This window comes from Colias philodice, chromosome 23 (genome assembly GCF_061535455.1).
Source record: "Colias philodice isolate Cphi_HAF_F1 chromosome 23, ilColPhil1 Martin Lab GWU primary, whole genome shotgun sequence".
Lineage (NCBI taxonomy): Eukaryota > Metazoa > Arthropoda > Insecta > Lepidoptera > Pieridae > Colias > Colias philodice.
The window spans coordinates 464,150-608,328 of NC_143108.1; the positions used below are offsets into that span (position 1 = coordinate 464,150).

A 144,179-nucleotide genomic window follows, 5' to 3' on the forward strand; every position below is an offset into this window, starting at 1 on the left:
GTTTTCTTTATGTCTGTTTTCAAACTTTCTTCATATAACCAAGTGTTATATAGATAATTGGTTATTTCTTCTTGTGTTAGTTCAGGGTTTTCCTCCATAAGTGCATCCTGTCGTAATTCCAAGTATTTTAAAAATTCTGGGTTTTCCATTAATGCCTTGGGATCCATTGTCTTTTCTTTGGTGCGTAATTTTCTTTTAGAGACTGAAACTTCGCTGCTTTCCGATTTAAGTGATAAAGTATCAGGATCTATTTTGATTACATCTTCGTTTTGAATTTCTTCACTTGAAATGGCAGTAATAGTGCTGCCTGCAGCTTCGCTCATTTCGCAATCGCTCGCAGATTCTGCGTCATCCAAATCATCTTTAAAAGTTTTCTTTTGAACTTTCTCGCTGGATAATGTAGAAACAATACTACACGCAGCTTCACTAGTTTCACAGTCACTATCTGATTCAGAGCCATTCATGTCATTACCATTTATTTTGATACTTAATTGATCACTATCTTTTATGTTTTCGTCCAATAATAGTTTCTTAGATATTTCAATTTCAGAGAATTCACTATTTGAATCTTCAATATCTGAAGCTATATTCACATTATAACTTTTTGAAGTCACCTCATTCTCAACACTCAAAGTTTCATTGTTTTTGTCATCTGTCGAAATATTCTTAGTTGTTGTTTCGTGGATTATTTCTTCAGTATCTAATGGAGTGTCCATATTGCATTCAAATTCACTTCCATTGTTTAAAACTGTTTCTACATTTTGAATTGCTTTCTCATTAGAAACTGTATAGTTTTCTTTGATAAGTTTGTCATCTTTTTCTATTACAGTCTCTTTGCTTTTTGGTACAGCCTGAAAATTAATCAAAGTTTGCTTACTCTTATGCGATTTTAAATTTAATACTCTTTTACGTCTTTTTTTCACTGACGGCGAACTTTTTAAGCCTTTCACCAAGTTAGATTGTTCAATATCGTCCAATTTCTTCCTGTCTGTTTTTAAACTTTCTTCATATTGCCATGTTTTATATAAATACGTAGTTATTTCCTCAGGCGATAGTTCAGGATGTTCGTCAATCACGGAATCTTGTTTCTGTTCAACATATTTAAGAAATTCTGAACAATTAAGGCCATTTATTTCGACTAATGAACTTGTTTTTGTATATTTTATTATAGGTTCATCTTCTTCAGTGTTTTCCGATTCATTTCCTTCATCAAGATGTCCATTTTGTACAATATCATGATTATTAGTATCGTCTAATTGTATTCCATTTGTAGAACAACTATTTGCTTGATCAATTTCAGTTATTTCTTCCAGCCTTTCTTTATTAAGCTCACAACCACTTTCAATCTCCTCTGCAATTATCTCTTTATCTGTATCTTCTTCATTATTTATAATTGCATTAAGATCATGCTTCTTAATTTCTTCCTGAATAATATAATTATTGAAATCATTACTAGTAGGTACATTTTCTGTATCTTGATTGGATTTACTGTCATTTTCATCTACATCCATACTTTCCATAACACTTTCTTCATGATTTAATGTTATATTATCAGTAATTGTATGTTTTGCACATAATGTAGTATTCATTTCATCATTTTGTGGAGATAAAATGTCATTATTCATTATTTTTGAATCATTGATATCAATATCGTTATTGCCCTCTGTTTCAGGTTGAACACAATCCAGTCTATTTACAATTTTATCATCATTTTCTATGTTAATGTGATCTCTTAGTATTACTGTAGATTCCTGCTCCTGCATAGAAATGTCCTGCATTGAAACATCATCTTCATCATTGATAATAACTGATGTCGATGCATTACACATATTTTCATTTACATTTTCCGAATGATTTTCTTCATTTGTTTTACTTTCTGATATGTCATCGTCATTTTCTGTATTGGAAGAATTATTAACAATAATTTTATCACTTGCATCTTGATTTACTTCTGCTTTTAAATTATCACAGATTTCTTCATGATCATTGTCTTCTAAATTATTTGATACAACAGTTACTTTGTCTTGATCTAATTTTGTATATTCATTAATGTCATATGATTCTACATTAGTGTCTTCATTTGTTATAACTTCGATTACAGCACTTTCCTCGTCACATTGATCTAGTCCTAAAGCTATGCTATCACACTCATTATTTTTAGTTTCTTGACCAGCAAGAGTTTCAACTTTAGAAATAACTCCAATACCACTACCGGGCTCAAAAGATTCATGGCTTAAATTACTGCCACTATCAATGAGATCAATTTCATCAATTATGATATGACCATTTGTTAGTTTGGTATAATCATGTTCAGTGTGATGAGCTAATAATTTAACTTCATTATCAGAATCCTGATTAGAAAGACGTAAGCTATATCTCTTTTGTTCATTTGGCGTCACATTTTTTGATTTAGTAAACTTGGATTTCCTCTCAGACTTGATTTGAGGTTTGATCTGGGGTTTCTCTGGCGTATTCGATTTCGCCTTTTGCAACCACCTATCCATGTGCGATTGTTTTTGTATTTTCGTAATTCCCGTTTTGGCAGCCATATTGTCGAGACACGCAGTAACAACGTCAGAAACATCGAAAGATTTATTCCTACTCTTACTCCTGGTGGATTCAGAATCTGAATTCTTACAATCGTCTTCTGAAAATAAGCTGTCATATAAACTTTCACTGAGAGAGACATCACTGTTTGTTCTAGTTATCTTTTTACTTTTTGCTGGAGTTACTTTACTCTTGGACTTATCAATCATAGCATTTAGAGCATCTATTCTAAGTCTTTTAGGTTCTTTAAGGAGAATATCGGCTTCTTCTACAGATGTATACCAATATGGAAGCCGCTTCTCTGTGATGAAAAATGCTGCATACAGTCTTGGATCTTTTCTTTTTGCCTGAAAATAAGAATCGAAAATGTGGTATTTGAATGTTTTAAAATTTATTTTAATGAGATATGTAATATGAAATAAATATTTACTGCCTTAATAGTTAATATTTAATAGGCAGAAAACTGAACACATGATTTGATGAAGTTCTAAATATGTATATTAAAAGAAGTATTTCTGTTAGAAAAATATGTCCCCTGACATTTAAAAGTGAATTTTACATGAAGTTAAACAAAAATACATAATAGATTACTTTATATATATAAAACATTTTTCTTATATCAAATACCAACATATAAAAAATAAAAATAAAAACATTTCATACCTCAGATGTGAACTGATCTCTCGTGGCCTCAAACTCCTGTAGTCCCTGATACTTCCTCAGCATGGTCTCCAATATCCAACCTCGTCTTCCATTATCACCAAGGAATGTCACATGTATTATATCTTTTTCAAGTCTTCCATATACTAAAAATTGAAAATTTTAATTATATGACAAATAAATTTTAATTGTAACATACAGATTACAAAATTAATGTCATGCATTTTTTTTTTGTCACTTATATTTTCTTTTAATATTTTTTTTTAATTTGTATTCTGGGATAATATTAATATAGATTAATAAAAATTACTTCAAAATTGAGAAACAATGTTTGTGTAGAAATTTTTTATAATTGAATATCTTGGTGTATTAATTATTTTAGTTAAATGTTCTGTTTCATGCATCCAACAATCTGTATGCTTATCAAACTATTTAAATTATAGAGAAGAACATAATTATTAAAAAAAATTAAGTTATGTTTTAATACATTTTTAATTTTATACCAGATGATATTGTTCATATTTCAAAAGCTCATTATTATTAAAACTGTGTTATAACTTACAGTTAATTGTAAAAGTAAAAGTAAAGTTAAGTTATTAATAATTATTAATTAAATATTATTAAGTTACTTAAAGTTAAGTGTAAAAGTAAAAGTAAAGTAAGTAATAATTTATAAAATGTATAAGGTAAATGTTTCCAATAATATATTCAGTATGAAATACTTGATTTATTATGCATAGAAGTTGATCAATATGTATGAATAATCTATGAAAGCATTAATTAACTTGTTTTAAAATGATAAGCAAATGCCATATTTTCATATCAGTCTTATAATGATTTACCTCCTTTTGACTAGAGTTCTAAGTAAAATATGGATATTTAATTATTATTAGGGCTGATTTTTCAATCCTTGGTTTTTAACTTATTTGTCGAATAATGTATAAAACTACCATTTTAAAAACTTATTCTAATTGCCCGTATTTGACAGTTTACGTGACATTCTAATATTATCGTGTAATACTTTATTGGACGGATAAGTTTTATCCAAGCATTGAAAAATCGGCCCATAATAGTAAATTAATAATATTTTAATTTTTGTATGTATACTTACACTTCTTTTTGATAAACATCAAGCTTATGGGTTCTCTAGTAACCATACATGGCCAAAATGGATATGTACCCATTCTGGCCCATGCCAAGTCACCAACTTGATATTCACACTGTGCCTCCAACTCAAAGAGATCACTCTGCGACATTCTTTTCTCTTGTACATCCTTCTTTTTCTTTTTATTGCTATCGAAATCTAACGTCTTAACAACGGATGACAAGTCACTACTACGTCCTTTCTTTGAAGCTGATTTTTCATTCGATTCTGCTTTTAGAGTTTCCTTTGACGGTGAAAACATGTTCTTTATTAGCATAACCGTTTCCTCCTTCTCTTTTGTTTGTATCAAGTCTTTTCGTATGTAGATTTTGGGCTGCTTTTTGGCAGAGGATGGTTGCTTCTTCTCAGTAGAACCAAAACGACTAAGCAGTATGTTTTCGTTGTAAATATTTTCAATTTGATTGTCAAGCGCATCAGACTTCTCCGTTTTCACTGGTGAATTTGATGCATGCATTTTATACGCTGCTACTTGTCTACTTGGAGATTTGTCGAACTTAGGAGAAATTAATTTGGGATTTATTTTTTCGGTATCACTTACTTCTGACTCCGATTTTAATTTCCTAGCTCGACCATAGCGGCTAGTACTGGTAGCTTCACTGTTAGTGACTGGAGAAGTGATTCTCGTTGTTAGATTTGTCTCCAATTCTCTTTCAACTAGTGATCGCTTCTTTGGTTTCATTTTTACAAGTGCAGGACTATTAGAATAGCTCAAATCCTCAGAACTTACATCTTCGCATTCCTCCATTTTAATTACAAGCAATCAAACCGCCATACGCCAGTTTGACGCAATGATGTCGAGCCGAAAATGTCGGTTGTAATTTTTATACCGAAAATATGAAATATCGCATATTTATCAATAAATAAAATGGTAAATGCGAATAGAGCACTCAACAACCGAGTATCGCTCGTTCATATGTATAGATATGCATGTTCTGCAACAAAAGAAACGAAACGAAGTTATTTTAGACAATCAATTGTATAACACAAGCAATTCGCACAAAATACGCTTAATATTGCATCAAATATTTACATAATGATTCTAAAAACTTATATAAACATCAAGATAAGACGTTAACGGTAAATTGAACAACAATCGCCATGTATTTTACTCAATTGTATGTTAAGAAAAAATAGGCCATAGTTACTTCCTCAGTCACAGGATCGAAAACTTAATTTTCTTTTTTACTTATCACTGTCTTGCTCTAAAAATGCAAAAATCACTTTTTTAGGAACTACACAGTAAACCGTTGCAAATACATTATTTAATATTCCCAACGCCTGAGCAATCTTCGACCAAAGTCCTATTTTGTTCCGAAATGGGACCCTATGTAGCCGTCATCCACGCGCCATTATATCTCACTATGCTCGATTTATGCAAACAAGAAAGATTCAACTATTGAGGACCGTTTTAAAATTATTATTCACTGATTACCTTCGAGTTAAAACATAATCTGATAAAAATATTAACTTATATATGTTAATTTTTCAAGAAATTAAGTTCCACTATTCACGACGCTCAGTATTCAGTAATTCAGTACCGCGAAAATCACTCGATTGAATGTTTGAATGTGTGTGTAAAATACTTGTGAATTGTGATTGTAGGTGTCGGCTGTCGCCTGTCAATGTCGATATAGATAAAACCTTAGATCTACACCGATTTTTAGGCATCAACGCTTTTTATAAATTTCATAAAAAGGGAGATATTTTATTTATTACATATTTTCTAGAGATCAATGTCAAATACTTGATATACCTATTACCTATTATTAATCCATCAGTCCCCGGAATCACAGACACAATAGAAAATCTATTGTATCAATCAAAATGATGATATATATTCATAATTCAGTAGGTAGCTGTAATGCAAAATATACCTACCACTATAAAAGCGAATAGCTGTGAGCTAAACCTAGATATAACTAGATAAAATTTTCAATCTGCTTGGTATTATACCAAACAGATATAATATTTATGTACGTAAATATCAATCCAATTGATGATATATTATATTCATGCACATAATATAATATTATATGCTTAGATTATATGTATAAGTTCGTAAAGAATTTTGTTTTTGTGCCCAAGACTAAGGCCCAAGATATTATACAGGATGTCATGGTTAAGTGTGCACAAGCTTAATGATCTAAGGCACAGGCGATTATTCCGTAACTATTGCAGATCTGAAAAAACCTGTGGAAAAAACTGATATCGAAAGCCCTTTACCTAATGAGTAAGGGCGTATTCAGAAAGAAAGCTTGAAACTTATAAGCGCTTATAAGCGCTGGTAACCCGCGCAGGAAAATATATGAACATGCGCTTATAAGCGCTGATCGGCGCCGACAAGTTTGTTGAAAGTTGTTGGAACTTGTCGGCGCCGATCAGCGCTTATAAGCGCATGTTCATATATTTTCCTGCGCGGGTTACCAGCGCTTATAAGCGCCGATAAGCGCTTATAAGCGCTTATAAGTTTCAAGCTTTCTTTCTGAATACGCCCTATAATTACATTAATAACTTAACGATTATACCTTTACTGTTCTGTGATTACACCCATAGCCTTCTCTTTCTCCAGAGAAGGCTACGTTACACCCGGTATCATCCCGGTGTATTTATTTTTATATTTTAAAAACTTTTTACTGATATCTTTAATACAGGTTACCTACTCGGTAATCTAGCAAAGATGCCAGTCTTGAACCGTTGATTGATATATACCTATCATTATACAGTTACCACCAAATGTATTTAGCTCTAAGGTTAGGTTAAGTTAAGACTGAATAAACGAATTTGAATTTGAAAAAAACATGACTAAAAACATATATGATCTGTTGATGTACTTGTCGAATGTCGACGAATGTCAAATAACTGTCAATTAAGTGTCAGTGATACTCAAATAATAACTGAGAATAATAACCTTTGCGAGAAGTTTGCGAGTGTAAAAAGTTCACAGTAGGTAGCAAGAAATAATAGAAATAAAATACACATTAAAATTTAATCAATTTAACTAATAAAGCAAATCCTTTAGGCTGACTGTGACGGCGGATAACCTTACTAATTGAATTTGTTGTATTGACGTGTGAAAATGTCGGTAACATTAAAAACTAAGGATAACAAACCTGAGCCTATAGCGTACAGCGAAGTAGCATTGAGAAATAATGCAATTGTTGTAGAATATTGTCGGACATCTATGTCTGCACTATCGGGATCCACGGCAGGTAATAACATATATCAACTTTATTCGAAAAAAAAGTGAAGTCCCGTGTCCCCAAGTGGGGTAAGGGGCAGATGATACATCAGTTTCACTGATCGATTTTCTTTAGGGGCAAGTAGGTGATCAGCCTTCTGTGTCCTGCCAGACCGAGACAATATTTTTCGAGCTTTATTCGAGCTTCGTTCAAATTGCTATGACTACTTCGTACATTTTGCTTATTTGAGAATAATTCAGAATTTTATATAAATTTTAACAGTAAATAACCATAATATATTTAAGTACCTACCTACATACTCAGTAGTAAGTACATACCTTGAAATAGCTTACAAAAGTTACCTATTCTAAATAGATGCTTAAAATTTCGATAGTTATACCAATCAGTTAATTCCGCATAACTAAAAAAACATGCTTAGGTACAATATAATTTATAACAAATTATTTAACAATTTCAGGTGTGCTTGGCCTGACTGGATTAAATGGATTTGCGTTCTACATGTTCTCGGTTATTGTTCTATGGGTAATGTTTATGATAAAGGCAGGTCCACACTGGCAAAAGTATTATGTGTCTCGGCAGAGTCTCTTCACAAATGGCTTCTTTGGAGGCCTATTTACGTATGTCCTGTTTTGGACATTCATCTATGGAATGGTTCATGTGTATTAAGTTATAATAAGTTAGCTAAGTTATAAGTAAGGCGAGTATAGTGTAAAGGGATTATTTGTCTTGATACTACTTGGGCCGATGAATATTCATATTTATTCATTTGGAAATAAGATGAAATTAACAAATACAGAAACATAATAGGCCACACGTCTGTCAAACAACGTAACAAACAATGAACACATAGGGACAGCACTATATGAAGAAAAGAGATGTACTTATTTCCTTCTCGCTTCTGTGTATAGCGCTGTCCCTATGTGTTTGTTGTTTGTTACGTTGTTCGGCAGACGTGTGGATGGCCTATAAACTATAAATTCCATAATATTACAGACAGACTTTAATTTTATTGTTTGTTTGTATGGATATTCTGTTGAAAATATTTTCAACAGAATACCCATATGGGTGTGAGGGTAGTATGATGTTTTTATGTAAGCATTTAATTTTATTCAGGTGAAAAAAAGGCTGTGTGCCAAGCACACGTGTCAGAAGCGAAACTTCTTGGCAAGATTCAAAGATATCAAAATTATTGCCTTATTCCATGTTGTGACGGTAATACCATAACGCGACCTAGACATTTTATTCTCAATGAGCCTAAAGAAGTTTCACTTCAAAAATAGAGAACATCTATGTTTTATAAATTATGATTCCCTAATTCCTATGAATTAAATCTTGGTTTGGTAGTGTGGGGACAAATTAATAGACTTCTTTATTTAAATAGTAACTACTACCAATTAACCAATCTTTTCCCATTCATATTAAAAAAATGGGCTGTTTAAACTGAAATATACAAATGTTTATTAATTTATTATATTATTGTTTGTATTGGAATAAATATACCTAAATATATACCTTCTTTCATTTTTATCTACTGTACTTCATAATATTTTTGCAAATATAGAGTTTATAAATAAGAAATATAGAAAATACTAGAACATCCAAATTTGTTTAAACATCAAGTAGTCCTAACTTTACTTTTATCATAGACAAATATAACCTAGCTTTTATGGAGTTTCTTGCCGGTTCTTCTCAGTAGATACTGCTTTCCGAATCGGTGGTAAATGTTAAAAATATGTAATTTGACGTTTCAAAAGTGCTTCTAGAAGAAGTCTAATTGAATAAATAAAATGTTTGAGTTTACTTCTTATGAAAGCATACACGGTACAAAATATAAGCGTGGTCAAAGACGAGGTTGTTAACATACATATTACAAACTTTTAATATAGCGCCATCTATCAGAATTTCGAAATTTCATGATGATTCAAAATTCAAATGCGCGACATAAAGGCTGGCGTCCACTAGGCGGATCGGGGCGGGTCGCATGAATGGTTTCTCGTTTTTCACGTTTCCACGCAGTAAGAGCGCGTTCCCACTTTGTCGTGACGACTGACGACAGATAATCGTGCAGTTTTAAGTGTCGGAGCATATATTATTTAAAGGTGAGGTGTCCACATATTATATGTTTTATAGTGTGTGCATATTGTTTGTATATATTATGTTCTATAGAACGACACGATTTACGGTTGTTTACGTTTTTGTTTACGATGTACGTGAAATGATAAAATGTCACGATCCAATGGGAACACCTACCTATATGATCGCTACAGCTAGAGAAGAGAGTCGTCAACGATAAATTAATCTCTACGACAGAGTGGGAATGCGCCCTAAGGAAATAGCCGATTTCACTCTATAGCTTCCTTACACATAATTGCTCTGTTGCGACGTGAAAGAAAGACAAACCAACATAGTTACCTACGAACATATATTCCCGTTGATAATATTAGAACAGAATACAGATTACTTAATAGTTACGTTATTGTTAGTTACTACTTAAATAGGTGTGTATATTGACACTAGTATGGTTCCCACGTAAATATTTTTATTGTATTACTGACCTATAAAAACCAGGGAAAAAATGTTACATCGAAAAATTTTTCAGCAAAACTTCCTGCCTGACACGTCAAATTTCTGTGCCAAAGCGCGGATTATTCCGCCATAGGAATAATTAAATACAATGAACTATGGTATAGGGTTCTGTTCCTTGTTTTAAAACATGTATAGCCAGCTTAACGCCAGCTTTTTACAAAATGTAGGTAGCTCAAAATGTTGTAATACTAATCATTATCTATTTTTTTTTATTAGAGGGTACTTTTCAAAATAATTGTGTTATTAATAGCTGCCCGGTCCGGCGTTGTGCACGTTATACTGTAGAGCTTCTAATTTCCAAAGCATTTCACTTAAAGTAGGTACCTACTTTGTACTGCATAAAAATCTGTATTCTGTACCAAGTGTGAACTAAAAGATGTAAACTTAGAAACATACTATAGACAGAGGCGGAGAGCGAATTTGATTTTTAATACACATTATAATCGGTTTATAACAGTCTATTCTTTACTTGTAAACCCCGTGTCGTATTTTATAAACATCTTACAGAAATACAATAAACGTATATATTATACGCGTCACAGAAATACAATTTAAAACTGAATCTCCCGACTATTTTAAACCACAATGCAATGAAATCGCCTTATAACCTGACTCGCACCGTTCAAAGCGCTTTTTGACGGCTTAACGTTTCTAAAAAGGCGGGAAATTTGGCTCAGGGCTAGAACGGTTGTCAATGTCAGCATAAAAATGTCAGTGAATTCAATGGAATTTCATGACCAGAGACAATTAGTTTCTTTTAAACTCGGCTGTTTGTAGAGTGCCTTTGCCGCTGTATAAACACGACGAAATAATTGATTCTTTTGTAGCGGATTTTTCTTTTCATTTCAGCATGCGAGTTGGTGGCTTTTTTTTCAATATGAATGAGCTTTACCAAGATTTTGAAAGCTTTTTAATTCGAATAAATATAGGTTTTCATTTTTTTCATATTTATTCGATAGATAAACAGTAGATTTATTATTTATTATTCGTGATAGGCTTTATCTGTTTATGCTTCCATGTACATAATGTAATAAATTGTACATATAAAACTAACACCAAGTACATTTAATTCAACAAACTCAACATTCATTTATTATTACCTATTCATGAAAATATTTAGAAGTTTTTATGAATACCTACTTACATATTTTTAACACCTTTGCAGAATGTCATTCTATTACACAATGTAATTACTGCCCCAGTAAATATTAATAGCGATCCGAAAACTATGAAATAAGGTCTTATCGCTACATAACTGAATTATCGGACGCGATATCGTACGATAATGTCGTCAGCGATACCGGAACCTCGGAGATGGAGACTAATAGCCACGGGCTGTAACTAGTTTAGCTAATGTTATTACTGTACAGTATTCAGGGTATATCATTTACACGACACGATAAAATATCGTGAGTGCAGTGTGCGAACAGCAAATCACTCAAATGGACTCTGTTTTGTTACCAAGAGTACGATTTATCATTTAATGTTCAATGTGTTGATATTATAGATCGGAGTTATGTGTTTTTCTTTTTCAAGACAATTGTATTCAGAAAATATCTGATATAAGTAGACATTTAGTAATTAGCTATATTGTATCAAATATTTAAAAGGATGGAATGTATGTCAGTATTATATTTACCAAAATACACAGTTGGTTAATTCAATGACAAATACATCGAAATAACTCCCTTTATATTCCATTTCATTCAACGCAAACATTTGTTAATAAAATCCTCGTGACCCTAATATCAGCGTATGCCCTAAATCGGCTATACGATATTTTATCGTACAGTGTAAATAGAACATACTGTAACTTAATTATGTCGCATCGCATGGTGTACAAACTTGTATTATCTATTACCATTTACCACACACAATATCCAACAAGTATGTGAAGTAAGAAGTATTTCTTAGTTAGTTTTACTCGAATACTTTCGTAAGGTTTCCTCGATAGTGCTTTGTAGTGAAAATTAGTTATTAGAGCCAATATCTTGGCGTATAGTTGGTCTTTATGCAACGTTGTGATCAATTATTTACTTTTAGTTTTTGAGTCATTTATTTCTAAGATTAAGATCTTAAAATATTAGTATCTTTTAATTTGAATAAAATTCCATCTGCCTATCAAATGATATGGATAATAAAATTATTATCCAGTATTCATTCAATATGTCTGGTAATAGTATTTCTCCAATTTCTTATTTTTAAGCTATTGCATAGCTTCTATCGCGGGCCTTGAGCGCGGGGACCGAATCGAGAAATTCCGTAACGAAAAACCTCACGCTCCTCACTCCGATGGGCTCGGAGGTGTGGCTTGAAGGCATGCTATGCAATAGCTTTACCGCGGCAGTCCCCGAGTGCCACACGTCTTTTTTTTTCATTTTTGTTGTAAGTATGGTTTTTCCAAATATTTAACGAGTCAACACTCAACAGTTGATATTAAACTGTCGCAAAAATCACGTAAATTTATAAAACAACACATTAAATAAAACATTATTCTCACCGAATAACACGACTTTAAAAAGTCGCTTTATTTTTAAAGAACTCATGCAAATGCAATATCTTAAAGTTAACATCACTACAATACGATAAACGTAAGTTAGATTTAATAAACATCGGTTCGCAATACAGCGACACGATAAATCGAAATCGGTTCAACTTGTCGAATAATATCACCATCCGTTCCAATACGTTGAGATGGGAATTGAAATAAACCGGCAGAATGTGAAATACATGGAGGCTACTGTAATGTAAGGAAATTGTACTGCATTTCTTATATCAATCAGACTTCTTCGATAGTTTTTTTTAATACTGTTACATAATTAAACAGTTATCATAGACAAAGATGTAAGCTTTTTACATAACTAGTTAAAAAATTATAACTATGTACATGGTATATAGCTGTGTATATAGCTGTATGAAATTAATTATTTTTTCTGAATCTTAAACTATGAATTTTGAATGGAAATATGCATTTTGTAAAGGAAATGCATTAATAAAAAAAATGTGTACATGTAATAGTGTACACGCGTAAGAAGTGAAACTTCTTTATGACTTTATTTTTAAAAAATTAATTTACTATATGCAACTTTACAGAAATACGTCGAATCACGCGTGGTAGGGATAAGAAAAAGATGGCGCGTAACGGAAAAATGTCACGCGTAACGAAAAAATGTGACACTAAATTTTTTTCCAACCCCGATAAAGAAGTTTCACTTCAAAAATGTACAATGGCAAACTTTACCTATGGAATGAATTTTTTTGGTAAACATCTATATTTATTTGATCACAGTACAAATGGCTCATGAATTATGCAGGAGCCCTCTAATGTGTTATACTTGTCAAAGTGACAGCACACGCAAATAACTGAGCTGTGCTTTTGTGTTGACATCCTTTGCTCAATTTAAAATATAACGAAGGGTTAGGCGCGGGAGATATGACGTTTTATCACGTACGATAATGTAATGTGTAAAATATATTTGACATAATTAAATTATATTTGACATTTGAGATAATTAAATTATATTTGACATTTGAGATAATTAAATTATATTTGACATTTAGAAATTAAAGATTTAACGGATTTTACACGCGATTAAAATCTTTAATGCTCGCGTAAAATCAAACGCTATTATAGTATACTATATTTGACAGGCAAGTGTTAAAGAAGACTAGTCCTGCTATTTGCTAATATCGAGAAAAATAATCATCATACCCACAGAAAAATAAGAGGAGGTAGTTTTACTCAATAATTTTTGAATTACCGTCAAGAAATAACATTTCAATCTATTCGCTTGCGTTTGAAACTTAGGTAATAAAATTAATGAAGAGTTTTAGAACCTTAATTTCTGCATTAAATAATATATTTTTGTGCCAAAATAGGTAGTTATCAAAACTTAGGGTTCGAAGGGAGCAAACGACATCTGAAGGGACCGGACAAACTCCACTCAATGTTATTTTGGCTTTATGACCGGATCTACTTTACGAGAGATTCTTCATTTTGTTTATGTTTCCTTTGTCAGAATATTCTTCGTTACGTCATCATATTTCGTAAGTTTTTGATGAATATTAAAAGAAGAATAGATTTTTATAGACTACTTATTGTGGGTGATACATTATCTGTTATATATAACGATATTTTCTTGATTATTCTTTGTGTTATTGTATTTTTTTATCTTCTTATCTGTTTGACCCGCGGCAAAAAATTTTGGTAAAGATGTAATTTATAAACAACTAGCTTTCCGCCCGCGGCTTCGCCCGCTTTGTCTAAATTATAATAAATTATATACTAAAACCTTCGTCTTGAATCACTATTAATAAAAAACCGCATCAAAATTCGTTGTGTAGTTTTAAAGATTTAAGCATACATAGGGATTAGGGACAGAGAAACTTTGTTTTATAACGAACGAAACGACTTTGTTTTATACTATGTAGTGATATTATAGTTTAATAAACATTTCACGACCATAAATCACACAAAAGATATTAAATATGTATTAAATACTGGAACCTTTAGTATTAGTTTTACGTTATTAAAAAGACACTAGAAAAATATGAGTGGAAATTGTTTGTATAAGCCTCACGATTGATATTACACGCTTCGTAAATTTTCACATAACTGTAGCGAAGTTATTGATGCCTTTTAAACTATACGACACGATAATTTATTAATATTATAGTGTTTATTTTAAAAACGATGTAACTATGTTCTAATTTTAGTTTTAATACGTTGTATGCAATTTATTTTTGAAGAATCGAATATTGAGAGGCGGGCTTTGTAAGGCATTGTGTATCATTTCTGATTTGCGTGAAACTTGTTCGGTTTTGAATAAAGAAAACTTAGCCTTACATAATCCAGTAATAATTATATTCATATAACCCTGTGTAAAAGCACAGAGCACATGTTTTTTTGTACCTCCTGTATCGTATACATAATTAAAAAATCCAAAATTCACTAAAAGCTGAGCGGGTATTGAAATTCGATAATAATTTAGGTTAAATATCAGATGGCAGTTTAAAGTTTTAGATCTTGTAACAACAAGTCAATAACTGCGTTAAAAACAACCGACTTCAAACTTGCACTTGCAACATTTACAAATACAGACAAAAATGCTCATAAAATAGAAACTACTGGGCCTATCCGAATAAAATTTTTATGGGACCAATTCGACACCATCCCGCATCGATCAAAAAAAGAATCACGTAAATCGGTTCAGAAACCACGGAGTAATCGGTGTACATACATAAAAAAAAAGCATACCGGCCGAATTGATAACCTCCTCCTTTTTTTTTGAAGTCGGTTAAAAGCTTAGCCTTATCTTATCGTAAAAACATCTAGCGGATCTACTTATTGTACCTAAGTTAATAGCCCTGCTGGTTATTATCACTTTTACTGGATTTTTGAAGTGAAAACTTCTTTAGCGGCGTTGAGCACTTTTTCTGTAATGGGTATAAAATCTTAAACTCGCGTCAGGACACGTGACCTGATCGAAAAAGCGTAAGACGGATGGATATCAAACATGCTCAACGTTAATATTCAAGTTTTCACTTCTGCCGACACTCCCGGAGTGCAACCCGTCTTTTTTTTCACACACTTACCTGGCAAAATACAATAATTGATTTATAATAGGTACTCCTCAATGAATTGTATACAGTTGCGTTAAATACACATTTGTAAAAATCTTCTCTTTAGTCGTGGTTTAAAAAAAATCGTGCGTGTTAAAAAATATGATGTTTGAAAGAATTGGATTATCTGGATATCAGCTGTCGAATTGGTTGATTGAGGTTAGACAGTGCTGTCGGACAGTGCTGAAATGTGGCTGTAATTCAGTAATACTTTATGATTTATTTCATTTTTTTTGTATGAAAAGAAAGGGCTGTTGCATGTGTGTTTTTTTAAAGATATCTTTTCTAATGTGTACCTATTTATTTTATTGTTATATTAATATTATTTGTTTTAGCCTTTGTTATTTTATTATCCACGAATTAGAGGTAGTTAGATAATAAACAATTACTTAATTAATTTTTTTGCGATGGTCTATGACAGAATTTAAAGGGTGATGTTTATGATTGTGGTTTTCGTGTACACTAGTTGTTGAAGTCGTTTCTTGTTATTTTCTCTAATAAAATAGGATCTGTCATGAATTATTAATAGGTGGGAAAAAGCTATATCTTAGTAGGAGCTGAGCCCGTGGGAGATCATCCTTCACCCATCTGATAACCAGATGAGACGTATTTTTTATTAAATATTTTTTATAAAAAAATATATCTGTTTTATAATTTATTATGTAGAAATCAGAAAAATACAAGAAATAACGTGATAAATGCGCTTTCGACACACGTTTGAAGTTTGAAAATAATGGCACAAAACTTGAATTCCGTACGGATAGAGTTGTCAAACAGAGAGCCATGCGATGTGAGCTACGGACTACCGTCAGTAAACATTGCCTTGGTTTTACTTTCAAATTGTTCGCTGTATTTTTAAATGTGAACTGTTTTATGGGAAAATCGCAATGGATATTTAATGTGAGAAATAATTTATTATGATACAACGATACCTTAAAAGGGAATAAATGGTTTGATTTACTGTTTCTTTTAGTAGAAAAAAATATGTCTTATCATATACGTCATGAAATGTCTTATTGTAGAAACCTACTTGCCCCACGAAACCTATGTCCATTTGTTATATTTCAGACAGGACCTGTATTATAGAAAAATCATTCATATGAAAACGAATTATTTAAACTTTTAAAGTAGATACACGTCGCATAATACGGATTAACCAAATTTCAAATTCACACCAAATTCGCGCAAAAACTAAATGGATACAAACTTAATTGTAAAAGAACTTAATTGCATTAGCCTCTCTCACCTAACCTAAAAAAAAATAAAACGGACAAACGTAAAGCAAACACAAATTACAGATCAGTTACAAGCCAGAGCAATTTGTTCGCTTCACAACCAATTTACAGGCAAATTAAGCGACTGATGGAGATAGGAATAAAAAAGTTTTTACATTAGCGGCCTGGCTACGCTTGGGTCGGACTGTTTTGTGGGATTAAAAACAGGCAATGTATAGCGTAATAATCTTGTTAGTGTTTTTCGATTGGACAAATTAATGTAGATTTTTAATTGGAAATAGTGTTTTTGAATATTATGGATATTTAGGACTATAATTACAATGACATTTATTATGGTGGCGCGGGCGTGGTAATAGATGGCTGAGTTGGTCAAGCATCTGCCCCGGGTTGGCGTGAAAGGATGCGGGTTGAAGTCCCGCCTCGTGATCGAATTTTTTCTATGAATGCCATAAAAGCAATAATATCAAATTCAAATCCTAGTTCTTTAGCTTATCTGACAGTTAAAATGAAAAGCAGTGTGTAATAATATAGGAAAAAAATATGTAGAATACGCTAACAGTGACTTTATCAGTAAAATTAGCATAAAATATACTTAAAGTACTTTTTAGATATGAATAGTGGATAACTGCAATTGTTAAAAGTAATTAAATTAAACGATAGTATCTACTTATACGCGAAGGGTTAAGCACAATTCACAAAGCTATTTAATTATTAGATGACAACCCTATTTTGTATTCAAATGTCTGTCATATCCAGGGATGCCAATTGCCACTGCATTAATTTTAAGCCTGTTATATTTTAAAAAAGTCTTTAAAAATTTGAGACAATCGTATTAATGCGTGTACCTATAGGATTGATGTGTATAACAATAATTCACAGTTGATGATAACAACAAAAACAAACAACTACATTTTTTTCCCTTCTTATTTTTATACTGAAATATTAGTTATGTAAACTATGGAAGTATTTAAAGAAGTATGGAAGTTCAGAATATTATATTTTTCTAGCTAAAACATTTAATAATGTTCTTCAAAATTATTTCACCAGACAAAATTTGCCAAGAGAATTTCTTCATAATCCAAATTTGTATATTTGCCAACCCTATTCATATCTAAGAGCAAAACAACAGACATTTTTCACGAAATAATGAAATTACATATTCATAAAATTTATCAAGTTACCTGCGTCTCTTTGTCAGCGAATACAAGTGGATGACATTAATATTATTCGTGTTCTGTTTATTGCAAATATTTTTATTTATGATGTTTTTAAAAGTACAAGGGCGGGGTTTAGGTGTTTATCTATCTATCTTTCGATTTATAGTGTCAGTATTATCTTCTAATCGTAATTCCACAAATAACTTCCAGCATTTTTTTTTAATATTTGTGTCGGATGATCCATTAATTATACAGATTCAATATTCATCATGATACCTGTCCCAAATTAAAAAAAAATACTTATAAGCATTCGGGCTTCTAATTTCAACACAGCTTAAAATGAAAGCTTGAACTATATACCTAGTTAGTCGACTAGGTGACACAATATAACCCATAACAAGGTGTCCACAAAAAGGCACCTACCTCGTATTTATTCTACATTCAACACAAAACATAAAATCACTACCCAAGGTATAGAAATTGAAACATTTTCCATACCTAAGCTATAGACTATAGTTAAAAATCTCATACAGTTTAATATAAACATCGTATCGCATTACTGCCTGGATCAATCAATCGGTGATCAATCATCCACAGCTGTTGAGCTTTTTCCGATCTGGCTTTTAATATTTCACTAAAATATTGTGAAGTTTCGCGTAAACTATATACAATTAGTTCATTTTGGTTGGTGTGTTAAATTGATTAAAATTGATGGATTTAAAAGCTGTAAAATTGATCATGTGATACTTAGAATATAATATTTAAACGAAGGTTTTTCATTGAAATGATTTATCAGTAAAAGAAAACTACAGTTACAAATATTTTTTTCTCACTGAAACTGAGAAATTGAACTGAACTGACTTATTGAAAAGAAACTTAATATTGAGCTTAATCTATAGGTACTATGTAATATATTATAAAGTTTGTTTGAAAGCGCTAATCTCAGGAACTATTGGTCCGATTTGAAATAATTGTCTTTCGGTGTTACATAGTCCATTTATCGAGGAAGACTATAGGCTATTTATCATCAAGACCAACAGGAGTGGAACACTGCGGGTAAAACCGCGGAGCAAATCTAGTCATCAATATACCCAATAATGAATAGTGAAATATCAGGCTTTATTCATGCTCGGGGCTGCAACTATAGTACCTATTCTCTAAATTCTAAATCTCAAACACACTCCTCTAGCAATCAACAACGTAATTACCCTATAAACTAAGACATACTACACAGACCAATTCAGACGTTGCTAAAAGCATGCAAAGACGACACGCAACGGAAGCTTGCGTGAATCTAAACTTTGCACTTAAGTTCCAAAGTACCACATTAAAAGTTTGTCTCGTGTGTTTACCTCTGACTTTGTTAGATCTTTGAAGTTCAAAGTTTTAATAAAATATATAATAAACATTGAAGAGTTTGTTTTAAAATAAATTGTAAAATCGAAATATCTGCTTTTCAAAAGTTCTTCGCTTATTAGCAACTATAGCTCTCCGCCCGCGGCTTCGCCCGCGTTTTAAAAGAAAATCCCGTTCCCGTAGGATTTCCGGGATAAAACCTATCCTATGTCCTTTCTCGGGTATCAAAATAGCTCTATACCAAATTTCATGCAAATTGGTTTAGTAGTTAAGGCGTGATTGAGTAACAGACAGACAGACAGAGTTACTTTCGCATTTATAATATTAGTATGGAAGTATGGATTAGCTCTACATAAGATCTTAATTAAATATTGTTTAAGATGGTTTCTAGACTAGACCGTATATGTTACTGAAATTAAATACAAAAACTGCATAATTAATTCAAAGCCTCTGCTTAAATAAAGGACATAAAAACGAAAAATTGTGGTAAACATTTTCAACAGCTGTGACACAAATCTCAAAGTTTCTTTAAAAAACGAAAGGAAACAGTTATGCTAATGAGAGTTACTTCAAAGCCTAATGAAAGTAGGTAGGTTACTATAACAAGATCAACAATAAGTAGGTATTACAGAACAGAAAATGTAAATAAAAACAATTTATAACAATGATTATCTCAAAGAAGCTTAATAAAAACTTATAGAGTTACGTTATCAATTTTCAGATATTTCAAATAACTGGATGGATTATAATGAAATTTAAATGAGGCTACTGCTAAGTTAGTCTTGAGACAATAATTATAGGTAAACCAGAATCTGATGGCAATTAGGGAAATCAAAATTTTGAGTGTGCAACCCTCGGGAAAATGGACTGAACGATCTTGATACTGCTTATTTTTTATTTTGTCCTCAATATCATTACTCACATTGCATAAGTGGACAATACTGTACTTAATAATGAGATATCCACTTAATAGTAATAGTAATAATTATGTAGGTACATACTTACATGTATAATATACAATTATACAAATTACTTTTATACAGGTTACACATACCTATATTTGTATATTCATTACCAGTATGCCATGTGAAAATATCGATTTATTGATAATGTAGATCAAAACTGCTTATAATTTTTTATAAAATAAAATAAAAATAAAATAAAATTATGTTTATTTTCGTAAGTATTAACAGACACACATTATAAAATTGACTTGGACAGCTTGGACTTGACGAATAGCCGTATTGGAAACTCCTGTAATAAGTTTTCATAAAATTATATTCTTATCAACAAACAATATTATAGTTACCTAACTACATATAATATTTTTTAATTTATAGTATCAAAACGGGTAAGTCCAATTTACCAATAAAATCTTCAAAATTGAAAATTGTGATGTGTCTGACCCTTCTTCATCGAATGTTTTTCTATACACATTATAAACAACACCTCTTGCTTGTGATCACAGCGGCTTTTTCGACATTTTCGAAGATTTTTTAGACAAAATCCTAAAAATTATTCATCAACTGCAAAAAAGACAAATAATTTGACATCCAATTTGATAGTTGTCAAATAAGTTGCCACATAAAAATCTTTTATTTCTTAAATATAAATATGCCATCAGATTCTGGTAGACCTATAAATGCTCATATTTGTCAATATTTTAATTAATATTTTCGTAGAAATTAAAACCAATAATAAAACCAACCGTAATTCTATTTATTTATTCTGTGCTAACTTTAGGTACTTACTTACTCCGATTACTTACCAGTTACCACGAATAATATCAAACATCAATAAAATTTTATTAATATCCGAAAAAGAATATCCTCTATGATTGAATATTTCGATCCCAAGTCGAATATACCCGAAACCAGAAATCAGAAATAAATTATGAGATATCATGGGAAAAATTAAAATAAAAGTTAATAACCACACTAATATCGTAAAGAATATATTCAACAAGCCGAATCGTCATGAAAATGCCATTTTAATAGACCACAGAATGGTGGATAAATCACAAGTAAACAGACCATTTCTTCTGTAATATTGGAAAGAAAACAATTATTTGGTTTTGTTATCGCAGCGTTTTGTTTCCACTTCTGAATGTAAATACTAATAAAAATAACAAATTATTGCTTCGTCTCGTCTCTTTGCTATTTGCGAATGTTGAGCTTTTAGGGAAATATTATTATTTTAATCATTTTAAGTTAATATTGTAGAGTTACTGTTTTTTAGAGGTTCCTCCACATATCATATTTTCGAATATTAAAGTGGCTTTATCATCAAAATACCTATATATTGCACGCCTCATAAGCGAAGCGTTGAGGTGGGTACTACTGTCACTTCGCGCAAAACATCTGATTTTTCATACTTAAAATTTCTTTATGCATCATACATTGCACTTGTAAGATAATACATACACACACATATTAAGAAAAAACACTATTTTTAACGTTCATGATATTTTTGATGTCATTTTTGTTATTTAAACTAGTTAAAAAACAGTTTAAAAAAGTTCTGTCTTGGACGTCCGTGTGTCTGTATGTGCGGATCCTTTTTCTTGTTAACACGATAGCGACCGAAATACTTTACTAATCGAGTCTTTTTTTTTCTCTTACGCTTGAGTATGCTCAGGAATAGAACCCTTTCATTTTTCAGGGTCTGATTCGATGTGGTTTAATTGTTATTAAATAAACAAAAATAATAATTAATAAATATTTATTAAAAAAAAATTATGAGGCGTGCACTTTTGGATTTTCCAAATTATTTTTATTTACGAGCAAGCTACATTCTTACCGGACAACATAATATTATATTCTTTAAATATTTATTCCTTGATCAGTTCAAATCCAGATAAATATAGGTACTTATAATATCATTTTCAGTCTATTTCTATAGAACCTAGTGACCTTTGAGTATCGTAAATTGGTGAAAAGCATAATGAAGCTAATAAAGCTTAAGAAAAATAATAATTTAAAAATATTTACAGCCCATAAAACTGCCGAAACCAATAAATTTCCCCTGGGTCTATCATTAGTCACTGCCAATAATAAATCTTCAAATTTTGTCAAATTATATTTTTTTCTGATTGTGCAAGTTGGTGGAGGTGATAAACTAAAAATAATACTACTTGCAGCACGCTATTTCTCTTGTATTTTAGGTACGTTAGGTTCATGTATATAAAGTAATAAGGAATATAATGTCATAATTTATTCGCAAATTTCATCTTCATATTTCAATTCATTCACATCTTTTTGAACACTTTCAGCTGTTTACATGTAAATTGTAATTTGTAGCTAGGGTACTTCATCACTACATCTTATATATATAAAATTCCCCTGTCACAATGTTAGTTACCATACTCGGTACTCCTCCAAAACGGGTGGACCGATTCTCATGAAATTTTGTGTGCATATCGGGTAGGTCTGAGAATCGGATAACTTCTATTTTTCATACCCCTAAATGATGAAGAGTAAGGCAGAACAACGTTTGCTGGGACAGCTAGTAATCTTATAAAACAAACTCGGCTTCTCTGTCCCTAAGTCCCTTTGTATGCTTAAATCTTTAAAACTACGCAACGGATTTTGATGCGGTTTTTTTAATAGATAGAGATAGATTTTATATGTAATTTAGGTACATATTAGGTATTAGACAAAGCGGGCGAAGCCGCGGGCGAAAAGCTAGTACTTATTCGAAATACTGTTTAAGTTAGGTAGGTACTTTCCATGCTTGTAAAATTAGACAAACAATTTAACCGTGTGTATTTTTTTATTTAAGAGATTATGTGTCACTGATTTATTCAACACTAGCTGCTCCGCGGGGTTTCACCCACGTGGCTCCACTCCTGTTGGTCGTAGCGTGATGATATATAGCCTATAGCCTTCCTCGATAAATGAGCTATCTAACACCGAAAGAATTTTTCAAATCGGACCAGTAGTTCCCGAGATTAGCGCGTTCAAACAAACAAACAAAGTGATCAGCTTTATAATATTAGTATAGATTTAAATACAATGTTATAACACAACACAATAAGGTATCTAATAATCTCGTTCATTACACATTTGTACGAGTATTTATTTTAAAAACAGAGAGTCTTAATGAATGCACACTGCATTAATTTAACGAGAACACAACAAACACATTCATACATAAATATTTACTTCACGATTCATACGTTTGCTTTCTGTGGCCCAAGTCACAGAATTTAGAAAATATTTTTGAAAAAATTTAACTAAATATGTATTGTCTGTTAAAAAAGTCTCTTACAAATCCTGTCCAAATTATAAAAGTCGTGTCGTCTCTTTAAAACTATTTCTACACAAATAACACATAGAAGTGGAGATTTAAACATTTTCTTAATTATTTTAAAAATTGTATTCATTAATTTTAAGCATGCTTTCTTCGACCCTCTTTTATGCGTATAGAATGTAGACTTCCCATGGTCTCGTTACAATCAGCTTTTCTGTAAAAAATAAAATATTTCACAATAAATAAATATTACTAGCAAGTAGCACAGATAATACAATACTAACCAGCTTGTCACCCGCGGCTTCGCTTCCGTATTAAAACTAATTTTACCGCGGTAAAACACAGCCTTTGCTACACTCCAGTCTCCTATCTCCGGACACAAAAATATATACACAAATATACCTTAAAATAGCTCCGTTGCGATATTATAGAACAATAAACAAGCAAACATACTTTATCATTTATATTAATTAAAGTTTAGTAAAGGCTCTAGCTTCTAAGTATAGTATTACCTATATTATCTGTGATAAGAATTATAATTTTAAAAAGAACCTGCAATTCCCGCTCATACCTTACACCACACGACTCACTCGAAGCGACCCACAGAATTTGGTCGGATTATCCAAGCTGTCCGCGTCACGCCGCGTAATGTATTATAATCGCTTGTAAACTGCGGATATAAATAACGTGGAGCGTGCGGCGTGCCATTTTTACGGAACGAGTATAGTACGGTATATTTGTGAAGGTGGTTGGATGTTGGAGTTGAATATGGTTTAACTGTAAGTTACTAAGTATTTTTACATGATAAATGCGAAAGTGTGTGTTTCGTTTACGATAGAGCGACTGAAACGCTTTTGAAAAAATAAAGAAAATAGGAGAGAGAGAGATATAGGTACATCTTAAAATTTTATCGGGAGTTTTTTAGTACGCTATCCTCAGATTGAAAGGTTTTACAACTTCTGGCTCTGTGTATCTGTTACGAAACATAAAAAAATGTATTAAAAAATGAGATAGGAATAAAACCAGGATAGGGATATGTTATCTAAACATCATTTAAATTCACGTAACTTGTTAAGCAATACACCAAAAAGGTCAAAACAATATCCCATAATCTAAAGTTCCGAGTTCCAACTTTGGCTAACATAAGTATTTGTCCAAAACTTCATGGATAACCTAAGTTATTGATATTCAAGCCACGCATGACCTTCACAATATAAAGGTTCAAGTTCGTGTTTATTCTACCCTCTTTTATCTATAAGATATTAATGAAAATGCATTTAATATTTATGCTGATGGTTTGCTGGAAAAAGCGGTTTTGAATTGTTAAAGTCTACATCAAAAGTATTATTTTAATAAATACATCTATTGATTCTGTGCATTCATATTACAAATAAATTATACCACCATTTTAAAAAACAGCTTTTACAGAGAAGAGTCAATAAAACTTGTGTGCATACAGTCATGTCAAAAGTGAAACTTTTTTGGCAAGATTAAAAGATACAAAAATCGTTGCCTTACTCGATGACGTGACGGAATTGCTCTAAATGCGCCAAAAGAAGTTTCACTTCAAAAAATAGTTGTTTTTCCTACGATTTTGTTGTAACCCTATAAAATAGTTTGGTACATGTAAATTTTCTTAAATTTTTATAAAATACCTCTCAAATCTTAATTCTAAAGAAATCCTTACGACCTAAGGTCAGCCATATCCAATCTGTCAGCCAATAGGCGGCCATCTTGTTTTATGAGCCAATCAAAATGAACGCTTCATAAAGCTAACTCATTTGACACACCTGACGCGCGTGCAATATTTATTTTAATAGTTTTTTTTCAATAAAATGTTTATGTTTTGAAGTTTCATGCATTATGAGTATTTGTTACATATTTATTTAATTATTTTACGAGATTTTTTACCGATTTTTAGTTTATGAAAACAATGATGGATTTATCCAAAGGCAAAAAATAAATTACCTAGTGTGATAGTAACAATTATTTGGGACGTGAAATTTTTCGTCCTCGCTACCTACCTATAGAAATAAAATTATTCACAAATCATTTTAATGAGTATAAACGAACAACAATATTTTTTTATTTTATAGACAACGCGAGTGAAGCCGCGGGTGGAAAACTAGTAATTATCTATACTAATATTATAAAGCTGAAGAGTTTGTTTGTTTGAACATGCTAATCTCAGGAACTACTGGTCCGATTTGAAAAATTTTTTCGGTGTTAGATAGCCCATTTATTGAGGATTATATTATATCATCACGCTAAGACCAACTGGAGCGGAGCACTGCGAGTAAAACAGCGGGGCACAGCTAGTTATCTAAATAAGAGTCACTTGTCTAGATGTGAATAATGTTTTTGATGACTTGCAATAATACACAATGGCTTAAACTTTAGTCTGCGAAGTTTTAAAGTCGAGGTGTTATTGTAATTCCAACATTTAAATTGACTTTCTTATCGAGTAATAACAAGACAATCATAATAGAAATACCTATTTGATCGTGTTTTTTTATTCTATTTTTGTAGCAAAGTTATTTGATCGATTATTATTTATGTATTTGTGAACTAGATTTTCACCCGAGGCTTCGCCTGCGTTTTCCAAGAAATTCCCGCATAGTTATCGTTTCTGCGGGATTTACGGGATTACGGACGGATACGGGTCTTCAACTACCTACAAAGGCTAGAAACCAAATTTCTACTGTAATTGAACACTAATCAGAATGAAAAAAAAAAACATTACTTACTGACATTAACGAATTCTATAAAAAAAAGTTAACTACATAAAAAGTAAAACTACCAATTACTACACTCCGTTAAGACAGTATCTAATTAGTATACCTAGGTACCAAAAAGCGTAATTCCAAGAAAAAATCACGAAACCTCACACTAACGTGAACTAATAAAATTATTCATCCAAACTCCCATTTCGTACCTCAGCTTTACTTTTATGAACATTCGTAAAACATAATGATCTCAAATATAAGCCGAGAGCATATAATATAATACTAGTACCGAAGTTCGGATTTGCGCGATCTGTTTGTAAGGAGATTAGGCTTTTACGCTAGAACGACTTATAAACGAATTGTATTACCGCGTGGATGGATTAGATAAACTTACAGAATTGTTATTGAATCTTTATAATATAATTATATGTGAATTTACAGGTTGTTCAAATACAACACCCAAATGTAAGCATATGCGAATAAAAAATAGAGGAAATATTCGATATTTTTCTTTTCAAGAAAAAACAGGCACAGCCAAAAATCTACACAAATACGTGAATTGAAAGCGGGGGTTCGAGACTCGTCGTTGGCCTATTTGATGCCAACGACGAGTCGTCGTCGTAGTCTGATATCCTAGCCAACTTATTAAACTGTGCAGTTGAGATGCGGCCTAAATGATGACACTCATAACACTCATAATTAGGTTATAACCTAATAAAACAATTTTCACATCATAACTTATAATCCAAATTAATTTCCACCAACATTTAAGACAAGTCGAAAGTTAGCAACAAGCCTTACAAGTATCGCGATAACGAAGGCACTAGGCAGTTAATTAATAAGAAACATTTTGAGTTAATTTTATTTACTTGGGGCGGGCCGTAAATTACTAGATAATTCAAGCTTAACCTGATGAGAGTGTAATAACATTTTACGATAGTTCAAATGGCCAGCCGTGAGAGGAAGGAATTTTTCGATTCTTGTAAAATAGGATTTTCAGCAACACAACAGCAACTGGATGTTTAGCTTATCTTTCAGTAACAATTTTAAGTTAGAAGATGGTTGGCTTTCAATGGCTTACTAAGCCCCGAAAATTACCAAAACATGTGTTTTGTACGTGTAACAGTCTTGATTGTTCGGTGATGAATATTTGTACCGATGCAGATGTCATTCAATCAATCAATTGATGGGAATTGGGAAGTAAGACAATTATTTGTTAGTTCGTTCAGTCTAATCCCTGCAACTGATGAATTTGAAAGTAATGTAGTCTATAATCTTGGTAAAAGCAAAAAAAAAGGTAAATTATGCAACACCTAGGTATTAAAATAATGTAATACTAGCTGCTCGCCAGGCTCTACCCGGCTAGATATATTTTCTCGACATATATGTAGCATGTTTTTAATTTTTATAGGTTGAAAGAAACCAACCCAAAATTCATTAAAATCCGTTCAGCCGTTCTTGAATTTACAAGTGGTGTAACCTAGTGTAACGGATACTTTTTATATTTACAAGAAGAAATTAAGCGACTTTTAACTGAATTAATGTAGGCTTAGCATCATAGAGCTTATTTATGTAAAATTGTTGACGGCTGCTAAAAGCCGAATCTTGCTAGAATATAAATGACTGAATTTAACTGATTTAAAGGTTTGTGCTTATTCACTTAGAAAGAGTAGATTTTGAGAGTAAGTAACGTTATTAATTATTATTGACTACTATGTAAATAAAAGAGACAAGTTTCAGTAGAATTTAAGAGTAACAAATAAGGCATTCTTCTTAAGTTATTATTATATATATATATTCCTTTTCTTTTATTTCTCCCTTTTCAGGGGTTTGTTTGCTAGGGGCGCGGGCTATTTAGCCAAGAGACCCTAGGTAACTTACGGTTTGATTTAAATATCGGTTACAGTAGTTTCGCTATCACTAAGAAATTTTCGCACAATACGACAGGTATTTAATATAGCTGCCTTTTGCATTGTAATGTATGTATTTTTTGGTAGATCTAGAAGTTTCAGGCTATGATGTAAATTAGTTGGGATAACTCCAGTACATGACAGAGCTATTGGAATAATGTAAACAGTCCTAAGGTTCCATATTCGGAGGATTTCTTCTTTTAGTTCGGTGTATTTGTGGAGCTTTTCGCTAATTGATTTTTGTATGTTGTGTGTGTTGGGTACAGTGACGTCAATGAGATAAGCAGTTTTTGTGATTTTATTTACGAGGGTTATATCTGGTCTATTAAAATGAATAGTTTTATCGGTAAGAATAGCTATTACTATATAAATTATCTGTGCTATTAGAAAAACTACAATATAATTTAAAGATACAAGTTTAACTTCCTAAATGTGTACAGTCAAGACGATGTTTCAGTTATTTAGCTGGATTTTCATTAATTTGGAGAATATAATAGTTCGATATTTTCTTCTATACTTTTTCGAATAATGTAAAAGTGAAATGTGTGATATTGGGTGTTTTTCTTCCTCGTTTGTTTTTGATAAAAGCATCTGAATAAAAGTACAGAGTTAGACATAGGTTACTTTTTAGGGTTCCGTACCCAAAGGAGAAAACGGGACCCTATTACTAAGCCTCCGCTGTCTGCCTGTCTGTCTCCAGGCTGTATCTCATAAACCGTGATAGCTAGAAAGCTGAAATTTTCACAAATGATGTATTTTCGATTCCGATATCTAGTACAGACAAATATCTAGGTACTAAAAATTAATAAATATATATTACTGGGGGACTTCATACATTGAACGTGTTTTTTACTCTCATGGATTTATATAACAACTAAAATAGACAGAGAAAATTAGTAGGTATACCTACAACAAACGTGATTTTCGATTTATGATGATAGTACGGAACCCTTCGTGCGCGAGTCCGACTTGCACTTGGCCGATTTTTATAACGATACAACTGGAGCGAAGCCACGCGCTTCATTTGAACAAAAAAGGAACAGTTTTATCTGGCATAAAACAGCAGGCTACTACTTATTACCTACTTGTCCGTAAAATCGATCAGTGAAACAGATGTGCAATCCCCATACCCCACAAGGGGACAATTAATAACTTGCGATATAAAGTAGTAAAATTAAGGTATTTAATAAAAGTCGATGCCATATTACAGTAATTGCGAACGGGGTTTATCGCCAAATTTATGGGTGTAAACTGTAAAGTTTGAATTTCAACATATTTCCGAATTTATTACATAGGTAATAGAAAACTTTTTGATAAAGTTTATTTACTATCTTATTACATATGAAAATCCATTCTTTTTTTCAGAATTGTAGATACAAAGATTTTAAACATTTTTCACGTCCATGTAATTCGCCAACAAAATGGCAAAAATATTTATGTCGTTAGACATATACCTACACATTTGTAATATGTTGTTTATATAAATTTGAACATTTTACAATTACTATTGAAGTATTGACAATAGTGGATAATTTCTTGCTAATGCTATTAATTAAAAAAAATATAACTTTTTACTGATGTCGAAAGAAGTTATCATACATACATACATACACTCAAACAATTTTCCTCCCACTTTACTAAAACCCATCTAAAACAGGACACTAAATTTTGTACTACATTTATTATTAGAAAGAATTCTCATCTAATTACAAACCAACTTCACGTTAGGTTAACCATTTAGTATAATTACTACGAACCTGAAAGTTTTTTTATTCGTCCAACAGTTACTACGCAATTGTTATAACTATCGCTGCAATAAAAACTTTAAACCGTGTAATCAGCAAGTAACGACACTTGTTAAATTTTCATGAGCTACCATTATCTTATTCAATAGTTTTATAATTCTCTTTCTACGCTTTTTCTCCGACGCTGTTGATTTTATCCGATTGTGGCAAAGGATGGTTATGTTTTCTTATTTATTTTCTGTATTTAGACACTACCGTCTGGTTACTATGTTAATGTTTTTTTGTGTGTTTAGTATTACTAGGTACTTTATAGGTATAAGTATATTACTTACGTAATGTTTACTCTATCACTCTTTCAAATTTCATCAAAATCGAGTCAGTAGTTCCGATACAAAATTGAATCAGACAAACAGATTTACTGCGCATTTATATTATTTGTAGGGTATCTCAAATCGCATAATATCTCAACAATAACACAAAGAAACCACAAGACATCAATCAACAACAAAAACTTTTATGATTGGCCATCTTGGATTCTTCCAGAAATCTGCGGCATCGCAAACAGTAAAAAACAAATTTCAATCAGAGCGTAAGTGCGTGAGATCAGTACAGGCTTATTATTTTCCAGAAAAGCGACTGATTGAGAAAAATGGCCCCGTCCCAACAATTACATTGACCTTTTGGCTAGTGATGTACTGTTTTACTTCTTATCGATAACTTATTTTTAAAGGATAATTTTTATCGATAATTTGAAATTCGTCTTTAGACTGAAGTCCAAAGACGAAAGTAGGCGATAGATAGGCTAGAGAGTAACACAGTACATAAGCTTAAGTTTGAATTTTTAAACAGTTCTTTTTCTTTCCTTCTTAGTAGCAAACAAATATAGAATCTAACTTTTTTCCACTATAAAATGTTTACTTAGAAAATACGAGATGTTCTAAGCTTCTTTAATTCCTTAAAGCATAGCACCGTGAAACGCGATGAGTTTGCTAATTTCCCTAATCCATTCTATTTTAAATTGGGTAAATTATTTGACTCAGGTATATTATGTTGCAAGCAAATAGTAAATTTTTGTTTACAAACAGAGACAGGATCGTAAGCTTACAAATGCGGCATTTTGTATTATGCCTTGAATTAACTTTTCCAAACGTTTGCAGCTTTACGGAGCTGATATATCTATGTAGTAAATTAAATGAACCTAACCTAACCTACCCCATAACGAAACCAAACAATTTTAAGTCCAATTTCTCGGGATTTTAATTACAATTTTTCTTATTAATACATAATACCAGGCGTTTGTAACCGGCAAAATTGTACAATTTGCTTGTAACATACGTACACCGTTAAGAAGTTGAATTTATTACATTACGATATAATATATTCTATTAAACACGCTTAATGAATTGTAGAATAAATACACGTCTTCAAGATAACGTGATTGAAATTAATGAAGTATGTGTATGCGTACTAAAACTCAAGCATTTCTACAGAGTAAATAGCAAGCTAGCAAAAATTTATTTAATTTTTCATTCATAAAATTGTAATATCTATGCATAATGTACCTAAATAATGAAAATTAAATAACAGGAAGTTATCAATATTAAAACGGTGGAATTTGATACAATATCCTGCAAGTTTCTATGAAACAAAATCAACAATTCTATAAAAATACTAATAGGTAATATTTTCTATCGATATTTATATACAACCCAGAACATCACTATACGTGGGTCGAATTTGTAGATATCCAAGTCACTATCTGGTCGGGCGCCAAAGTGCGGGTAAAATAAAAGCCGGTAATGAAATACCGTAGCGACGTTATTATTTTTATCGAATTAGTGATGTGCGGTTGTCGATGCCCTTATTTTTTTCGCCTATTTTTATGCTTACGAGGAACTAGAACTTATGTGTGTGTTTTTATCGTATTCTTGGTAGCGTGAGGGAAACTAATATTATGATAGGGAATGATTTGATTTTTTGTTTGTTTGTTTCGATTAAATTGAAAATCCAAAGTACTGATTTAAAAAATATACAGGGTGACTTGATAAAGGTGTAATAGTTAATATAGCTCATTTGGAGAAAATAATTTTTTACTCCAAATGAGCGATACTTTTATCCTTTAGTAGGTAAACTCCAATTTCCTGATAATATGGACTTCTTTTTATCGGGGCGAGGCTGTAAAGTGGAACTAGTTGATAGAAAATTTGATAAAATATTTGCATTATCTTTTTGTACTATAAAGCCTATTTCCTTGTAAAAAATTTCATTATTTTATGCGGAAATCTTCATAAACTTCACAGATGAGTAACTTTGAAATGTATAATTTGAGTAAGTATTTAATAGCATTTATGTTTATTTAGATAAAAATTTTATTACTTATGTCTAAATTTCTAAATGTATTGTTACATACAATTCATACATAGATCGATTGAATTCAATAGGCTTTTTCTCGGAAGTAAATTGAATGAAATAAGGGATAGATTTATGAACAGCTGTCGCGTGATAAGAAACGAAGCCATGGGCGGAAAACTAGCAGGATTATTTTAAACAAACTATAATCTTATTTAATAAATAATTACTAAAGATCTTAGAAACGACATGTTAAAATTGAAATTATTAAAAAAATGCCTTTTACATATAGATTATAGTAACTTAATCTGTGACGTAGGGCTATAAAAAGACATATTCTCATACCCAAAACTTCTTTTATAAAAATCGGTTGAGCCGTTTCAGAGTATAATGTTTAACACTGTTATGATCTGTCATCAGTTTTTCTAGCTTATCTTACATTCTATAACCAAACTCCTTCGAAAAGCTCTTCCGTAAATAAATAAATCCCTTGGTTATTACAGATTCTAAATGGCCATAAATATAATGTATTCCTAACGTTTCCTCAATAAAATATATTCGTGTTACCATAAGCAAAATATTAAATATTCGATCATTGAAAACGTGTTGATGTTTTATTTATTTATATGTTAAGTATACCATCCAAGCTTAGATCATTAAGTAATGGATAACACACGCAGGCGTTTCCCCTTTTGCCGAGGTATAAGATTATTCGAATCGAAAAATCTTATGCTTTCATAAAAACTACTTGCGTAATCGATTACGAACACTCTGCGTATTCGTAAAACATCGAAAGGACGTCTGCGAGTGCTCCGCTAAAAATGCCGTTTTGCACTGTCCAGTCTTGCAGAAGCAATTCAAACATGTCGAATATTAAAAAAGATAGAATAACCTTTCATTTGTGTATATTTTTTTATTTTTTTAACGTACATTTCTAATTAAATGCAATTTCTAATAATCGTCGATGTATCGTTTAGCGATATGATCAAGACAAATAATCGAGTCATGTGTGTACTCGATCATTGATGCGGCCTCACGAGACTATCATGGAAAGAAAATATACAAATTTAATCTTTATGAACTAAGCGATAAAGTTGAATTTAGAACGCGATATTGAACCGCACTCCCCACGAGACTATAAAGTGATGTAGCGAGACTATCTTGAAGAGAAAATATACAAATTTAATCTTTATGAACTAAGCGATAAAGTTGAATTCAGAACGCGATATTGAACCGCACTCCCCACGAGACTATAAAGTGATGTAGCGAGACTATCTTGAAGAGAAATTCAAATTTAATCTTTATGAATTTAGTGATAGAGTTGAATTTAAAAACTCGTCGCTTAAAAGTTCGTTATTTTTTACGACTTTCTTAGTGACGGACTGCTTTTAACTTGAACGTCGATAAAAAAATATTTTTCTAAGTATAATTTGAAATGAGATGAGAATTAATCTTTATTATATTAAAATTTTACACAACTGCAAAAAAGGAGTATAATGCTTATTTTGTAAGTCTTGTATATATTTATTAAAATTTACGGATTATTAAAATTTATGGTACGGAACCCTTCGTGCGCGAGTCCGACTCGCATTTAGCCGTTTTTTTTGTAATGTTAATCTTGTAACCTTTCTATTATGTAATCTATACTAATATTATAAAGCTGAAGAGTCTGTTTGTTTGTTTGAACGCGCTATTCTCGGGAACTACTGGTCCGATTTGAAAAATTCTTTCGGTGTTAGATAGCCCATTTATCGAGGAAGGTATATATCATCACGCTACGACCAACAGGAGTGGAGCCACGGGGGTGAAACCGCGCGGAGCAGCTACTTTATTTATATGTATGTACGAATATTGCGTATATTTCAGATTTACAAAAAATCCTGCTTTAAGGCTAAGGTGGATTGAATGCTGTGGGAGAAAATCAGAATGGACACCTCGGTACAGAAATAATAAAAATTTCTGGGCCGATATTTATTTTATTGAATATAATATGTCATGTGTTGAATAAATACATATTCAAATACAAATAAAATGGCGTTTTATTGTTTTTTTGTATGCATATAATAATGATGAAAACGTTACAAATGACCTGTGTAGTATTTTTTATGAATATAATATTAATGTTATTTCTAATTTCAACAAAATTATTATTTTTGTAATATCGATATGGTTACATCCCTTTAGAGCGATTGTATTATTACGTATATGTATAGAGATTTTTCTGTGTAATCGATGTATGTGTGCAAAAACATGCTAGTCTGTCCATTTTGTAATAGTTTGAGTTTGTAAAGACACAAATTATTTTTGTGAATGTGTGATTGTGTTTCAAAGTGTGAGTTACCCTCCCCGCACCAAAACCGGCAGAAAGTTTAGTTAGAACATTTGCCAGCGTGCTCCATCCATTACTTAATGATCTAAGCATCCAAGTGTTTTATATATGTAACTAGATTTCCGCCCGCGGATTCGCCCGCGTTTTCAAAGGAAATCCCACATAGTTCCCGTTCCCGTGGGATTTCCGGGATAAAACCTATCCTATGTGTTAATCCAAGTTACCCTCTATATGTGTGCTAAATTTCATTGTAATCGGTTCAGTAGTTTTTACGTGAAAGAGTAACAAACATCCATACAAACTTTCGCCTTTATAATAGTAGATTAGGATTAGGATTTGTATCGGTATTAAAATAAATATAAAATGCCTCAGGTAATATTTGTTTGATTATAGATTAGAGTATTTGACCATAGATGTAGAGAAAAGATTTGAATAAATCCTCATGTTATTATTATTTGTAAGGGATAATATTATCATATATCATTGATACGTATTATATATAAAATAAAATTTACGCAAACGAATCAATAATTGATCCTTTTTGAAAGAGATAAATAAAAATAACGACCAAGAAGTACAAGGATGCTTCCTGAAAGAAAATTGTTCAGTGTAACAGCTGTGAAATATAACAATAACCCACAAGAGATATAGACTTAATTGCATCAATATCTTACCACCATTTATAAAAATAAAGAATTTAAGAGATAAATTACCTATTCATGGAACAACTTGTCCATGTGTGTCACAGGTACCTTCATTTATGTCTATACTTTCCCCTTTTTGTTGTTCGACCTAAATGTATTTTTAAGCTCGTAATTTGCTTGATTGCCTTGAGGTCACTACAAAGTAAAAAGGCCACCTAATCAACCTGTAGGTATTTGTATATAATAGTTCAATGCTTCTTTTATATACATTTAATAAACAAAACGTCCAATGGACATAATAAGTGCCAACTACTTATAATGCGATGACCGCCTCCTTAGTAGGTATAGTGGTTGCCACGTGAGCGTAGAACCGAGGGGTCCTGGGTTCGATTCCCGGTGGAGACGAAGAAAAAAAAATGTCTCGGTCTGGCAGGACACAGAAGGCTGATCTGAATGAGAAGGCTGATTTTCTTTAGGGACAAGTAGGTACTTGTCCCTAAAGAAAATCGATCAGTGAAACAGATGTATGCATAAGCCCCTTACCCCACTTGGGGACATGGGACTTCACTCGAGTCTCGACACTCACTCACTTATAATGCACCTAATAAGGTATTACGAAACTCAATTTCAAAGACTTCCGTTCACAAATCACAACAAGGGTACAAGTTTTTAATTTGTCAACGTCATAGCAAGACCAAGAGGCACTTTAATTAATGTTGTCCCAAAACTGTCGGCAACACTATTTAGTTTTTGTCCCATTTGTTCGGGAGATGTTTATTAAATCCGGGAAAATAAAGGTGCTATAGAATTTTTATAGGAAAGTGGGAGAATTTATGGCTTTCGGAGTCCAGATGCTTGAGGAAATTGGGGTGATAAAACTGGATAGATTACAAACAAGGTAGTAGATTAAGGAAAACTTAATGTGTAAAATAAGGTATATTTAACATATGAAAGATGAATGTTTGCTTGCTAAAATGGTACCAATAGATTCTCGAAATTAAATAATAAAATTCTCAATTTGGTAGCGTATGAAATCTATGATAGAACATCTTACAGTTATGTTTTGAGCAGTTGGTTTAGGTAAGTTATAAGGATTAGAAATTAAAGCCTTTTTAACGGATTTCAAACGCGATTTATTCATTATCATTATATTATTTTCCCGGTGTTTCGAGCACTTTACAGGGAGCGTGGTCACGTTCACATAATATAATGAATAAATCGCGTTTAAAATCCGTTAAAAAGTCTTTAATTTTTAAATACTCGCGTAAAATCAAACACTAGGCAATATTATAAGGATTAATTTTGGAACATTTTCTTAAAGAGTTTTTCCCCTAAATTATGACTTTGCCGCATAAATTACAAAAGTTCAACCTTGATGTCCTTGATAATCTTTAAAAGTATCTAGGTAAGTATTTTTACGTCTTTACTGGACTTAATCATTAAAACTTGAATCCGAAATTTATTCATATAAAACATTGTAACAATTTACATTCATTCATTATTTTAAATAGCAGACAAACGGTGAACTAAGATAAGGTAAGAAGCGTGGAGTTTGCGAGCTTAGCCGCGAATAAAGCTTTCTTATACAATACTAGCTTTCTGCCCGCGGCTTCGCCCGTGTTGTCTAAACTTAACAAATAATTTGGAAAATCCAAAAATGCACGCCTCATAATTTTTTTTTAATAAATATTTATTTATTTTTGTTTATTTAATAACAATTAAACCACATCGAATCAGACCCTGAAAAATGAAAGGGTTCTATTCCTGAGCATACTCAAGCGTAAGAGAAAAAAAAAGACTCGATTAGTAAAGTATTTCGGTCGCTATCGTGTTAACAAGAAAAAGGATCCGCACATACAGACACACGGACGTCCAAGACAGAACTTTTTTAAACTGTTTTTTAACTAGTTTAAATAACAAAAATGACATCAAAAATATCATGAACGTTAAAAATAGTGTTTTTTCTTAATATGTGTGTGTATGTATTATCTTACAAGTGCAATGTATGATACATAAAGACATTTTAAGTTTGAAAAATCAGATGTTTTGCGCGAAGTGACAGTAGTACCCACCTCAACGCTTCGCTTATGAGGCGTGCAATTGTATCAACCTTCCTCAAGAATCTTGCTATTCATTGGAGGAAGCAGGCTGAAAATAAGTGCAGTGGTTTTTAAGTTTATCGCAACAGAGACGCTTTGATGTATTTTCTTTTTTAATATGTGGTGAAAAATCATGTAATAATAATAATAAATAATAAAAAAAATTCTTTATTGACATAATAATTAAACAGGTCAGAATAATGAATCCTTCGGCTCCCGAACTAGTTTAAAACTGTGTCTCAGGAGCCAAAATATTAAGTAAGTATTCTGTTCTTTGTCTTTTTTCAACGAAGCAGGTCGCAATGAAGCGATTTCTATAGCCTTAAATATGATAAATTATTTATATAAAATGCCTTCACCACTCTATATGTAGTTATACATTTCATCGGCGTGCAACATCTGATCCCCAAGGGAGTGTCCTATAACCACATCACCAAAGCCGCGGGAACAGCCGTAATTGCAAGCAAAGTATGATTATATAACTAAAGTGTTTTAAAGCAAAATAAGCTAAAGCTGAAGCTCATGATGTTAGCGTCGAGCCCAGCTATCTGCTTTTCACGATTTATGAGACAGCTTCTTTTTAGCTGCAATGATTTACTGCAACGGATGATGTTATTGTTATATTCACTCTTTGTTGGACTTTAAAACGGGCTTTTTCGAGTGGAAAAGGCTGAATTTAAACTGAAAACGTTTGAGCAATCAAACCGCGAATTCTTTCAAAAATTCGAGCCTTTTTCGAATTTTGTTTTGTAAATTGTATAACGTATTACAGAAAACCGTTGGTATTTTTCTACAACAATTTTGACAAAAAATGGTTCTTTTGGTAAGTTTGTTGTTATTAATTAATCATGAATATTAGGTATGTTATGTAATAAAATACGAGTTTTTCACAAATCAATTTATACTGTTTTGGCTATATTCTGTTAATGTTTTAGTATTATAATTCTTTCATTCTTGTATATGTAAAAATCCAGTTAATAATAGTAATAGTAAATACTTAAATAAAATCTATACTAATATTATAAAGCTGAAGAGTTTGTTTATTTGAACGCGCTAATCGCAGTAACGAAAAATCGGAAATATCGGTAATTTTTAAAATTCGGTCCGATTTGAAAAATTCAAAATTTCAAAATTTCAGTGTTAGATAGCCCATTTATCGAGGAAGACTATAGGCATTTATCATCACGCTAAAACCTACAGCAGCGGAGCCACGCGGGTGAAACCTCGGGGCGCAGCTAAATTAATATAAACAAGGATTTCACACACATCAATGAATATATATCTAACCCAAATTTATTATTTACGGTGCCATTTCCATAAAAGTTTAACCTAAAATCGTATTTGTTTACACCTCAGTGGCCGAAGCTATAACAACGAAAAACAAATATCTACATCGTAAAAGATCAGTTTGCTAAAGTTTATTATTCTACGCTAGGTGAAATAAACAAAAGGGTATAACCAAACTTTTTACCTTTATCTAAAGCAGAATGTATACAGTTTATATGAACATGAAAAACTACGTTGATCGAAGACGGACCTTTTTTAATTTTTTCAAATTATGACTAAATAGGTATATATTTTTTTGTTTTAATGTTATATCCTTATACTTTATTATTCAATCAATTTTATATACCGATTTACAGAACACTTTTGTCTTAATTAAATTTATAAATGCAATTTGTTACTGTTAAAATATTTAAATTAGGTATAAATAACAAAAAAAAATACAACAAACAATGTAGAGCTAATAAAAGTAAATTCACTAAATATCTAAAAAAATTCGTTCTGTGTCCTTTTTTTCTCTATTTTAAAAATCGTATATTTAAACTTTCAATGACAATAATACATACGTTACTTTACTATTTACTCTATCTTACCCTTCGTCTACAGCCAGCCTAAACTGACCTTATCGGTTTCAATTGAGCAAAACTCGTAAACCCGTAAAAGCTCTCAATGTAAATCGTATTACTTGAGTGATTGGTCTGAATCTAAATGTATTGTATTCTATTTATCTCATTAATATACATAGTATTAGAAGAATAAGTTATTCTTTATGTAAGAGGAAGATAAATGAAGTCATGTGTCACCTGAAAATAGGGTTGCCCAATGCCTACTTGTTATACACGAAAAAATATACCTATTATTTTATATTTTAATTTTTAAGTGTACTAAACAAAAAACAGAGAACATGTGAAAAATGAAAAAAATTGAACAGTATTGTCTGTATATTTTAATTAATATTAATTAAAGATAATATGTTTTTAGTACTTCTACAAGCCTATTTATTAGATAGTCGTCTATACATATATTATTTTTAAGGGGCTTTCAATATTTGCTATGTAATGCCGAAAAACAGTTATTTGCTCAATACTTTTGTAAATATAGTTGGTAACTTGGTAACCCTACCTTAGGCACGCATCCTATTTAAATGTGTAGGTAACATATTTACAAAGCGCTCTATTTTTTGTTGTCTTCCATGACATGAGGAAAATTTTTGTCTCAAAAAGACAAGTATTTTGTTGTTCCTGTTTCCAGTTGAGACTGTAATAAGTTTCAGTAATGAAAATAATCACAATTTGTTAAAACTTTTAGCTTTTATATTTTTAGAAGCCTACGTCATCAAGGAGGTTAATATACATTAATTATTTTCAGAGATAATTTAGTTTTAATCTGTACCGTTATTTCAGTGTTATTCTAATATAGGAAAATGGGAAAAAATATAAAATCGTATATCTTATCCATACTAATATTATAAATGCGAAAGTAACTCTGTCTGTCTGTCTGTTACTCAATCACGCCTAAACTACTGAACCAATTTGCATGAAATTTGGTATGGAGATATTTTGATACCCGAGAAAGGACATAAAGGCTTATTAGACCACCCAATTTTTAGGGACCCTAACCCTAACTAAGAGTGGTGTAATAAGACTTAGGGAGTTAGTGTCCCGATTTAGGGCGATCGGGTCTGCCCGATCTGCCTAGCTCCCTAAGCGCCCTGCAGATTGGGTGATGTAATAACGTTTAGGGCGGTTAGGGAGCTCAGTTGCCGCGCGACTAGTGCGTGGAGTGGCTGCTTTTGTATGTAAGGTGTCACCAAACTTCCCTACTACAGGTTTATATAACTTAAAAGGGAAGTTCCAAATTTTTGTGATCACACCGCCATGTTAACAAATAAATAAATTGTTTAAATCAATTGTTTATTTCATTGTTTTAAAACTCAACAAGTGTTCAAATTGTTCTGCACCTACTCTAATTAATTCATTAAAACTCCCAGTTCAAGCATGCTTAGTATTTGCATATTTGAAAGCTTTTCACGTAACCGCAAATACTCTTTCACCCAGATCTTTCTCTTCTTTTTTTAATATTTGTTATTGCGTCAACGGTTGCCACTGCTACAGCAACTTTTTGAAGTTTCGATACTGACGGCGGCATAATGTATAATGCAACAATACGTTTATCTCACTAGACATTCGCGTATAAACTGAGTTAGGGCCCAATTCGCAGAGAAGTGTAATAAGCGCCGCACTAACTAGGGTACACGCCACACCCTAGATGCAGGGCCCTTGATATCGGGTAGTGTAATAAGGGTATAAGGCTACCTTTTATTGCGAAATATGTACCACGGGCGAAGCCGGGGCGGACCACTAGTATATAGCATATATAGTATAGTATATAGCACGCATTTTACACCACACCGTCTTGGTGTATGTTCATGTGATATCTCTTTTATGTCTATGATAATGTTAAAGCTTTGATGACGTCATAAATGCGTTTATCACTTTCTATTGTTGAATCTAAAGTTATCGTGTATGAGGTACTGATAACTGAATATAATAGCTCTATTATAAGCTATTTCCTTATCTATAATGCTGGAGTATAAAATTATTGGGTTCAGGGAAAATGACGACAATTTTTGTTTGTTTTGATAGGTACCTCAAAATTTTCACCTAGACCAATTTTGATGATTTTTCCTATTTCATTAATCTTTTTATTTAAATTAGGCCTATTTCTAACAATTGGAAAGTGGTTTATTTATTTTTTTTATCTATGTATCTTGTAGCAATCCTTTGCTATTTACTTTAGTTACATCAGTGATGTAGGAACTACTGATTTTTACTCATTTAGCCTCTTTGGAAGGTAAATAAAAACACAAAAATTGATATAAATGTAACTTGTATTTTTAACATAGCACTTATAGGCAGTATTGATTACATTTGTTTATATATTAGACCTGCTTTACATTACTAAGGATCCCGCTGCTTTTTTTAATTATTTTCTTATAAATTAATAAAACATTTGCATTCAAACACATCATTTTTTGTGGGACTATCTGGGTATTGTAAATCAGGTCCATTAATAAATTAAACTATTACTTCAAAACAATAAATATAAATAATCTTATATTCGCTATTGTCAAACATTCTTACGATATTAAGGTGTCTATACAAACTTACACATAAAATTTATAAATTCTAACTAAATGCATTGATTTACTTGGCACTTTGCCAACAGCCGTAATTAGACAAAACTTTCATTACTTTTAAAATCGTATACAAATATATTTTTCTCTTGATCTGGTACATAAACATATCTATTTCTATCACATCGCTCATTCACGTCTAATGTCGCAGAATATACATTGTTCTTAGAGTCTAAATTCAATATTTGTATCTGTTTACTGTTTTCAACAGCAGATTCTGATTTATCATCTTCAACGTGTACTTCTATGTCACTATGATCATTCACTGCTTCGAAATTTACATCATCATGTTTAGAATTATTTACATTAATTATATTACTCAAATCGTCATTCAGTTCGTTCATAGCTGCTATGATTTTCATACTGTTCCGCCTCGTGTTTTCAACGTTAATAATTTCACCCACTTTCATCTGTTGAACTTTTGTGTCGAAAGCTTCTTTGACTTCTTTTAATTTTTTGCTTTCTCTGTTAAAGAAATATCTTTGTGACGATGTTCTATTGCTGTATCGTCTCCAGAAGGAATCACTAGTATTTTGACTACTAGAAAAACCCGTCGATGTGGTTGTGTTAAACGTGTCTCTCCTTTGCATATTCTCTCTTAAATTTCTGCCGCACCTCATCAATTTATTAACTCTCAGTAGTTTTACGAAACCGTCTCTAAACTTCGAAGACATCAAATTGTATAAAATCGGGTTGATCGCCGAATTCAAATATAACATTACTCTACAAAAATACAAAAGTATATAATAACCGTCTATACCTAATGACATTATTGTCTCTGGTGGGAACACGATGATCCACAGAGTGAGAGCCTTGAAGGGGAGGAGACAGATGAAAAAAGATAGAACTACAGTACCAAGCATGAGAATGACTTGCTTCCTGTATCTAATGACGTTGGCTGCATTATTGGAGTTTTTACTATTATGAGCGATAAGTATAGGATTCTCCATGAGGTTCTTCGCGATGATGCTGTACAGGACGAGGAGGATGCCCAGGGGGATGATGAAGAAGACTGCGATGATCAGGATGAAGAATAACGCCGACCAGAAGGTGTCGGCTTGCGTGAGGCAGACGGGGACTTCGGTGCCGTCGTCATACCTCTCGTAGGTGAATGTTGCTACTCCCAGGATTGGACTGTGAAAGAAAATACGTATTATTTTCCAGTTATTTGATAAAAAATGTTTTTAAAACTTGTTGTGTGCGTAAAGTGTCTGTGTCTGTGTATGTGTGGCACAATTTTGTGAAATTAAAATTAATTAATATTTTGTAAATTATCGTATTTAATATTTAATATGTAATGAGTATAAAAGTCAACATAGAATTAAGGTTAGCTGTGATCTGATAAAATTAAATATTCCATCAAAATAAATGTTTTATTTCTACCGCATGTATGTGTAACGTTAAAATACTGTTAATGGAATCCAGATGCAAACAAGTAAACATTGAGATGGATCAATATTTAAACAATTTTTATATTATCTTATTGAAGGAAATTTGATTGCCAGGTAATCCTTAAACTGTTAAACCAATACTCTAATTAGAATGTTGTTATTTACTGAATTTACATTAGTCTGATAGCTTTGAATAACATCGCATCTTTAGGGACCCATTTTATTTTGAATTTCCAATTAAGAATTGGCCTATTAATGTAAATAATTAAAACCTATTAATGTTTTAAGTTGGAAGCTCTCTCTTTCTTAATTCTAACCTTGCTTATATTATAATAATATATTTTTCTTTACTTTCAGGAAATTAAAGTTAAGAATTAAAGTATTAAGTTTCTTTAATTTTTTTTTACACTAATATTTTTTAATAAATTGACGAATTGTAATTGTAATAAATATTTTGAACGCTGTAATTTCCTATAATTAAAGGTGCAGAAGACCATGTACTTAAATAATTAGATGTAACAAATGTAATCTGTATCCTTTGTTGGAAATTCTAAATAAATAAATAAATAAATAAATAAATAAAAACTTATAGAACAAATATATATTTGAAAATCGATTTGAAACGAATGTTCATCTGCCTCTAAGTTTTCATTATGAATGTATGTCGATGCTATTGAAGCAAGTGAAATATTATAGGGTGGGAATAAAAGCCATTAAAACAACATTTTGGCATTGCTCACGAAAGTTACCTTAATCTCAGCAAATTTTTCTACATTACTGAATAGAAATGGTACCCATTATAAGGATATTCAACTTTTTGGCACTGTTCATAGAGGGTATAGATCTCAGTTACTGTATTCGATATTAATGGAGTCTTTTAATCGGCTTCAAAAAAAGGACGATGTTCTTATTTCGACTGTTTTTTTTTTTTGTATTTGATAAATCGATTGAGTGAACCGATTTTGATGTTTCTTTTTCATTTGAAAGATATTACCTACCTTTAAATTTTGTGCTATTTGTAATTATCAATTACTGTTGGAAATACCTCAGTCGTAGAAGTTATAAATTTAAAAAAATATATATATAATTTTTAAATTATAATATTATTATGTTAAAAATACTACGGAACGCCTGGTAAAATTAACTTTTACTTACGTTATTTAATAAATTACTCAGCGTATGTAAATCCCTGATAAAAACCGGCATACTAAGTAGGTTTATTAACATATGGATAACCTTTTGTACATTTTATTTGAATTTGGGCTTGTTGTTGAAACCTAAATCCTGTTTACATGTATCGTCTGACAAATTAATTCTTACTTTTTCTGTCGAAGATTTAAATTGGACCTTTCCTTTAGATCCTGAAGAAAACCCTTTATTGTACACTAGCTGCTCCCCGCGGTTTCACCCCCGTGGCTTCGCTCCTGTTGGTCGTAGCGTGATAATATATATCGCCTATAACCTTCCTCGATAAATGAGCTTACTAACACCGAAAAATTTTTTTTAAATCGGACCAGTAGTTCCCGAGATTAGCGCGTTCAAACAAACAAACAAACAAACAAACAATCAATCAAACAAACAAACAAACTCTTCAGCTTTATAATATTAGTATAGATTGGAAACGATATAAAATAAGATCTTACATCTGGTATCTACTATAGAACTCAACATAAAAATTTTACTTGGAAAAACAGGAATGAATTTTTAATATTTATTTTTGACATATTCCTTCATATTCCAATCACTGCTTCACATTTGTTGATCGGCTTACCTCTATTGACCAACTACGCAAACGATACGTTTATTTGTTTGAACGCGCTAATCTCCGGAACTACTGGTCCGATTTGAAAAATAATTTCGGTATTAGATAGCCCATTCATCGAGGAAGGCTATAGGCTATATTATATCAACACGCTAAGACCAACAGGAGCGGAGCCACGCGGGTGAAACCGCGGAGCGCAGCTAGTGATAATATACGTTCAAAGCCGTTCGATGTCGCTGAAATGTGCACAACTTGTTAGCATACCTAAGAACAATTCTTAGATAAAACTTTCTTTCTTTAACTGTCTTTATGAAAAAATACCAAACTCAATCGTGGAAGATTAAATTCTACAGACACACAGTAACACATGCATATTGCATATATTAAACTTATAACACTTATTTTGTGTTAGATTAAAAATAGTAGGGATAAAAGATGCAGTTAATAGCAAAAAATAACTACAGCAGAAAGTTACTTCCCTAACTAAGTACATTTTAGAATATAACATCATTGAATTATTCTGGTAAACTTACAATTCATTTCATTACTTACCATACCTGTAAAATTAAATAATCTAATGTTTTTCCTACAGTAGAGAAAATCCATCCATACTAATATTATAAATGCGAAAGTAACTCTGTCTGTCTGTCTGTTACTCAATCACGCCTTAACTACTGAACCAATTTGCATGAAATTTGGTATAGAGATATTTTGATACCCGAGAAAGGACATAGGCCACTTTTTATTGCGAAATATGTACAATAATATTATGTAGTAGTTAATAATATCAAATCTTTTTTATTTCTTACTTTTCCGTTTTTGAAGTCGGTTGTTTTTAACGCAGTTATTTTTATTTAATAATTTTTTGTGTATTTTTTTACACGAATCAAACGAGCCCAAACTCGATAAAGTTGAGTCAATATATTACTGAGTTCCTATGGCCACCTTCCGATTCCATCATCAAATCAGCTTCATGTCATGATAATGTTTCATCGCTATCAAATTTACATACGTATACAAAATTTCAGCTCAATCGGTTACCGGGAAGTGAATCAAAATTACTTCCTACATATCAACTTAGTCATCGAGTACAGACTAAAATGCTCATAAAATAAAAACTACGGGGCCTATCCGAAAAAAAAAATATGGGACCAATTCGACACCATCCCGCATCGAACAAAAAAAGAATCACGTAAATCGGTTCAGAAACCTCGGAGTAATCGGTATACATAAAAAAAAAATATACCGGCCGAATTAATAACCGCATAAAATCGCATGGAGAGCTTAATTTTCATTAAAGGCTCTAATCGCACGGAAAGATAAATTTTCACAAAAAAGCTCTAATCGCACGGAGAGCTTAATTTTCACAAAAAACTCTCATCGCACGGAGAGCTTAATTTTCACAAAAAGCTTTAATTGCACGGAAAGCTTAATTTTCACAAAAAGCTCTAATCGCACGGAGAGCTTATTTTTCGCAAAAAACTCTAATCGCACAGAAAGCTTAATTTTCACAAAAAGCTCTAATCGCACGGAGAGCTTAATTTTCACAAAAAAGCTCTAATCGCATGGAGAGCTTAATTTTCATAAAAAGCTCTAATCGCACGGAAAGCTTTATATTCACAAAAAAGCTCTAATCGCATGGAGAGCTTAATTTTCACAAAAAGCTCTAAACACACAGAGAGCTTAATTTTCACAAGAAGCTCTAATCACACGGAGAGCTTAATTTTCATAAAAAGCTCTAATCGCATGGAAAGCTTAATATTCACTAAAAACTAATCGCATGGAGAGCTTAATTTTCATTAAAGGCTCTAATCACACGGAGTTTTATTTTCACAAAAAGCTCTAATCGCACGGAGAGCTTAATTTTCACAAAAAGCTCTAATCGCATGGAGAGCTTAATTTTCACAAAAAGCTCTAATCGCACGGAGAGCTTAATTTTCACAAAAAACTCGTCGCACGGAGAGCTTAATTATCACAAAAAGCTCTAATCGCACGGAGAGCTTAATTTTCACAAAAAACTCGTCGCACGGAGAGCTTAATTATCACAAAAAGCTCTAATCGCACGGAAGGCTTAATTTTCAAAAAAGCTCTAATCGCATGGAGAGCTTTATTTTCACAAAAAGCTCTAATCGCACCGAGGGCTTAATTTTCACAAAAAGCTCTATTCGCACGGAAAGATAAATTTTCACAAAAAAGCTCTAATCGCACGGAGAGCTTAATTTTCAAAAAAACTAATCGCACGGAGAGCGTAATTTTCACAAAAAGCTCTAATCGCACGGAGATCTTAATTTTCACAAAAAGCTCTATTCGCACGGAAAGCTAAATATTCACAAAAAAGCTCTAATCGCACGGAGATCTTAATTTTCACAAAAAGCTCTTATCGCATGGAGAGCTTAATTTTCACAAAAAAGCTCTTAATCGCACGGAGAGCTTAATTTTCACAAAAAGCTCTAATCGCACGGAGAGTTTAATTTTGCAAAAGCTCTAATCGCACGGAGAGCTTAATTTTCACAAAAAGCTCTAATCGCATGGAGAGCTTAATTTTCACAAAAAGCTCTAATCGCACGGAGGCTTAATTTTCAAAAAAGCTTTAATCGCACGGAGAGCTTAATTTTCATTAAAAGCTCTAATCGAACGGAAAGCTTAATTTTCACAAAAAGCTGTAATCGCACGGAGAGCTTAATTTTCACAAAAATCTCTAATCGCATGGAGAGCTTAATTTTCATTAAAAGCTCTAATCGAACGGAAAGCTTAATTTTCACAAGAAGCACTAATCACACGGAGAGCTTAATTTTCATAAAAAGCTCTAATCGCACGGAAAGCTTAATATTCACTAATAAAAATAACTGCGTTAAAAACAACCGACTTCAAAAACGGAAAAGTAAGAAATAAAAAAGATTTGCTACATATTATTTATATGTGCTATTTATTAAAAAGGTTTGATGTCGGTGCACGGGCTTAATACTAAGTGCTTAATGTTCGGCACCAACTTCAAACCTATTTAATAAATAGCACATCCATACTAATATTATAAATGCGAAAGTAACTCTGTCTGTCTGTCTGTTACTCAATCACGCCTTAACTACAAAACCAATTTGCATGAAATTTGGTATAGAGATATTTTGATACTCGAGAAAGGACATAGGCCACTTTTTATTGCGAAATATGTACCACGGGCGAAGCCGGGGCGGACCGCTAGTAAAGAATAAAATCAAAATGTTATTATGAAAGTACCTATACTAAAAGATTGACACAAAGTAGCTACGTGACGTCATGAAGAAAATATAAAACTTATTTTTATCTATTAAAATCTTATATATAAAATTCTCGTGTCACAATGTTAGTCTGCATACTCCTCCGAAACGGGTGGACCGATTCTCATGAAATTTTCTGTGCATATCGGGTAAGTCTGAGAATCGGCCAACATCTATTTTTCATATGTACCACGGGCGAAGCCGGGGCGGACCGCTAGTCTCTTATAAAATTGTATACCGATATTCAATTTTCCCTATATAGCAAACAATATTTACCTTCAACGTAACTCAAGTGTTCAAACAAAGTGCACCGAATGAAAACAAAAGATTTCTATAGAACATTGATCGTTAATACGGTCAGGTATTTTCATAAAATTATAGAGTGTTTATCAAGAAAACCTTAGAGTTTTATATTTTTCATCGATGTAATTTAAGTTTTAAATTGCCTGATGTTTATGTTGAATGTACTTTAAAAAAACCTTGTATAGTGTTATTTATCGAAAGTAACTTACATATAAAAGAAAAGCTTAGGTAATTGGAAAAAAAGAGCGTGTGTGCCGAGCACACGTGTCAGAACTGAAACTTCTTTGCCAAGATTCGAAGATACTAAAATCATCTCCTTACTCCATGACGTGACGGTATTGCCATGACGCGAACTTGAATTTTTACTCTCAACGCGCCTAAAGAAGTTTCACTTAAAAAAGTCTTGAGAACCAGCCAAATAAATATGAAGTTTTGATTAAATCTTAATATTTCATGAATTTTTATAATAACCATCGAATAATTACTAAATCCATAATTTCCTTTTACAAATAAACAAACAAATTCTCAACAAAAATTATTAAATAGTTCACAAAAGATCACAATAACCATTGTCGAGGCGACGCAATAACCGCGCTATGACAATAATGGATCGGAATGTAAACTTCAATAAGCGAACTTGCTTTTAAATAAATATCGGAATGTGGAAAATATTTCGCTTTTGACGATGCAGATATATACTATCCTACTAATATTATAAATGCGAAAGTTTGTGAGGATGTGTGTGTTTGTTACTCTTTCACGCAAATACTACTGAACAGATTACAATGACATTAAGCACACACATATAGGGTAACTTGGATTAAGACATAGGATAGGTACCCGGAAATCCCACGGGAACGGGAACTATGCGGTTTTTCTTTGAAAACGCGGGCGAAGCCGCGGGCGGAAAGCTAGTTAGATATAATGTAATAGTTAACGAAGATTCTGTTGTATTATTACCTAAATTGTAACGTTTTTAAATGATATAATGCAGTCTGCAGATGCTTCTTAAAAAACTGTTCAGTACAGAAAATTTAAATACAGGAATTCTAAAAACATTATATTCATTCAAACATTGTACTATGTTATAAGAATGTTTTCATTCTTATAATATACTAGCGGTCCGCCCCGGCTTCGCCCGTGGTACATATTTACGTTTTCTCTACATAAAAACCATCCTCGTACTTCAAGGAATATAATAAAAAAAGAATTATCGAAATCGGTTCAGCCGTTCTCGAGTTATGCGCTTACCAACACATTTTGCGATTCATTTTTATATACAGGGTGTCCCAAAAAGTAGTGATGAACGGAAGCTGGGAAGTAGAGGACCAAGAGGGCTATCCGAATCACCCCCATGTGTGTTATGCGATTTTTCGTATTTTCAGAGTTATTACATTTTTTTCAATTTTTCATCTATCGCCGAGTACGATGAGATTTTTATTTATGGTGACGTGAATTATTGCGCTAGATGCTTGATTTTTTTTTGTGTGCTAAGCTGAAAAATAGGCCAATTCAGTATGGTAACATTTACTATCGTTAGATCTTCGAATGGAATAAAAAAAAGAATTAAATGCCAAGAAAGATAAAATTACCCAGTATGTTCATAACTTCAAGGGCCCATAAAAAAATAAAATCACATAAAAAAGGTTTTCCATTTGGCTTTTAAAAACTTGCTCTATCGATCAGGTAGCTACCCTAAAAATTTCATTTTATTATTCTGAAGGCTTCAATCGAAAAATTTAAATCTAAATGTGGTAAGTGCAAAATTTTTATTAACAAGATGATCATTAAAACCAATAAATAGGTGTTTGTAACTCCGAAAATACGAAAAATCGCATAACACACATGGGGGTGATTCGGATAGCCCTCTAAGTCCTCTACCTCCCAGCTTCAGTATATCACTACTTTTTGGGACACCCTGTATAAGATTAAAACAAACAAATCAAAGTATTAACTACTGACAGTACTTGCTATATCTAAGTTAAAAGTAAAAATAGATATCAACCATAAGTCTGATTCATTAAGAATCAATTTCTAATGACTGACAACAAAACAAAATAGTATTAACATACAGTCTACAATACTGCAAAATGTAACATAACAAGCGAACATATAACACAAAATAAACTTTTTATTAATTTGTCAAAAGGATTTCTTTAAAGCAATATCGTATAAAACTAGTAAACCAAACATGTAAGTAACATCTGCTGCCACTCGAACATCTCAGCCACTCTTCAAACTTTACTGTTTATTTCATACTAGCTGACGCCTGACCCGCGCAACTTTGTCTGCTCTCAAGAGGTATATTTTCATCGCTTTTGTAATATTTTTCATAGCTTATCTACTCCGATTGGTCTCCTATTGGTGGTATTATACTTATAGGTAAATCTATGTAACGATTCATGTGCTTCTAGAGAACATTTAGAAAAAAAAAATAATAGAGAGTAATTGTAGACTATAAAATGTATTTTGTCGGTAAATGGACTATCAAATTTTTTGTGTTAAGGAACTTGTAGTTCCTGATATTACCATAGTAAGAAGTCCTTCAGATTTATACTATTTATATAGACTAGCACTGCCTGCGACTTTGTTTATTTAGTCTTCACAGTTCAGTTTTTGTGAAATGAAAAAATATACTTACTTAATCTTTACTTTCATAAACCAAGGATTCATTTAAATAATATAAAGGCAAATGTAAGTTCGTCAGTCTTTCTAAGACGATTACAATATTTTTTTGTATACATCAACTACAAATACTGTATCTACTTCTTCAATAAAATGTAAAAAAATAAATAAAATGCAATCAATTGTTCAATTAATTTATTAAACAATCCTTCAATAGTCTTTTATTTAATAAAGCAATAAGATTATAATTTAAACTACCTATCTACATACAGTATTGCAACTTACTTAAAAATTAAACTAAAAAAGCCTCCTAACATATATACAAAATCATAATCAGGTTCTCATAATATTAAAAAACAAATTCTATTCTATCAACAAATATAGCAAAACCCAAATTAAATAAATATTAAAATACAATTAAAACGTCTTTATATCTGTATACAAAAATCTAACTTTATAAAAATTTCTATATTTCTTTCGACAGATTACATAATATAAAAACTATTACATATCTCTTCATGAAAATAGATTACATAATACGTAAATGCATTTGATTTATGTACAGTGATTAATCAATATTTCACTTATTAAGCTCCAATTTTATAGTCATTTTATCTCATAACTCTTTTATAATAACCACAATACACTTGGATATAACCTCATTTGAAAAATTGGCAAGAATAGCTAATATTTTGTTCAAAAGTACATTTGACTAGTAGCATAAGGGTGCCTTTCCACCGATAATGTGCGAGAATGTGCAGCGAGGAATGTGGTTGTTAAAAAAATCATATCACTTTTGAAGTTTGAAGCGTTTAGCGTATGAAGCGATACCAATTACCACAGAATACATAATAGTAGCTAAACGCTACAGAACGGACACTCACCGCCTCCCGCCAAAATTAAACACTTACCTCACCCCGCACGATCAGTCTAAAAATGGTCCACATTTTACTGCAAGGACGATACGCAACGAAGATTGACAACATTAATCAAATTGACTTAAAGTAATTTATTATTTTGGATTTAAGATTATCGTTTTTCGTAGAAAATGGTTAGATTTTGTGCTGTTTACGGATGTATTTCATCAGAAAAACGCGAATTTTTTTTTACGCTAGTCACAAATGCGCCAACCATAAAGCGTTAACTCACACATTTGCAGTCTCTACAGTGTGACTGTCAAAACGATAATTTTGTATGGAGTGTCCGGGATGTGGCGATACTATTGGTTATTTACATTCACATTCCTCGCTACACATCCTCGCACATTAATGGTGGAAAAGCATCTTAAAGTCTCTATGGGTTAATATATCTTGATGTCTACACAGATCAAACAAAGCTCTCCGGAAAATCGTAATCAACACTCTTAGATTTGATGCCGACAACGCAATCAACCTTTATCTTTTCATAGACAACGAACTTTTTATGACCATCGCCCTCTAAACTTTTCGCTTTAGCGCTGTTTATGAGGACACTTCGTCTGAGCGATCCTTGATCACGATTACCCAGATCGAGTTCCACATCCAGTCTATTTTTAACATTGGAATGACCTATAAATCTCGCGCCCTCCACGTCCCCTGTCCTATCTACTTGTAAAATATTCCTCACTTCCGTCATGTTACCTTCGCTGCGCATTCTGTTTATTTTTTTCGGTTTAGCCTCACACACCGGAGCTGAGTGCTGCCTTATAAATCTTCTGTTATTGAATATTCTATCGAAAAATCTGTTGTGCTTAGCGGTATCTTTGCTTTCTTTGGTGTCGGCTTCTGTGTCACTTTTATCGATACTACTTCGATGTGTGAACAATTTCTTCAAGCTATTCGTTGTTCTAGAAAGACTACTGCTAGTCGTCGACCCGTTAGTTACAGTTCGTTGCACTCGCCTATTCTGACTCTTATCAGAAGTGCGCTTGTAACAAATACACACTTTGCAGAACCCTATACGAAATTTCGATGACATTAAGTTATATAAAATTGGATTTATAGCGGAGTTTATATACAACATTATTCTAGAAAAATACAATAAATTATACCACTTTTCGGGGCTTATATTGTCCGATAGTTCTGATGGCGTAACAATTATCCAGAGCGCCAACACTCGGTAAGGCATTAAGCATAGAAAGAAGCACAGAACCACTGTCCCTAACATTAAAATCACTTGTTTTCTTGCTCTCACATTATAAGGATCTACTGTCTTATTCATCACCACTTTGGAAGCTGCTGATATCAAATTCTTAGCTATAACTGTGTACAGGACAATTAGAATAATAAGAGGTAGCAGGTAAAGGAATATTATGACCATCACGAAGAATGTGATTTCCCAAAACGTCACAGCTTGTGTTAGACATTGCTCGAACGTTCCATCTTGCCTCGTCACTGTATGCAGCTCCGCGATCCCCAAGATTGGACTGAAATAGAAGAAATCCATTAAAACCAAATCACAATTTTAATCTCTAACATTTCATTCTAATTGCAAACAGAAAAACAATACCTAAATTAAAAGATAGGAAAACTACGAAAAACAACCCAACCGAAAGGAAAAACAAACATGTTATAACAAATGATGTGTGAAAAAGAAAATGTGTATGTAAAAACGGAAAAGACGATAAAATCAGGGGTGCAAAGCATAGTGAGGTGCGAATGTAAAGCTAGTCGTACAAAGCTGTCATATATATTGTTGTGTACGAACCTTGTTCTCAAAGGGTTCTTGGCGGTTAATCGCATGCACGATTTGTCATTATCACTTTTAAACGATTATTTTATGAAATTATTATGTATCTTTTTGAATATTTACAAAACGATATTGAATATGAAAATCGTGTGATATTAAAGACTTTTTGGGTAATAATTTACGCTATGCTAGTTGTATTATATCCTTATCGATACATAATTGAATAGAAACATCTAAAAACAAAATCTTAACCCGTTTTCTTTCGCTAGGGCTTGTTGATAATAAAGACTTGATAAATAAAAGTCTATCTGTAAGTACTAAGTAGTTAAGTAATCACTACCTCAAAAGTTAATAAATCCCGAGCAAAACTTGAAGCAAACACAACCTCAAGAGCCTACAATTGAAAAACTTGGTCAGCAAATATTAAACTAGCTGTGCCGCACGCGGGCAAAAGCAAGTATTTTTTATAACTTATGTATGGTATGTGTTATGTGTTATCCTGCTAGATAAGTACCTAGTAAGCTACACAACTGCAAAGTATCATCAAAATCCGCCCAGCGGTTTTCACGTGACATAGTAACAGTCTAAACGTACATTCTACAAACATTCGTTTATAATATTAGTATTATGCGCTGCTTCTTCAAAGCGATTATATCAAAACATATTATTTTAAGCGTATTCTTAGCTAGCATGTAATATTACTTTCAATTTCACAAGGCGACCCAAATTGTGAACAATACAGTACAAGTTAGTACTGGTACCAGGAATGGTCCATAAAATGCAGAAGAACTTGCAAGTAAGTGTCGTCAAACCGTTGCTCTGGGGCCATAAACCGTGGCTTTTAGGTTACGTTATGTATTGATAAAAGATAGATAAATTGGTTTTAAGAATATGTTTGTCTTCTTGGTTATATTATAGTGTGGTGCAGATGTATATTTTTTATTTAGTTGCATGTATTCTAAAGATTGGTTTAAGCTATTCATAAGTGTGATTTAGGATACGTAAACTTTGATTTATGCCAAGTTTAGTTTAAATTGCATGTTATATTGTGCGGATATAATTTACTAAATCATTGGTTTATATTTCGTTTATGAATAAATAGACATATTCCTCGACGCTGTTTGGATAATTTCGATAATTATAATAAATCGCAAGTTTAGAAAACATCAATTACTTTAAAAGTCGATGTTGATATTTTTTTCACAAACAATAATTCTGATTTTGGAAATTAAGATTTCTTGTTTGTGTTTTACTGTTCGTCCTTTATACTATTTCAGCTCAATTACTTGCTGAACCGTTTATGAATCATATTACTAAGTATTTAAGTACCTTTAGTTAAAAAACATTCACAAAAAAGAGACTGGGTACTAGTAGTTAACTTTTACATAGCAATTAGAAAGTGTTTCTTTTTATATTTCTAAATCTATTTAACGCTAGTTTCATGGCGCACTATCCAATAATGCTTGCTCCGCTTACAGGATTAAATCGCTACTTTATTTTTTAATTAAAGCAAAAATTTGCATCGCACGACGGGGTTAACTTAATGAAGACCCATTGATGGGGTCAGTGACTCTTTGATGCAATTTGTGTAACGAAGATATTGATTCAAAAACTTTGTAACAGAGATTATAAAATTAGTGTGCCGAGCACACGTTCAGAAGTAAAACTGCTTCGTAAAATTCAAAGATACCAAAATCGTCGCCCTACTGCATGACGTGATGGTGACCTTGAAATATTACACTCAACGCGCCTATAGAAGTTTCACTTCAAAAATTGTGTTTTCTTCTCATCTAAATGAAGTACCTAGATATAATTAATTTTAAGTGGCAAGTTCGGTTTCATATTATTAAACTATTATAACAAAAATGAATCGCGAAAAAGAACGCGCTCAAGTAACTATATAATATTTATTAGTAAATTCCTATTTCTAATGTCAGGATTTCTATAAATAAAATCCCTCACAAAAACAAATACATCTTATTTTAATTTTGTTTTAATCAATATTCTTAGCAGACCATTAGGAAAACAATATTTATTTAATGATCCTCCCACGTTTGAACGTTTAGAAGAAAAACCTTTTATTTTCAGCTAAATAATTGTACAAAAAGAAGTTATCTTTACAAGAATATGATATTTATATAATAAAATTGCACGATTTCTGACACGCGTCCGCGGATAATCTCGCAAAGCTGTACTTTATTATTTATATTTCTATTTCATTTGACGTTATCGACGAAACTTGCTGAATTTATCTGTCTCCGCTTATTCTGTACAGACTTCTTTATAAAATATTGTACTAAACTAGCTGGTTTCCCCGGCTCTACACGTGTAGACGATAAGCTAAACCCTAACATTTATTTATTCAAAACTAACTTTCCGCCCGCGGCTTCGCCCGCTTTTTCTAAAACATAATAAATTATATACTTAAACCTTCCTCTTGAATCACTCTATCTATTAAAAAAACCGCATCAAAATCCTTTGCGTAGTTTTAAAGATTTAAGCATACATAGGGACATAGGGACAGAGAATCTGTTTTATACTATGTAGTGATGATGTAGTGAAGATTTCGTTTAAAAGCGCTTGTGGATCATCAAAATACAGAAAATTTTACCATTACTATTTACTACGCAAAATAAACTTAAATATCAAGTAGAGACAACTACAAACCAAAAATTATTAGAATTTGTTCAGCCTTTCTAGACTTTTTTGATGTGAGACAAACACTTTCTTTGTATTTAGATTTCGATGGATAGATTGGAGAAATATTGCTACTTTTGGTATATAAGAAATAGGTCAAGTATGTTTTGTGAAATCGAGTGGCTACTTTCAATTTTTGGGTCACTGAGAATCAGTATTGTTAACTGTAATTTACAGACCTGCCTGCAAAAGTACCTATTGTTGAAAATAAACCGCCTTTTATTGTGGTTTGATTAAAGTCTTATTACATTTGTCATTTTTATTTTTATAGTTTTTATAACGCATATTTTCTGTGTGGATTTAATACATTGATTTTTAGCAAATAAATATAGTAATAATAATAAGGTATATATAGGTATATATATAGGTAGTAAATGGTTAATCAATTCAAGTCTATTTGAATAAATTAATGTTTGATTTTGAGTAATCAAACTAGTAGGTATTGCTGAAAAGAACTTTACGTAATTTGGCACATAAACACTATTCTATTCACATTATTAGTAGCACGATGAAATATTGACTTAATTCTACTTATACAAGTAGAAGTAGTACATATCTATAATTTTCTAATTATGATTCGTTATTTGTAACATTATCAAGACATATTATAGGAATAACTAAATAATGGAAAAACTAGAGATGATATCAATATGAAAATCATTCTTCTCTATTTTGTATTTTTAATATTTTTTCTTAATTTTTGTATCATAAACGAGAACGTCATAGATATATGTAAATGTATTTTCATATAACTAAACCAGTCTCATTTGAAAACTGCCTTTTCTAATATGAAAACGTTTAAACGGCAGTCATTAATTTCAAAGGTAATCACGCATACTAATTTATCTCTCTGCTAATGATCATTTCAAGTGCTATAAAAAGCTCGAAACGGTTCATTATGTTTCATGTGATCTGGATAAAGATAGGCCCTTAAGGACTCATGTATATACATATAGATAGATAAAACTAGTTATGCTCCGAGGTTTCACGTGCGAAAAAAAACTTTAACCAATTTCAATCATATTGAGTTGATTTTTGAAAAAAACTATAAGGAAAAACTTAACGCAATTTCAACACAATTTGTTTTTTAAAATAGTCTTTGTTTTCAGCTATTTTTTATTCCAAATCCCATGGAAATCGGTTTTGTAGTGCAGCTGCTAGCGATTGTTTTTTTGTGTTAATTTTTTCAAATATCATAACCACATAATTACTCCGAAAGATTTATTAAATTATTTACTATTCAATTACGCTTGCTCGACAAAAGTCTCATATAACACGAACACAGTCATGTGCATAAACTAGCCAATAAATCTGAATAAAAAATAGCCCTTCATCCCAGAAAACGTCTGCATATCAAAACTTGTTCAATATATTCCCATTTCTGACAGCCCTATTGCTTAGTCAATTCAACTTTACATATCAAATGGCCCGAAAGTATAGCTTGAAAAATGCTGAACGCTAAATATGAAAAGTTTTAAGTGTAAGGAAACCTGCGAGCCAATTTAGTGGACGTTTTGACAGCGTATCACAAGATATCGAGGAGTTTTATTCGTTAGGGTTGCGCTCTCGGAGTTATTTCTATACTTTATGGGTGCGATGCTATGTTGAATTTGAAACAAAGGAAAAATCTAGAAGGTTTATTCTTGTTTTAGATAAAATTATTTATGATAAAAACTGCTTTAGTGCAATCTATACTAATATTATAAAGAGGAAAGGTTTGTGTGTATGTATGTATGTATGTATGGTTTTCACGCATAAACTACTGGACCGATTTTGATGAAATTTGGCTCAGATAATCTTTAGACTCTGACAAAGAACATAGGCTACCGTTTATTGCAAAATATGTAGGTACCACGGGCGAAGCCGGGGCGGACCGCTAGTTTAAAATAAAGTTGTTATGTTCAACTTTTACTTTCTTAGAACTTATTTATAAAAAGTAAATTTAACGTAAACATAGACCCTCTTAAAAAGTTTTAACAATTATTATATTACAAAATTTGATAGATTGAATAGTCCAGAACTTTTTAATGTTATATTTTACAAGTCCATTCATTTACTTGTCGTGAGATTTTAAAATTTTATAAACTTAAAAAGGCTTCAATCTATATGAATACTAAATCTATTATATCGCAAGTAATTCCTGCTTTTGACCCAATGCAGTATTCAATTCTCAGAAACAGATGTCGCAAACTGTCATCAAACAATGGATTAACAATTGTCCCATCGAAGCTTCCAGAACTTTCGATACAGAAGTTCCACGGAACTTTATATTGCGAACTAATTGTCGAATTTCCTGAAATTTAATGCTTTATTGAAATGGTGGAATATTTGGAACGCTGCGTTTTCTGTTTGATTAGTTCTTGCAAATTGGATATAAATTGTACCTATTAGTGTTATGAATATTACCTATTTTACGTATTTACGGTAGTTATTTAAGTATAAGTAGTTAAAAATCTCAACATTTTTTAAAACAAACTTTTTATCTCGTCTGCCTATCTATTCGCGATTATAACAAAAAATAAAAAAATAATTTATAAAATTGTTGCAATAATAATATCATGAAAATCTTTTGTTTTTAATTCATTTAAAATCAATGAAATTTTATAAATGTGGAAAACAATAAATTATTCCTTATATAAGTATCTCTTTCACATACAAGTTAGTAGACACGTCACACGAACCAAAAAAAATATTAATATTTATTTAAAAAATTCGTGTTTATTAACACGTTACATCCTTCAAACCCATCCTAATATATTCTTGAAATAATATTTATATAATCTTATATATATAAAAAATGAATCGCAAAATGTGTTGGTAAGCGCATAACTCGAGAACGGCTGAACCGATTTCGATAATTCTTTTATTATTATATTTCTGGAAGTACGAGGATGGTTCTTATGTAGAGAAAACGTAAACATGTACCACGGGCGAAGCCGAGGCGGACCGCTAGTGTACCTATAAAAAATGAATCGCAAAATGTGTTGGTAACCGCATAACACGAGAACGGCTGAACCGATTTCGATAATTCTTTTTTTATTATATTCCTTGAAGTACGAGGATGGTTCTTATGTAGAGAAAACGTAAACATGTACCACGGGCGAAGCCGGGGCGGACCGCTCGTTAATTTAATAAGTATTTGATAACAGCAGTAATACAAAACACACAAGCGAACCCCAGAAGTTTCTATGTGGGGTATCGATATAGCATTATAAATATTTTGTGCGTATTATGCATTTAAAACATGGTAATATCACACCAAACCAAACAAAACCAATGGTTTATATGCTTGTTAAATATTTCGCATAATTCTAACAATTCGCCTTCGCTTCGCTTTTACTAAAAAAATAACGAAGCTATGTTATTTAAATTGACAAATGTGATAAAATCAGTTCGATAGATTCAAGGCGCAAAACATACTTCATATTTAAAAATCTTGTCATTCATTTAAACATCATTCTTAATTAATTCTTATTTGGTTATCACCTTAAAGATCTGTTTACCTTATAATTACTTTATTAATCGAAATCACACCCTTAGACTTTCCCATTAACACGATACATTGCTCGCTCACCAAGCGCCCCAAATACACATCTACTAAACAAAACAGCAAACAACCACGCCAGCGCACATATTACCATAGCCGATCACCATACCTTCCCAACATCGCTATCCATTGCTCGCTCATCAAGGTGGCTTGATGCTTTGTTTACTAAACTAAACAAAGCAGCGAGGAACCACGCCAGCGCGCATGTTAACGCTACCCTACCACACTTTTCATACTTCACAATCCATCGTTCCCTCACCAAATACATTCCTAGTTAACAAAAGCAGCAAAGAACCACGCCAGCGCACATATTCAAGTTATTCTAGCATACTTTCCCAACATGCAATGGCTCTATCACACTTCATCATCACAATCCATTGCTCGCTCACCAAGCGTCCTAGAATACATACCTACTGTGTTCAGCGGCAAATAACCACGCCAGCACACATTTAACGCTACCCTACCACACATTCCAACATCACAATCCATTATCCCCTTACCAAATACATTCCCAATAATAAATATAGCAGCAAACTTAAAAGCACACTTTTCAAACACCATAGTCCATTGCGCGCTCATCAAGCCACGCCAATACGTACCTAGTAAACAAAGCAGCAAAGAACCACGCCAGCGCACATATCAACGTGGCCCTTGTCTTGGTGCACACGTAGCCAGCTCGGAGGGGCTCACAAATCGCGTAGTATCTCTCAAAGCTGATCGCCAGAATGGTAAGTACGGACGCGTGGGCGACTGTTAACTCGACGAAGGGCACTGCTAGACCTGTAATATAGTGTTTTATTAATTGAAAGAATTTTTATATGTTTTTTTAGCGATTAGTAATTATTGACATTAATACGATTTTTTGTTTAACATCAAAATATTACGAAGTAATTTTGATAGAGATTGGAGATTACAAAATAGGAAGTAAATAAGGATTCGATGCTATATTATTTATTATCAAAATCCAAATCAAAAATATTTATTCAGTAACAAATTTGTTAACAATATCAGTCTGAGACATCCTTTTAAGCATTTAAAATTTAAATGCTTGTGTTAGAACATCTCGCTCTTCCTATAGTACATTACCATTTATTGTTACACGAATAACATTTTCTTCAATAAAGTATAAAGTCATATATAAAGATGAATCTCAATGAAAATTATTAAATTAACAATAAGAAAAACTTATATCTCAGAAATTTATTAAACGTTTTTGATGCATTATTTAAGTTCACAAGTGCTAGGTATGTGTTATGACATCATCTATTACATACAGATAATTACATTTCCCAACCTAAACCTAATTTCCAGTCCCTCATAGCTTGCTAAGTCTAAAGTGATAAATTATACCCGCATGCTGTTCTATTGATAAGCTCTATCTAATATAATCTTAGTTAAAACCCGTTACTTGTATATTCTAACATTTTCTATAATTTTTAGAAGCAATATTTTATAACTTAGGTACATACGTGGGTTCATATCTATACATGATTTTAAAGTGAAACTTTTATTACATCGTCTCAAACTTTTTGGTCTGTGTAGCGCATGTCGCGTGTATCGCCTGTGTCGCGTGTGTCACGCGACATGCGCTACACAAAGCAGTGTTCGGAACCGTTCGAACAGTTTCACTTTTACCGTGGTTTCATAAAACCACACAACATTTTTTTTTAATAAAATCGAAGTTTATGTAATGTGAAAGTAACGGTTGTATCAAGTTCTTTAGTTTTTAAATTATATCTTACTGATAATTATAATACGATGTTCTGTCGTTCACTGAACTTCTAGGATTCAATCAAGACAGTCTTTAGTTTATGGAAATCGAACCCAGGCCATGTGTAATCTTTATGTAAGTTTATCCAGGAACAACTCGGACGAAGCCGGCACCAGCAACTAGTGTTAGAAGTCTTCACGCAATCCTAACAATATTTCACATAAAAACTCGTTTGTCTGTTCGTCTCGCCTCAAACCACTAAACTGATTTTGATGAAATTTGGTACAGAGGTTAAGATAATTTAGTATGGAATCAAGGCGATTTTTCCTTGGAATACAAGGGCAAAGCCGCGGGCGGAAAGCTAATAAATAAATAAAGCTAAATGAAATAGCTTTTAATGTATGCTCTTACTAAAATGGTGGATTATCTCCTATAGCATTCTACTTGTAAACAAATTAATTAAATGCATTTCATTAAGACAAAGATGCTATTAACGTTGAAATAAAAAGGATTGTTTGTTTGAAGGCTATTTGATAAGAAAATACGTATTTATTTTATAAAAAGTCAAATTATATAAACTTGAAACTATTAAATACATATCGGTTAATATTTTTGTATCAATAAAAAAAGAGCGTCTATGCCGAGCACACGTGTCAGAAGTGAAACTATTTTGGCAAGATTCAAATATCAAAATCATCTCAACGCGCCTAAAAAAGTTTCACTTCAACAAAATATTTTTACATACGGGAAAATTTGAAGAACGTGCAGTTATTCATAAAAATATAACAACCACAATTCGATCAGTGGCTGTGATAAATACGTGTACAAACATACAAACATATCAATCGAATTGATGAACTATTCTTCTAAAAGTGGTTAATATTTGAAAGCTCTAAATAAATATTATTTTTAACCAATCAACGAAGACAAAAAGTCTTACAGAACAGTCACCCCTAATAGTCTCAATTCACAATAACAGCGCGAAATAAAAAGGAAAATTCTAGAAAAAATATATTCTATTGCCCTCTTGTTTTTATCGAAGATTGAATGGAAAGTTCGAGATTCAATTGAATTAGAAACTTATCAAATTTCAATTCATATCAGAATGCTAAGCGTCGAGGAATCCCGCCGTTTTGACGTTTCTTAAGTTAGTATTCTAGGAATTTTAAACTTTAAGAATTAAATTGAACTGGCTGTCTTGGAATAATTTTGAATTCAATCTCTCGATGCTAGTAAGGCAGATTTATCTATGCTGGCGTTCCCGTATTTACCCGCGATAAGAAAATTATTAATCTGAATACCTACTTAAGTATCCTGCCTAAGTAACCAATCATACCAACCCAAATGTTTTGATATTTTAAATTTCAAGTCAAAAAGTTGCCTATATGTTGCTCTATGTTGCTTATACTATCTTCTAGGTTTGATTTATATAAATTGATTCTATTATATAAATTAACGAAATCAGACAGCCAAATAAAATTTTCAAAACTTTATTTTACTACCTATATAATTAGATCTACATATGTACTTATACATTGAAATCACAGTAGAAGTGTGCATATGTATGCTATTCGTTTGAATTCATTAGACTGAGTTATGATTTTAAAACCTTCGTCTGAGCGATCTACTAAAAAATCATCCAGTCAGATGTTTAAGGAAAACCAATTTTTGTGCAAAATTTCAGTTTCAATTTAAATATAGCATTTCTTGTAATTCCCTTCATAAACATATTTTACTTTTAATTTCCAACCAATATGACGAAATATGATAAAAGCATTTTAATCTTAACGATACGATTTCTTCAATTTCCTCGTAATTTCTTGTTATTTTTGATAATTGAATTTTAATTATTTTTTTAATGTAATTTAATGGTAATTTTTGTGTCCCAATAATATAATAAGAATGTCGATGTGTGTGTAAGTATAAATATAGATTTATTTTATTATGAAACTGAAAAATGAGGTTTTAGTACTAAAAGTAACCTGTTGGCTGTTTCCACAGAAATATTTATCTATACATATAATAAAATCGTAGGAAAGTCAAAACTGTACATTGAATATTTTTTTAAAAGAATACATAATCCATGATCTATAATCGATATAGAAGCCAAAAACATAGTTTTTAGAATTTTTGTCTGTTTGTCTGTTTGTCTGTTTGTCTGTTTGTCTGTATGTTTGTCCAGGCTAATCTCGAAAAGTACTGCATAGATTGACTTCAAATTTTGCATGAATATTACTAACAGGTCGGGTGAGGCTTTTTTAAACATATTATCATGCTATCACCTCCGGGGGAGGAGCTGTGAACCTTTTTTTTTCTTACGTATTCCGTGTATTACGACAGCGTACAATCTAAAGATTCATGTTTAAATGTTGGTTTCGAGTAAGCCATGCTATTATCTAGCTTTACACAATAAAAACTATGTCATTTACGTAATTTGGGCAGAGAATCAGTTTAATGAATTTATTAGTATACAAATTTGAAACAGCGCCATCTATGAGATTTCGTAAAAATCAAATCAATTTACATGTTAACACTACTGAATACAATGTTAAACATTAATAATTTAAATATAATTATGTTATTTATTTATTTAACTCTTTAACCCATAATATCTTCCCTTCCCTATAAGGTGCGCTTATAATTCGTGTGAATATACTACATTTTTAAAAGTGAGGGTAGATGTTTATTATTTTAAGTCAAACTAGACACCATTACAATTAATCTAATATTGATTGTGTTCATTGGTTACATTTTTAAAAATCTTCGTGTTTTAAAAATTGGATAACGAGGCGGGACTCGAACCAGCATTCTTTAGTGGTCGAATTTTTTCTATTCTTTATAAATTTATTGTTTGTTAGTTCGTTGATAATTATTATTCCTTCATCATTTACATGTTGTAAGTAAAAATATACTTTGACTGTTAATACTTTTGTTCAGTATTTACCTGTATGATTATTGCTTGGTAATTAATATATTTTCATGTCGTATACCTAATTAAAAACATAAGTTTGATGTGAAACTAGCTGGATTTATTTTTACACACTCACAGTCTTATATTTTGTGTTAATGTTAAAATAGTATTAATAGTGTAAATCATAATATTTTTTCACAATTAAAAATATTTCCTTTTTTTTGATGATGTTGGCATCGAATTAAACCGCGCTGTCGTTTCGTTCACAAAAAGTGAAGTTATGAGGACCGAATATGTAGCCGCTTCAACTTACGGAAACGAGAGTAACCTGCGTTGTCTGTTAGTTATTGTATAGTCGAATTTAACGTTACATGGAAATTGGAATCTAATTATATGTATACTTATATACTTATATTAAATCTGTAGAGGTCAATTCTGTACATGAAATATATTTCCTAAATAACTATCACGAGGTGATTAGGGATCGACACTGACGCCAAAAATTTTTGTCCGTCTGTCTGTCTGTATAACCGTTATAGAAACAAAAACTACTCGACGGATTTAAACGAAACTTGGTACAATTATTTTTCATATTCGTAAGCAGAGCAGTAACTCTGTTCTCCATATTATATAAAAAATATCTCCCGACATCATAAATGTCTATCTTTTATGGTTGAGCTTGGGAGTTCAAAGCTTTCTGATTATATTTGTCTACTAGCTGTGCCCGCGACTTCGTCCGCGTGGAATAGTGACTATGGGACCTATGACCATGGGCTCAGGGTGGGGCAACAATAATTGTTTTTATTTTCATGCTTCCACTCCCACGTTCACTCCCAGGCCCACGCCAACGCCCACGCCCACTCCCTTTCACAATTGGTACCTACCAGATCAAAGCCAGGGTAAGCGCCCCACCCAGCCCCACCGTGGCTACGCCCATGCTGAATTACTACTTAACATACAATTATTGAGTAAATACGTACAACCATAAATAATTAAAAGAATTGTTATTAAAATTTCTTACTAAACTGAGCTAAAAAACTTACGTACCAACTTATTAAAGAAAATCAAGAAATGAAATGCCTAACCTATACCAAATAGTTACTACATAATATTGTAATTAAAAATTATGATTAGTATATAATATCGAAAATCAAAAAAGAAATGCCTAACTAATTCTACGTAAAATTTCTTTTAAATTATGTCATATTATTTTTTAGGAACCAGGGGGGGAGAGGAGCAAATTCTATTTCCTTCCTTTCTTAAATGGATGCTTTTAATAATGTATGGTGTAGCCACTGATCAGCTTAATCGATACTTAATTTTTATCAAATCCAGGAACAAATCCAAATTAGATGTTTCCTGTCTCACGCACGTAACTAAAGGCTGAAGAGAGAGAGAGGGAGCACGTAACTAAACCGTTTAGACGAAGAAAAGTGTATAGAAAAAGGAATAAATAATTTCATAAACTTCCCGACGATCTTTAAAAATAAATTATTATATCATTTTCATTCCCACTTTTACCCCTATGTAGGTATAATAAGTGGATGAACCGATTTTGATACAATTTATCTAAGAACCAGCGTCGGAAAATATGCTGCCTAACAAAAAAAAAGCCGCATCTAATTCGGTTTACCCGTTAGCCAGCTACGGTGCCATAGACAGACACACACACACACACAGAAATACATAGCAGTCAAACACATAACACCCGTCTTTTTTCGTCGGGGGTTAAAAATATAATACGACATAATTTAAAGGTAATTTTATGTGGAAAATTTACCTATTAGAAGTAACCATAATGTTAATTTGACCCCGCCCCCCCCTACTACCTCAGCTTACCCCCAAACCCTTGGGGAATTTTGATATGATCACCTGGACATGTAAAGGAATAACTGTAGCGTACATATAACAGATAAATTACGTTTTATCGTACACTGTACAGTGTACAATAGAATGCCTTAGCAAATGTTCGCCGTGATTACTTATAAATTGTCATAACTTTTTTATTTATGAACCGATTGATATGAAATAAACACTAAATGTTAAATGAAAATTACCACAATACATTAGTGAAAACCGCATCTAAATCGGATAAGCCGTTTCTGAGATTAGCGTGCACAAACATACAGACAAACAGACAAAAAAAATTTTAACTACAGTTTTGGGTTCAAGATCGATTTAATAATAACACCTGCTAATTTTTTTCTACATATTTTCATTGTACAGACATCGCTTTTCCACAATTTTATTATATGTATTGATGATGATGATGATTGATGATTATAACACTCTCAGTCCGTTTTAACTTAATTTTTATTCACTCGCATCAGTGCCACCTAAAAAATCTTTATATCGAAATTCGAGCAAAGCTAAGAAAATGAGAAATAAGAGTTCTCAAGGATCGTTAGAGGTAAGAGGCTTACTATTGACCGAAAACAACATGTGTTATGCCGAGAACCTGAAACCGCTTCACAACGAGAATTGCCTGTGAGACCGAAACCTTCACTGAGAGGGTATAACCACAGTATTACCATCCTACAGTATGGCGACGAATGTACTTGTGCAGAGAAACGGAGGGGAACTGGCGGGGGGTCGGGCGACGCGGGCCGCTTAATGCAATCACGCTGAGTTTGCATTAACTATCGCGAAAGGATGACGCAGTCGTATTTTTGTGTAATAATTTTATTATACATAGGTACTTACATATTCTATTATGACGCGCAAAAACTGTTCCGTTTACGGATGTAAATCTACATTGAAATCCCAGAAGGAAACAATATTTCAGAAAGATTGTATTAATTGTATCTGTCGAATTAAAATCAAAGCTATGTATATGTTGTCCTCATTATTTTCTAATCAGATTGAACATCCCAATGCGAATGCATTACTTAGTTAAATGGTATAATATACAATTAAGAACATCCAAAAATAAAGTGTCCACGTAAATAATATTTAGCAGTGCAATATCTGTAATTATATATTTATGAACAAATAATTACATCAGATTTAATAATCGCAATTATTTTGAATGTACATATGAATAAATGATTTCATCATAATATTAATAATCAAAATTGTTTTATTTCCCATTTGTTGCAACCCTAGCGTATTTTCGTGTGGCAGCGTAAGTACCTACGCTGGCGGCGGCATCGCGCGACATCAAAGGCGATTCCTTACTGTAGGAAATAATATTGTAATACTGTGGTATAACGTTTCACAGCTGATCGCAAATGGCATATTTTATCTCGATAATCTGAAACTTTTACTCAATATGAAGACCGTTTGACAAATAATAGGGTGCACCATAATATTATTCGATCTCTTGAAGATGAACATGAGCATAAGCAATGACTAGAGTAGGGACGCGAATATTACCATTATTTGAGACAAGATTATTTGAGACAAGTACGATTAATAAGTTTGTTTAATGAAAGATTAAGAATTGAAACTATTTGGTCTCTTGAAACGGACGAATAGCGAGAGGCCCGTCTTACTGTAGACAGATTTCGACAGTCTTAGAGGTAAACATAGAAGATCAATCTACGAGTTCGGTGGTGTGGTCCGACAAATATAAAAGTGGGTTTGCTTATAAGGAACCTCACAATTGATTACAGATCATCTTCTGTATAGGCGATATTAACGTAGTATGTTCTTTTTGTAATGCTTTAAAGAAGAGTAAGGAGTCGGCTTTCGTTTGAAGATATACCAGAACCTTTGAAATCACTACTTTTAGAGGAACATGTGCAATCTAAACAGTTCTTAGACAATATTCGCTCTTATAGTAGTGCGTTTTAAATGATCCTTTGGTGCTCAACAATTATCAGAGGATCCTTTCATGCTTACTTTTAAGATACAAGGTCAAGTTTATCATTTGATAGGATCCCTTTTGCCTGAAGTCCAACCTAAGTTTCTTCAAATATATTTTGTATTCGACTACAACGAATAGTCGAATACAAGAAATCAATATTTCTCGAATTTAAAATATTACAATTTTTCCTACAGTAGGGCGACGAATGTATTTTCGCATAGTAACGGAGGGGAACTCACGGGGGGTCGAGTGACGCGGGCCACGTACCACAAACATGCTTAGTTTGTTGTACCGAGCGCGAAAGAAAGTCATCGTGTTTTTAGTAAAATTACTATGTAAACTATAACGTAATTTAATACTGAGGTACATATTATATAATGATGCGCTCAAACTGTTAATCTACATTTAATTTAGATTATTATTTGAATTACTAAGTAATGTAGAATTTAAATCAAATTCACTCATGTTTTCCTCAGATTTTCGATGTCCTCCGATTTTAAGATTTTCTTATCAGAGTATTCATTTTAATGTAGTTAATTTTTATAAGAGACAATTAAGAACATTCAAAAATAAAGTGTCACGTATTTTTTAAACGACGAATGACGAAAAACGACGTAATCGCGGACGAAGTCGCGGGCAACAGCTAGTAGATCACTATTTTACTACTAAAGAAAATATGATTATGCGCTCGTTGGTATAAATAAATGTTCCCCTTAATTTTTATTATTTCTAGATAGTAGTTTTTTTATGTTGTTGTATGTTAATAGTGCTTAGAATTAATAATCAATTTTTTAAGATTCTTGATTTTCATTGTTTTAAACTTATCTGTATAAAAAAGGAACACGATAAAATTAACTTATTCCTCGGGTTACAGCAGCTTATGAACATATGTAGTTTTTATCAAAATCGATCAAGTAGTTTCAGAGTTTTATGACAAGAAATATTAACATTTTTTATAATTAGCTTCAGACCAAATTATCAACTCTCAATTACGTATTATCTTATAAATAACTTATAAATAACTGATAATTCAATTAAAACCAGAACGAAGTACTTACAAGTAATAAAAGATAAAATTTTAAGAAATTTTCAAGATTGACGCCCACTAAATTGATATTTCATTGAAGTGAAGGGATTTTCAAAAGGATGGGTTCCTTGTCATTTTATATCAATTAATAATTGAAATCTTTGAACCGCAATTATAAACATATTATCGTTCGAAAGAATTTGTGGTTAAACTCTATCGAAACTGCACGACCGATTATGATGAAATTTTCGATATAAGTATGGTAAGTAGGTCATTTATTTAATAAGACCTATGAAGCGGTGTCCTGCTAAAACACTGTTAAATGGATCAGGCAGTGAACATATTATTTTTATTCATAGTTATAATTGTCATTTAATTCTATAGGTAGGTACCTATGACACCATAGATACAAATGATGAAGTCACAAAAAAATCAGAATATAAAAACGTTCTCTTTGAAATGCCCTTATTTCGCATGCATCATAAAAACGTGGTTGGAAGGTATAGCTGTAATATTATCAGTATTTGTTTAATTTAGCAGCCGTTGATAACAAAATATTGAAAGATAATGATTATTGATTACCATATTATTGGCTTATTTGTAAATTAACATATTTGTAGTGAGTGGGTTCGGTTAATTAATTTTATCTTTACGAGCTTTGATTTATTACTAAAGAACATTGTTAAATTTTTAAAAGTGGGCTGAAGAAGGACTTCTCCGCCTGGACCCTCCTAGGTACAGTGGTTGACGCGTGAGCGTAGAACCGAGAGGTCCTGGGTTCGATTCCTGGCGGAGACAAAGAAAAAAAATGTCTCGGTCTGGCAGGACACAAAAGTCTGATCACCTACTTGTCTCTAAAGAAAATCGATCAGTGAAACAGATGTATGTATAATACATCTACCCCTTACGGCCTTACCCCACTTGGGGACATGTGACTTTACTTTGAGAAAGGACTGATCATACACAGCATAGTACAATACACAGTATGGGCAGATGTTTAGAGTATTTTTTTTAACCGTTTACAATATTGTTTTTAATACAGATCGTACATTTCATTTTATTTTTTTATTATTTAAATATTAAATTCGTTAACTACTCTATAAAAAAAACAATATCAATAAGTATATAATTGTGCAGTCTTTATATCGAGTTGTTGCCAGTTACAAATTCTTACGTGAAAGAAGGCCACGGGCGTTAGTTAGTTTATTTTACTCTAGCATTATAAATAAAATATTCAACAGTTTGCAATAAATAAACTTCTGACAATTCCTTCACCAGTAGATACATCATGGCTGAGTAGACAATAATACATCTATTTATCAACACAGGCAGAGCCACGTTGTGAGGCTTGTATTATCGAGAAAAGAATACAGAACCCTCAGACTATAATCAACTGAAATTCCACTGTTTTTGTATCAATGGCTCAAATTACAACCAGTATCGCAGAATATCGGTTCATAAAAACAGTTACGATCCTTAATTTAGTTCGAAAACTTTTTATTAATATTTAATGAAGCCGCAATGGGACTATCTGAATATAAATTTCAAATTAATTTGCTCGTAATCTCGTAACCGAAGATTTTAGTGTTGAAAAAATTGTTTTTGTTGAATTTACCGATTTTTTACGTAATTTCGATGAGTTTTTTGGTAATATTGACCATATTGGGAATATTAAATACTCCATTGTTGAAATCTCTTTCAAAATTGGATTAAAAGACAATTGGAGATCGTGTTTTTGGTTGGCGAAATTGTTTGTTTATTACTGTATTTGTATAAGTAAATTTTTATATCAAATAACACTATACTATGTATATATTTTTTAATACTATATATTTTTATCAAATATTTAAGAAGTTATATAATGGTAGAGCAAAACTAAATAATTATTTGTACGATTTGTTTCAGATAAAATTTAAACTGGCTTGAATCCTTATCAAGATACGTCAAATGACAGAAACTTTCAACAATTTCTATACTATCTATACTAATATTATAAAGCTGAAGAGTTTGTTTGTTTGAACGCGCTAATCTCGGGAACTACTGGTCCGATTTGAAAAATTCTTTCACTGTTAGATAGATCATTTATCGAGGAAGGCTATAGGCTATAAATCATTACGCTACAACCAACAGGAGAGGAGCCACGGAGGTGAAACCGCGCGGAGCAGCTAGTATCTTAAATACATATTAATTTACATAAAAGCAACAGGATCTTAAACCACATGCCAAAATCAGAACAACACACGTATCAAATGAAGTCCTTTGAAGGCATAACAATAGCATGTATGAATAGACTCAATAGTATAGAATTATATTATTTGTGCTTACTATTATAGTTTAAGCCATTGATGTGGTGATTAGCGAATTAGTAACAAAAGACGATACAAATGTAATATAATAGGACGTTATTGTTAAAGAGAGAAGTACTTGTACGGGCTAGCCGTACATCCTGACTCAGCGCTTTACACGATCCTATTTCATTATGGTGACAAGAACATCTTCACCCAGTTGGTCTGCGCTCGCGGCTCGTGTAAAGCGCTCGGGGTGTACGCGCTATATCAATTAATCTCATTATCAATCAACTATCAAATATATCAATATATCATATTATCATCATTAGTTTATAGCAACCAACAATAAAGTGATCAAAGGCAATAACTTGTTTTACATCATCAAACCATCAACTATCAATTTATCAGCTAAAGGAGTGTATGGGATATCATATTATCATATCAATCAGCAGCCCATACATCTCTCTTTTTGGTTCTTCGAGCGAAAAATAAATATCATTTTAATCATCATAAGGACTCTCTTTTTGGTCCTTCGCAGCCTTGGACCTCGCGTGTGGACATATTGTGTGTGTGATCAGTGTTGTGTTAGTGTTCACAAGTGAGGATTAGTATCAAGCAGTGAGTTTTTAAATTTTTTATCATGTCTAACGCCGAAGATTTGCTTCAAAATCAACAACAACTATCAAATACCATCGAAAACATTTATAGTAATTTTAAAAAGGATGGTGCGGATAGGAAAACCTTCGATTATATAAAAAGAAGGTTGGATGTGCTAGACAGACACTGGCACGAATATCAAGAGAATCATAATGCTTTATGTAATATCGAGGTCATACGATCTCATAGTTATTTCGAAAATAATGAGTTCGAGTTAGCTCAAGATAGATATAAATATATCAGGGGAGTAATTTCTAATTATAATCAAGGCAAAGAGGAAAGGCCTAAGACACCGTTATTACAACCTGCTAAACCTCTCGGTGTCCCAGGGACCTCTCAATCTCAGTCATCTTCTAAGGTACTAACTGATCAAATAATAAGTAGCAAAACTGACGAAATGATTCGTAGACAGATAAGTTATTTTAAGGCTTTTGATCATACAATATCAAATATCATTTTGGATGATGTTAACGAAAAGTGGGAATTCGATCATTTATTAAAATCAATACAGTCGCGCTGGTCTCTAATAGACTCTCTCCATTGGGAGTTGGACAGTGAGCTTGGGGGTAGAAACTCGGAATACGAGAATACCTTTTTATCATATGAACAAAAATATAACGATATCATCAAATCGCTTAACAAAAAATTATGGTCTATATCACATAGGGAACAATCTACACCACATATAGAAATACCAGTATTTAGTGGTAATTATCATCAGTGGTGCTCTTTTAAAGATGTATTTAAAGAAACAATTCACGACAATCCATCATTATCATCGGCGCAAAAAATGCAATTCTTGAAAACAAAAGTTAGAGGAGAAGCTGAAAGGCTTATTCAGCATCTACCAATAACCTCGGATAATTATTTAATATGCTGGGATATACTTAATAATCGGTATAATAACAAATCATTAATTTTCCGTTCGCATATTGATATTTTAATGAATATACCTGTCGCTCAACAAACATCATTAAATCATATCAAACGGATACATGATACGACCATAGAAACTATCAACGCTATCAAAAACTTAGGTGTCGACGTAGGATCGTGGGATCCATTAATTGTACATTTAATTGCCCAGAAATTGGACTCCGAGACGCATAACGCATATATCAATGCTTTAAAACAGCCTCGAGAATTAGCAACATTAAAAGAGTTTTCAACATTTTTGGAGAACAAATTTACATCATTAGAGTCATTAAAAAAGAAACCTGAGATCAAGAATTCATATCAACCATTTTATAAATTAAACAAAAATTTTATCAAGACATCGTTTCCCACAAGCAATAAATTTATTTCCCATTCCCATCAAAATCGCAAACAAGAAGACCCATCAGTTCCCATCAGTTCGCAGAAACATCATAAATGCGAACTTTGCAAAACCAACGAGCATTGTCTGTTTTACTGTAATAAGTTTTTGAATATGACACCGCCAACAAGACGCGGCACGGTTACAAGATTGGGTGTATGCGAAAGTTGCCTCTATTCACACAATGGTAAACCATGTTTTTCTGAAAAAAGATGTTTGAAATGCCATGGGAAGCATAATACTATCATACACGAGGCGTATGAGATTTCCATTCCTAGTTCTTCGAAAATAGCAAGCCAGGGTTATCAAAAACATGAGCCGCAACAGGTGCAGAGGAATGCTCACGTTTCGATGCAACGTGAAACACCTGAGATTCTTTTAGCGACAGCCATATTAAAAGTACAAGCAAACGACGGGTCATTTATCAAAATGCGGGCTTTAATTGATCAAGGTTCTCAAACCTCACTTATCACAGAACACGCTGCTCAAATTTTAGGACAACCTCGACAACAATGCCGTGGTGTAATTTCAGGTGTCGGTATCAAGGAGAGCAATTGCAAGGGTGTCATATCAATCACATGTGCATCAATTAACAATCATTTTCAATTTGAAACGGAAGCATATATCATGAAAAACCTAGTGAATAACCTGCCTAATAGCACTTTTTCGAAGCCATTTTGGCCGTATATCAACAATATCAAATTAGCCGATCCCGACTTCAATATAAGTCGCCCGGTGGACTTGCTATTAGGGGCAGATATTTATTCATTAATTGTTATGGAAGGAATTTGTAAAGGTAATAATAATATGCCTATAGCACAAAACACACAGCTGGGTTGGATTTTGATAGGTAGCGTGAAAACTTTACAATGCAACGTCGTCATCAATAATTTGGAAGAAATTCAAAAATTTTGGGAAATCGAGGATATCATTGAGGAGTCGCAATTATCAACCGAAGATCAACAATGTATCAACTACTACAAAAATACAACAACAAGGCGGGAAGATGGCCGTTACGAGGTTCGTCTTCCAATGCATAACAATTATTCGGAAAAATTAGGAGAGTCAAAATTCAAGGCTGTAGCGCAATTTAAATCGTTAGAAAAGAGATTTATCAAAAACAATAACATTCATACACAATATAAATTATTTATGCAAGATTATCACTCAATGGGTCATATGATACCGGCCTCTAATACGTCTAAGCCAGAGTGTTTCAATACTCATCATTGCGTGCGTACAGATAGCGACATAAATTCGAAATTTCGAGTTGTGTTCAATGCATCATGCAAAACTTCATCAGGATACAGTTTAAATGACCTTATGCAAAAAGGTCCGAATCTTCAACAAGATTTACAGTCTTTAATCATTAAATGGAGACAATATCAATTTGCTTTTACTGCGGACATAGAAAAAATGTTTCGTCAAATTTGGCTACACCCGGAAGATCAGAAATTATTAAAAATAGTATGGCGGGACTCTACTTCGGAACCTATTCGTGAATATCAACTCACGACGGTTACTTATGGTACGAAAGCAGCTCCATTCCTAGCTATGATGACCTTAAAACAGCTGGCTAGTGATGAGAGAAATAATTATTTACATAGCTCCGCAATCGAAGTCTTAGAGAAATCATTTTATATGGATGACGTCATACACGGTTGTCATTCCATAGAGGAAGCTAAGATATTACAAAACGATTTAATTAAGTTATTGCAATCAAGTGGCTTTAACTTACGTAAGTGGAAATCAAATACTACGGAATTATCACAAAATATAAAAGAATCCAATATCAATTCTAGTGATTTTAGTTTTAAACAATCAGAAACAACAAAAACGCTAGGATTAGGCTGGAATCCCGAAGAAGATATTTTTACATTTCATTCGCAACTAGAACCCTTGAAATCATCAAAAATAACAAAAAGAATGCTTTTATCAGACATATCAAAATTATTCGACCCTATCGGATGGCTATCACCGTTATCAACAAAATTAAAAATTATTTTTCAACAAGTATGGGCGGCGCATATAGGATGGGATGATCAAATACCAGAAGAAATATATAAGGAATGGATCAAAGTTAGAAACGATATTAGCGTGATCAAAGATATAAAACTACCACGCTGGATTCACACCCGTAATTGCGATAGTATCGAGTTACATGGGTTCTGTGACTCGTCTATGAAAGCATATGCATGTGTTATATATTGCCGTGTAAATAAAGGTGAAGATTCACATATAACATTATTGGTTGGAAAAACGAGACTTGTGCCCACTAGCAAGGTCGTTACATTACCTAGATTAGAATTAAGTGGAGCATTACTTTTATCAAAATTAATGAATAAGGTTAAGGAATATTTTAAGGATCATGATATCAAAATGTATGGATGGGTTGACAGTACAGTAGTTTTAGGTTGGTTAAATGGAGATGCAGCTAGATGGAAAACGTTTGTGGCAAACAGAGTGCAGCAAATAACGAAGGTCATGCCTCCAGATTGCTGGCGGTATGTCAAATCAGAAGAAAATCCTGCTGACTGTGCAAGTCGAGGTTTATCAGCATCACAATTGAAGGATCATTCTTTGTGGTGGCAAGGCCCCAAGTGGCTATCAACATTTAGTGATCAAAATAATAAGGTCACAATATATTCAACAGATCAAGAGTTGAAAGTATCAAAACAAGTTACCGCTGCGGTAACAAATCATCATAATAATTCTATCATACTAGATATATTATCAAAACACAGCACATTCCGTAAGGCTGTGCGAATTGTTGCATGGATGTGTAGATTCACCAACAAAAATAAATATCAAAGTTATTTATCAGTGGAGGAATTGAAACGTGCAACATTGCTTATTATCAGAAATATTCAACAGTTATCATTTGAAAGGGAAATATCAGATTTAAGAAGTGGTAATAATATACATAGGAAAAGTAAATTGTGTGAATTAAATCCTTATATCGATCAACAACAAATCATCAGAGTAGGGGGAAGGCTGCGACATGCTTACCTTGACCCTGACATGAAAAATCCTATCATCATACCGAATAACAGTCGTCTCTCGAAATTATTAATTAATGAAGCACACCAATCTACTTATCATGGAGGTGCTAGGCTAACATCATCATATTTGAGGCAGAAATATTGGATTATGGGTGGCTATAGGGCTGTTAAAAAGATAGTACGACAATGTATCAAATGTAGGAGACATAATCCCACCAAGCATCATCAAATTATGGGAGATTTACCAGCTGCTAGAGTAAACCCATCAAGACCCTTCTACAACGTGGGAGTCGACTATACAGGTCATGTATTTATCAAATCAAACGCTGGAAGAGGTATCAAGACAACAAAAGGTTACATTGCAGTATTTACTTGTATGGCCACCAAGGCTGTACACCTGGAACTGGTATCAGATTTATCAAGTGCAAGTTTTATATCAGCCCTGCGTAGAATGTCAGCTCGCAGGGGTAAGCCTGGTCACATCTACAGTGATAACGGCACTAATTTCATAGGAGCAAATAAAATATTACAGCAAGAATACGATGAAATACTCAAAATATTTAACACACAATTTCAATCAGAGGTGGCGGATATGGGCATAACATGGCATTTTAATGCCCCATCTTGGCCTTCAGCGAGCGGTCTTAGTGAAGCAGCCGTCAAAAGTCTCAAATTTCACCTTAAGAGGGTGGTTGGCGAGCAACGATTAACATACGAAGAATATAGTACAATACTAGCTCAGCTGGAGGCTTGCTTAAATTCAAGGCCACTTTGTGCTTTAACAGAAGACTCCGAGGAGCTCGATTATTTGACACCATCACATTTTCTAGCCAGCGGTCCAGTATTATCAATATATGAAACAGAGAGAGATCTACGAACAAGATTACATTTAGCACAAAAAATATTTCAAGACATATGGAAGAGGTGGCAACATGAATATTTAATAAATTTATCAACGAGAAGCAAGTGGAGACAATCAAAAGATAATATCAAATTAAATGACATTGTAATCATTCACGACAGCAATCTTCCCGCAGGAAAATGGCCTTTAGGGCGAGTGGTGGAGTTGCATCCTGGTAGTGATGGCTACGTGCGTGTGGTCACATTAAAAACTAAAAATGGATATATCAAAAGACCTATCATAAAGTTATCAATTTTACCCGTCAATCAAGAAGAAACAGTATCAAACAATCATACAACCACGAGAAGGAGAAATCAAAAATACAATTTTGCAACCGTCGCTACAACAATTCTTCTATTTTTTATGACATTATTTACAAACACAATCGCCTCATATAATATCACTCCGCTACAAAATAATACAAGTTTATTTTTCGACGACATTGCCAAAATGCATTTAATAACAGATGACTGGAGACTCATTGTTTACTACGACATGAACCCGTATTGGCATGGCGACATGGCGTCTCGCAAGTATTTAGAATACTTAGAAACCATCTGTGTTAAGATAAAACAACATTCACAGTGCGAAGGTATCATGTATCAATTAAATCACGAGTACTCCGAGCTACAACATTACAATAGATTGTTGCTAGATCAGCGTCTGGACGGGCACGCGCGCAGACGGCGCGGCCTTATCAACGGTGTAGGTTACGTCGCTAATCAGTTGTTTGGAATACTCGATAGTAACTTTGCCGAACAGTACGAGAAAGATATCGAATTAATTAAAGTAAATCAGCGGCACATGGCTAGTTTATGGAAAAATCAAACTTCCGTTGTAGAAGCGGAATTTAATCTTATCAAAAGAATTGAATCAGTTATGCAAAATCATCATAAAAGCGTTACCAAAAAGTTAAATGAAATCGACATTGCAATGGGCGTATTGCAGTCGGAGATGCAAAACAACACCTATATCAGTGAATTTACTATGACAGCGATAATCGTTAATAATATTTTAATTAAACTTAAAAGCATTCAAGGTTATCTATTAGAAACTATCACAGATATATTTAATGGAAAATATAACATTCACTTTTTAACCCCCAAGCAACTGCAGGAAGAGTTGAACATAATATCATCCCAATTATCAAAAGATTTATCACTACCAACTGACCCCACGAATCCATCAAGTATTTATAAATTGCTAAAGATCAAAGCTAGATTATCAAAAAAGTTTCTCATATTCGAAATATCAATACCTCTAGTCACTAGAGATACATATGATTTACTCAAGATCATTGCTATTCCAAAACAATTTGAAAAAAATATGATCAGTATAGTACCTATTAGCGAATACCTGGCGCTAAATATAAAGAAAGACTCATTCATAATGCTATCAGAGATCGAATTACATGTTTGTGAGAATCAAAACATAGAGACAATGTTGTGTCGTATTAACAAGCCTATTTATCATTTTAATAGCGAAAAAGACTTATGTGAGAAAGCAGAAAACTCCAACAGCTGTCTAACTGTTATGAATAAATGCAAGAATATTTTAGTTTCAATCAACAAACCCAATAAATACTTTTATTTTTGCTGCAACAATTGCCAGTACAAGATATTATGTGAACAAAAACTTATGGCCATCCAATTAAATAACACCGGAATCATATCAATTGATCAAAATTGTTTGATAAAATCATCAGAATTTTATATTCAAACTTATAGAAAGAAGAACAATATATTGCAAATAACACCTGATATGAACACATCATGGTTATCACCTATCAATAATTTAGTAAATTTATCATTAACGGACCTGCCAGCCGATGAGAGTACAAATAATATCACATCAAAATATATTATCAAGATTGAAGAGCAAATTAACAACATCAAAAAGATTGATCCAGTCATCGATGGTATATCTTATCACGATATACATCATTATGCGATGATTTATCTCGCCATGGTCACCATACTGGTTATCGGTGGTATCTTATTCTGGCGGGCAAGGCGGCGAGCACGGGGCTCACCGTCTCAACAACAGCAGCAGGGGTCTCCCGCGCGAGCTAGAGGCTCGCCACTACAGCAGTCGCCGGTGTCGTCGACGCGAGCCAGAGGCTCGCCTCTCCAGCGGCCGCTGGGGCCGGTGGCGCGAGCTAAGGGCTCGCCATTGCAGCAACAAGTGTTAGTGAAAAGTGATAGTGAAAGTGCAAAAAGCAAAAAGTGTGATCGGTCCACTTCCCCAAACAACACTCTATCAATGTTCAATGTATAATCTCCCCCTGTGTTTAGCATTTAAGATCATATATTGTAATATCATCATCATTAGAAATAAGTTCTTATTGTTTATCACCTTGTTTAGTTTTAGATCATTATCATATCATCAATATCATCTTTTTGGCCTGGGAGCATGTACGGGCTAGCCGTACATCCTGACTCAGCGCTTTACACGATCCTATTTCATTATGGTGACAAGAACATCTTCACCCAGTTGGTCTGCGCTCGCGGCTCGTGTAAAGCGCTCGGGGTGTACGCGCTATATCAATTAATCTCATTATCAATCAACTATCAAATATATCAATATATCATATTATCATCATTAGTTTATAGCAACCAACAATAAAGTGATCAAAGGCAATAACTTGTTTTACATCATCAAACCATCAACTATCAATTTATCAGCTAAAGGAGTGTATGGGATATCATATTATCATATCAATCAGCAGCCCATACAGTACTTGTAAAACGTTTGTGAGCATATTTATGTATCGTGTATTTGTATGTGTCAAAATTTGTTGGCTTAACTTGTCCAAAAGTTACGGAGTACTTAAAACACGGCACAAGTTGCACAATTTTATGATATTTAACATTTGAAACATTTCATTACAATCATTTGAATTGTTTTAACGATATGATATTATCTGACGCCACAAAGCTTACGACTCCTTCTTTTGTCAAATGCATTGATGTTTTTTTTTTTAATTGATTATTGAAAACTTTTTTCGTCGTCCTATAACGACCTTTATTCATAAAAACACGTGTAAAACAAAATAGTTTGGAAAATCCAAAAGTGCACGCCTCATAATTTTTTTTTAATAATTATTTATTAATTATTATTTTTGTTTATTTAATAACAATTAAACCACATCGAATCAGACCCTGAAAAATGAAAGGGTTCTATTCCTGAGCATACTCAAGCGTAAGAGAAAAAAAAAGACTCGATTAGTAAAGTATTTCGGTCGCTATCGTGTTAACAAGAAAATCCTCCGCACATACAGACACACGGACGTCCAAGACAGAACTTTTTTAAACTGTTTTTTAACTAGTTTAAATAACAAAAATGACATCAAAAATATCATGAATGTTAAAAATAGTGTTTTTTCTTAATATGTGTGTGTATGTATTATCTTACAAGTGCAATGTATGATACATAAAGACATTTTAAGTTTGAAAAATCAGATGTTTTGCGCGAAGCGACGGTAGGTACTACTACCTCAACGCTTCGCTTATGAGGCGTGCAAAACATCACTACCACACTAATTTGTCTTGGAAATGAGATAAGAGACAAAAGGTCTCTTTTTAGGAGCTTTAATACAGTATTATTTAAATATACTCCGAATTCTTAGTTATCTCTATATTTCATTAGCTTTTCCTGGGAACATTGAAACGCTTTATGAATCGTCTAGATAATATAACATTTCCAAAAACGACGGAAGTTCGTAATTCTTTGGACATGTCCTTTTTCGAGAGTATTCAAACATTAATTTAAACGTGTTGTAATTTAAATGTGTTGTCTAAAAGAAAAAAGTTATAGCGATGAAACTGTTCTCATTGATCACAGATCAAGCCAGTTTAAAAGTTATATAATGATGTTTCTATCTCGACTTTATGCAATACACATTTAATCCTTATTACTTTCGGTCTCCTCTTTAAATATAGCCATTTCTATGCATTCTATATGTCGTATATTACTTAATTATGTAAAATACATAATTTACACATACTACACATGATCATTTCTTTAAATTTTTAGATGAATTATACCTTTTTAACATTGACAATTTATTGTTACAGGTATCTCTCAGCTAAATCAACGTGTTAAGTTCATGAAGAGACAATTTACAACTACTTACACAGTTCCTTTCCCAGCACCCACGTCTCCGGCTTCGAGTTGACTTCCACGAGCACGGTGGGCGTGCACACCAGCAGCACCATCAGATCAGCTATGCTCAAGTTCACCAGGAATATGTTCGTCGAGTTCCTCATATCCTTCGTCTTTAATATCACTATCGGCACCATAACGTTACCGATCACGCCCAAACACATGATCACTATGCAAAACGTCATCGACGTCGCCTTTATGTAATATGGTATTTCGGCGTACTCAGTAAAATTGACGGCCATGAACGAACTATTCGATGCGTTCGACTCGTAATCGATTCGATCGAATATATTCGATTCGCGACTCGCGTTCTGCGTTTCATGTTTGTATGTGTGTATCTGTGTCTCGTACGGCTGGCTATTTGTCGTTGTGTGAGTGAAATTGGCGATTGAAATCATGTGCGGGCGCGCATTTCACATTTTTGGGCTTATTCCTCTCCTCCGTACCGCTTTTCTGGAACAATGGTGTTGAATTAATGATTGCGAGTGGGGTTTTTGACAAATTTTAGTTTACATACAAAGGGGTTTTTTATCGGAGTGTCTTTAAAGCGTGTCAATTTTATCTCTTGCTGATCGTGAGACATTTTAATGGAGACGTTTCTATAGCCATTATTATTTAGAGTAACTAATGTGCGACAACTGCCTTATGATGTAATCACTTTCGATTGTAAAGTCAATGGGCAGTGTAACATAGGCTTTGCAATTTTTTGTATGTATAGAAACGGAGATGACGCGTATTGGATGATGATAGACACTACATAATGTTATATGAATAAAATAGGTATTGTACATTAAAATTCGGGCTTCGTAACGATATTTATAGATATCCCAAAAACTTTGAGTCACTTATCAAATTCAAAAAAACTTAAATGTTAAAAAATCATACACTTTAGATACGCTCGTTAGAATATTTGGTGTGCACATCTCTGCAAATAATTGTTGTCAAACACATAGCTTATAACCTGAAATAACAAAGAATATTTTTATCCCAATTCAAAGAAGAAAGAAAAATATAATAAAATAAGTTACTTTACATCAAAATCGAATCAAAAAACAAGTCTAATTCTAACCACAAATCCTAGTACGTAATCAGAACAATAAGTTTTTGCGTCACCAAGCCAAAACTCCCATAAATTGATCCTTGATCACAAGAAATACGTCTGGAAGCATTTTCTTAGTGATTTGTGACCGATATTTCCCGTTAAATTGTTACTAACTAATTCGCTCTATAAATCAAATTTAGATTTCTCAGCACTCATAAATATAATCTATGTTATATTTTTTCAGGTGTTATTTAGAAGATATTGCAACCAGTATTTCTCGGGATGAATAAGGTCAACTATTGGAATCGTACTGAAATTTATTTACTACACACATTCAAAAATAAATAAATTTCTTCTTTATATCCTAATCTAAATATATATTACGATCACGGATACTAAAATATTAATTTACTATGATATAACAGCTCTGATACGGTTTGACCGATATTTTTTAGATATTTTTTATTTAATCGATAATCGTCCTAAGCTATTTTTCTTAGATATTTTTATATTAATAGGGTCTCAAATCAATCAATCAATCAATCAATTATAATACTTACGATATTAAAAACATAGAAAACAATAATTGCTTTTTATATATCTCTGTGACGACCGAAAACAGTTTTATTTCACAATTATTTTGTTCACCCGTCACCGGGTCATCCAGTAATTATATTAGTTTTAGCGTCTACATTATTTCGTGAGCTTTTTCTTGTAATGGAGCTAGCGGGGTGCCCACTTGGGTCAGAATCTGAATGGGGAACGGTTTCTTAGTTTCATTGGAACCATGGGGTGTTTTATAAATATATACGATAGTGATAAATCCTTTGTGAGGGAATTTTGGATTGAACAAAGGTTTATCCTGTATGTGTGTTTGTTTATGCTATGTATGTTGAATAAAATGATAGAATACACAATGTAAAATAACTTAAGTATATTACTAAAGTATTATGTAGGTAATAGTTGTTACAATAATATATTTTATCTTCTTATATATAAAAATGAATCGCAAAATGTGTTGGTAAGCGCATAACTCGAGAACGGCTGAACCGATTTCGATAATTCTTTTTTTATTATATTCCTTGAAGTACGAGGATGGTTTTTATGTAGAGAAAACCTAAATATGTACCACGGGCGAAGCCGGGGCGGACCGCTAGTCTTATATATAAAAATGAATCACAAAATGTGTTGGTAAGCGCATAACTCGAGAACGGCTGAACCGATTTCGATAATTCTTTTTTTATTATATTTCTTGAAGTACGAGGATGGTTCTTATGTAGAGAAAACGTAAACATGTACCACGGGCGAAGCCGGGGCGGACCGCTAGTTAAATAATAAATTTATAAGACTGTGTTTGTGTTTCATTGATTTTACCTCCACCTTCACCTTTAAAACATCGATACATATACATACCTACTCTTATTGATTAATCCATATAAATATTTTTATTACGATACAAAACGATGAGGTTTACCTCAACAAAGTGGAGATCTGTCTATTAATATAAATACAAAAGTTACTCTGCCTGTTTTCACGCTTAAAGTACGCTAGTGTTCATTATTATGGTTATATTATACTATTCCTAAGCCACTGAACCAATTTATAGTAAGAACGGACTCACTTTTACAACTGCATTCATGATATTAAAGTTGATAGGTGTGGATGAAAAGCCGCAGAATACCCATACATAGGTATATCTAATCATTATCAATACATAAATCCCGCATGATTCTCGTTTCTGTGGGATTTCCGGGATAAAACCTATTCTATGTGTAATCCAAGTTACCCTCTATATATTTGCTAAATTTCATTGTTATCGGTTAAGTAGTATTTGCGTGAAAGAGTAACAAACATACACACATACATCCATCCTCATAAACTTTCAAATTTCTGTCCCTTGTCCCAAAGGATTCAACACAGAACTTCATCTAAAAGCTTTAATTGCCAACGTTATGTAAAATTCCACAAGGAAAACTTATTTAAATCGACTGAACCTTTCCAAGAATCATTAAAATGTTTATTTTAAACGGAAATGTTTATACTTGAGGAGAGTTTAAACTGCAACAAACATAATTAAAGTTAGGTGTTCGGTGTTCCATCATCTCACAAGCATTTTTAAGGGTTTCACTAAACATAGCTCTTTTCAGCCTTAGTTTTCAGCCCACTTCTAAAAACAATTAAGGTTGTCAATTCGACTATATTTTATTGTTTTCAATCAACTTCAAAAAGGAAGAGGTTCTCAATTCATATTTTTTGTGTTTGCTACCTCATAACTTTCGACTGAGTGAACGGATTTTGATGGTTCTTATTTTATTGGAAAGCTCGTCCTTCCCGTGTGATCTCATATTAATTTTGTCAATTTGAAGGAAATGTAGTTTCATGTTAAAAATAATAATTTTCTTAGCATTAGTAGTCACCGAAGTTTATCTTTTACATACACAAAATACCAGAGAAGCAAATGTAAAATCTTACCCCATAGGACCACATTAGTCTTGTAATAAAAATATTCGTAGCCAAGAGCAACGTTTTAATAAATTCTATATTCGACTGTGTATAATAATGAATTGCTGAGTCAACGTTATTTTTACGGCCGCTCATAAACGCTGCTATCAAAACCTATTCTTATCATCGAGATAAAGTTGCAAGGGTTTGTATGCACGAGCGTTTTTATCGAAGTTATTTTAATTTTATCGAAATAAGTAATAGGTTGTGGTATATATCAGAATGTGTAAAAATGTACATAAAACTGCATGCACGTTAAAACTCTTAACTCAGGGCAATTTTGTTTCTTCTGCTATATAACGTTCCAAAGCTAAGGTTAAACTCCTAGTTTAGTAGTATGTAGTAGGTTTATATTAAGAGTGTGTTTTCACATGTAATAGACTTATGTAAGGAACATGATTTTATCCCATTTTTCGTCACAAATAAGGCCAATGTAAATGTAGGTAGATTATAATTTCGAAAAAAGTTTTAATTTGCGGATAAATCGTAATTAATATGATTTTTTACATGAAAAGAGAAGATGGAACTGGATGCATACATTTTTATTCCATAGTAATATACATACTTACAGACAGTTTATAATATTAAGTAATTAACAACAATAACGCATAACATTATAATATTTCCTGAACCGTTCGTGCATAAACAGCCTAAATGATTCAAGTATGCACTTCACTAGATTACTAGCTGTTATTTATTGTTACATTCTTTTGTATAATTATGTTGGAGTCTAGCACCTGATATATATTGCTATTTGCTACTTTATATATTCAGATTATTCTTTATTATCCGACTGTGCGAAAAAGGGTTATGTCCTTCTTAATTATTACATAGTATAAAACAAAGTCGCTTTCTCTGTCTATATTATGTATGTTTTAGTCTTTAAAACTACGTAACGGATTTTGATGCGGTTTTTTTAATAGATAGAGTGGTTCTCGGGGAAAGTTTTAGTATATCATTTAATAGGTTTTAGACAAAGCAGGCGAAGCCGCGGGCAGAAAGCTAGTGTGATATAATTTCGCGGGGACAATTTGTAAGTTCTACAAAGGCTATAAAGACTTAACTTAGAGGCGAGTACGGAGTAATATAATCTTAAAACAATATTTTGTTGTGGAATATGAGCGTAAAATTATATGTATTTAATCTTCTATTAAATTTATCGTTTATTTAAAAATGTATAGCTATAATAGAAGTGGTTTTATAAGGTAATTAATTAAAATCTCAAGCTTTTCACGCAGTCAGGTTTTTCTCTTTAATAAATCCTCGTTACATTTTACGTCCAGATTATCTTCCCGGCTTATCTCGACAACACCTGCGACAAGCAATTGGAAACTAGTGCATTAAATTAAATATAGGTTTTAGTTTTATAGAAAAAAACTTTAACAAAAACTTATAACAGAGCGTAACAGCACGTAAAAAAGAGTATTTTTTGCTATGTCATTTTGAACACATCTGTGACATTTTGAAATATTCAGAACATTGTAAAATCAAATCTGAGCTATCCTGAAGAAACCATGAAATTTCATACACAAATTTATTCATTCCCAAGTTACAGACAGACAAATAAAATAAAAGCACTCCCATAAACTAGACATGATCATTAAAATAACAATCCGAACTAGAGGGAATAATTCAGCCAATCGGAGTGGGTTTTTATTGGCCACAAACCCAAATCTTTTGGCTTCATAGTCGCCTCATTAATTTTTGGGCTCATTTTTCCAAATGGCCATCTAACATGAACGTGATTAACACGATTGACGTTAAGTGGTCGGAATTTGGGGTTATTTAATGGTTTAGCATTATATATTACTATAGCTTTCCCGCGGCTTCGCTTGCGTTTGCAAAGAAAAACCCGCATAGTGACCGTTCCCGTGGGATTTCCGGGATAAAACCTATCCTATGTGTTATATGTGCGCTAAATTTCATTGTAATCGGTTCAGTAGTATTTGCGTGAAAGATTAACAAACACACACGTATGTGTATTCATCCTCACAAACTTTCGATACCGTGCATTGTAGACTATCTAACACAAAAGAATGATTCAATTCGAAACAGTGTTCCTGCTATGAATGCGTTCATCCAGATAAACAAACAAACTTTTCCGTTTTATTATATACTAGCGGTCCGCCCCGGCTTCGCCCGTGGTACATGTTTACGTTTTCTCTACATAAGAACCATCCTCGTACTTCAAGGAATATAATAAAAAAAGAATTATCGAAATCGGTTCGGCCGTTCTCGAGTTATGCGCTTACCAACACATTTTGCGATTCATTTTTATATATAAGAGAAGAAATAAGATAAGTGTAGATTTATTTTATTGATTATTACATTAACGTATTTTCTCAAACTAGTTTTCAGACAGAGTTTGTAAAAGGCAGCAATTTCCACCTAAGATTACTGAGAACTATTTCGATAAATGAAAAACCGTTTAAAAATCCATTTCGTTTGAACTAGGAGAGTCGAAAAGAAACAGACAGATATGAAGGAAAATGTAGAAAGCGAATGAAAATAAATAATACTAATAACGATATTAAAATACATAATAGAAAGAAGAAGAAAGAAAGAAATAAATTTATTGTCATTTAACAACACAATCTGCCACACAATATAACAAAATACATAAAAAAAAAATTAAAACTAATTACCTCATGAGTCATGACCCTTAAATTATATAGTTTTTTCAACATCAAAAGAAAAAGAAGGAGAAAAAAAAAGGCCAAATCAATATGCTGCGCGGCTCGTCGGTTGCTGACAAAAGGGGCTGACTCAGCAAATAGTTGTGTAAGAGCCAGGGCCCTTACACAACGCTGGTTTTCAGCAACCCCTTGTGACATATGGAGTAGACAGTACACTGTTTTTGAATTGTGTACATAACTAATAGAAAGTTAAATAAATAAAATACATATTATATATATACATATATTTAAATTAGGTAAAGATTACGGTGTGTCATACATATACTATATATTATCTTATAATTATAATTATAGAATAGAGGAACATAACATAATGTAATATGTATATAAGTAGATACAAATAAAATAAAAAAATAAAAAAAAAAAATAGAGAGAAAATAATATAAATAGGCTTCAAATTAATTTTGATACGACCTCCTATCAGAATTTTGAAGTGAAGAAAGATTTGATTTTATTATTGTTTGCTACACAAAAACTATTTGACTTATTTTAACGATTCTCTTACCTAAGATAGGCTATATTTTACATATTTTATTGATCCCGGGTAACCTGGGAAAAGAGACAAACGGCTACATAATAAAGAACATTGAACTCATAGATCTAAAACCAAACTAAACACGTGGCAACTTACAAAATAATTTTGTCACGTATTTTTGCGAAAGAGGCGCGAAGTCAAGAATTGTGTTATAACTTTCGTGATGCTGTTGCCATCTTATTTTTATATTTCCTTGTAAATGTGGATTATATTTAGATAAAAGGATATTGATTTGGTAGAAATTGATGGATTTTCAAATTGTTTTTTTGTTGAAGATGTTTTCATTAAACAGACATCCCCAAGTCTGTTACATATAATATTATATGCCATGAAAATAAATTGAAACAATTTCAGATCACAAGTCATGAACAGGTATAAAGTGACTTCTAATATTTTTTTATCTTAAAAAAATGTTATTTTGTCCTCGTACTTTTAAGATTGGTTTATGTCTTGAAATAAATATCCTTTCTCTACTATATTAATACAAACTATACACTAAAGGTAATTCTTATATTTTCTTATAAAAACCTCGAGCCAAGCAATAACATAGTTACGCACTTAGCAGAAGTGTGGCCACAATCGATATAACTTCATTGCCTACATTATGTGATTGTAGTGAAAATTGAAATTGCTTTGATTTTCAATTTGTTTTTTATTTGCCTATGTCTATTGTTTAATGATGAAGAAGGGTGTGTTACAGGTAAATGTGTGTTTTAAAAAATATGATTGGTTTATATCAATAAAATAAAGATACCCCATACTCATGAGTATTTGTAATTATAGCTTTTATGGATAAACAAGCTTCAGTTCAGCTATTAAATTGTAGACTTTATCTCTTTAAATCAATCTGCTGTTAAAATATAAATTTAGGGCCGATTTTTCAATGCTTGGATGAAACTTATCCGTCCAATAAAGTATTACACGATAATATTAAAATGTTACTTAAACTGTCAAATACGGGCAATTAGAATACGTTATTAAAATGGTAGTTTTATACATTATTCAACGAATAAGTTTTATCCAAGCATTGAAAAATCGGCCCTAAATAGTTTTAATACGGAGATAACAAACGAACAAAATAACTATCTCGTGTTTTTTGACGTTTAAAAACAGTAATAGTCGTTGTAATTCTTATTTAATACACAGTTAGTGGTACCAAAAAACAATGCAGTTAAAATTAAGTAAGGAGAAAATAGAACATAAATTGGTTTCAAAATGGTCACCACATACATGTGTTGTGGATGTTTCCGCAAGGTTTGTAGAGACTCGTGGTTAAAATAACAGAGTGTGCGCTATTATTCAATCTAGCTTTTGCCATGTCTACAAGTTTAACATACTACATATTTTGTCTCAATTTATTCAGCCATTTACCATTTAACACTTTTTATCTTAGTAAGTTTTTTTTTACAATTTATTGAAACAAAACCAACTTAACAAATTATTGCATCGCAATGCCTTTATAATTATTATGTTTGTTATCAGTTTCGCTTGGTTGCCTGAAAGTGATTACTTATAATTGATAAGGCCGTCTGTGCGATTTTCCTTATTATATTTTATGTAAACAACAATATAAAGTATTAAAATTTATACTCTATTCTTTCTCTAGTCTGTTGACCGGGTTTCGTATAAAAACTACTGGATGAATTTCGATGAAACTCTTCTGCTATCCATTCCTTTGCAACAAAAATACTAAAATTTAATTTAAATATACTACGCACATGCGAAGTTGCGGGCACAATTATGAAATGAATAAGAAAGAATCAAGTCAACATGCAACCCATACTCCATTTGGTCAAACTTCGACAAACCATGTAAAGGTTTTCCATTAAGGAAGGGAGAGCAATAATTGCTCTGAAAAGCTTTTAGCTTAAGAGATTTATTTAGGCGCTGTTTGATTGATATCCCGCCAAAATATCATGGCTGCTGGAAGGGGTTCCTAATCGATTAACAAATACTTCGGAAAATAAATGTATTTTTATTGAAGCAATCACTTATTTTAATTGCTAGCGATTTTGCCTGCGTAATTTGTCTATATCGTCTTGACTAATAGTATAAAGCTTAAAAACGCGCTAATTTCAAGAAATACTGGACCGATTAAAAAGAAAATTAACATTGGATATGTACATTGTACGTATATCATAATATTCTATTGCTTTCAAAGTATTTCATTTATATTGCTATAGGCTATATTTGTACAATGGACAAAGCCAGGGCCGACATTAATCATTATCATATTAAATAGAATCCAGCAAAATACTAAAAACACACATTTTTAAGCATACTACTATATCCTCTATCACTCCCACAATAAACACGAATCTAATAACACGTCTTACGCTAAAATCCATCAAGTGATTTACCATACAGAGCGTGCCAAAAACATACATTACCCTTCTTCTAGCGAAGTCGGTTAAGACAGTCATGGTCTATTAATTACTTCATGTGTAATAACTCACGACATACTATTTTTGAATTAAATGTATGTACTTCTAATTTTACATTGCGCAGGTGGGTTATTTCTGCTTTGCACTTTGTTAAATATTTAATGAATGGTCATTTATATTTATTTACTAATATTACTCATACAAAGGAAAGTTTTAGTGTTTGTTTTGTCGTTGAAAAGCTAGATCTTTAGAAATTTTAGGACTATTTATTTCGGGCCAACCAGGGCAAAGCCGGAGCAACCAGCTAGTCACTTTTTACACGGCCTTCAAGGATTAGTAATATAATATTATTTTTCGTAAACTGAGCTACCTATACGTATGTATAAAATAGTAGTTAAGTAGTTAATACTAGTTGTGCTACGCGGTTTTACCCGCAGTACTCCGCTCCTGTTAATCTTAGCGAGATGATATTATATTACCTATAGCCTTCTTCTATAAATGGCCTATCTAACAACGAAAGAATTTTTCAAATCGGACAAGTAGTTCCCGAGATTAGCGCGTTCAAACATACAGCAAGTTTTATTTCGTCAGATGTACTTCAAACCGTGTCTCTACTCTTTATTCCACGCAAAAATCGCAAGCAGAAAGCTATTTATACATCTTCAAACCTCATTTACTCCAAATGATAGATATAATTAAAAATCGTAAAACATCGCGCCAAATCGGCCATTCAGACACACTTGACAAGTCCAGTTGAAAGTAATTTATTTAACGTCTTCAAAATTAACAGGCCCCTGATGTGACAGAAACATGGTAAATACTAAAATATTAGGACAGCCTATTTATACAACTAAACGCATATAAATAAAGTAAAAGTAACACATACAAATTTCGTGTTACATCTATACTATCTAATACTTAATATTATAAAGCTGAAAAGTTTGTTTGTTTGTTTGAACTCACTAATCTGAGGAACTACTCGATTTGAATAATTCTTTCGGAGTGAGATAGCCCATTTATCGAGGATAGAGGCTATATATCATCACGCTAAGACCAACAGGAGCGGTTAAATCTTTGTCACACAATTCGAAACGACACCTCATAAGTGAAAACTCAAAATCCATCCAGAGCTTTGGGTGGTACAGCGTGCCAAAGAAATATACATAGAAACATACACTCGAAAATCATAACCCTCCTAAGAAAGAGTGTCTCTTTTTACTCGACTGTGAATTGTGATCTTTCACAATAAAAAGTTAAAAGTAAAACGTAAAAAAAACGATGATTTAAAGAAACTTATAAGCGAATTAATTTATGAAAAAGCAAGTTGTTGTCACGTATTATGTTGCTAAACTTAGTTGCTAAATATCTAAATATCACAAAATGTCAAAACAACATTAGAATATGGCGTAGCTGTACGCAAGGTGTGTCATTTTGACAGGCCAGTATAAATGGATTGATGTCAAATAGTCAAATATATGCGAATACTTGTTTTGAATAATCGGTATATGATTTTTTATTGGCAACTCCTCCTTTCTTATATAATTGTTACTCTTTATAATATGTATGAGCTATCTGAGAGTGAGAGTTGCGTCGAAATTGGTTCAACTGTTAAGAAGAAAAGCCGGAACAAACCGATATTGCTTATATTAATTTTGTAATTAAAGTTTATCTTCTTCTTATATATAAAAATGAATCGCAAAATGTGTTGGTAAGCGCATAACTCGAGAACGGCTGAACCGATTTCGATAATTCTTTTTTTATTATATTCCTTGAAGTACGAGGATGGTTTTTATGTAGAGAAAACGTAAACATGTACCACGGGCGAAGCCGGGGCGGACCGCTAGTCTTATATATAAAAATGAATCGCAAAATGTGTTGGTAAGCGCATAACTCGAGAACGGCCGAACCGATTTCGATAATTCTTTTTTTATTATATTCCTTGAAGTACGAGGATGGTTTTTATGTAGAGAAAACGTAAATATGTACCACGGGCGAAGCCGGGGCGGACCGCTAGTTATATATAAAAATGAATCGCAAAATGTGTTGGTAAGCGCATAACTCGAGAACGGCTGAACCGATTTCGATAATTCTTTTTTTATTATATTCCTTGAAGTACGAGGATGGTTCTTATGTAGAGAAAACGTAAACATGTACCACGGGCGAAGCCGGGGCGGACCGCTAGTTGTTAATAATAGTCATCTTTCATGTTTTATAATAATAATTAGATGCAAATTTTATTTCAAAATTACCTATTTGTCCATGTATGGTATTTCTTATTATCTCATACGTAGTACGATAGAATATAAAAAACAAACAAAATATTTTATTGATATTGTTTTGAAGAATATTTTATTTTTCACATCTGTTTTGGCAATGAGGTCGTTATTAATATATAATAATAATAAATACACTTTATTCAGCACCAAGTAAATACATGTAAAAAAGAAACAGACAATCCATACTAATAATATAAATGCGAAAGTAACTCTGTCTGTCTGTCTGTTACTCAATCACGCCTAAACTACTGAACCAATTTGCATGAAATTTGGTATGGATATATTTTGATATCCGAGAAAAGACATAGGCTACTTATTATCCCGGGAAATAGGATAGGTTTTATCCCGGAAATCCCACGGGAACGGGAACTATGCGGGTTTTTCTTTGACTGCGCGGGCGAAGCCGCGGGCGGAAAGCTAGTAGGTTATAAAGCTAAAAAGGCGGCGGTTATTGTTTCTATTATCGTACTTAATTATTTTTACGCGCAAAATGTTTTCAATATTTTATCATTACAAACGTAATGAAGACATTAGAAATATAAACCTTACAAAACTAATTGCGATAAACAACTTTATAATGAAATTCGCAAGACCGCAAATCTAAAAATATCATTCAGACCAACATAACCCTTGGCAACGGGCACAAAATTAATAAAATCTTAACGTCTTCATTTTATACAAGAACTTGTCTACTGCGAGCCAAATATCACAACATGATTAAAAATTAAATTTCGCAGTACAAAATAATTCGGTCAATTTGCGAAGTACATTGACATTTATAAAAATAGACAGAGTCCATTAGGTATGTTATTACAGTGTAGTTAGTACGAGCAGTTAACATCTATGTAACAATTAAAATTTGAGAATCGTAACTAATACAAAATACAGTCGTGGATAGAAGCTTTATTTAATATGCAGCTGATTCAAACTCAAACTCAAACATTTAGTTACTTAATAAGACTTCGCTTAAAAGTGTTTTTGAATCGTCAAAATACAGAAAAATAATAATTTACCACATGCATAGTTAAACGCGGTATAGACAATTTCCAAATTGTCATCTACGATTTCCTTCTATTTATTTATTTTTGTTTTCTTGTTAATGGCAAGCTACGTTGGCAGCGTGGGTAGATAAATGTCGTCAAAGTTTTTGGTAAAAAACAACAATTTTATTACAATGTTTTTTTCTTTACGATTCAGATAGCTACAATTGAGAATAATTGACAGTTTAATTTATTGCTGATTTAAATCGAAAGCCTTAACCACGGAGCTACCACTTCGTTACGTCATACTTTAAAATAATAAATGTTTGTATGACTTACGTGCTAACACAATATGACATAATAAATTGTAGTAATTTTACCACATTGAAACATTTCTCAATCCTTTATTTAATTGCATTTGAATGAATGAATGAAAAATACTTTATTGCATTGAAAATACATATACATATATAACAAAGACAAGACTACAGGAACAGCAAAGGGCGCCCTTATCGCTAGGTAGCGATCTCTACCAGGCAACCCAACAATCAGAGGAAATATAACAATATGATGTGGGTGAGCAAAAATAAGGCAATACTAACACATTGATAAAATGTACAAGATAAACATATTATGCATTTACTCTGATTATATTCAATTACAGTTCAACAACCGTTTTCATTCTGCAAAAACGTTATTAATTGTTTTAAGGACGATTATATTTAGCTTTAAACACCAGTGAGTCATTGTCTTATATCAGTACACCTCATTTTAAGAGTTGAGGAAGTTTGGTACATTAGACGTCTTAATTTTCAGTAGATTACATAGTATGCAAATGAATACTATCAGCAAAATCATGCAAATCAGACAATCTCGCTTCCGCTGAGAAATTATTAAAATATAATGCACGTTCTACGCGACTGTACTTTGGCAGGACTCCAAGCGTTTGATGTCGGTTAGTAATATAGACAAAACCTAGTGGCCATTTCGTGGAAATTCCCTTTGTACGATATATCTTGTTATTCGATTATTGTTTTAATAAATGCTTCTGCGCTACGTGTGTACAAATATGGTGACAGAAAATTTTTTGTGGGATAGCCGATATATTATTGGTTGCCCTATTTTGTGGGAAATGATTTTTCGTATAGAAATCGGGCTGATCAATGACACAATTTTGATAATATGGGTTGGTCATATGGAAGTTCGTTGATGTAGTGATTGGTGTTTTAAGTAAAAATACTAAGAAAATCGTTAAAAAATACAATGCTGAATTGTTTCTGTTTAACTCTCCAAAATAGGTATTGCTCTTTTCTTAGTATACCTATCGATTGGAGTAAAATTATAATTTACAATCGTTGTTTACAAGTACAATAAAACTTAAAAGCATGAAATTTCAGCTTGTCTATATAATTGGAACAACCCCGTTTCTCAGGGAGCTGTCGATCTTATCAAACTATGAGAGCGATATAATATGAGATGCATTTGCGTTGGTGCATACTTGTACATCATAATATTTCCTACGCAGGTGTACTCTATCAAGATTAGCAACTCTGACTTCAATTTTATCAAGTAAACTATTATTACTATATTGTTAGTAGTTATTGGTTGTAATTAATGCTTCTAAACATAACATGTCATCGATATAAACAAGGAAGAGTATTGGTGACAGAACATATCCCTGAGGGACACCACCATAAAAATACATTGTCTAGAAACAAAATAACATAAATGCGTTTCAAAAGCTTCAATTTAATTAACCTAAATGAAATAAGTATACTTAAATTATATCTATTTTATCTAATTAATTACTCTCAATACTGATCAAACAAAAGACATCGTCTCAGTGCCTTCATCAAGTATTTATATCCAATATCAATTCATTCGCTTGAAAATTAACAATACAGGTTGAAAATACTAACTTTAACCTTATTCCCCTTGTTTTTCTATGCAAATAGACCTCCTACGCGATCTTTTATCCCAGTCAACTTTAATTATAGACCGTCGTTAAAAGAATAAAAAATGCCCTAAATAAGGGAAGAGTATTGATAATTTATTGTAATTAACGCACAACATTGCTGTAATAATATCTGTTTAGATCTATAAATGCAAAAATAGCTCTACATTTCTATTTTATTTATTACCGCCCGTAAGCTATTACCGCCCGTGGCTTCGCCCGCTTTGTCTAAAACCCAATAAATTATATACTAAAACCTTCCTCTTGAATCACTCTATCTATTAAAAAAACGCATCCAAATCCGTTGCGTAGTTTTAAAGATTTAAGCATACAAAGGGACATAGGGACAGAGAAAGCGACTTTGTTTTATACTATGTAGTGATAGTGAAAATATGCATTTAATTCATTATGTAGGAATTGTAAGAACTTTTTAAGAGGACTTAGACCTTTACTTTAGAGTCCTTTACTTTTCAAAAATTATAAAGGCTTTTTAAATTTAATTATTAGCGTCTTTTTGTTCATAAAACTGCAATAATTCAATAACAAGTTTAATTAATATTAATATTATCAGTCCAAAAGCTATAAATTTTTGATGACATTAGTTTTTGTATGAAAGATACAAAAACTACTGTAACGATTTGGCTAAAATTTGAAATGCAAATAGATTAACCAGAATAACTAACATTAACGCAAGAAAACCCGCGGATTGAACTTAGTACTTTACATTATTACCTGCCAATCTTTTTTAACCAAAAAATTCCGACAAAGAACTTAGCAACATTAATTAAAGTAAAAATGTTCCTTATAATTAGAATACAGAGAAAAAACCGGCCAAGTGCGAGTCGGGCTCGCGCACAAAGGGTTCCGTAGCAGCAAATATAATAAATTACAGTTAAATCAACCTATCTCAAAAACTATAAGAGATACTTTGATCAAACCAAAAATCGTTGAAAGAGTTAATTAGCATGCATCACCTCTATTTTTTTTAGAATTTTATACCCCGTAGTTATAAAAATAGAGGGGGGGGGACATACTTTTTACGACTTTGAGAGCTGATATCTCAAAAACCGTTCACTTTAAGAAAAATGTTTTTTAGAAAACTTTATATCATTTTAAAAGACCTTTCCATTGATACCCCACACGGGTATGTACATCGAAAAAAAAAATTTCATCCCTCAGTTACATGTATGGGGGGCCCCACCCCCAATTCTTTTTTTTACTATTTAGTGTCATATTTTTGTAGCGGTTCATACAACACATATTCCCATCAAATTTCATCACTGTAGTACTTATAGTTTCCGAGTAAATCGGCTGTGACAGACGGACAGACGGACAGACGGACAGACGGACATGACGAAACTATAAGGGTTCCGTTTTTGCCATTTTGGCTACGGAACCCTAAAAAGTGTAAAATGGGCCTAATTAGGCATCTCTTTTGTACGTGCTCACACCAAATATAGATACAGAAGTGCCGAAATAATTCATAATTATAGTCCCAAAAACAAAAGAATTCAACCCATATTTAATTTAAGTTTAACCCGACTTCGAACAAAAAAATTTTAAGTGTGTATTGGCCTGCATTAAATTATGGGTTCCGTAGTTTACAATTTGTCTTAAAAATAATTATAAATATGTATAAATATTTAAACACAGTATCCACGCACGCACGGGTGGAGAAGATATAAAAATCTATAAAATGTAAGACTACACTCTGTAGTCTGTAGCTTTTTAGTAGTGAAATATTTTTATAGGCCGTTCAGATATTTCAAAAATTACATCACGCAACAATACAAACATTAATGGATGTTTTGTTTATTTATTTATATTTAACCAAATAACTACAGGCAGATTAAGAAAACTGTATCATTTCCGCCTAGCGAGTAAAAAAGACTATTAAGGAGAAGAAGAGAATATATGTATTCTTAAACTGAGTCTCGTGTGAAATTGCCATTCGCCTACTTAAATATAAACGTGAATTCAGTTAAATTCCACTCCCTACGGAACTCCAAAAGCGTGAGTTCTCCAAAATAAATCGGAAACTCAATTACGTGCTGTGATATCTTGAATGCGGCTTTGTACCGAGTTAGTGCATTTCCCAAATAACCTATTTTCTCCTAGATTTCACGGATTTCAAAGGGATTTTAAGATTTTGTGAATAATATGGTTGCGCGTTAAGAATTTTAATGTACACAGTTTTTGTAGCGTTACAATAATATATTATGCTTATGATTTATATACTAATTTTTAACTTCTTTCATTTATTTATCAATTTTGTTCAATTCCTAGTGTATATTCCAAGTTTACATTTTAATACTAATTATTAGTTATAACCTCATTGTAATTTTACATTTCATCCACTTTGAAGTTCTATTTCCGGAAAAAGAAGTCGTTGCATCGCTAAAATCAAATCTCTCTATATGCTAAACATCATTCATCCAAACCACTCCATTTTATTTTTAAGAATATAAAAATATTTTGAGTTGAACATTAACCAAACATATTACAACTAAGGAACTAAATCCTCTCTCGATACACAAACATTAACACAATCAATAAATCAGCATACACTTCACACAAACAAAGCGGTGTGAAAAGGCATTATTTTAAAAGCTAAGTGTTCAGATAAAGGTTATCCAACGGCACCTGCTTAGCATTCACAACGTAATACTATTCCAACTAAAAATAAACCTAGGTTAAAGGTCTTTGTCTTGTACCGATGCACTCTACTTACTATATATTATCTGTATTATGTTATCTGTGGTGCTAGTATACAAACTATTGGCTGCAATGTGTTTAGCATTGTGTAAGACTTTTAACGGAATTAAAATGCGATTTATTTATAGTTGTATATATATATATATATATATATATATATTTATATTAAATACTAGCGGTCCGCCCCGGCTTCGTCCGTGGTACATGTTTACGTAAGAACCATCCTCGTACTTCAAGGAATATAATAAAAAAAGAATTATCGAAATTTGTTCAGTCGTTCTCGAGTTATGCGCTTACCAACACATTTTGCGATTCATTTTTATATATAACTAGCGACCCGCCCCGGCTTCGCACGGGTGCAATGCTGAATGCTGATACTAAATACACTACAGAAAAATTGTGAACGTTGTATAAGTATAAAAATATAGCCCGCTCCGGCATCGCACGGGTATAAAATACATAGCCGGGCGGCCGCAAACGCTACGTCCCGCAATTTTTAAATCTGTAATATCTTCGAAAATATTCACTTAAATCATACGGTGTAAAGGGCCATATAGATCTATATTAAATGAACAATGTATCCATGGTATTTAATTGGTTAAGGATCAATGCTGTATTGGTTAAAATCGCTTCGAAAATTAGGCATTATTTGTCGTAAAAAGTAAATGACAAAAAAAAGTTATTGTGGGTTATCCATAAGAGATAGACATATACCATCGCGGACTTTTCTGTAGATATTTTCAATGTGTATAATACTTAGTACATTATTTTGATAAAACTCGTAGGGTTCAGCCTGCGTTTGCAATGTAAGCGGAATAAATGTAATTTTTTACGACATCACATTAGAAACCTCAAAAATAACAGTACTTCTCCACTACTTAATGGATCTTATTATACATATAAACCTTCCTCTTGAATCACTCTATCTATTAAAAAAAACCGCATCAAAATCCGTTGCGTAGTTTCAAAGATTTAAGCGTACAAAGGGACATAGGGACATAGGGACAGGGAAAGCGACTTTGTTTTATACTATGTAGTGATGAAGAGATATGTAGTATAATGCTTGCGGCCAAATTTTGAATGGCAACCTAGTAGATATATAATCTCATAATTATAAATATACATAAAAGTTTGGTTTTAGCAAAAAAACTGTGAACGCACTATTCTTGCGGTGGTATTTTAGACTATAACACTTACAATTTGTATGTCACTGTAACTTCGCCTATTTGTTATTTTTTGTAAGTTTTAATAAGTATATAATACCATACTTTGCTATAAATAACGCAAAAATTATATTTTACACACAATTTATACGAATATTTTCTATATTTATACGCACGCGTATATACCACTTGTTCGCGCGTCACCCGTTCCTCATAAAAATTCCCATAGCTTGTTTTCCACACATGTTAAATTAAACAAGAAATAAGAAAAATCGCTTCTTCTATTACAAATGGAGTTTCTATAAATAGCCTGGATTTATAAAGCCACGTACATATATTTAATAAGCTCGCCGACATTCCTTCTGATGTGAATAAATATTTATAGTCACGTTGTAAATAAATCATATATATTCAATGTTCGCTTCTCATAAGATATTCAAATTCCTATCGTTTGTGTGCAAAGTGACATTCCGAATAAAGATTTGTTTGAATTCCACCAAATTACGTGAATTTTTACCCGATTGTCTTTAAAGAATTTCTTTATAGGGTCTTTTGCTGTTTGTTGTGAAATTGAACGTTATTCTTTGTTCTTTGCATCTAATCGATGCTTAAATAATCTCAACATAATATGGAAAATTCTCGTGTCACAGTGTTAGTTAACATACTCCTCCGAAACGGCTCGATCCCATGAAATTTTGTTTATCCATTGCCCACGATTTCGTCCGCGTGGTCATAAAATTATTAATCTAAATTTTAACGAAAATTATTGCTATCGTTTATCATTATTTTTATATAAGATGTAACCTATTTTATTATTTTCTAGTTCTATTTAAAATTAGCATTTGCATTTGGCATTTGATAAGATAGATTTCTATTAATAAAAATAAAAGGCTAGTTAGTGGGCGGAGGAATACTTTCAAACGGTACTCTATCGAAAGCATTTGATTTATGAGTTTTTAGCTTTGTTCTAGATGCTTCATGAAAATAGAAGCAATCGTCTTCAAGACATTCAGTATCTCAGCCAATACTGTATCTAAATGGTTATTATTTTATTAATATTACTAGCTTCGGTCTATGTCGGTATTCGCGTAGATGGTTTATTTCTCCATTTTGAGTAACTCTAACAATGGCATAATGACATCTTATAAAAAAAATGTAATCACATATTTGGGTTTGGTATCGATCCAGTAACTCCCTCTGCTATTTATTTTTCAATATTTTCAATGTACAGAATTGACCCTTCTACAGATTAATTATATTATGTAAAAATAGATGTTTAGCATCGGTATCACTATCTATACTTTTACTTTTTTTGACTTTTTATTTTCTCGACTTTGATGATAATAATTTACTAACTTTTTAGTAACGTTTTCATTTTATATGAAACTTTCTGTGCGATAGAGTTCTTTACACGCTTTTTTTCTTTAAATCGGACAAGTAGTTCTTCTGTTCTGAGATTAGCGCGTTCAAACAAACAAACAAACTCTACAGCTTTATTATATTCGTATAGATTATCACACTGAATAAAACGCGTAAGTATCTAACAATTGTCCTCAACACGAGACAATATGATCCATTATAAGGTAGTTCAAAGTTTACGATTCGACCAAACGCAGTAAAGACGCAGTAAAAACAACCACTTGACAAGACTATCGCTTAATTTTATTGGTACAATGACTTAGTAGACTAGATAATAGATATAGACTTACTTGTTTTAGTAGGTTTACTGGAACTATCTAATAAACAGTAGTATGGACACTTAGAAAATATTTTTATAGGTATACTAGCGGTCCGCCCCGGCTTCGCCCGTGGTACATGTTTACGTTTTCTCTACATAAGAACCATCCTCGTACTTCAAGGAATACAATAAAAAAAGAATTATCGAAATCGGTTCAGCCGTTCTCGAGTTATGCGCTTACCAACACATTTTGCGATTCATTTTTATATATAAGAAGATGGTAGGTAAAGGTGAGTAAGCAACATTTTTATACTAAAATAGTTTTTAATAATAACACCGTATATTTGAATGCTATAAAACTGAAATTAATCAACAGTGTTTAAATGACTCCAAAAACATGATTATTGATTACCAATAGACAAAAAAAACAATCACTCACATCACGGAGTAATTCGACGATTTTGGTATCTTTGATTCTTGCCAAACAAGTTTCACTTCTGACACGTGTGCTCGGCACACACAGTCTTTTTTTGTCTATTTTTTTTTTGTGTATAGTAAAATAAAAACCAAAAAAGCTGAATTCTCATACTTTTTCATTACATAAAAACATTTTCTGCTATCTATATGAAAGGATTTCCATTTGCTTATTTCTATCTTATTTTGTAAATAAATAAGATACAGAACCTCGCATCTGATCGAATCTTCGACTGACAACAAAATTGGGAAGGTATTTGAATATTTCGTTTATTTCAATGTATTTGCTGTATTCTTGTGACAATTGGACTAGTTTACGTTATCTATATCCGAAAATGAAGTTAGCTTTGTGTTTTTGAAGACAATTACTTTATTTTGTCACTAGGTTTCCGCCCGCGGCTTCGCCTTTTTGAAAGAAAAACCCGCATAGTTTCCGTTCCCGTGTTAATCCAAGTTACCCACTATATGTGTGCTAAATTTCATTGTAATCGGTTCAGTAGTATTTGCGTGAAAGAGTAACAAACACACACACACACATCCTCACAAACTTTCGCTTTTATAATATTAATAGGACTAAGATTTTTCTAATATTTTCTATCTTATGGATTCGACTCACCGACATCAAATTCTAATACTGAAATTTTTACATGTGCATATTGGCATTCCAAATAACTGCTTACTTTGTGTACATAAGGTTTAGGTACTTTCTATACAATATTGTATTAGGTTAGTACCCACCCACCTACTCTCTATTTATTTTTTTATAAAAGTAGTAAAATCCTTACAAATAAAAATATTTTTTTCACAATTTTATAAAAAAATGTCTCATTTACAAAAGCAAAATGACATTACCAAAGGAAACACTTGCAACACTTATCACGCAATTCGCCCGCCATTTTGATTATCTCGAACGAGTTTACACAACACGTGCGATCGAAAACCAACCCTATTTAATTGTGATACGATTCAATTTCCCATACTGTGTTTGTGACTAATGCCTTTTTGGATTGACAGCTGATAATTCGAAAACAAACCTTATATATAAAGATATAAGATTCAATGTCACATACTGTGTATGTGACTTGAGTCGTTTTAGATTGGCAGCCGATAATTACGTCGATGAAAACTTAAGGAAATGCTAAGTGCACTGATAAGACGTACATATTTTCAGCACATTTTCAGTTTGCGTCATTCTTGAATACTAAATACAGTAGCACCTCGTTAAGTCGAACCTCGATAAGTCAAAAACCTCCAAATCTCGAAAAAATGTCTTGTTCCCTTCCCTTCAAACCCGAAAACCTCCGTAACTTGAAATCTTGGCCCTCTGTTAGTCGAAATAATCACCGAGTCCCTCCAAGCCATTTTGGTACATATTTTCACTCTATAACTCGAAAAATTAAATTTGACCTCTGTATCTCGAACATGGCAACATTTTATTTTACAATCTTTATAACTTGATCATTTGGACTTTAACAACTTGCCGACAGTGCAGTACACTATAATTATTGTTTCTTAGAAAACATTTTAGGAGTATGCGATAATAAATTTATGACTCACGTAAACACGTGTTTGCATTAAGTAGGTATCTGATGACGAAATTATCGATTCAGTAGCTCTCAGAAAACCGATGCTAATGATTAAGATGACATAGAAGACGTGAATAGTACATGCGCTCCATGGGTTTCCACTTTCCATCAAAGAGGCAAGAACCGCATTGAATACCTTACGAAATTTTATAAAGTAAACCAGTATCTTTGAAAAAGAAGAATTTTCTGCTCTTTATAGATTATAAAATGCTAGAGAACAACCAAATTATCTAAAGCAAAAAAAATACTGACTTTTTTAATGCCATATTTTTTATTTTAAAATGATTTGAAATAATGTTGATTTCTAATAAATAAAAACATGTTTGTGACCTCTGCAAGTTGAATTTTAATTTATTTTACCTCTGTAACTCAAAATTTATAAGAATAAACCTCAAACTCTTTATGTCGAATCAAAATCCGCCTAAGTCGAAATCCTCCATAAGTTGAAAACTCTATAACTCGAATTTTTTGGCGTCTCCCTTGATATTCGACTTATAGAGGTGCTACTGTATATGAAGCATTTTCTTGTTCGATTTGAGCATTGCCATGTAAAAATATGAATTTAAGTACGCGAAGATTTGATATTAGTTTTGTTTCTATATGGTAACAAGAATGTTCAAATTTTAAACGTATGTATTTAAGTGAATTTTGCAGTGGATTACTACACCCTTGGCTCACTTTCAATATGACCATCTGTACATGTCAAGGAATAATGCAGCAATTTTTAAAACTACACGATTTATTTCCCCTAATTTTACTTATTTTCTCGGACTATTATATAGCAAAATTGTAAATTAAATAAATACTTGAATAATAAATTACATTTGAAAACATTTGATAAAAAATAATTAATTAATTTGAAACTATAAAATTTCATCTTACTTTAAGAATAAATTAGCTTCTTAAATATCTCTTAAATACTTAAGAGTGGGCTGATTAAACGATCTAATCTAACGAAGCCTTAGATAAATTTATACTGACCTTAAATATGTAGTGGTGATTAAATAAAAGCCCACGGAAATGTAGAAAGTTAGTTTTTTTATATATGTTGATATTTAAAGTGTATTAAGTCAGAGTATTTCATGCTCTATATTTTTGCAGGTATATGTATGAATCATCTGTTGATTTATTCATTTTAATAAAATTTAACAAAATGCATATAAATATTTGCTTTATTGTAAGATTTATTCATGCACTAGCTTCGGCCCGCGGCTTCGCCCGCGTGGTGTTTTGATAAAAGGTAGCCCATGTTATTTCTCAGGGTCTAAAGATTGTCTGTGCCGAATTTTATCAAAATCGGTTGAGAGGTTTAAGCGGGAAAGCGTAACAGACAGACAGACAGAGTTACTTAAGCCTTTATAATATTAGTAGGGATGTTCCAGACAAGGAGTAAATGCGAAAAGTTTGACAGTACAAAATGATAAAAAACTGTAACCATTTATTACGATTTATTATTACCATTTATTATTAAAAAAAAAAAAACAAAGAACAAATACGTAGAGGAAAAACAAGCAACGCGGAACTTTTGACTTCTTGTAGTCATTGCAATGTATTAAAAGTAATTTTTCTATACGTTTAACATTTTCCTCATTCTTTTTTTCCCATTGTTTTCTGCTTGAAGCATATATTTATATGTATAAACAAATACCGTTAACACATGTGGTTAAACTTATAAATATTTTAAACAATTCCCGTAAATAACAAAAGTAGGTTTAACTTTCAAATATTAAATAACAGTAAAACAAAATAAAACAACAAATACTCCCTGGTGAGAATGCAGGAAGGTTTTAACTTGTCCATTTTATATCTTTGCCATAGAATACAGAATAGTGCGTCCTTTTTAGAGATCCGTAACCGCGACATAAAACGAGGGAAAATAAATATGATAAAATTTTTATAATTATTTTAACTAAATTTTTAATAATTTGCGTAATCTAAGCTTATAAAATTAATGCTTAATGCTTATTACATTTTTATGCCGCTTATGTTACAAATATGCTCAAAAATAAACGATACATAAACCCCAAAAATACCTATGCATTATGTAACATTCAATATGAAAATAGTTGGCACTTGAAGTCTTCCACATTAAAAAACTAATCAAAAAAATATCCAAAATATGTACTACCATATTTCTTTACTAGCTGCGCCCCGCGGTTTCACCCGCATTACTCCGCTCCTGTTGGTCTTAGCGTCATGATATATAGCCTTCCTCGATAAATGGGCTATCTAACACTGAAAGAATTTTTCAAATCGGTCCAGTAGTTCCTGAGATTAGCGCGTTCAAACAAACAAACAAACCCTTCAGCTTTATAATATTAGTATAAATTCAAAATCAAGTAAGAAATTGTGTACCTTGTATTTAAATATTAAAAATGCGGAACCTTACAAACAGTTTCATGTCGCCCTTGCCGATTTTTTCTGTTTAATATTCTAACAACGGTAAAACTCAAGAATGTTAAACATTTAAACTTTTAAGTCTATTTTTACGAAACTGATATAAATAATGAAGACTAACTTCTCCTTAAATTAATTTTAAGTAGATCTTGAAAGGATTAATTGAATTCATTAAATGGCAATTAGATTTGGAATAATTAACTTTTTAATGTACACATTAATTTGTTTTATATATCTTATTAATTTTACAAACTTATTGCTTAAAATACGTTTTTATATGCTTTTGTTAATTGTTATATTGCTGAATTAATTTGGATGTAATAAAAATTTATAACACAGAAATTTATATCACAACTTGCTTAGACTACTTACGACAAAATAAAACTAATCCGATCAGCCGTTTCTGCATGATAGAGTAACAAACATGCATTCATTCACAAAAACTATCGCATTTATAATAATAGAATAATTAAAGGTCCTTCACGACCCTAAATTTTAATATTATTAGATACAAATACATTTTAACCATCTTCAAAAAAGTTTCTCTATCTTATGTATATTATAATATGGACATATATACAGTGCACTGTGCAACATCCGTAACAGTAGTGCAAAACTAGAAAATTCGAATAACTTTAACACCTAACAAAATATTTCCAAACTCGATACTGAAAAGTTAAATCGAGTTGCAGATGGCATCTTCAAGTTAAGCCGAACTTCAGTTCACATGCAAATGGCATGTATTGTAAGAAATATACTGAGAAAATAATACAGAATGTCTTTTTGTTGAGTTTAGCAGTGACGTAGCGCGGGCTTACGCCTTACAACGAACGGGGGCGCCTGGGGCCCATTTGAAAAGTGCATATTATGTTTGTTCTTAATATGATGATAAAATAATGCATACGAAATTCATAGATCAGAAGTGTTCAGAAAGATGAACTATTAAAATGTATAATCAATATTTGCAATAGGTACTAAGTATTTGTTACATTGTCCGAATTAAAAATTAGTGATTTATCCCGCCAGGAATTAAATAAACTGTCTAGATGTCTTAACAACTTTTCTTTTATATAAATAAACATAAATTGCGTTGAATAAACTATCTTCAAACATTTTTTCACGACTACTACTATATCATTGTATTGAAAACAGTTACAGACGACCAAAGACCGGTATACATATAAATAAGATAAAAATGCATAGAAATTGAGAAAATTTATGAAACTTTAGAGACCGGCGTCATTTGATGAACTACTATAATGTATTACTAGCTTAACTGCAATAAATCTACAAATTCAAAAGCTTTGCGGTCAATTTACTTATTTGTATTGATGGAAATATTTATTGTCGTCGTATTTTTTACGTATATTTTAATGTGTCTCGAAATAGTTTTTTACTGCCAAGTTTTGTTGTTGGCAATAATTATTTATCTCACAATAGTAATTTAAACCAGTTATTATCATATTTTTCAGCCAATAATAATTTATAAAAAGAGCGTGTGTGCCGAGTAACACATGACGTCAGAAGTAAAACTTCTTTGCAATATTCAAAGATACCAAAATCATCGCCTTACTCCATGACGTGACAGTATTGCCATGACACGACCTAGCAATACTCTCAACGCGCCTAAAGAAGTATTCACTTCAAAAACACATGAAGCTAATATAAATTATAAATAACATAAAGCTATAAATAACATAAATTACTAAAAAAAAATAATGATATGTATTTTGGCGCCAATAATCCCATATCACAGATAATGTATGCCAAAAATAACACGCTGTTTATTTGATTTTACGATGCAATAAAACGATGCACTTAATTTTATTTTAGAATGAATGTTTTATCGTGTTAAATCCTTTGTTTAGTATTGTTTGTTTGTTTGGCTTTACTTACCGTATAAATGTACAAACACACTTTGAATTAATGTCTGATGGAAACAATGAAATTAATATTTATTGAAATTTATAGTACATTATTTTAAAGACATAAATTAACATTTTTAAATGAAGAGTATAGAAAATTATTATATTATGGTTTCCAGGCCTTCTTAAAAATTTAAATGGTCGAAAATTTGTGTAAAAATATTAACAGTTTGAAAATGTGTGACAGTAATTCACTAGCTCTAGATTAATATATTTATTTATATTTAAGATCTTGATTTAAATCGTAACAAAACAAAAAGTCTCAAAAGAAAGAAAAGAAAATTCCGAACATACCGTATGGTATAAAAAGTTTCCTTACGCAAAATATTATCAGAGGTTATAATATTATGTCAATAATTTGGCCTATAATCGGGTGTTCGTAAAAAGGCATTAAATGTGATCGTAAAAACGTAAACCCTTATATCGTTTTATGTCTTCACCAAGTGCGAGTGAGCAATTTGTGTCGTATTACCGTTGGATTTTACACCTTACGATATTTAATTATGTCGTAAGGTGTAAAAATCGTTAGTATTTAATTATTTAATAATAGCTTACCGCCCGCGGCTTCGCCCGCTTTGGCTAAAACCTAATTAATTATATACTAAAACCTTCCTGTTGAATCACTCTATCTATTAAAAAAACCGCATCAAAATCCGTTGCGTAGTTTTAAAGATTTAAGCATACAAAGGGACATAGGGACAGAGAAAGCGACTTTGTTTTATACTATGTAGTGATAGTGATTCAACTTATACTTTGTGTAGTTAATTATTGGCATTGTTATATAAATAAATAACTATTATATTTTGATGGCGGAACAGCTGAACCAATTAATTTGTGTAAAGCAAAAACGTTTCCTGTAAAATATTCTTCAAAAGGTACTTAATTGATTTCAGAACAATTATAAAGACTCAATATTTCACTCGAAGATTTTTATTTAAAAATGCAGACCAATTACACGATTTTAAAAGTGATCCAAATGAATGTTTATCTAACTTTTGTTATATACCAGTCACACACTCAGAATAAAAAAAGAGCGTGTGTGCCGAGCAGTCGTGTCAGAAGTGAAACTTCTTTGACAAGATTCAAAGATACCAAAATCGTCGCCTTATTCCATGACGTGACGGTATTGCCATGACGCGACGTTATTGCCATGACGCGACCTTGTAACTTTACTTTCAACGCGCCTAAATAAGTTTAACTTCAAAAAGAATGTCACTACACATACTAAAGAAAAAGATAATAATCTTACATTAGATACCAACACACAAAAAACAAGATTCTCCATTTTGCACAGTCGGTTAAACATACTATTAAGCTGTAGGTACTACTTGGTGTTCCAATTAGTCGCTCAATACAGAATTTATGGACACCGCTGTCACCGACGAGTGGCCATAATTCATGTATTGATGTGAACCTAGCTTGTGTGACCTAGGAAGTGGCTGTACATCATTTGAGTGGTGAAATTGATATTTGATTGGAAGGAATGATTAGTTTATTCTAAATAATTAGAAATACGGTAGAGATATAAGTAAACTAAGCGAAACTTTTGATATATAATAATATATTTACCTATGTTTGTTTCAGTAATGCTTGTATAGCATGCATATTATGTTACTTTTCGCTTGAGACAAATATGTCTATTTATTTTCGCTATTTGTTAAAATGAGGGAGATTTCATTTTTGAATGTCTAATAGAATAATTTAAAAAAGTTTTAACAAAATTTTAATTACTTTTCCAAATAAGAAAGATAAACAGTTAACGATCATCAATTTCGTTTTAAAAACTACGATTTGCACAGAACAAGTAACATGGTATGAAATATCCCTTTGAAAGAGTAAGAAAATCGATAAAAATAACAAATATCAAACAATGTTTATTTCCGAACTAAAAAATGATCATACGACGATTAATGACATAAAATATAAAAAATTAAAATGTATACCTAGTTAAAATTTAATATTGGAAAAGCGTGGGACGGATTTAACTACTTTTAAAACATTTGATGTCAAGCATCCTACGCTTTGTAATAGAACTTTCTAGATTTAATATGTAATTATTTTCTACTTATTACCTATAGTTTGCTATATGTAATAGTAATTGAATTGAACTAGCACCAACACGCGGTTTTACTTATATTCCAAAGAAGCTATAACGTTATTTAGACTTCTTTGAAGCAAAATTCATCTAGTTCCGATCAAATGCTGTGCATAAAAATGTAACATGCATCCTAAAATATGTTTGCGTTTATAATAACAACAGGGTTTAAATACAAATCTGTAACTAATGAGTTAATGACTAACTTAAGAACTTATAAGTAAAATTATCGAATACTAGCAGTCCGCCCCGGCTTCGCCCGTGGTACATATTTACGTTTTCTCTACATAAAAACCATCCTCGTACTTCAAGGAATATAATAAAAAAAGAATTATCGAAATCGAATCGATTCATTTTTATATATAAGAAGAAGAAAGAAGATTGGCAGAATCATGAATTGCAAGTTTAACTGCAATAGCTGTTGTAAGAAGAATTATCATATTATAATGTTTCGTATTTGCACAAATAATATACATATTATAAAGTCGTATACGCCAAATTAATTTAGGTAATCAATTACGTTCGTACGGTACGGTTCGTACGGTACGGTACGGTTCGTACAGTACAGTAGGTTCGTACGGTACGGTACGGTTCGTACAGTACGGTACGGTTCGTACGGTACGAACGGATCGTACGGTACGATTCGTATGGTACGGTACGGTTCGTATGGTACGGTGCGGTTCGTACGGTACGGTTCGTACGGTACGGTACGGTTCGTACGTTTCGTTATGTACGGTACGGTTCGTACGGTACGGTACAGTACGGTACGGTACGGTTCGTACAGTGCGGTTCGTACGGTACGGTACGGTTCGTACGGAACGCTATGACACTGTTCGTACGGTACGATTCGTACGGTACGGTTCGTACGGAGCGTTTCGTTCGGTACGGTACGTTTCGTACGGTACGGTAGGTTTCGTACGGAACGGTTCGTACTGTACGGTACGGTTTGTATGGTACGGTTCGTATGGTACGGTACGGTTCGTACGGTACGGTACGGTTCGTACGGTACGGTTCGAACGGTACGGTACTATACGTACGGTACGGTACGGTTCGTACGGTACGGTACGGTGCGGTACGGTTCGTACGGTACGGTTCGTACTGTACGGTACGGTTCGTACGGTGCGGTTCGTACGGTACGGTACGGTTCGTACGGAACGCTATGACACGGTTCGTACGGTACGGTACGGATCGTACGGTAATCAGTGCCATGTTAGTTGCTCTAACGCAAAAACGGCTGATCAGATCTGGTTGAAATTTGTCATAATGATAGATCAATAAAAATAGTGTAGTCATTTACGTAGGTACAAGTTTATTGTCCGCATACGTGTTGATTAGACTCTTTATTTACTAAAATAGATATGACAAGAAAATAATAGCTCATATACTTTTATTCACGCGAGTAAAGCCACGTGCCAAAGTTAGCAAACATAAGCCAAAAAGTAACAACAATTCAACTAGATAGGCAGTTACGAGTCACGGATCAGTGACATAATAAAACTTTAGATTGCTTTTTTCTATGAAACCCTCGGAGCAAGGGAATTACTGTATTCAAGTGCGGTGACAAAACTTCAAAATTGTATGGAGATGATATTACGTTAGTTTTTGTATTTATTTTTGTTGTTTAACACAGTATTTCGGATATAATCTTACTCAGATATAACTGTAAGGACCTGAATCTTCAATATTACCTATATACAAGTTTGTAGCCTGGCTTCGCATTCGTTCAGCCGAACGGGGATAAACCGAAAAATATAATATAACTCCTTAATATAACTCATTTATTTTTATTTTCATTCTCATTCTCATTTTCATTTTCATTACTTATTTTTATTTAAAAAAAAAGCTACAGATAGGTAACTTAGTCTTGTATTTTTTTATACTACTCGAATTAAAAATTGCGAATTTTCTCTGTCATGCCAATTCTTTAGTTCATATTTAGATACGGCTACATTTCATACACCCAAATAATAAATACTTAAAGAACACAAGCAAAACCAGGGCACATCACTAGTTAAAGATATTAAAATCAATGTCCCCTTCACTGTGACCTAACATAACTAGTAATAGGGCATCTAAATATAGCCGTACAGGAGGGTCCCTAACTCCTTATAAGTTAATGTCTACCATAGACGATATTGGCTATGTCCTGTGGTTTTACTCGCGATAAAATCCTAAAGAAATTTGAACATGAATTGCGCTAAATAGTAAATGTAAAATATAGTTCGTAAGGTTTATAGATCATACGTTTTAGAGGTTCGATGGCACAAACATAAATAAATAGCTTTCCGTCCGTGCAGTCAAAAGAAAATCTGTAAACATCTCCCGTTCCGCTCGCGCCCGCGCCGTCTCAAACTATCTATGCACCAAATTTTATAGAAATCGGTTCAGTGGTTTTGGCGTGAAGATGAGATAAACAGACAGGTAGATAAACAGAGTTATATGTTATTTAACTCATCCTGTTTTATAACTCTTCAGCTATATTATTTTTTTAAATAATAAAGCTGAAGAGTTTGTTTGTTTGAACGCGCTAGTCTCGGGAAGTACTGATCCGATTTGGAAAAATTCTTTCGGTGTTAGATAGCCCATTTATCGAGGAAGGCTTTAAGCTATATATCATTACGCTAAGACCAACAGGAGCGGAGTACTGCGGGTAAAACCGCAGGGCACGGCTAGTACCTAATTTATATATGTAAGAAAGTTGTTTTTCCAAAATTGTGTGTTATTATTTATACATTTCCGTTGGCACACGATTACTAAGATAATCTATCTTATCTAAAGAGAAATCAACGGAAACGCTAATCCAATTTTGAAAATAATAACAGTTCCCTGAAAGTAATTAAGATGCGTGTAATGCGGATGAAGTCATGATATTATCTGTGCCAGTATATGTTACGTATAAAAAGTAATAAAACGGATTTAAAAAAACTGATTCTTTTAACTCGAAGTTTAAATAATAACAGGGTTAATACGATAACAATTTTTTCATATAAATATCAGTGAACTGTGAAAGTATACCTACGTATACTTTAGTTCTTGTAAAACATACAGCTATTTGACGTCTGTCTAATTTATTTATTTATTTATTTATTTATAATGTCTATTGACTATTCTATTTCCAAAACTTTCATTAAGCTCATAAATAATGAATTACAATATTAAGCTTCAATATTATTTCGCGAATAATGATATACAAATAACTCTCATCTAAGAACGATTACAACGGATTTAAACCCGTTAAATTACGTAAAAAAATCCTTTCCATGTATTTTTTGCGTGTTTAATTTTTAGCTGTAGCACAGTAATTATACCACAGAATTATACCCTAAGATACATTTAAATTATTCGTAGAGCGTAATACTTCATCTAGCAACATTTTAAACGCGTTTAAAACCCGTTAAAATCCCCGTAAAAGCAATCCACAAAATTTACTGCATGTCTACAGATATATCGTCGGCGTAAATTTATCGTTGTGATTAATTATGTCGCCAATTCATTATTTTGAACGTTCGTGTGTTTTGTAACTGGCTTATAAATACCCTGAAAACGATTATTTTCAATTAACACTTAAAACGTGTGTTCACGAAATTGAGGTGTTACAAATTACAATATTGTCAGAAGTAAGTATTCTTATGTTACATTTTATTTACTTATTTGTGGATTTCGCGTTTCAACCGACTTCAAAAAAAGAGAAGGTTTTAATACGGTTTAGTTTGTCGAACTTGTAATGCAAAATTAAGTTTAAAAAATGTACAAAATTGTAAGAAATAATATTTTAAAATTCATGCAATGCATTAAAATTTAAAAGTTAAAACGGAGAGATAAATTATTACATGGAAAAAGCTGTTGACAATATAATTTTCATCTACAATTATATATTTTCTCTGAAGAGTAGTTATTATAAATAAATTATCGTACAATACATTTTCTCTTTTATCTTTATCCAATTTATGCGTTTTGCACAAGTTTCGTAGACACATTATTAATATTTATGTTCTACACGAAGCGTTACATTTTATACAAATTGTGATTTAATAGTACTTTAATATTTATGAACGACTGAAAAAATGTTCCAAGTTACAAATCGTATTAGATAAAAGAGCTTATAGGTGATTGTGTTTTTTATGTTGCGAATTATTCGTAGATTCATTTATTTAATTTGAGAAATATGTATTACAATAAATAAATTTTTTATTTGTCACTATAACTACAATAAAAACCAAAAACAGAATTATTATGAATTGATATTCTTAAACTAATCTTTATAACTATTTTCGAGTCTTACTTTCTAATAAATATTGTAATAATTGTCATATTAGCTACTATGCAAAAATAAATCCAATTAAAAAAAACTTCCCAACAATACAATGTCTTAACACGTTCAATTGATAATATTAATTAAATTAAAAGAAACAAATGAAGATAATAAAAATAAAGACACTCCGATAAAGATAATAAAAACTTTCAGTACCTACTCACTTTTCAAAAAATCGGCCAAGCAGCTCACGTACACTCACAAATTGAATTGTAACAAACGCTAATATAACACGTTCATACGTAATTATTTCCAAGCACTCCTTTGTTACTCGAAAACTTTCGCGCGCGAAACTTAAAGCGCTCGACGTAAACTCTGTACACAACCACTCAGCACGCGATTCGCGCGAACACTAAAATACTAAATCCTCTGAAGGAATTTCTTCGGCCGAATTTTCATTTCTATCACGAACAAAAGGCGGGTTGGTCGTTCGAATTACGAATGTTCAACTCGCGTTGTCTATGGCCAAATTGTTTCCATTTATAGGCAAAGGTTTTTTATGATTCAGCCAAATTTTTATAGACATTTGATCTGGTTTCGATAGTGCGATCTTTTATTTTCTAGTTTAGCGCCGAAATGATGCTTATAAGTTCCTAGTAAGGATAAAAAGATTTCAATTTGAGATTTCCGAGGTCTCTTAGTTATTTATATGGTGGAGATGCGATAGTAATCGCCGATTTATTGAATTTATTGTCTTTAGAGAGCGAAGCTTTTCTTATAACTTTCGTGTGTGGTTAGAAATCATACAGTTTTCTATTCTCATTTCGTTGAAGTAGAGTAAATATTGATAAAGCGCAGTGCTTATAAAAAATGCAAGAGCGTGAAGGGTCACTTGACCATTTCAGTGTCTCTACAATTTAATTGGAATATCACTTTAGCAACCTTGTCTTAATTCATTTTGTTGGTATATCCGCCATTTTTTTTCATCGTATAAATCTTATTCATAATAATGTAATAATGTAGATTATCTTTTCCAATTGTTACATTTTTATGGCTAAAATCTAAAAAAATACATAATATTTATAAACGCCTCTACCATATTGAAAATTTGTACACATTATATACTTATAAGCCTTAATAAATACTTATAATAGAATGTCCATAATGGAAAGCTAGAAAATAATTTTACAAAAATAGTATTTCTCGAAAATTAGAAATGAAGAAGCTCTTAACAACATGGCCGTTTCTCTGTGAAGCGATTTCTTACAAGAACCACTCGTACACTTCGCTAGCTATATTGATACAAACGATCGTAATTTGTGCACAATCCCGGATAAACTGAAGCTATTAATTATTACTGTTAATTGCTCTAATAAGCCCTAATGGAATAATTAATGACACGCAAGTATAAGTTAGCTGGCTAACAAGGTTAATCTATAACTTTATGGAATACTACCTGCTCCGCGCGGTTTCACCCCCGTGGCTCCACCCCTGTTGGTCGTAGCGTGATGATATATGTATATAGCCTATAACCTTCCTCGATAAATAAGCTATCTAACACCGAAAGAATTTTTCAAATCGGACCTGTATTTCCCGAGATTAGCGCGTTCAAACAAACAAACAAACTCTTCAGCTTTATAATATTAGTATAGATAGATGCACGTTCTTTTTTTTTCAAATTATTCACAGGCCATATTCGTAACAATATTTAAAAAAAATCAACATTGTGTTCTAAATTTGAAATTTTGGTGGGAATGGTGCTAACTATAAAACATATCATTACTCATTAGATAAATTTGCTTCTAAAGGTTACGGTATTTTAAGTGTTTCAAGCGTGTGTGGAAACAAATGTGATTGTGCGACGTTCCTCATTATTTTCAACAAGACGTTACTTTCCAATAGTTTCAATATAAAGGTGCGTAGCTAGAAAACTATTGCTATAAATATAAATTTTACTTTGTTCCTTTTTTCATACTGTATTACCAATTTCTTATACTTTATAGAAAATATTAATTTACATCAATCTGATATTCTAAGCAAAAAACACATCCCAATTCAACTTCAAGACGATCATTTTCATTCATTTATGTAAGCATCAAACCTCTCAAATTTCCCGCCATTATTAAATAAACCATAAATTATCTAAATTCAAATCAAAGACACGTTTAACGTTTTTATCTAATGGCCGAGCCCCGCCCACCAATTAATCATTTAAAAACATCAAAGTATATGACGAATGTGATTTTAAAATGTCTTATTTATCATACTAATGATGTGAAAGACTAATGATAAATTAAATATTTTCTATGATATACAGGGTGTGCTTAATAATTTGTACATATAAGTTTTTTTTATGAAATTACTAGCTTACCGCCCGCGGCTTCGCCCGCTTGGTGTAAAACCTAACAAATTATATACTAAAACCTTCCTCTTAAATCACTGTATCTATTAGAAAAACCGTATCAAAATCCGTTGCGTAGTGTTAAAGATTTAAGGATACAAAGGGACATAGGGACAGAGAAAGCGACTTTGTTTTATACTATGTAGTGATAGTGAAGGGCAGCATTTAGAGTTTGATAACTAGTGCTTTTGAACCTCTTTAATAATCTTAAATGTTACTCAGTGGTAATGCACTTTTCTAGAGGCAAACTAATTATTAAATTGGTCCAATCGTTTTTGAGTTTATTCGTTACATACTTACATACGAATAAACAATTCTTTCCTCTTTATAATATTAGTGAAGATAAGACAAACGTTTAGGGAAGATCCTCTAGAGAGCAGCCGCAAAAAAGACGGCAATTTTCGTATTAACTCCTCAATCAAATGAAACAAATAGAAATAAGAAAGTCAATATTAATGGATAAGTCGTTTAATGAACTAAAAATACACTTATTATAATATTAGCATTTAAGACAAATCTTATAAAACTACACACGCTCATGTTACTACATATTTTATGAGGTATAACTTATGGACCAACTACTGTCATTTTAACACACATTGAAGCTCACAAGTCACAATCCTTTGATAGGTCATAAACATTACAACATTTACACAATTAGTAATTATTTGTGAGTTTATTTCTTACTTGCCTACAAGCAACAGCTTAGTTATAAGTGACTAGCTGTGCCCTGCAGTTTCACCCGCATTGCTCAGCTCCTATTGGTCTTAGTGTGTTGATATGATATATACCTAGATGATAGCCTATAGCCTTCCTCGATAAATGGGCTATCTAACACCGAAAGAATTTTTCAAATCCGACCAATAGTTCCTGAGATTAGCGCGTTCAAATAAACAAATAATAATAAAGCCGCAAATTGCCAAGTTTTCATGCATTTATTTAATTAAAAAACACCCTGTACAAACCTATTTCTACCTTCGCATGTTTTCTGTCATGTTTTATAGTATACGTGTATCTATATTTCAAAGGGATTCCTGCGCGTGCGCAGTGATGCAATCACTAGATCATCCATGATTTAACCGACAGTGAAAAAATAGTTACGGAGATTTTTTATTCCTGTTTTTTGGAATAATTTTTAGGGTACTAGTATATCGACACTAATATAATTTTTTAACCAAAAACGTTGAAAATCTGGAATTCAGAATGCACGTCAGCACATTTTGTCAGGTAGATCTGAAAAATGAAGAAATGATACATAAAATTGTATATATTTCTGAGTGCTCTAAATTTAGATTCTTAATTAAAACTGAATTAAGAATCTGAATTAAGACTCTGAATTAAGACTCTGTATTAAGAATCTAAATTGGACAAGATGGACAGACGACCTGATCAAGGTGGCGGGGAGCCGCTGGATGCAGGCCGCTGGTGATCGGCCGTTCTGGAAGTCTTTGGGGGAGGCCTATGTCCAACAGTGGACGTCCAATGGCTGACGACGATTAAGAATCTAAATTAAGACTCTGAATTAAGACTCTGAATTAAGACGCTGAATTAATTATGCATTAAGATATGCATTCCGACTGTGTGAGTCTGACCTTATAGTGTAAACATTCAGCCACAAACAAAAAAACTTTTTTTTTCTTATTTGAATAGCCATTTAAAAAGTCACAACTAGAAATCAAACTTAGGAACTCAGTGATACTTATAAGTTATACTAGTACAGTCGTACCTCGTAGTTTTCCAAATTTTCATTCCAAACGTAGACAAAAATAATACGAGAGTTAATACATGTTAATTCTACGGAACCATTTATATAAGAGTCCGACTCGTATACGGTGGATTTATTTTTAGTATTACACAAACAAACTGCGGAAAACATCTCTAAATCTTTCAGAGGACAGATTAGGTATATTCTCTACCAATAGTCCTATTTTTTCGAATGACGAGAGATTTTCTTGTATTTTTTACTTTTTATTAAATAAATTATAATAAGTACTTACTTAAATTGCGTTTTAAACTGACTTCAAAAAAATTGAGGATGTTCTCAATTAGACTCTATTTTTTGTCTAGTTTTGACAAAATGAAAGCGGTTTAGTGCCTGTTTAAAAAATATATAACTTCTCATAACATTATTAAAATAGATACTTCATTAAAATATAAAAAGACATAGATACAGTTAAAAAAAAATTAGAGTAAAATAATAAAACATTAAAATGTATTTTGCGTTCAAATGAAAATATGTCAATTTAAATTTATATGTATGAACCAGATTGCTATTGAATTAATAAAATTCTCTGCGTAAATATTTAAAAGGGCGTTTATTTTATACCGTGTTTAATCTCCGGTTTTCTTTTTATTTCTGTCTTCATTATATTAGCTAAGTTCTATCACAGATATTATATAATACTACTAGCTTTCCGCCCGCGGCTTCGCCCGCTTTGTCTAAATCCTAAAAAATTATATACTAAAACCTTCCTCTTGAATCACACTATCTATTAAAAAACCGCATCAAAATCTGTTACGTAGTTAGATTTAAGCATACATAGGGACATACGGACAAAGAAAGGGACTTTGTTTTATACTATGTATTGAAAATATATTATATATAATATTATTTATAATATATTTATAGTGAAGATAGGATAGGACAATGATTATGTTTACAAATTTTGTGCATGTCGAGGCAAAACATGATGTTTATAATTTGTTTATGGCTCTTCTGTTATGAAAGTGGACTGCTTGCTATGAATTATAACCCTCCTTAATTTTACAGAGTGGATCTAGGGTTGCACTTTACGGTAAAATCTTTTAATTAATGTTTATGTGAACTCCAAAATAATCGATACGATATAGTCGATACATTTGCCCTAATAACACTTGAGCACAATAATAAGAAACTTTTCAATCGCTTAATTTATACTCGATAGCTTTACAAAGCTACTTCATAGAAAAATCTTATCTAATTTTAGTTTTCTTGGAATGAGAACTTTGTACAAAATGTCTTGAGGTTTGAGTAATGGCTGTAACGGTGACAGCCACGTGACAGCCCTAAAAATGGCGGACGAAAATATCAAAGTTAACCCTGAAGCCTTAGTCCTTCGCCTACGTTATATCAAAATATCCTCATTTGAATAAATATGAATTTTACAAGCTTTTATACGTCACGCAGTTTGCTGGGTCTGAAAAATGTTCGTCTCGGAAAGTCTGGATCCTCTTATAACAGTTGAATTACGCACTTACTATTCTAACCGACTTCCCAAAAAAATTATTTTAGTTACATAGTTTTACCAAAATCTGCTGTTTTATTGAATAAATTCTTGTAGTAACAAAAGCTCCCTTTTTTTACCAAGATAGTATAAAACTTTAATCTTTAACTTAAGTATTTGTCTATTTTTTATTGTATTTTTAAAGGAAAAACAAATCCTTTTCGATATGAGTCGAGCGTCCTTATATGAAACATTCCTAACATAATCTGTAAAGGCAAGGGCTTTGTCCATTCAGCTAAGTTTTATGTCAACTTACAATAATGAATATAGAACGAATAACTCTATAATATGTTTGATAGATTTATATAAGAATTTAATGCATTTCCAATATCGACAGTGCAATTATTGCTATAGGTAATATATTATACAATTTTAAATATACATCTCTTGAAGCAAAAATAACCAAAAACCATTATTTCCCCAATATAATCTGTGTACCTATTTATAAAAAAGCACACGTGCTTTCTTTGTTTATTTGTCATCAAAATACGTGAAACAATTAATATATCTGTTACAACATTGTAACTAAAATGATAGCACGTCATCAAGCGAGAAAGATTATATCCTGCGTTGACATTAAAAAATTCGAATTTCGAATTCGAATCGTTTGGCGCGTAAACAAAAACGCGGGAAAAATAAATTGGTCAGCATTCCCGCCACAGATTAATTAAAACGACAGAACAATACTTTATTGTCTTGGAGGCGAATAATCAACTAATTATTTGTGATTTATTTTGGGAAACTACTTTTGGTATCGTTTGGATCTACAAATATGGTAAGCTCTGGGTCATTGTACGATGTTTTCAAAAGATTCACGTAGGCTTTATTTATGTTGTTGTCACTTGATCACGTAATGTTACCAAAACAAAAGTTAAATGAGATAATTCAAATAGATAAACATTATTTTTAACATAATCCTAGTAAAATTAATTCTTACATTTTTGTATTTGACTATATAATGAAAAATTACGAAAATTTAATTAACATGCACCAACCCGCGTTACCCGCGGCTCTTCCTACTTGCTTAGTGATATTATCTCATAAGAACTAAAATATTTTAAGTGCACAGCAGCATTTGATTATAGCATACAAACTTCATTCAGCATTTATTAGCACATACATATATGTATAATCATATAACAAAAAAATTCAGCACTTAAAACCGTCAAAACCCAAATACATTTCATAGAAAATTATAAAAAACGTGAATCACACTGTACTTGACACACATAATTAAATGACGAGTTCTTATCAAAATTTCAGGAAACATTCCGCGGTATTCCCAGGGTGTTTTATCCCGCTTTAATTCTGATAATTTTATTATCATCAAATATTGTCATTCTTTTGTCGTTTGCTAAATGTTGAATGAGGGGTCAATGACCTTGTCAAAAATGTAATTAAATAGCTAGGTATTTTTTGCCATTTATGAAGGAAAGATACAATTTTTTACACACAATAATTATAATATATATTTTATTTATTTATTCTTTATTGTACATAATATACCAAACATAAATAAGCTATTCTATAATTACAATTAAGATACAATAAAAACACACGGCACATACGCACTAAAAGGCGGCCTTATTGCTTAAAAGCAATCTCTTCCAGGCAACCCTGATTGGTAAGGAATGTATGCTAGAACGCGACTTGGCGCAAATTCAATGAATAATTTAAGCATTACAATATAATTAATAAAAACAATATATACAATAATAACAATAAAAAAACCCCTATATACCTATAATATTAATAAAATTTAATTTACTATACAGCTTACTTTTATTTTATATTCAAACAAAAACAGAAAACTCAAAATAAAATTCGTATCATGTAATTTTTAGGGCGATTAATATTGTTTGAAACTACCACAGATTCAAAAATCGCTTTCTCTAGTTAATTAAAACTGTACAACGGAAGGAAAAAGAACAATAAACTCGAACGAAACATAATCAATTTCGGTGAAGAGGTTTTCCTCAAACAAACGCACAAACTGTGGGCAAGGTCGGCTATTTATGAATGGGCTGAATCATTTCAATGAGTTTTAACGATTTCGCAGAGAATGTGCCTGTTGCATACTCTTTTATTTAGGACAGTGGTAAGTGTTAATTTTTCGTGAAATACTCTGTCAACACTGAAGTAATATGTGGGTTTAGGATACTTCAATTCTGAAAAATAAACTTTTAAAATCCAGCTATGCATTGTGGGTGCACTCGCCATCAATGCAACTGTACTCATGGGTAACATTTTCTAAATTAATAAAAACCTAAGTATTTTTATTTATTTATTTATTTATAATTCTTTATTGAACAAAATATGAGAAAACAATAGTATGCAAAAAGAAGTAGAAATACAAAAGCATAATTTGCCCAAAAGGCGGCCTTATTGCTAAACAGCAATCTCTACCAGGCAACCTGGCGGGAGAGGAAATGCAAGAAGATTATGGGATAGTGCAAAAATACAAACAAAGTATTAATGCAAAAACAACAAAAATAAATATATAATTATATAAACATACAACTACATAAAAATAAACAAATACAATATCATAGATACAATACTACAAATACATATAATATTAAATATATATATATATATACATATACATATACATATAGTATGTGTAGTTTATAACAAGTAAAAAACACAAAAAATTAAAATTTAATCTTCCTACTAGTAAAAAGACAAAGTGAAGTCCCGTTTCCCCCAGTGGGCTATAGAAAACACGTGTATTAAGCATACACTTTTTTTTACTGCTACATCGAGACATTCTTTTTTTTTCTTCTCGGAGAGTTTTAACTTTTAACATTACGAGAGTGTAACATAGCCATAACATCATCCTGATTTACATTTGTTTTACTAAGTGTGTCATTTAAATTACTTCATATGAAGTTTATAGCATTTCATTGCATACATCAAAGTGAAATTTCTTTTATTTTCCAAAGAATTACACGCAATACTCCCGTCTAATTAACAATTTGGTTCGTAAAAAATAACCTAATAAATATGATAAATTTATTTTTAAATTTCGTTGTATTTTTAAAGACTTCGTGGTGATGTTTTTCGTGTCTGAAAATATATTTTTAGGTTATTGTAAAGTAAATTACCTACCTGGTTTATGTGTTTTTATACCGAGATGTAAAATTGTAAAAACCGTTAGATTATAATTCTTACTCGCGATATAGCAAAATATCGAAAAATTGTGATCCGTAAGTCCGTAACATACCTACTACAAATATAATTTAACACATCACTACATAATATAAAACAAAGTCGCTTTCTCTGTCCCTATGTCCCTATGTATGCTTAAATCTTTAAAACTACGCAACGGATTTTGATGTGGTTTTTTTAATAGATAGAGTGATTCAAGAGGAAGGTTTTAGTATATAATTTAGGTTATTGTGATATTATGTTTTAGACAAAGCGGGCGAAGCCGCGGGCGGAAAGCTTTTTATACATAATATTTCAGAAGATTACAATCTATCGAAACAAAATCGCCTGTATCAATACCCCAGATTCTAGTTACAATATAGTTTTATCGGTCACTATAACTAATATGAAGCTCATCTGCCAAACATCCCACCTGTTATACCGCTCGTCTTTGATCTGTGTCAGCGACCACAGACTATATTTATGTCTAGATTTTCATTAATGTCTATGCTAAATGTCTGTCGTAACTCGTTAGACTGGGATGTATTACGAAATGTCGAATGTGAATAGCCGATCCTATTATTAAATAATATGTTTTTGAGCTCATTATTAATATCAACAGTTAATCTTTGTATTTCTGTGGTTTCTTGCCGGTTCTACTCCATATATACTGCTTTCCGAATCGGTGGTAAATGTTAAAACTATTATGACGATTCAAAAGTTCTTCTAGAAAAAGTCTTATTGAATGTATTGAAGTTGTGTAGGTGCGTTGAGAGTAAAATTTCAAGGTCGCATCATGTCAATACCGTCACGTCATTATGTAAGACGACGATTTTGGTATCATTGAATCTTACCAACGAAGTTTCACTTCTGAAAAGAGTGCCGAAAGAAGTTTCACTTTTGACACGTGTGCTCGGCACACGCTCTTTTTTTATTATATTATGTCCTCACTCACACAAAAGGCATCTATATAAAAAATCGCATACGAATCAGACACAGATAAAAAATCCCCAACTCCAACAAAAATAGAAACTTTCAAACCATAACCACATCTACAAATGTAATGGACGTTTAGAATGAATGATAACATCATAAATACTTCGTGCCTCAATGATGGAGTGTGTAATATTTTATTATTTTGTAAACGTGAACCAAATATAAATAGACCATAGCACAGAATACATAATAATAGCTAACGCTGACCATAGTGTAAAGATGTATATATACAGCCACTATACAGATGTTCACTTTCTTTTTTCTAACTTGCCATTTGAATATTTCGAGTGGGATTTTCTTTTGGATTTTCAAAATATAATGTGTGCTTTCGGAAAAAGCACACATTATATTTTGAAATGATAACCTATACAAATAAGAGAATATCTTATGAGTTTATATGCTAATACTAGCTTCAGCCCGCGGCTTCGCCCGCGTGGTGTTTTTTCGTATTATAAGGTAGCCTATGTTCTTTCTCAGGGTTTAAAGATTGTCTGTGCCAAATTTCATCAAAATCGGTTGAGAGATTTAAACGGGAAAGCGTAACAGACAGACAGACAGAGTTACTTTCGCATTTATAATATTAGTAGGGATAATTGTTGACCACATCATACAAAGCTTTTGCCATGGGCAATGTTAAAATACCTATGTAAAATTAGCAAATTACAGTAGGAACTTAGGTACCTACCACCTCTTCTTTGTTGTACTTAAATTAATAAATATTTAATACAATATATTGATTAATAGCGATGTTCAGAGAAACTAAAATGTAAATTGCATTTCTATAATGAGGAGATAATTGAGGAATTTCAGGAAATTATAACAAAGAGAGTTATAATTTCCTGAAAGCTTTCGATTGAATAGTATTTGTCACCGCAGTATGTCAAATAATTCGAGGAAACTTGATTCAGTAAATTGTTATTTTCAATCTCATTATGCAGTAAAGCTTACGTCGATAAAAAAATAATTTTTGCTACCAAGTTCAATAAAAAATTATGAAATTATCGCATTTTCGCTCAATACAATTAAGACTACCTATCTATATTTTAAAATAACCTAAAAACTTTTAAAGGTGTACCAAAGTGGTCAAAGCTTTTGACAGATATTAAAACAGAGGAAACTATTATACATTATCTAGATTAAACGGAGTTCACAATAATCAAAAATATATTTCGTAACGTAACTTGATCAATCTTAAAACGGGTGCCATATTAAATTTTACAACACAATAAAAGTATTCACGTCCGTTATTTCGTAAACAAGAATATCAGGGGATTACACTAAGTCTGACTCCCAGAGGTGACCGATAAACAACGCCGCGTTTATGATGCTAGCTAAATTTAACATTTTAATCCATGTTAATATTGAGACTGTAATAAATTTATAACGTACAGAACTAATAAAGATTAGGTTTTTTAGGCCATTTGATGTTATAAAACAATTATTTTGCAACCTTAATCAATTATATATTAGGTACTAAAATAAGATTGATATTTTCATTCAATTTTTCAGGCAAACAAAAAACACCATACATTTATATATTAATACTAGCGGTCCGCCCCGGCTTCGCCCGTGGTACATATTTCGCAATAAAAGGTAGCCTATGTTCTTTCTCAGGGTCTAAAGATTGTCTGTGCCAAATTTCACCAAACAGACAGACAAACAGAGTTACTTTCGCATTTATAATATTAGTATGGACTACGTGGTACTCCCCCACCAATAAAACTGATGAGAAATACTTAAACCGTAATAAACATAACAAAGGACAATGTCCGGAATGGCCCTATGCAACAAAATGGATTGGAATACACGATAATTAACTGTCTATTTTATTATATTAGTTGCAAATACATTTGTAACACGGACTAGCTGTATGCCAAAATGAACAATAAAAAGTATTTTACGCGATTAATAACATTAATGGCCGCCATCTTCACCAAACGTCATGTCGTGTCGATAAAGAATAGGGATGGACGATTGATTGTAATCGTCCGACTGAATTTTTAATTTCCATAAAGTATAATTTAAATCGATTTTAAATCGATTCAAATCGTAAGCCAATGTATCGACTTACAAAAAATCGTGGTCTAAAAGATCGATTTATAAAAATCTATTTTATTTTTCAAGTTTACATTTATAATGTAAATATTATCAATTTTATGAAAAACAAGAAAGATAATTAATAAATGATCTCTTAACAGTAAAATCAGTTTTTTTAAAAACGATCTATTGGACCTGAAAAATCGATTCTTCGATTAATCGATCTTTGATCGTCATCCCTAGTCACTTGTCACTGTCAGTGCTGTTACAATTACAATAACCTTTATTACAATTACATTAACCTACCCAATTATCTAGGGAGGTGCTTAAAATAGCTAAATATATTATGATATATTGCTTTTCAGTTTCTTAAAAATCACTAAGCTATGAAAAACTAATATCTAATCTTTATTCTAAGTATCTAATATTCGTTGTTATGGTTCCATTATAACCTCAAAATCTGATTCTTTTTTTGGAATATATCTATTCTGCAGCTAGTCCGCTATAAAAATAAGATCATTTAGGAGTTTACTAATGATCGACAACACAAAATATAATTTTCGGATGTTCTTGGTTCCAGGGCGAACAATGTATGGGCGCAGAGCAATCTCCTTTCACCTTTAATTTTAATCAATATACCTGCAGTATAATCGAATTCTTAAGTTAAACTTGCAAGGTATACCAGTATTGGTTCATCAAAGCATTGTAGTTACCCATTCGGGTTGACTCTAAACTGAACGTATTGACTATCAGGGCGCTAGGGCGCTAAACCCAAGGACCGCAACCATTTGAGTAGTTAGCACAAATGATAAAATTGTCACTATGTAATAACCTCTATCTGTTCAGGAACGACAAGATAGAGGCTGTTATCCTGATAAGATTGAGTATTTAATTGAAATTACATCTTAAATTAGATATCTAACTAGCGTTCCACTCGTGGCTTTACCCGCTTTGTCTAAAACTTAGTTAATTATATACTTAGTTAATTATATACATTATTCGAAAATCACTCTATCTATTAAAAGGGTTAAGGGATATAGGGACAGAGATAGCGACTTTAGTTTATAGAGGTAGTATCTAGTGATATTTAAATTATAATTAAAAATCTACATATTATAGAGATGACAACTACACAAACTAACAACTATAGCTAAACATATAACAATATAAAATTACAATTTTTTATATCAAATCCGGCCCTGTTCTCATTCCAGGCACGCAGTCACAAGATAAATGTTATTGCATTTCCCTAATGCAGTCGGTTAGTTTCACAGCTATTGGATCCCATGTATCTTGCATTTAACAATATTCACCTTTCAATATATTCTATATCCTATTGAGTAATATATTCTTCAATATGACACAACATATCTACAAGAATTCGTTCTTTCTCTCCGATTTCGTGGTGTAATCTGTTTCGCAAATAATAATTTATATTTTTTTAACTGATAATAACACTACTAACCGACCCATAGACACATACCCCAAATTTCGTCTAATAAAAATAAAAATAATTAAAGACATTTCACGGTAACGAAGTCGCGGATATAAATATATTTATTAATAACTAGCCCTTCCAACCTACTACTTGTATACGTAGTATATTATTATTAGTCTGTGCTACTACATACCCAATCTTTCGACAACCTGCCAATAATATTGAAAAATCAGAGCACATTTGTAACTACAATCGCAAAATATCCAACAGGAATTTAGGACGACCTCGCTGTTATCCCCGTTCAATTTGCAATTGACAGACGAAGCAAACAGACAAACAGACAACGATCAAAGGGACATCCGATATAGTGTAAACAATACTATATCTATATGGAGCAAAGTTTGCGAGACGGGAATAGAATTGTTGTATGTATGTATCGTTTATATGTAACTTACAATGTTATTATGGATGAAGTTAGTTGCATTGTCAAAGTAAATATAAATAAAATGTTAAATTTCTGTTAGCAAATCTCAATCATTGCAATAAGATTATTATTTACTTAAATGAAAATTATTTGGTTATAAAATATGTAGTTAATGGTCTATTTTCAGACCTATCGAATATATCTACACAATCAAACATAAAAATTAAATCGAGGTGAAATATTTTCAAAGGAAGTTGGTGACAAACACTGTGTTACGAATATTTTATATATTATGTATAAAATAATTAATTATTATGTATAGAATATACATAGTATTGGACCACAATTGGACATAAATTTCTCTCTGACATTCTAATGCGTTAAGACTGAAATAATTTACTATCAGATTAAACCCAGTACACGTTTGATTTATTTAGTTAAATTAGTGTGAAGATCAGTCGTCTAGATTTGTTGCTTTGGTGCAAGCTCTAGGAATAACATCTTGTGACAGACAGACATACAGACAAATAATATAGGCTGAACGAAAAGCTTCCTTCTTAACTGACGTTCCTAAAATTGTGCTAAAACCTACAGAGATTGTCAACGTTTTACTAAATACATATTACTACATAATCTTTACTAATAAAATATGGATGTATAATTATTCTTCATGCAGCTTAAATTATTAAAAGTATCAACTTCTTACGTACTATTTATCAAAAAATTTACTAAAGACATTTTTTTTATTTATCAATAATCTTACTCAAAGCAGAAGTATCACATATTAGTTAGATCAAATCGGTTATAGCCTTTGGTGATAAAAATATTATTGAAATAAATAATATCTTGCGATAAATGACCCATAACTCTTAGACTAAGCAAAACATGTAGTTGTTAGGATCTTTGACTAACTCCTATAGAGTATAGACATTACGACTAATTTTAGTAATATTATAAATCTAGAAGTTTTTATAGGCTTAATATGTTTCTGATCTTCGCACAAAAAACGTATTACGTATTTTCTGAACTGATATTGCTTTTTATTAAAGTTCCAAAGCCTCTTTGAATAATATTGAATAATACCTATGTATTATATTATGTATAAACCTTTTTTTTACTTAAAACACCAAGGTATCCTTGGGATATTTTTTTTTTTTTATTATAGGACATTATTACACAAATCGACCTAGTCCCACAGTAAGCTCAATTAAGGCTTGTGTTGTGGGTACTAGGCGACGATAAATATAATATTTAATAAATACATATATAGATAATAACACCCAGACCCAAGAACAAATAATTGAGCTCATCACACAAATATTTGCCCTGACCGGGGATCGAACCCGGGACCGTCGGCTCAGTAGGCAGTTACCTTACCACTGCGCCAACCGCGTCGTCAAAATATGACAATATAGCAAGTCATAATCCAAGAAATCGTAACGTAAGGTAGGTATTCTATTAATCTTCTTCCTTCGGGCTCCATGATCACTGATTTGAGAACTTAACCAAAAATGCTACAGTTTTGAAATAAAAGATAATTATAAAAATAGTTGGACCGAATCGAAACTTTTATGTATCAAAAAATACAGTCGTATTGAAAGCCAGCGTTTTTTAAACCAACTGAAAAATACATGCCTAAAACTTATTCCCGGGAAATCACAGGCATCTTTCACACAAGCAAACCTGCAGTATAAACCTAGTATAGTCTATCTAGAACAGAATGTGAGTCATCCATCATAAAGACGTCTAAAGATTCCTTCATCAAAGAGGAAATGGTTTTCAGATTACGAAATTTCCATTTAAATTAACTTTTGAGACACTTTAGTGATGGCGCTTTAACCCACAAGATTATCTACGGATAGACTAGTTTTAGGATTCCTTGGCCTTTTAGTATATAGATTTACTAGATAGCCGCCACCCGCGGCTTCGCCCGCGTTTGCAAAAGAAAACCCGCATAGTTCCCGTTCCCGTGGGATTTCCGGGATAAAAACTATCCTATGTGTTAATCCAAGTTACCCTTATATGTGTGCTAAATTTCATTGTAATCGGTTCAGTAGTTTTTACGTGAAAGAGTAACAAACATCCATACATCCATACATCCTTACAAACTTTCGCCTTTATAATATATGTATTAGATTAGATTAGATTAGATATTAGATGTGTTAATTTTTGGAGCGATCGCATGTGCGATTTTTCTAAATACATGATTATGGATATTTTGTAAATATTTAAATGTAATAACTGAAAGTGAAGTACCTTTAGTGCGAATAAGGATTTATACTAGTTTGGACATCTTAACTTTAAATCAATAAAAATCATTCAGAAAATAATCAACTATGCACCTATTTGAAATATTATTAAAAGTTCCGATTCGTCCGAAATCCGATTTTTTGCATAGTATACGTTTTGTTTTATAAATAACTAGCTTTCCGCCCGCGGCTTCGCCCGCTTTGTCTAAAACATAATAAATTATATACTTAAACCTTCCTCTTGAATCACTCTATCTATAAAAAAAAACCGCATCAAAATCCGTTGCGTAGTTTTAAAGATTTAAGCATACATAGGGACATAGGTACAGAGAAAGCGACTTTGTTTTATACTATGTAGTGATTTAAATTATTTATTCAATATTATAGTAGAGCCATTTTAATAGGCAACATTTGACAGTTCAACAGAATTCAACAATGTAACCTAGTAACGACGACATAGAATAACATGATATTTCGTTTTGTTAGAACTGCACATTTGCTTACCTTTTTTCAATTAATACGATTACATATTTATAATAATAATGACCGATACAAGTAATTTTAAGATTTCATACTACTGATAAACCATTCTAAACATAATAAACAATTTCCGAATTAAAGAACTGACGTCGCTACAATTTTGTGTCAATAAACTTTTTTTCTTTTTAAATACCAGAGACGTTACTCTAAAAATCGAAATCTGACATTTAGAATCGAATGCATTGATTACTTGTGAATAAAAATCATCATAAATTAATAAATGTATTTCAAGTTCTATTGACAAATGTTTCAAGTCAGTATCGATTAATTCACTTTAATCGATGTTTTTAAGCAGGTTACCTCTCTTCGAAGATAAAATTGATAGACGTCAAATGTTGCCTAAAATTGGCTCGACTATAAGACTATTCATTGTTAGTCGTATATAAACTACTAATCTATACATATAATAAATCTGTAGAAGAGTCAATTCTGTACATTGAAAATATTGAAAAAATAAATAGCAGGGGGTGTTACTGGATCGATACCAAACCCAAATATGTGATTAAAAAAATTTTTGTCTGTCTGTCTGTCTGTATGTGAAGACATCACGTGAAAACTAACGGTTCGATTTCGATGAAACTTGGTATAATTATACTGTATTATCCTGCGCGTAAAATAGGATACTTTTTATCCTGAAAAAATACGAAGAAAAAAAATAATCTTAATTTTTCAGTTTTATCCATAGACGTTGTTCTGTAGAATAGCGAACACACGTTGGGTATTATTATAGGCCTAGCCGTATTTGAGTCCAATAGATATTTATAAGATGTTATTGTCAGAGTTACTCAAAATGGAGAAATGAACCATCCACGCGAAGACCGACATCCGCGCGGACGGAGTCGCGGGCGGAAGCTAGTCTATACTAATCCATACTAATATTATAAATGCGAAAGTAACTCTGTCTGTCTGTCTGTTACTCAATCACGCCTAAACTACTGAACCAATTTGCATGAAATTTGGTATGGAGATATTTTGATACCCGAGAAAGGACATAGGCTACCTTTTATTGCGAAATATGTACCACGGGCGAAGCCGGGGCGGACCACTAGTCTATAAATAACTTTGACATTCCTTCCAAGTTCACACAACCCTCTAAACTAACAAATTACAATGAGTTTGAAAAACTTAAACTTACACCATCAATCAACTTTGTTTACGATGTCGTAAATAAATATTATTATTGTTTATTACTATGCATAAATATTTATTTCGCTAAAACTTCACATTTCGATGATAAATTGAGTGCCGTCTGCATACTTGGTTTTTGCTTTATCGTTGAATTTATAAGTCGATAAAATCAATTCAATATATTTTGATTTATTGTCCATGTTGTAAAACAAAAGAACTGGAAAAAGGATTTTTTTGTATTCCTAAATTTTCCCATATTACAATTTCAACAGCATGTAAATATTATGTAGATGATATTACAATTTTAACTTAGGATATTTCTCCCATGATTCAAAAAAATAAAACTTTTTTTGAAGTAATATCATTGCTAACTAATAAAAATATGCGAAACCAAAGACTACAATTAATATCTCCCAGAAATAGGTACTACCTACAATTATAGTATAATCCACTAACATGTGACATAGTGGAAGCCCAACAAATACTGGTAGCAAAAATAACTTGAGCTATTAACTAAATAAATATAATTAATCTCGGCTACCATCCATTACTCCACGCAACACATACACACTGCTTCTAAGTTCTAACTACATTGACAGTATAGGCGAAGAGATGCCGCATTTTAGTTATAACATCTTTTTTGCTTCAATTACCATCAGAATATAATATGTATCTGTATAAATAATTACAAATGTAGCCGGTTGAACTAAGGAGTGATGTAGATTTCTACTGGTAAAATAATTTTGAAAATTGGTTCAGTAATTTTTAATCGGACTGCAAAGAAAATTGTGAAATGTGATTACAATCGATCGAATTTTATCATTACGTATAATCCTAGTGATGTTGATTCAATCTTGGTTTTATAACGATTTATTATAACAAATCGGCTCAAATTGATACTAAAAATCTTGACGTTCAAGTTAATATGACCTAATAATGAACTTTATCATGTTCTACATAACACATAGACGTTAAAAACATTATTGAATAAGAGAGAAAGCTCAAAGCTGTCATAGAAATAATCTTTTGAAAAGAAACGTCGGTATCTATTTCTTTAACAAAAGTCACACTAAAACCAGAGCAAACCAAGAAAATAAAAAAAGACGTGTGGTACTCGGGGACTGCCGCGGTAAAACTATTGCATGCTATGCCTTCAAGCCACACCTCCGCGCCTGCCGGAGTGGGGAGCGTGAGGTTTATCGTTGCTAAATTTCTGGATTCGGTCCCCGCGCTCAAGGCCCGCGATAGAAGCTATGCAATAGCTTAAAAATAAGATGTTAGTGAACTTAGCAGATCATTTTTAGCAGATCAAAAAAAAATGTGAGTTCTTATCGCGTGCAGTTGAGTTCTACAGTACCTGATACTTTTTAGAAATAGTTCTGGGGTTTTTACCTTAAAAAACGACATTTGAAAAAATGATCTGCCAACTTCCCGTAGCAGATCATTTTTAGCAGATCAAAAAAAAATGTGAGTTCTTATCGCGTGCAGTTGAGTTCTACAGTTCCTGATACTTTTTAGAAATAGTTCTGGCGTTTTTACCTTAACAAACGACATTTGAAAAAACCCGACCTGGACCCGGCTTAACGTAGACGTAACGCTACGACGTGATGCTACGACGTGATGCTACGACGTGATGCTACGACGTGATGCTACGGCGTGATGCTACGCTGTGATGCTACGGCGTGATGCTACGGCGTAATGCTACGGCATGTGTTACGGCGTGATGCTACGCTGTGATGCTACGGCGTGATGCTACGGTGTGATGCTACGATGTAATGCTACGGCATGATGCTACGGCGTGATACTACGGCATGATGCTACGGCGTGATGCTACGGCGTGATGCTACGGCATGATGCTACGGCGTGATGCTACGGCGTGATGCTTCGGCATGATGCTTCGGCATGATGCTACGGCATGATGCTACGGCATGATGCTACGGCATGATACTACGGCATGATGCTACGGCATGAAGCTACGGCATGATGCTACGGCATGATGCTACGGCATGATGCTACGGCGTGACGCTACGGCATGATGCTACGGCATGCTGCTACGGCATGGTGCTACGGCGTGATGAAATATGACATAAATAAATTTTCTAGTGTTTCATTTTACGCGAGTATTTCTAAAAAGTATCAGGAACTGTAGAACTCAAATGCACGCGATAAGAACTCACATTTTTTTTTGATCTGCTAAAAATGATCTGCTAAGTTCACTATCATAAAAATAAGCTCCTACGCTACACCTACGTCTGCAAAGTAAGTCTGCGGGAGGTTTATTTCATTATGTTCTCAATAATACCTCTCGACTTAGATCATTGAAGTTTTTATCGCAAGCTTGTTTACCTTAAATCGGATCTGTAAGCTAATATATCAATATAACTACTAAGATATGCTAGTTTGTCTAAGAATACGTTAATTTGAAACAACAATTTAATAAGTTTTATTTGTTTAGTGTGTTTCGCGGATTCACTCGCGGTCTATTATATTATTTTAACCCACATATGTCATAAAAAGCTCTATAAACTTCTGTAAATTTTAGATCGGTTCACCCTTCACGAGATTATACCGGACAGTCAAAAAACACTTTTTTGTGATACAATAATTGTGTAAATATCTATAACATAGATATTATCAAATAAAATCACAACCAAGTAACAGCTACCTGCTCCTATTTTATTTACGTGTATTTTTCTTTCTTTAACTATCTAGGCAAACAACCCCAATTTGCTAAACAACACATACCTGCTTTTTATTTACCTTTTTAACATAATAATGTAATAAAACGCGAATTCTCTAGCGTCTATATAGTTCCTTGTAATGGCCGAATTTATCGTTCTCTGGTGTGGAAGCTACCATTATGGAAATGAAATAGTTTTCGAAAATAAAAACAAATAAGATACCCTTACCTTATTACCCTTACTACTTCCTATTAACGCTACTATTCTACTGGCTACTACGTATTATTACAACGAAAACAGAATTTTTAAAAGAGTAACTATCAAGTTTCTTGCCGAATCTTCTCGGAAGAAGCGACCTTCCTTCTTCCTTGTTACCTTCCTTCGGTGGTAGCTTAAAGAAAATATTCACAAACATTTATAAAAGTTTACATGAATTAAAATGTTTAGAGTTTGAAAGTTTTTAAAGATAGATGTTTGTTACTGTTTCAAATAATGCCAAATTAGATTTAGACAGATTATTAGGTATACCCAGTCAGGTTTAGCACATAGGCTATTCATTATCTACCTTAGAGCATCTAACTAAATCTACAGTACGCAATGGTGGACCGGACCTAGTAATCTACATTTAGAATTGTTAGTGTTCAATTTCTGAGTTAAATAGACATGTCAGAATCGTAATACAAGGTCTTTATAAGAATAATTGTGTTTGTTTAGAGGTCTCATTGTCACTGTATAAATAGGTACTTGTTTCCGTACTTATATATTGTATTCAAGCTGTATTCCGTACTTGTGCATTTGTAGGTACATCAATGTATTCTATCTTTTTACACGCTTTATTTTTTTTATTAGCTTCACCTGTATGTTTGTTTGTTTGTAACCGACTTCTTTGGGCGCGATTTTCACCCACTTTAAACGGCCAGATTTCGTTCAAACTTTGTAGATTTATTGAGGACCGATGACAATACAATAATTTGATAAAATTATTCCATTTTTTAGTTCGGTTTCTATAAAAAGCGTGTTTTTTAGTTTTTTTTAACTATTATTATTTATTTATTTATAAATGAAACTCATACTTAATTGCTTTTTAGAATTGTGCATGGAATTGTGCAATTATTATTATTATAGTAGTAACTATTGTAGCATATAAGTATTGTACCTATAAATTGTTTTCATTATGTACTTGTGAGGCTATGTGCCATTTAAATAAACGTTTTCTTTCTTTCAATTCAAAATATGTTTACTTTTTAGCGATCGCATAACAATGATTCCTATCGATCTAATTTTAACTCAAAACATTGAATATTTCCAAAATGTACAGGTAATATGTATATAACTTCGTGATATTCTCTTTATTATTGCTACAAAAGGTGTATTATTTTTTAATACAAGCATTTAGAAATAGAAAAATAACCAATCCATTCGAAGTTCAAACACCCACCAATAAACACTATCCACAGGTCAATGTCCTTCCTTAATACCTTTCTAACTGAATTATCCCGATTTTCGGCCCATGGAGCTCAAATTATGCGGAATTAATCGTTGTAACCCCATTGTGGTTTGGTGATAGAATACCACGTTTGGTAGTGACGTCATAGTGAAAGCGTTACCTAATTTTTCTGGATAATGCGGCAGATTACTAAATAGTTATGTAAATAATAATACTAGTATAATATTATATTATCTGTGGTGATATTATGTTTAACATCAATTTAAATCTTTTCCATAACACAAGCGAAAGCTTAGTATGGGATCAGATCGTGCCGCGTGTGTCAAAATTGTCCTGAAATATAAAAAAAAAATATGTGATGTGGGAACGATTTCGTAGCTAATTTGAAGATGATTCTTTTTTTATTAATGCCATCAAAATCCAAATAAAATTAGACCAATATTTTGTTATACAAATGTATACTAGTCGAACCATTTACGATCTAAAATATACTAGAATTACCCCCTTCGTTCGCACGATATTCCTTAATATTACCGTAATTTGGCTCACATAATATCGGCAGATCTCCCATAATACATTATAATTGTTTTCATACTGGGATGATAAATTCCCCGGCTACGTAATAGGCTGTCAGGGATAACAAATGATCGAGTTATAACCGCATTTTTACAGATTACACGAATTTCCTCTTAGTCGTGTCGTGTAGTATACGTATCGTAGTCGTGAGGTATAAACGATATTCGATCGGGTAAATTATTTTGGTAATCGGCCACATTGTTAAAAGTTTGAAAAAAATTTAAAGAAATAATGCTTTGGTGCATGTTTGGTGCCATTTGCATTATTGTCATTTGTGGATAATCTTCTTCTTCTTCTTATATATAAAAATGAATCGCAAAATGTGTTGGTAAGCGCATAACTCGAGAACGGCTGAACCGATTTCGATAATTATTTTTTTATTATATTCCTTGAAGTACGAGGATGGTTCTTATGTGGAGAAAACGTAAATATGTACCACGGGCGAAGCCGGGGCGGACCGCTAGTATTAAATATTTTCCATGATGTTTAACAATTATTGAATATATTTTTGAATTGAAAGTAAAATTTTAAGGTCGCGTCATGGCATTACCGTTACGTCATGGAGTAAGGCGACGATTTTGGTATATTTGAATCTTGCTAAAGAAGTTTCACTTCGTGCACACACGCTCTTTTTTTATCTATTTTTCATAACATGCTACATGCATGCTACCAATACTGAAAAAGTACACACAAGTGAAGCCATAATAAAAGGTTAGTACAATGAAATAAACAAAATAAACATTACAAGAAAATGTCGTGTCGTTTCATTTTAACTCTAGAATTAATGATATAATTTGTTTAAGAATCTAGATTTTAGATGAATACTAACTTCACTTTTTAATTAAACTGACCATGTGAAAAGTGCACTAAGCTGACTTTGAAAATGTCTTTCGGCTCACCTCCACTACATTATGAAAGCTATATTTACAATTTATTATATTTTATTTGTCAGTACGAAATATACATAAACTTTTAATACAACAATTGCTTTTTTGCGATTTAATATTTTATTTTACCAAAGTTGAAAACTTCTTCAACTTTTAAATCCTTTACCTACAAATGTTTGTTTCTATTCTTATAGCCCACGATCATGTACATATATATGATATCAAATTAAATTTTATTATACAAAATAAATATACAGGGTGTCCCACTATTGGTATACTAAGCGCGAAAGGACTTGTAGTTTTGCATACACTGATCACGTAAAAAATACTTAAACAACAAAATTACGTCAAAAAATTTTTGCTAATTTTTTCCTGAAAATCCATGTTTTGATCTCTAGTTTCGCGCAGCCGGCATATACCGCTTCTCTAATGTGGGCATTTTGTCTATGAAAACATAATCTTAAACGATAGGTCACGTGCTGGTGGTATAGTTGGGCGGGTTGCCTGTTATGGGTGTTCACATAGAGTTTTAAGAATTCATCTATTTGAAAAAAAAATGCGTCTGGAATTTTATAAGTATTTTTTACGTACTCAGCGTATGCAAAATTACTATATACTCCTTTGAGCTTAGTATACCAACAGTGGGACACCCTGTATATATAGTTACTTACATGCAAAAAAATCTTCGCATAGTTTACGGAGAGCTTATCAAGCAGTGGATAAAGTCCCAAAATACTAACATTCTTACGCTTCAACCAACACGTCAAAGCTAGATTTACATCTACCCTCAATTTCCAAAAATAACTTTTAACCCTCATCAATAAGGTACACAATAGAAAATCAAGAATTTCAATTAGAAATACAGATTATCACTAATCGTCTGATGGATTTGTTTGATATCAGACCGTCTAGGCATCATCAGACGTCTGACCGACGCGATGGGATCCCTGTTTATTTATTCATTAATTAAACATGGTTTAAACTTACATTGTATTAATTATTACATTCAATTGTGTTGAAAGATTCTAAAGTTGATCGGACTATAATTAATGTATAAGCCAACAGTTGGCTGATGATTTCAATTTTAAATACAGTAGAAAATAATAAAATATTGCGTTGCGAAACACGTCATATCACGCGTACGGCGTAGGTCAGTGATGTTACACCTCTTTCTATAACGTGACATCAAATACATACATAAATACATTCAGTAAAAAATAAACACAGAGAGAAAGGAAGCGGTGATAATAAGGGCGGGAAGATAATCTATACTAATATTATGAAGCTGAAGAGTTTGTTTGTTTGTTTGTTTGAACGCACTAATCTCGGGAACTACTGGTACGATTTATTTCGGTGTTAGATAGCCCTTTTATCTAGGAAGGTTATAGGCTATATTTCATCACGCTACGGGCAACAGGAGTAGGGCCACGGGGGTGAAACCGCGCGGAGCAGCTAGTAGATATCATATCTATACTAATACTAGCGGTCCGCCCCGGCTTCGCTCGTGGTACATATTTACGTTTTCTCTACATAAAAACCATCCTCGTACTTCAAGGAATATAATAAAAAAAGAATTATCGAAATCGGTTCAGCCGTTCTCGAGTTATGCGCTTACCAACACATTTTGCGATTCATTTTTATATATAAGATTATAAAGCTGAAGAGTTTGTTTGTTTGTTTGAACGCGCTAATCTCGGGAACTACTGGTCCGATTTGAAAAATTCTTTCAGTGTTAGATAGCTCATTTATCGAGGAAGGCTATAGGCTATATACCATCACGCTACGACCAACAGGAGAGGAGCCACGGGGGTGAAACCGCGCGGAGCGGCTAGTAAATAATATATGTGACAACTCCTACCCATAAATAATACAAAATAACATTGTCTATGGCCAAAGACTACAGAGACACAACCATAATCCACTTAAAAGTTCCACACTACCATTATTTTAATTAGGTACGAGCCTACATATTAAATTAATTATCAACATAATAGTACAGGGAAAGTCATTACTCAACCCTTTGGAATAACACATTACGAAACTCGTAAACTGTAAACTGACTCTTAAATGAAGACAGGTATGCTATGTCCTATTTCTGTAGGAACTTTCTGATTACTGTACATTACACACATGAAGGGGATTCTTACTGTTTATTGTGTTTAAGAATAAAATAAATATACAACATTTGTATTGTGAAGCGTAAAAAAAATAAAAAAAAACAAAGACTTTATCTATCAGTAGACCGTATAAAATAATAAAAGAACTATAGGTATGTAGATTTTTAAATTACACAACATATTTTTTGGGCTTTTTAATCGCCTATTTCTCATGTAAGAATGTAAACAATAAGTAATTATAAAAATAGATTGATTAATGTATTTTTATAATTAGTATCGAGGCATGAGCGTTTGGAACACATGATTCAGATGTAAATATAAAATTAGTAAATATAAAATGTAAATATAAAATTCATAAATATCTAAGAGAGCTCTTAGATCTTTTTTTTATATTGTCCTAAAAATATGAATAAATATAGTATTGGAATCATTAACATACTTAATGATACGTAAAAATAAAAATTCTCATAAATATTTTTCATGTATTTCTACGGATTCAATACAATGTAATTACAAGAACATAGTAACATGTTATAATTTATAAATATAGAAATAACATAAAATATCCAAACTCGTCTTAATTCCAAACCGTCAAACTCCAAAAACCGAACCCTTCAAAAATAATTATTCAGAGCCTAATCAAACATTTACTTAAAATTTAAAGTACGAAGTTATAGTTTTGCGCAGATATCCCAAATCCACTAACCCCATTTCGGTAGTTGTCGCGTAATTTCATAAATTTAACAGTTTTGTTTACGTCTAAAGCCGTCTAAAACATTCGTTTGGTACGTCGGTTATAGGGTCATTAGAGCCTAATGTTCATGTGAGAGTAAACTATTGTCTTGGCTGAGATTGTCGTTTTGGAGATATTTATTACTTGCTATGTGTGTAATTTTCCACTTGTGTATTCTCTTTCGCGTCCTGGAACTGAAGATACAGGGTGTAATCGTTAAGTGTGCACAGGCGATTTTTCCGTAAGTATTACAGATAACAAAAAACTTTAAACTGATATCGAAAGTACTTAACCTAATGAGTAAAATGGCCGTAATAAATTTTTAAAAATAAATCGAGAAATATCAAATAAATTATCTTTAAACCCTCCCATACATTAAGTATGAAATATGAATATCCCATATACATTTAATATGAAAGACTTTAGCTTTCTTTTTCTTTTTTGGTTTTCTGCTTTAATTACTTCGCAAATTTGAAGTGGCATTTTCCACGCTTTTTCCGGACATTTTCACGCATTTTCCGGATATTTTCCGGGGATTTTCCAGGCATTACCCAGGCATATTCCAGGGATTTTCCAGGCATTTTCCCGCTTTTTCCGGATATTTCCACGCATTTTCCGGATGTTTTCCAGACATTTTCCAGACGTTTCCCTGGCATTTTCCGGTTATTTTCCGGGATTTTCCCAGGCATTTTCCGGGAATTTCCCAGACATTTTCCGGGATTTTCCGAGCATTTCCCTGGGATTTTCCGGATGTTTTCCAGACATTTTCCGGACATTTCCCTGGCATTTTCCGGGGATTTTCCAGGCATTTTCCACGCATTTCCCAGACATTTTCCGGTCATTTCTCAGGCATTTTCCGGGGATTTTCCAGGCACTTTCCGGATATTTTCTGGACATTTTCACGCATTTTCCGGACATTTTCACGCATTTTCCGGATATTTTCCGAACATTTCCACGCATTTTCCGAATATTTTCCAGGCATTTTCCAGGTATTTTCCACGGTTTTTCCGGAAATTTCCACGCATTTTCAAGATATTTTCCAGACATTTTCCGAGCATTTCCCAGGCATTTTCCGGTTATTTTCCGGGAATTTCCCAGGCATTTTCCCGGGATTTTCCGAGCATTTCCCGGGAAATTTCCGGATGTTTTCCAGACATTTTCCGGACATTTTCCTGGCATTTTCCGGGGATTTTCCAGGCATTTTCCACGCTCCTCCCGCATTTTCACGCATTTTCCGGATATTTTCCAGACATTTTCACGCATTTTCCGGATATTTTCCAGGCATTTTCCAGGCATTTTCCTTGGTTTTTCGGGAAATTTCCCAGGCATTTTCCGGGGATTTTCCGAGCATTTCCCGGGGATTTCCCGGATGTGTTCCAGACATTTTCCGGACATTTCCCTGGCATTTTTCGGGAATTTTCCAGGCATTTTCCACGTTCCTCCCGGACATTTTCACGCATTTTCCGGATATTTTCCAGACATTTTCCACGGTTTTTCCGGAAATTTCCCAGGCATTTTCCGGTTATTTTCCGGGAATTTCCCAGGCATTTTCCGGGGATTTTCTGAGTATTTCCCGGGGATTTTCCAGACATTTTCCAGACATTTACAGGCTATGTCAAGGAAATGTCCGGAAAAAGTCTGGAAAATATCTGGAAAATACCCGGAAAAAGCGTGAAAATGTCTGGAAAATGCGTGAAAATGTCCGGAAAAACGTGGAAAATGTCACTTCAAATTTGCGAAGTAATTAAAGCAGAAAACCAAAAAAAAAGGAAGCTAAAATCTTTCATATTAAATGTATATGGGATATTCATATTTCATACTTAATGTATGGGAGGGTTTAAAGATAATTTTTTTGATATTTCTCGATTTATTTTTAAAAATTTATTACGGCCATTTTACTCATTAGGTTAAGTACTTTCGATATCAGTTTAAAGTTTTTTGTTATCTGTAATAGTTACGGAAAAATCACCTGTGCACACTTAACGATTACACCCTGTATATGTAATAATAAATGTTATGGACTAAATAAAATCTACTTCTCTTATTATAAATGATTTTATTATTAAATGTGATGATGATGGCACTTGTTATGACAATATCTCGTGATATATTCATTTAAATTACTTTCCATACACTATTTAACTCTGTTTCTTTTCTTATAGAAAACAGCGTATATCCTTCTGCATAATTCTATTCATTTGTACTTATTTCCAAAATGATCTATTCACCCCTTTTCACCCGCAATAACATGACAAAAAAAAAATAATTTCCATGAATTATTACACTAGCGGTCCACCCCGGCTTCACCCGTGGTACATATTTACGTTTTCTCTACATAAGAACCATCCTCGTACTTTAAGGAATAAGTATAATAAAAAAAAGAAGTATCGAAATCGGTCCACCCGTTCACACGTGACAACGCGAAACCGGTTTCATTTTTATGTACATACTAGCGGTCCGCCCCGGCTTCGCCCGTGGTACATGTTTATTGTTTACGTTTTCTCTACATAAAAACCATCCTCGTACTTCAAGGAATATAATAAAAAAAGAATTATCGAAATCGGTTCAGCCGTCGTCGAGTTATGCGCTTACCAACACATTTTGCGATTCATTTTTATATATAAGAAGACTAGCGGTCCGCCCCGGCTTCGCCCGTGGTACATATTTACGTTTTCTCTACATAAGAACCATCCTCGTACTTCAAGGAATATAATAAAAAAAGAATTATCGAAATCGGTTCAGTCGTTCTCGAGTTATGCGCTTACCAACACATTTTGCGATTCATTTTTATATATAAGAAGAAGATAGATATAGACATAGAAATCTAAATAACAAGACACATAGAAGTGCTATTATGTCATAATTAGTATGAAAACCACTGTCGCCAAAATCCACACATTTAAAACGATATCTAGACAGTTCACACAAGTAAACTATGCCTTTTATTGGACAGCTTCATTTTAATGAAAACTAACATAAATAATAAATTTCGCATTTTAATATGTACCCTAAATCACGACTTTACGGTTTATTTTAGTATAACATCCCTAGGTACGTAAGATGTTTTGTTTCCTTTTGCTTAGAAACTTCAAATACGAAAAAGTTCGGCTACTCGACAACAGAGGGCGTTAATTTTTGATAGATATAACTTTTAACCTCAACGCATAGAAATAAGGTTGAAATTTCATTAACGTTCATTCAACGCTTTAGTGATGTAAGACTTCATCAGCCTTGTTATCGATAGTTAAGTGATAGTTAACAAATAAGAAATATATAGTTGTTGATTTTAATACAGTGGTAGGCTCATCTCGTGGGCCCACGGCAGACTGTAGGTACAACCAGGTATAAGAAATAAAAACATGTTATG

At 32.3% G+C, this 144,179-nt stretch overlaps 3 protein-coding genes across 6 annotated transcripts in view; 1 reads left to right on the forward strand and 2 right to left on the reverse strand.

Moving 5' to 3' along the window:
* Positions 1-5,922, reverse strand: part of LOC149477834 (uncharacterized) — a 19,998-nt gene extending 14,076 nt beyond the window's left edge. Inside the window, exons 1-4 of one of the 2 annotated variants that reach the window (XM_089709711.1) lie at positions 5,805-5,922; positions 4,319-5,304; positions 3,211-3,353; positions 1-2,894 (exon numbers count right to left, since the gene is read on the reverse strand). The exon at positions 1-2,894 is cut by the window's left edge and continues 1,314 nt beyond it. In XM_089709711.1, the coding sequence (XP_089565837.1) occupies positions 1-2,894; positions 3,211-3,353; positions 4,319-5,117 (3,836 nt within the window). In that variant the 5' untranslated portion in view covers positions 5,118-5,304; positions 5,805-5,922. Of the gene's footprint in view, positions 2,895-3,210; positions 3,354-4,318; positions 5,305-5,517; positions 5,740-5,804 lie in introns of those variants that run through there. The other variant, XM_089709712.1, reaches the window with a different exon arrangement.
* A 1,376-nt stretch (positions 5,923-7,298) lies between these two features.
* On the forward strand, positions 7,299-9,088 carry EMC6 (ER membrane protein complex subunit 6). The gene is made up of 2 exons (XM_089709828.1): positions 7,299-7,581; positions 8,030-9,088. Exons 1-2 carry the CDS (start codon positions 7,449-7,451, stop codon positions 8,236-8,238), a joined length of 342 nt encoding a protein of 113 aa, XP_089565954.1. The 5' UTR covers positions 7,299-7,448; the 3' UTR covers positions 8,239-9,088.
* A 32,762-nt stretch (positions 9,089-41,850) lies between these two features.
* Positions 41,851-115,145, reverse strand: LOC149477836 (thyrotropin-releasing hormone receptor-like). Of its 3 annotated transcripts, none has more exons than XM_089709772.1 (4): positions 114,970-115,145; positions 82,063-82,544; positions 60,907-61,087; positions 41,851-43,195 (listed from the first exon to the last, which is right to left on the reverse strand). In XM_089709772.1, the coding sequence occupies exons 2-4, from the start codon at positions 82,487-82,489 to the stop codon at positions 42,100-42,102; spliced, it is 1,704 nt and encodes a 567-aa protein (XP_089565898.1). In that variant the 5' UTR covers positions 82,490-82,544; positions 114,970-115,145; the 3' UTR covers positions 41,851-42,099. The 3 variants fall into 3 exon arrangements, with proteins under 3 accessions (XP_089565898.1, XP_089565899.1, XP_089565900.1); XM_089709774.1 differs by lacking the exon at positions 41,851-43,195 and adding an exon at positions 51,915-53,800; XM_089709773.1 differs by lacking the exon at positions 114,970-115,145 and having other exon boundaries at positions 82,063-82,964.
* Positions 115,146-144,179: the final 29,034 nt, after the last annotated feature.

Excerpts from the sequence above, each read along its gene's own strand:
- EMC6 (XM_089709828.1), top strand. The coding sequence starts at position 7,449 with ATGTCGGTAACATTAAAAACTAAGGATAACAAACCTGAGCCTATAGCG. Across the intron at positions 7,582-8,029 it reads ACTATCGGGATCCACGGCAG|GTGTGCTTGGCCTGACTGGA; the intron begins GTAATAACATAT and ends TAACAATTTCAG.
- LOC149477836 (XM_089709772.1), bottom strand. The coding sequence starts at position 82,489 with ATGATTTCAATCGCCAATTTCACTCACACAACGACAAATAGCCAGCCG. Across the intron at positions 61,088-82,062 it reads GGTGCTGGGAAAGGAACTGT|GTCTAGCAGTGCCCTTCGTC; the intron begins GTAAGTAGTTGT and ends ACTATATTACAG. Across the intron at positions 43,196-60,906 it reads TTTGCTGCTTTGTTTACTAG|TCCAATCCTGGGAGTAGCAA; the intron begins GTACGTATTGGC and ends TTTCTTTCACAG.